The 144,179-nt window shown below is 37.6% G+C and overlaps 1 protein-coding gene across 4 annotated transcripts; it reads right to left on the bottom strand.

The window, feature by feature from the left end:
* Window positions 1-54,320: 54,320 nt before the first annotated feature.
* PRDM5 (PR/SET domain 5) lies at window positions 54,321-138,517 on the bottom strand. 4 transcript variants are annotated; one of them, XM_074154676.1, is made up of 17 exons: window positions 138,425-138,517; window positions 133,244-133,327; window positions 122,898-123,020; window positions 113,355-113,538; window positions 112,488-112,662; window positions 111,189-111,281; window positions 110,788-110,909; window positions 108,363-108,442; window positions 102,125-102,209; window positions 101,745-101,748; window positions 100,683-100,872; window positions 95,411-95,504; window positions 90,136-90,296; window positions 86,748-86,841; window positions 73,610-73,695; window positions 60,266-60,370; window positions 54,321-54,934 (listed from the first exon to the last, which is right to left on the bottom strand). In XM_074154676.1, exons 1-17 carry the CDS (start codon window positions 138,515-138,517, stop codon window positions 54,770-54,772), a joined length of 1,938 nt encoding a protein of 645 aa, XP_074010777.1. In that variant the 3' UTR covers window positions 54,321-54,769. The 4 variants fall into 4 exon arrangements, with proteins under 4 accessions (XP_074010777.1, XP_074010778.1, XP_074010779.1 ...); XM_074154677.1 differs by lacking the exon at window positions 101,745-101,748 and having other exon boundaries at window positions 100,683-100,840; XM_074154678.1 differs by lacking the exons at window positions 101,745-101,748; window positions 111,189-111,281 and having other exon boundaries at window positions 100,683-100,840.
* Between the last annotated feature and the right edge of the window lie 5,662 nt (window positions 138,518-144,179).

The following is a 144,179-nucleotide window of genomic DNA, read 5'->3' as shown; positions in this document are numbered from 1 at the left end:
GAACTTTTTTCACAAAATTCTCTTGTAAGAAAAGTAACAAAACTTAGTGTGACTCAAAAATATTTACATATGAAGCCAACATTATCTGTAGGCTTTAAAGCTCCTCTTCTATTGACCAGCAAGCCTATAGATTGGCTAGTCCATAAATTACTATAGTTCTTTTCACTAGTTAAATACAGCATATCTCTGGGTTTGGTGCAGTATTTCTTGAAATAAAATTCATCTTGATTTTACTTAGTTTTAAGAGCAGGAATTTACTGCTCAGTTGTAAAATTTCTTCTAGGATACTTCTTGCTTTGTTCACAAAAATCAAAAAGAAAGGATAGCAGTGACTTCTGTATGAAAAAAAGACTCCTCAATGCACATGCATAAGAATTCCACTTATCACTGTAAAAAGAAATAGTGTCATGACAGGAACAATTACAGGCCCCCCGTTTCAGTGTATGTGTAGTGGTTTAGGTACAGTTGGTCCTGTCTCAAGTGGGGTTAGCTCTGGTCTGATTTTAGTGATTCTATGATACTTCCTTAATAACATCTACCTTATTTTCAAAACGGGGAACTGCAACACAGGCTATCTAGAGAGATGAGGATCTCTCTAGTGCCCGTCAGATGTTGCTGAGGATATCTTCCCACAAGCTTCTCATCTGTTTTTGTCACCCTCAGGACTTAAAGAATACCATTTCCCTATTCAGCAAAGCAACAATAGCATCCATTATAAGCATTTACACCAGCATCAGCCATTTTTGAGAGACTTCAAGACCAATTTTTGATGGATTCACTGCAATATTAGATCAGATGCAGAATGTTTAAAAGTATTACTCCACCGTAGTCTTGCAATACATTGTAACAATACACTGTTGCAATAATTTCTCCCAGATTCTATTAGGCATGTGGGTAATAAAATATTTCTAATTAGAAGTGGGAATACATGTCAGAGCCACTGTATCTAGCCAGCTTGCTTTCTCTCACACGTGCCAGCAGAGAAGGTTGATTTGATATAGTAGCCTCTTCTCATTACAAATCCATGCTTGTCACACAGTTTCTTACTGCGATGGACGGACTTGGACAACAATGCAGCCAAACATTAAATTATGATTTTTCATATTTGACATGTCTTCATTTCCTCTTCCTTGCCCCTGCCCCCTCAGGGATTCTGCAGATCCAGTAGGAGATTGCTCACCTGTAATATAAAACCCAGGGCCTCCACCTATGAAATCTATTTATCAATTGCTCTTCCACAACAGCTCTGAGGGCGGTTGTTTACATTCCACCCCCGCCACTATTTTCTTTTTCATATCATTACTCTGTCCTAGCTACTGTGTCACTCCTTTTCCTGCCTTTCCAAGCTGCCTTTCTTGCCCCCCAACCCCCCCCGCCCCTTCCCCGAAAAGCACATAAGATGTACCAAGCACAAGCTGCCGTCCTTGCTCAGTATTTGATCGTGTCCCTTCCCCATTCAAATCCACCTGCTCATCTGCTACCACACAAAATTTATCCCACTTGAAAACCTGACACGGCTCTTTCCCCCACTATTTATACCAACCATCAAGCTTCGCACTGGCCTGTCCCTCCCAATCCATCACCCAGCATCACCCTGTCCATCCATTCATCACACTCTCGTACGACTACTCCATGTCTTTCCCCTCATGGAGCTCACACAAGACAAGTGTCTTTTAAAGACTCATCTCCATTCTATGCTAACCAATGACCAAACTGGGCCTGTAAAGGGTATCTCATTTTCCTTCTCCCAGGATAACCCCCTCTTTCTGCCCTCAGAAACACCTGGAAACACCTCAGAGCCAGCATCAGAATACGGACGATTCCACAGACCCTCACTGAGGGCAAGTGTGCTACTGCACTGGGCAGAATCAAATAGGCAAATTCATTTCCCCTTCACATGCCAAGTATGTTCTCGAGATCTAAACGCATACTTCAGAATTTGACCCAGCAAAATACTGCCTTTTCATAGCATTCCTTCTGTTTTAATGGGTTTTTCAAGAGCACCACATCTTCCATGCACTCACAAGCTCTAGAGAAAGACAGTGAATGCGACCACATCACATCTGCTGAGACCTGCCAGTACCTTTTTAAAAGTCTGTGTCAAACATAAGGAATTAAATTTGAGACCCAGCCTACGTGATACTTTTTTTTCCACAGTAGAGTGCAAACCATGATTTAGGATGGCACATCAGCTACAACTTAGTTCGATTCTCTGGTTTACTCTTCCTGAAGGAGGAAGATCAGAGCAAACAAAAATTTTATTAACCTCAATTGATTGTAGCCTTCAGTGCAAATGGATGTATTAAAAAAACCCCAACCAACCACCAAACCCAGACACAAAAGAAGGCAGCAATCTGAATGTAGTAAAATTCTGGTCCCACAGTAAATTAAGGGACAGAAGTCTAGGATGCTTCAAGATGCGTAACTGCTGTCCACATGGAAGCCATTCAATTAGATACCACTCTCCTGGCAGGAAAGCACTGAAGCCCCATACACTTTGCAGCTTTTCAACACAGCAAGTAGGCATATAGGCACCAAAAGGATCCACAAGACAAAGGGAAAGCTTCGTAACAGACACAAACCATGCTTGTTTGCCATTTTACATTCAAGAAATGTCAATATTGTACTCTGTAGATAGGAGTAGTCTCTGGTACCTTCTAAAGAAAAAAACACTGCAAAAGCCACCAAATTGTTCTGAATTATATCATCAAGGCCTAGAGAGTGCAATGTTTTGCTTTGTTTGCTAAGTCTGGTCTCGCTGACTATATAAATCTGTGCCTAAAGCAAATGGCAAGTTTCCTACCTGTTTATAAAGCATAAAAAGGAGGACCCAGGGAATAAATTGGTAGTCGCTGTATAACAAATATCCTTTTTGAGGATACTGACCAGTACTGTTTAACATTTTTATCAAAGACATAGACAGAGGGATTGAGAGCACCATCAGCAAGTTTGCAGATGACACCAAGCTGTGTGGTGTTGTCGATACACCAGAGGGACGGGATGTCATTCAGAGGGACCTGGACAGGCTGGAGAGGTGGGCCCAGTTGAACCTCATGAGGTTCAACAAAAGCAAGTGCAGGATTCTGCACCTGGGAAGAAACAATCCTCAGTATAAATACAGACTGGGGAATGAGGTGTTAGAAAGCAGCCCTGAGGAAAGGGACTTGGGGGTGCTGATTGACGAGAAGCTGGACATGAGCAGGCAATGTGCTCTCGCAGCCCAGAAGGCCAATCACATCCTGGGCTGCATCAAAAGAAGTGTTGCCAGCAGATCCAGAGAGGTGATTCTGCCACTTTACTCTGCTCTGGTGAGACCTCACCTGGAGTACTGTGTGCAGGTCTGGAGCCCTCAATATAGAAAGGACATGGACCTGATGGAGCGGGTCCAGAGGAGGGCCACCAAAATGATCAGGGGGCTGGAGCACCTCTCCTATGAGGACAGACTGAGGGAGCTGGGGTTGTTCAGCTTGGAGAAAAGGAGGCTCCGGGGAGACCTCATAGCGGCCTTCCAGTACCTGAGGGGGGCCTACAGGAAGGCTGGGGAGGGTCTGTTTACAAAGGCCTGCAGTGACAGGACGAGGGGCAATGGTTTTAAGTTGGAGAAGGGGAGATTTAGATTGGATATTAGGAAAAAGTTCTTTACCATGAGGGTGGTGGAACACTGGAACAGGTTGCCCAGGGAGGTGGTTGAGGCCCCTTCCCTTGAGATATTCAAGGTGAAGCTCGACGAGGCCCTGGGCAACCTGGTCTAGTTGGGGGTGTCCCTGCTGACTGCGGGGAGGTCGGACTAGATGACCTTTGGAGGTCCCTTCTGGCCTGGACCAATCTATGAATCTATGAATTTATGAGGCCTTTTTGAACTAATTAGGTGAGTTTGACTGGAGTAACAAAATATTTACTAGACTAATGGTAAGTTCTTGGTTCAGTTCCTGTGATATGTTGCCTTTTGCTTGTAACAAGATTTTGAGTGCAGTAACACGACATAGAAATGCTATAGCTATCTCTTAAGAAAACAGGTAAGTCAAAATGCAACATATTTCTTCACAGTTAATTATTTGAAAGGTTAATTTCTAAGATATCTCTCTCCTTTTTTCATTCAACATTTTCTGGCAATCGAATCCCAGTGCCTCACACCACTAAAAGTTTTACAACATTTCTAAGACAGCTGTGGTTGACGTACAGATTTCTCATCGTATCATATACTAGGTGCAAGAAAGCTCATTTGGCATAATTTGTCACCTGAGAACGTGAAAATAGGTCACATTAATAAAAGAAAGTGTGAGATCCTTACCACACGCTCTGTCAGCCAGCAGCTCATACGAAAGTCCTATAAGCACAACGTGAGTACATCCAGAAAGAGAACCATGGGCAGCGGGACTGCAGCTATCAATTATTTAAGGAAAGTCTGCCTGGAGACAGCCATGCCAAGCACCTGAATCCACTTTAATGGTGGAAGTGGACACATATGCTTGGGGGACTTCAAATCCTTTATGAGTAACACTCACTTATGATATACGAACAGAGAGCAAACTTTAAGGACGACTGCAGTAAGTGTGTGGTGTTTGGGGGAGTGTGCAGTTCAATCGCCTTTGCTCGGCCGGGCTGCCTTGTGGCTGCTATCGTTTAGCAATGCGCAGGACCTACAGTTCAGTTTGTTGCTGCACAGATGAAAAGTCAGGACTTTCAAGTGATCTGGCATAAATTAACATTTCCATATCACAGCTGGTTGCTTTAATAGTATTCACATTAAAAGGCCTAATGAAAAATTACGTGAATAATGTTGCATGCTGGAAAAAGTACTCCTTTTGACAAACTGATTAGCTAGAAAGCCTCTACCAGCACTTCTTGGATGCATTCCCAGGAAAATCTCTTGTGTTCCTGCTATTCCTCATCCTAGATAAATAAATGAATACAAAGCATTACTCAAATATGGAGAAAGTTGTTTTCAACAACTGATAGGAAGCGGTTTGATAACAGTGTACTTGGTGTTAAAAATACATATATCTCAACATTTACAGAGAATACACCATTTCTCATGCTGTATTTGCTCTCAGCTTAACAGAACACTTCAAAGCCCCCTATTCATTTGTGAAAAGCAGCAGAATATATAATACTGCAGAAAACTTTAGCCCTAAAATATTTTTTCCTCTACCAATATTCCTTCACAATAACTTGTGAAGTTTATGTAAAAGAATTTAATTTTCAGTAAACATAGCTTGAAAATACTAAAATCAATTCACATTTCTGTGTTTTCCTAGGATATAAAACTTTTGAGATTTTTTTCATGAAGATATTATACTTGTTACCCAGAAGCTCAAACTGCATTGATAAGAAAAGGCAATCTACAACAGTCACAGCAAAAGGAAACATCACACATAAAGCAACAAATTGTAATTACTGAAACTTGCAAGCAAAAGCTGCAGATGATGGCAAGAGGGGAAAAAAAAGTGAGACACAGAAAAGAATTTAACATCAAATGAAAGAGGAAAGACTAGAGAGAAGGAGAAGAAAGAAAAGTGAACACGTAGAAGAAAAGAGAGTTCTGGCAATTTACAAGCAGAACGCCTGACAGGAGAGAAGCATAAAATTTGGCAGCAGAACGTGAAAGAAAAGCCCCAATGGGACTGAGACTGGGAGGCAGAGAGAGAAGGAGAGATGAGTTGTTGCGTTGTCTGGCCACAGCACAAAAACCTTCCCAGCCACATGTGTTGTCATGGCTAGCAGGCAATGCAGATAAATACAACTCCTGAAGATTTCCTCAGGCAACGCAATTTGTGGGTGAAAGCATCTGCAGCTCTTCAATGAGAACCTAAATTAAGTTAGAATATGAGGTTTTAATTATGATTATGTCCCTATTTTTAGAGCTGTAAGAATGGTCTAGATCTGTACAATGGTCCTGTTCTTATTCTGGTACAATTACAGTTGTGCTTTCACCACTTCCTGTCCCGTTCCATCACTGGCATGGCTGGAGTAGCCAGATGCAGACTCTTTGCTGTGCCTTTAACTTGTCCAGCATCCTGGCATTTAAGATGCCTGCTTACATAAAATGAACTAGGGGGTACACTGTCATGCTAAAACACACAACTTCAAAATCGGTATACAATGGGTTCTCAGAAGTGGAAACTGCAAAAGGTGGAGAAAGCCGTGATTTTGGGTTTCTTTACTAAAGAATTTAAAATGTTCCAACTCTGAAGAGTGTACAATGTACGTAAGAGAGATCAAGATAAATTGCCAGAGATTCATGTGTGGGATTCTGGTACTAATTAGCTTTGTATGGTCCTCCATAGGAATGCTGAGATATCTAAGGTGTGAAGAGCTACGGGTAGTCAGTCTTTCCCTAAACATAGATGCCAGGTTTGCTTCTACTGTTATCTCTCATTCCTCTTGCTGGTGTTTCTGTTTTGTTGCTGGCAGTGTGCTCAGAGCAATCTCATCTTGAAATGCACTTTTCCTGCAAAGTTTCATGGGCTATCTTGAGAGTGTTTCTGATGAGCATTCTTCTCAGCTTGTATTGGACAATGTTGCCATGTGTTGCATGGATGCCTTTGGAGGATTTTATTCCTAAGAGCATTTTTTCCTCCTGTGTAGTTTGTAGCCCTTCATTCTGTGGTCTTAGGATGCCGTTTCTCTTTGCTGCAGCACAGTGGTGAAAATTACATCTCCCTCTGCATTTAGTTTGCTGAAGCTCACACAAACATCGATGCATTACGAGCGGAACATTCCTGTAACTCCATGAGAAAGAATTGTTTTCTTTCTGGCTCCTCTTCAGCACTCAATGGTTAACAGGACCAAGCTGCCTCTTCTGATCACCAGAGATATTAACAGAGCTCTTGGCCATGTATCACAAGAACTTCTGCCCAATCTGATTCAAGCAAGGGGAGAGGGGAAGAAACATTATGGTAAAGTCTTATTTGGCTCTTTTCAGTAGAGCTGACAAGCTGTTGTAGGATGAGTGACTGTAGGCTGAATAAGTTGGCAAAAAAAGAACAGTGCTCTTCAAGCTTGACTCTGCAGCCAAGTCCAATGGGTAGTATAACATACTGTATAGCCTCTAGTCAGAATAAAATCCATGAAATGAAAAAAATAGAAAAAACCCCACAGCATGCAGCCATCAAATCTATTCATACATTCAGGACTGGCTGCATAATCAAAGGAAAATTACTTCATTGGGCTCACTGCCCAATACCGAGCTGGAAAGGGTGAGACTTCTATTTCTTGGATTTAATTGTAGGCAATCAGGACGACATCTCTAACCCCACAAAGCTCATGTTTCTTGAGCAGTTTATGATGACCTTTTTGTTTACCACAATCCTAGAAACGTAACAACACAAAGGAAATCCAGAAAACAAACAATGCTGCCATCATGTAGAAACTGCACATTTAAGAAGGAAGAATCTCCCAGATTTGAAATACAGTCAACATTTTGTATTCGCAAAATTATTTTCCAGTCCGCAATGTCAATACTAGTTCAACATGCATCTGTGTTTTAACCTACACATTCTTTCATCTTATGACTATTATTTAACTTTTGTTAAATTAGAGTGTTTTAGGCCAAAGTTTGACTTGTTGGCTGAAGCAATACCATGAAGCAAGTGCACTCCCTATGAATGCTTACTGCCTTCCTCCATACTCTGCTCATCCTTGGAAGAAAGCAGGCACACAGGCAGAGAGAAGGTGCCAAGCAGTTTCCCCACTCGGGAGGAATATCCCAGCAATCCCGGGAGATACTTGTCTGCCTTGTTTTTAAAAATCTCAAAAGGAAGAGACTCCACAGCCATCTTGAACAGCTGTCTGTTTCAGGAGATCAGCTCTTCCTGACATCAAAATGTCTTTTTCCTGAAAACTACTTCTTCTCTATCCCTAGGGGACACGCAGAATCAGTCAGCTCCATCCTTCTTACATCCAGCTTTATCAAAAGAGAAAAGCTGGACCAAGTCTTCTATCCTCTCTAAAACAAATCAAAATCCTTTTCTAAACCCCATATTGCCCTGACACTCTCCTCTGAGCTCTAACTTCTCTACCTTAAATGTGCTTATACACCATATTCTCCATAAGCTTCTAGCACTACTGAGCAGTTACACATGCATTTTAACAAATCACACATCTACTAACATAACCCAGAATAAAAATTACTTTTTCTTTTCTGTAACAGCATCACTTGGTTGATTTTTTGACTCACTAAAAACTCCTTTACATCCTTCTCTACAGCATTATTGCCTGCTTATGCGGTTCCTTTTTTACACTTGCGCATTACATTTCTCCTTCCCCATTGTAATAATTAGTATTTGTGCATTGCATTTCATGCATTTACTTATGACCATTTCACCAATTTATCCACCATCCTCACTCTCACAGTCTGAGTCGTTTCAAACCCCTCCCCATCTGGATTTGCTCCATAAATGTTTTACACCAAGGCCTTTCCACTGGTTGTGCTCCAAGTCATTAATGAACTAGATTTTAAAAACATCCTTAGGTCCCCACCTGAACTACCATTCCAGTTGACATTGACATTACAGTTACACAGTCTTGTTTGCCTATGCATATTCCACTAGACCTTAGTAAAAAATTTTAGACACCAAAGTAGGTGCATCTAGTACAGGCAGACAGGTGAAGTGCTGAGCAACACCGTGTGTAGTACTTCGATGTGCAGAGAATAAGTGAAGAACTAAACATGACCAGAGCGACGGACAGATGCCCAAAGCGGGACATTCTAAATGGGAACAGAAAGCAGGCAATTCTTTGACGACTACAGTTCCCCAGGTGCTCCTTTTTCTTTCCTCTCAACAGCACTGCCTTTGTCTCAAATCTCCCAAAACTGTACCAGGACTGACTCAGTTCTTGCAGACAGTCATTAAGTTCTAACAGAGGCTGCTTCAGCTAATCTTTCAAGCGTTACATATTTCATCAAACTCCTGATGTATGCCTAAATTAGCTCGTTATTCTTAAAGCTCTTTTTCAGTATTTAGTGTGCACTCTTAATTATTGGTTGTCAAAAGAAGGTTAAGGATTTTATTTATTTGCATGGTGCCAGATGAGATCAAATGTATTAAAATGAATGTTCACAACGTGTAACAGTTCTTAAAATTTGATGCTGGGACCAAAACAAAACTGATAAACAAAAAAATTCTTGTTATTATCTCTTAATGAGAACCACTGATTATTTTTTACATTTCATTTGACAGTCTTCATCTTAATTAATTCTATGTCGCAAAGTTAAATTATTCTGGTTGATGAAGATCATTCTGACTCCAAAATATACTTATTAAATGAAATTAAAGCATGGTGCTAATCAGGCAAATGAGCATGTGTTACTAACCAAACACACAAACCCTAACAATGAGATAATGACAGGTACGGTGACAGATACAAAGCATTGCTATTTAAAGCTAGTAAAAGGCTTTGAGCTTCCTAAAGGGAAAAAAGCAATGTAGATGTAACTCTCTGCAATCTTCAGAAAGAACATCCTTTGCTTTTTAAATAGTATTTGTTTTGTATCTTAAAAATAAGGCAACATCTCTATTGCAAACTGACTAAAGATGATAAAAGTCGTAAACTGGGAGGATGTACAAAAGCCAGGCAAGACTCACCAAGCTAAAAGCATGGGTCGCTGTTACGTACTGGAAGGACAGGTTTCCATTAATGACCACTCATGTTTCCAAAGTTTTGGTACATTCATCCAGCAAGTTATTTTCAAAACAAATAAAGAAGTCTGGATTCAATACTGTTTTCTAACCAACTTTCACTAAATCAGGATATATTTGTTAGACCTTGAGCACAGGCGACCCTATTTATGTGTATGCACGAGACTAACGCTACCCAGGTAAGCAGAGCCAGCAAAGCTTGCATTTTGATGTGATGGAAATTTCTGAATTAGCTTCAAAAGCTTTGTTTTGCTCAGTGACAAGCAAGATGATTAACACCAGAACTATTTGCTTTCATTTGCATAGAACACATGGTTCTCTGGCTGAAAATATTTATAATTCTTCCTGGCAAACCTCTGACACAAGAAAGGGCTGGAGACCTGGCAATCCAAATCTGTATCATTTCAGGATGGAGGCTGACATAGTAACTTTGCTCTTACTGAGCAAAAAAGATTTCTGGCCACAGCACAGACATCTTTTGTGGATCTGACGAGACGGGAGGTTTTCTGTACTTGCCTGTCCTGGGTGCCTAGGAGCGTAGCCCGCTGGCTGTGGTGGTTACGCAGCCTATAGGTAGTCACTGACAGTTTACTCTCCCCCAGTCATTTTGGAAAACACATTTTTCAGAGTGATACAGGTATGTTCAAGAACTTTCATGGCTTTAATTAATTTCTCGCATAGCTTTTCAAAGATAAGACATGAGCACGAGTAAAGCACCATGTGCTCTGAAATACTGTAGATTAAACACCCGATTATTTACTACTTTCACATACCAATTACTCATGAATTCTCTGGGGAGAAGAAGAAAAGTGAGCTTATGTTTTAGAGAAATTTAAGTCCTATGCTTCTCTAAATATACAAGGGGAAGCTCACCCAAATATTTTGCTCCCTGAAGTACTCCACCTCCTGCAATTTCTTACTTTGCATAGGTTGTCCAAGGATGTAATTAAACCCAGATCTTATCTTCCAAGAACAAACACAGCTTATATGTTAGAAAATAAGGTAGTGGGGGAGCTAAAACAGTTGCTTGCTTCATATTACTGTCAGTAACCTTCAGGCTTTATTACTGGCCTTTTGAGGTACACACTGAACTGCAGCATAATAAAGTATATTAACTGGTATTAATCTCTTCCTACTCTGAAGAGATGAGAGTCTAAAACAAGCGATATACAAGAAGACAGAAGATGGATGTAGACTATTCTATAATTTAAATTTGCATTCAGCTTGGCAGTCTCATTTGCAGAATAATTTGCACCTGTATTTTGCACCAGTTTGAGCCTGCATTTTGGGGTCTGCACTTGAAATTCAGAGAGAAGGGGTAAAAAGAGGCACATCTAACTTTTTTTTCAGATAGTTCAGATACTTGGGTAATTGTGCTTATACGTCCATGAGCAGTTCTGCACAGGAATAAATCAAGTCATGTCATTCTGTAAGTGCATTTTTATTTGGAGAGGTCACTTGGATGTAAAAGTATAGCTCTAATTATGTTTTTTCTTGCCATAATATGGCACATAACATAAAAGGGATATATTAAAACATGGGTATAACTTTCAATGAATTGTTCCAGCTTACCTATCTGTTTACAATTAACATTGTAACACTTGACATTTTTCAGTCTGGACTTACTTTATACAGGTAAGGACTGAAAAACTGAGAGTTTAAATATATCACTTTTGGTGTAGGACCCTGATTTGATCCAAATTATAATGGAATTTTTATTACTATTGTCTCATTGATTTTCAAAAATGGAATTTTCACATCCAGATCTTAGAAACATTATCTATTTTCATCTAACAGTGGTGCTGGTGAATTCTTCACCGTGGTGTACATTTCAGGAGTTCGCATACATCCCATTTATCATTCAACAATGAGCATGAGTCACTCTGCCATTGAATGAATTAACATTGAATACAATTAAGTACATTTTGAACCTAGAGAGTGGAATTTATTGTTGCCCACATATTTTAAGAACTATTTTCCCCCCATTTTTAATCTGTAAATACATTTGATTTTTGTGGCTGGCTTAACACAATTCATGAGACCCAGTGTTACGTGTGACCTCCCCCCGCCCCCTCCTGCCACGTTGTAAATGCAACAACTGCCATTGTAACATTCAAGTTAAAAAGAGGGCACAGAGATGCAACATATCATCTTGGTACTTAAGGTAATATGCACTTTGCAAGAACTGCATGTTCTTATGCCCAGCATTGATTTACTCCGCCACTGTGCTAAGTTGTTCAATAAATACAGCGTTTCACACCACCAACATTCTTTGGAGATGTATTATTGGGGCAGATCCTTTTCCCTTAACAATGCCTGAGAACAACTGAATATAGATGCCTAAAATAAAACATAGTCATGAATTGCAAGTGTAACACAAACCTCCATTATAGCCAGTGAGAGTTTTGGGGGCTCAAGTATGCCAGACACTTCATATAGAATCATAAAATCATAGAATGGTTTGGGTTGGAAGGGACCTTAAAGATCATCTAGTTCCAACCCCCATGCCATATTAACCGTCACAGACAAGAATCATTACTAATTAGCAACTTGCCAAAATAAACAGGGAACAGGGACTTTGTGGAGTTAAAACAAGAAGAAACCTTACGCAAAATGCAAGCCAAACTCTTTCTTGAGTTTTGAAAGTCCAGCTGACCAATAATCCCTACGCCCATTCTGATCCCCTCTTTCTTGCATGACTCTTTCTCAAGCTTCCAGGTAAATGAGTCTTTTATCCTTTTTCTTTTCAAAGAGAGAGAAAGAAAGAAAGAGAGAGAGAGAGAGAGAACAGCTGTAAATCAGATGTACAAAGCTCTGGACAGCCTTGGCATGGTGGAGTATCCCTAAACTCTTGTTCTCCTCTGCCAGTTCTAACTGTCCAATAAAAGAGGGCGGTTTAAGCAACCTGCCAGAAGGACTTTTGTTCAGCAGTAGGATTAACCTCCATTTTACAAGGTCCCTAGAAACAATCTTTCAGATTGCTTTTTTTTTTTCCAATAACACCTCTTCAATATTCACCTCTGCTTTGTATTCTGAGGAGCAGATGACCCATGCTTATCAATAAGGGATGCAGTCATGCAACCATCACTACCTCTGTGGGCACAGCAGGCTCTTACTGGCCTGAAATGCCTAGAGTCCTGTTCTCCACAACATAATGCCTGCTCTCAGATGTATACCATTATGCTTAAAGCTTTTGTTTTAATGGAAAGTTAAACCTCTCCCTTTCAATCTTCCACTCTGGGGAATAAAAAGAGGTTGAAATTGCGAATTCTTAACTCACTGGTATGTTAAACTAAAGCCTTCTCCAACGCTCTGCTTCCACCCTTTCACATCACTTTTCACATCATTCCTCTCCACGCAAGCCCATCCTTCTCTTGACTTCACTTACTCCAGGGAATCTTTCAGAAGATGGAATCAGTGACAAGACATTGTAATCCACATCCCTTTCTCTTAGGAGCAGAGAAACAAAGATGATCTGAAGTTATGGCTAAACATGTAAAGACACAAAGACCTCCTGGCGCAGCCGTCACCAGTCAGTCAGCTCTGACAGAATAGTCTGGATGATCTGTTACACCAAGAATCCTCTTTTATACCTTTTTAGGCCATTATAAAACTGCCTAAGGTGCAGGATACCAGCAAAAGACCCGGAGTAGCTTTCACATGCAAATGTAAGAATAGGAAAAGCTAGAACTGGAGGCAAAGAGTCAGACAGAAATATAAATGGCAAATCCTGGCAAATGCAGCCAAAAGCAGTGTGTGCCTGGCTCTGTGCACCCAAACTGAAGCCTTCTTGGCTCAAGAGCTAACTTGTCCTGGAGAGAGAATGTGAAACCACTTTAATGTCAGAAAAAAACACCTATTTGCAACCCTGCTATCTTGTGAAGAAAAAAATGTTGTGGGACTGAAGATGGATCATATGAAAGATGGGCAACAGCCCACAGACAACCTATGGTCTTCCAAATTTTTACCATAACATACTGCTCTTTGCCAAGTTGAGGAGGAAACATGCCAGCAAAAATAGTTCTTCCTCCCAAGATGAGACCAATTACATTCATTTTGTTCAAGGCCAACAGCTTCTGGTTTCCCCCAAGTTCTGATCTGGGGTGTGTGGGGTCACTGCCTCTTACAGACGTTTTCCTCAAAGTCTGTTGCTCCAAACTTCAGGCCAAAACAGCACTGTGGCAGGTGACTCAAGGTCTGCCCCTGTGAGAGCTTCAGCACGCATCGATCAATCAATTTGCTGTGACACTTTTATCCTGTTGAGCAAACCCTATAAAGCTGCGAACCTTGTTTCTAGTAGTTTGATCTCCTTGTATCATCAGTACCATTGCTAAATTCAGTATACATCCTCAGTTTAAACACCACTTGTTTATACACATCCTACAGTATATCTCTATGCAAGATTAGGCACAAATAATCCTTCCTCAAAACTAGAGCTACACTAAATATAATAATGTTTAGAACACATATATGAAGAAAGCATTCCTTAGCATTACTGTGGTACAGCATATAGCCCAATCAGAAACACCTGGAGTGCTATATTCATTTTAATTCATAAGATTTTTTTTTTCTAACATACTTTTCTGGATATCTCAGTCACCCAAACAAGCTAGCTAAAGAACTGACTTGACAAAACTTTGGATCTGGACATATACAACATGGATTACATTACACCTTTTTTGACTTCACAATATGGAACAGCTGATGTAAATCAACATCAGTGCAGTGGTGCCAATTCACAGTACACAAGAATTTAGCTGTACTCTTCTACCTAAAAACCAGAATTTAACTCAAGCTGTCTAAATATACTTTTGACTCATACACAAAGAAAAAGAAATTAGAAAGATTTATTTTATGAGACTATTCAGAGATGCCGTTTCCTTCTTTCCCATAAGTGCATATTTGTACAGCACTGACAACCCCCCAAGTACCACTCCCTCCTTAGTATATTCTCTCTCTCAAAGAAGTCACATGGAATAACCTCATCCTACTTGCACAGCATTCCTATCTCTCTTCAGTTCACTCCCCTGCCTTAAATATTTCCTTTTGATGTCTCAGGACACAAAAGAATACAAGCTTAGAAAAGGGGTCTGCCACCTGCAACCATTAGAAGAAACTTAGAAAGGGGGAAAAAAAATACCACCATGCAGCAAAAAGCTTCTATGTAATTTGGTACAAGCAGCAAAACAGGTACTTACCAGTTCTTGGTGTCCTTGTTTAACACCCCGAGCTGTACACAGGCATGCACATATCCCAGTTCCAAGTTGTACAGAGGCCTCATTCTTGTGTGCATGGCTGTCCTGAGATCCTGTAACAAAAATGTCTTGCTGATAACTAAACTGCTGGTTTGCTTTCTGCAAAACATTTCTAACTGCTGGCTTTCTCCATTTGCATGATTGCGAGAAGAGCTAGACTGCTGAGGCTTGAAGAAGACAAGCTCTTTCTTTGCCATACTGAAATATAGAGTATACGTGCATTTGATATGGCTTTATACAAACTTTACTTTGGAATAACATGGTGCTTCTGTCATTTTGTGAACACATACTTTAACCCTGGAAATAGAAATGTGATTAAAAAAAAAAGTCTGTCTTTGGTTGCAATCTTGATATAGGAGTTTGAGAGTCCCAAGTCTGTCTTGAATACCCAGTAATGTTGTCTGTGCACTACCAGGAAGATGACCAGATGCACAAATCTGTTTCTCTTCTGGCATAGGCCAGCAATATCTTTGAGACAAAAAATTCAAAGTAAAATATTGAGATTAGTGGAAGAGAAGAGAAGCCTCAAGAAACAACACAGAACTATACTTACACAAATTCATCATCATGAAAACATTATCTATAGAGTCCACTTAGTTTAATTTTTTCATTACCCAGTGGATGACCAAATCTGGCAAGAGAGAAAGAGTTAAGCTCAGAGCTACTCATAGTAAAGAAGGAAATCTGCTATCATCATCAAACATATGCATTATATACATGAGGTAACTGATGCCAGTGGCCAGACTGGCACATACATATGGATAAAACAGTACATCTGTATAATTCAAATGTATTTCAAGGGAGATAGTTTTTCACATAGTGTATTTCCTTTTCTCTTAAAATATCGGGAGTAGAACACTTAATTGAAAATAAACAATACAAATCTAGGTAACAGCAGTCATAAGATTTTATCCAGTTTGTAAGAACAGAAAGTAGCAGCACTGGAGAACCATTAAAAAAAAAAAAATCGTTTAAAACTTGACAGTGTCACATCATATATCCAAGAGATAGTTACTGATTCTTTCTTTCTTTAGAGAAGCATGTAACAAAATGAACGTGCAAAGCCACATTTACTTTTTCTTGTTTAACTGTAATTAGATTACCATACTTGGGATTAAAAGATTTAGGTACGTTATTATAAACTGTATCTGCCAGCTACAGATTTTTGCTTTAGAAGATAAACAATACATTGAAAAGTTATTAGCATACAAACTAAATTTCTTTTAGAAACAACTGATTATTCAGGTGCTGTGTTTTCATACTTATATATAGATGCCCATACACACAGTTTTAATTCCTTTGCTCTCTTGTGGCTAGCTAACAAACAAAAACTTTTTGATATTTGTTTTCTTTTGAAAAAACAAAACAAAACAAAACAAAACAAAACAAAACAAAAACCCAACAAAACACACCAAACACCCTTTCACAAACCCAGATTGTTAGTTACTTCCACACTTTAAGCTCAGGCTATTAGATTAGCAATAATTATGAGAGGCAAAAGGTCATTGCCATTAGTGGGAATCCCATCACTGATATCAATGAACTATGAATCAGCCAATGAAGACAGTTTTCACATTTCTTAGAAAGTCTGAATTAATAAACAATCCATTAATGCCATATAGAAAGAGTCAAAACCAGATCTGTGCTCCTGATATTTCCCATTGTTTGTATTCAGAGTAAGTATGAGACACACAATGGTGCCATTTTAAATTTTGCCATGAATCCTGAATTAAAAAAAAAAAGTACATTATTTAACATCAAGTCTAAAACAACTGGAAGTGTGATCAGAGTCAATCCAGAATTTACTGCAGAAAACGGAGAAGACTTGAGGAAAGAAAACAAACCTTAAGACCTGATTTTCCCTTGAAAACGTTGCCAGAGCAGTCTCATCAGTCCTACAACACAGCCTGACGTGTTAATTAACAGTTATGAGAATAAGAAGTATTAATTTACTGTCCCTGCACTTTCTCTTGAAACCAGCCAAATTTTATCTAAAATTTCCCCTAGAAACTGCATTTTACTCTTAAGGAGGGTTTGCTTTACCTATGTGCTCTTGGAAAAAGCTCAAAGCAAATTATCAAAGAAAGCAATCTGAAGAACAGAAAAATATACTTCATTCAAATGACCTGAACTCTTTCACTGTCCACATAGTCATCTGAAGACTGAATCTTGAGTTGTAATTGAAGGGGAAAAAATTACAAGATCTTGTCTCAAAGATTTTGAAAAATAATTTGCCTTAACAAACTCTGCCTCAAGATTTGCATATATACAGTTGTCCCTGACCTCTAGTCAACACAGTATATGTCTGCCACTGTTCTCTGCTCCCAAGTCATCAAAATTGTAATTCCTCCAAAGACAAAGATTTTTTTTCTTAAAAAAAAAGTTAGTAAGTTATTTCAATGGCATTTATGAACTACCAGCAAGCATACACTTAACTGATCTGCTGAATCATACCAATGCTTAGTTCGAAGTAAAGAAACACTACCTTATTTCCGTTATTCAGAAGGTGAGATTTACAAAACATTATGCTCATGGCTCATCAGGGCTGCTTTTCACCAAATACAACATGTATTTTTAGCTAGCTTCAAATCACTGTAAATGAAAGAGAAAACAATGGCTAACTACCAAAGCAAAAAATATATTTTTCAATTTGAAGAATAAACTTTTATTTCATGACTAGGGTATATGTGGAGTTTTGCGAGGTATCTTGAGAAACATAGATTGTGCAGATCATTTTTATTCAGAGATTCTGTTTTCTGTTATGTTTTCAGTAAATTACTCCATCTTCCCACTACATATACATTAATCAGACACACACTTTCTTAATTATTGTAGCGAGTGGCATTATAAATCCTTTTCCCAAGATCTACAGCCTCATAAAATTAGAATAATGTGCATCATCTCTCTTGCGTAGCTTCTGGCATGTCGTTTTCACCCTCCTTCCAGCATAATTGAATACTCTGTGGGATATTTGTAGTAATAGTCATCAGTCTCTCTAATGAAAGAAGCCTGGAAAAAATACGGCAGTTTAATTATCAGATGTTATTTCATAAAAATAAATCCTAATGTTTTCCAAATACATATGATTTTCTTAATATCACTAAATTTGGCTACGTTGATGAAAGTATTTGTCTATTGGGCCACCAGTACTGAAGCTAAAACTACTTGCAGAAAATAGGTGTAATTTGCAGTTAATTTTATGAGATTTCCCTATCAGCAAATACCTTAAAGAGAAAACTCACTATTTCCCATCAGACCACTGTCACTCATCTCTCAGAAGAGGGAAGATGGAGGGTCTTTAGACCTTGATGATTGCCCAGCTGAGTGAAAGCACTTTAGGGCAATGCCCCTGCCTGGTGACTCAGGTGGGCATAGGAGTTAACTGACCCAAATAATGGACAGTATGCAGCAGGACTGCTCTCAGGTGAGTTACCTGTGACCCTTCTGTTCTTGGGGATGTCCAGAAATAATTGGTTGGGCAAGCAGTCAACCATAAGGACCTCAGGATCATAATTCTGATGGGTGTTGCCTGAATTTGCTTTAGATGTAAGCGCTGGGAGCAGCTATGCACCCACTTTCAAATAACCAGAACTAAAGGAAGAAAGTCATGCTATGGGCCCAGTCCTAGAAGTCCCATTTTGCCAACGTCTGATACCTTCTTCACAGCCTAAAAGGGAATAAGCTGCAGAAGAAATCAGAAGGAAGGTGGTTTGTTTGTCACCATTCAAATCACAGGCTACTGGAAGTGACATCAGGTAAAACTGGTGAATTTTGGCAGCCAAGGGCCAGTCCTCAGCAATAACACACCCTAGATAATGGACCAAACTTACAGCCAGCATCAAGGGTCAACAACAGGACATGGGCTGACAGACCTTGAGCTTTGAGGAAGAGATCGAGGCTCCTACCACCAATACTCGCTTCCAGGGTCATGCAGTTGGGTTCATGAGGTCATACGTCAGGAAACGGATGCGCACAGAGACCCTAAAGCAAATAACCTTTGTAGCTCTGCCTAAACTAAAAAAATCAGGCTACACTAGTGCCACCCCCTCAACACTGGCACAGTATTTCAGAAGCACGCAGAATAACGGCTACACCGTTAAACTGATATGAGCAGGAGCTTTGAAAAACAGCTGTTTTTAAAGGAATTTGGTAACATGCAGGACCACTCAATGAGTCTTTATCGAACTCCTAGATAGGCTCCTACCAGACCCTCTGCAAAAAAATAAGATATATTTAATATAATCTTTTATCACAAATGCATTGGACACAGTTCTTTTGTGCACTTATATTTCCCAGTGCTACTGCTACTCTCATCCCAGCTTTAGAATATTGCATATTTTAACACAATAATGATCCTAACTGCAGTGCAAAAGACATGCAAATGGAGTCTTACTTGTCAACAAATGCCAACAGAAGCCCACAGAGGCCCATCTGGAGTTTTCAGGGATTTATTGGCTTCTTTTCATATCCCCCACCTGTTGTTTTTTTTTATTTTTTATTTGTTTATTTTTAATCTACAGCAAATTTCTCACTCTTACAGGTATCAGTCACCAACCAGACTTTAACTACAGTTGAAAAGCTTCAGTTTAATGTTTCTTTCTCTCCATTGCTGTTTTCACAATTTTGCAATTCTATTCTTCTTTATGAACCTCGACAATTCTTGCACACTGATTTATTCAGCTCCTTTGCTAACCCAGTTAGACTTATACCACATTTGAAGGCCAAACTCTGTTCTCTGTTTCATGCAACTGCAGTTCTAGAATAAAAATACAAAGTAAAAAGTAATGCCTAATAAACCTACAACTGTAAATCTATAGGCACATATACTCCTAACACTAGGTGGTATTTAATTACACAAGCAACCCTACTGATTTAAGTCATATTTAACATGGATAAGAGTCTATTCCTCATGTACAAAATTTAGAAGTCTGGAAGTTAACTTGCTTTCCTATTTTAATTTCTGATTAACAAGCATTTTATTGACTTGCTTGTTGCTTTACCATAATAATTCCAGATGCATTGTGTTTAAGTTCTATCTGAGAGCTACTATCAGCTCAGTTTACATTTCTACTTGAGTACACGCTTTATAGAGTTGTTCCTATTAGAGAAACTATAGAAAAAGTGCTATTTACCAAATGTGGTAGTAAGCAGTAGAGATAAATCTTGGCATTAAGACAATCACAGTGTAATATAAATTTGATTGCAATTGACTGGAGATGTTGCCACATAAGAACTACTCTAGATTCTGCGGAGTAATTTATCTTAAATTAAAGAAAAAAAGAAACAAAAGCACTCTCTTTGCACAGTAATTGACTTCTGTAATGTCAGTTATAATGAAAATGCTCACCGGGACAGTAAGGCACCAAAATACACACAGGTCTGAAATTTCTAAAACCCAGATCCAAGCCATGCTTTAGAAATACATTGTTAGTAAAACTGTTTCTTTGAATAACTCAGCTTTGATTTCCACCAAAAGTCTTATTATTTTAGAAGCCTCCCTTCTTACTCCTACTTGTACTGTAGCTACTCATCATATTCATTATCCAGTAAACACACAAATCACTGTGGCTCAGTAGAGGTGCAGTAGAAACTAAGGTAAAAAGAAACCCATTCTTCCAAGCTTCTCCATGACAAATACGATATTCAATAAAATGATTCCACTGCCCTACCCGGAATTTTATGCTCCCTCCGAGCATGACATATTTTGCACCTATGAAGTCAATCAAATGCCAATGTTATTTTTTTCTTTTATTACCCAGGCCTGGTAGAGCAGTTTCAGTAAAAATAATTTATACCAACTGTTTCCGGTTAATGGAAATTCAAAGTCTTCAGACAGTGTTTTTTATTTCTGGTGCTTGAATTCTCAGAGAAATAGTGAAGTATAATTGATACCATATGCTTTTTATTGTTTTCCACATGAAAGAATCACGATTTTCAGTGGATCATCGAATTATGCTGTGGCATTGAGCCAAATCATCAAACAGCAAGGTCACTTGTGATGAAGGTACAGCTTCAAAATAGGAATAGCATGTATCATATCTTTGAATTGAAGGTTTATTTCAGTTTGTCTGAGTAAACCCAGCCAAGAAATTTTCTGGGGTTTTCCACAGTCTACAAAGCATCTCCTTGTAAATTACTGGAACAAGTCCAAGAAAATGTGCAAATATTCATCACCAAACAACAGGATTACAAAACACTATCATTTCAAAGAGTACATTACACTAGAGCCAAGCCAGTTGCTTCAACCACTTCAGAAATGTTAATAACTACCAAATATGAAAACAACTGCACCTACTGTATTTCAGGAATATTGCTGTCATAGAAAAATAGTCTCCTTCCCCCACAGTTGTTCCTGCTGAAGCATTATGTTCACTACTTGTTTTGAGTATTAGTTTATCTGCTTTACACATCTGTTTCACAAAATCACAACTAAAGGAATATTTTTAGAAAATCTTGCAAATTTTTCAGCTTGGTAAAAAAACCCAACTTTTCACTTTGTGTGCAAGTCTACACATCAGATTCAGTAACTGAATCTTTTTATCATTCTCAACTCATTTTGTGATGCTACTTCACACCTCCACTTCTGCCGTATCATTTCAAGTTGAAAACTTGCTGGAAGGAGAACATCACCTTCACGTGTCTTACACAATGGATTAATTCGGAACACATCCAAGAACTGCAATTCCAGCACCAAATGACAAGTCAAAAACTCTACAGTTTGTGACTAGTTACAAAGTCATTGCAGTGCTTCTAGTTTGGACAGGGCTTTAATACAGGGGAGACATCTTCCATTCTCAGAAAACTTGCTCTTCATGTCAGACAAAGGAAGAACACAGGGAATGACCAGGCAACAGGAATGTATCTGGAGTTATAAAGTCTGAACTACTTACAGAGGTACTGCATGTGCATTTCTCATCATCACAGCAACTTTTCTTTTTAATCTGATATACAAACCCGTTTTTAAATTTACGTACGTAGCACCAAGAGAATTCATCTGAGGATGATGAATTAAAACTTTCATTTAACTGTTCATGATGCAAATATTACCAACTGAAGTGCAATTGGCATATTTTATCCAATGCTAGGTTTTTTGAAGAGAAACAGGAAACAAGGCAGATCTTATCTCTCAGTACTTCTCAGGCAGGAAATTTAATTTTTCGCCTTCTGGAAGAGTTTCAGTTGTAAAGACTTTTGAAGGAACACAATGGCAGTACGACCTAAATTGATGGTTTTAAAGAGAGGAAACACTAAATTTATGGCAGGGACTATGTTATAATCCAATATCTTGGCCTTTGTTAGAGACAGAACAAACATTGCCCTGGGGTTTGAATGACTCTGTGAACTATCTTCTTAGAATCGTTGTCACCATGGCTCTCCCGGGTCACATATGAATTTATGAAAAAAGCAACCTGGACAGGCAAACAAGACTGAGGAAGAGCCTTGTTAGTCCTTTCTGCACACAAAATACATAATGGCAATCTTATTATTTTAAAGTTCTCCCTACTTTTGGCCTCTGTTCATTTTGGTCTCTTGTTCATAAATAAATTAGCTATAGTAAAAGATTCATTTACATCAGATCAATACCAAGACTCTTAATGGCAGGTTCCCCCTATGGCTTGTTAAGCCCTTCATCTGCGGCTTAGACCAGAAGTAGAAAGCACAAATAACACGATGAAAAACCAACAACAAAAACAATTCTAGTTGATGCTCATCCCACAAGATTTTTGGATTTGATTGACTGACCTTGAAAATTGGGCCAAATTATGATCAATGACCAGCTGCATCCCCATCGGGATAACATCAGATGTTTGCCCAGGCTGGCAATCCTCACTATGGTGTGAACTATTTTCGGTCCACCTTGAACCAGCCCTGGCACACCCTGGGTGCCACCGTTTGAAGTGTTCTGCACACATGGGCACAGGATATCTGCACAGCTGTGAATCTGGCAGCAGTTATTCTTCCCTACCTAAAGACCCATCCTGCAGCCATTTGACTTCTAAAGGGAAACGTGGGAGGGAAGGCCACAAGGTTAATTTCTGAAAACATTTAAGGGAAGTTCTGGCATTTGCTAGCAGAACAGAGGTAGCTACAGAACAGAACAAGGCCTCCAACATTTTCCATAACAAAATGAAAACTTACACACCCTAGAAACATTACCTTTTCCTTTCACAGGAGTTCAAGACAGGAACAACGATGCTTCCTTTTTTCTTGAGGGAGCAGAAAAATATCCAAGAATTTTCTTTCTGATTAGATAATCAGAGATGTATCCATTTGTCATTTCCACAGAGCAGTATCTGTTGCAAGACAAGATGGCAAAATACCTATTTTTTAGTAGTATGCATATATGAAGCGCAAATCAAATGTTTATCTATCAAATATGTACATGTGCAAATACCTATCAGTGCAAATACCTACCTACTAACTAAGTCTTTACACTCAGAGGTCATTTTATATTTGCCTCTGTTTTCTGGAATTGGTTATGAGTGCAAGATTACCCTTGCAGCTATCTTATTTTTCTTTTTCTTCCATACTTTTTTTTTTTTTAAATTACATATTCCTGAGTCTGCCTAAGGGAATTTGGATGTTCTCAAAGAAAGGGAATGCTTAGGTCTGTCTCAGCAAGGGGAAATAAGATGTGTTTTTGCTGGATATTGCTACAGGGGAAAGAAAAGGATTGGGGAAGAATCTGAAGCATTAAAACCCATGTAAGTCCAACTCCCTGTTGTGAATTCAGCAGCAGTTTACAGCCAGTTTTGATCTGTGCGTCTTGCCCTCATTTTCCAAAATAATTTGCATATACTAACATATACCAACTTCAACCTCTAAAAATGTTAAAACCTCTCACAAATGAGCTTCTGTGTAAATACTGTTGGATAAAAAAAATACTCAAAAAAGTCAAGACGCTATAACAAATAATAGGAGAAGATGTCTACAGCTGTGAAATGCTTTTGCCAGGGGCAAATAAATTAATAATCTTGCTGTTGTACTGTAGCATCTTATGCAAAATGATTCTCTTTAATATTTATTTAGACATGTGCAATGAGATATGAAGCTATGGTTTCTGTAAAATTCCCTAGAGGAAGCTTGTAGAGCCAACACATCAGGGTTTTCTTTTGATGCTGTATTCTGTAATACCCTTTTTATGCGTTTCCCAGCTCTACATATATAAGATCAGAAGCAAAACAGATCAATTCTCCAGCAGAAATTTTGCCGTGTGACTTCAGCAGTGGCAAGGCATTCCTTAGCGTACTGTCAACTCCACATTTCCTGCCTCCTTTAAAATTTTATTTGGAGGGAGGCACTAGCAGTAACAATATGTGACAATGAAGCATCACTTTCAGAGCACATTCTACCCCCTCAGGTATATTCTGGGGATTTACTATGACCACCTATGCTAAATGGACTTTCAAGCCATAGGTATACTCTTTATTTCTGTATACTGGGATATATATCCCTTCCCACTAATATCCCACAGAGTATATTCCCACTTGTAATACAGAACCCATCTGGAAATGCTTCCAATCGCACACCGTTTCAATTTCTTCATTGAATATATTCAACAAAATGACCAAAATGAATGGGAGGAAGCACAAACTTTTAAACATAAACAAATAAAGCACAAGACAGTTGTTCTTAGATCTGTGTGGCTGTTTCGATCCCAACTAAGTAGTTGAATTAACACCATTTTTAACGAACACCTAAGGACTCTCTGACTTTTCATTTACTCTGAAGCAAATGCTTAAGAGTGGAAAACACTCTATCAATTCTGTGAAGGGCAATGCAGTTTCACCTCGTTACTGCTCCACAACTATCGTGGTCAACTATTTTCTTTGCATTGCTTTGCAGCCTGTAACAACTCTGGACTTCGCCAAGAGCATGAATGCAATTATCCATCTCCCTTTTTACTTCACGCTCTCCTGTGAGAATATTCTGAGCCATCTGTTGTCAGCATCAGGCAGGTCTGCAGTCCCTGTAAGCGTGTAAATTAGTTCAGGGTCAAAGAATACAAAAATCTCTTTTCCCAAATGTTGGTCACTATGTTGCCTTGCAAGTCACATCTGTCACAACAATCCCATCCCAAATATGCTCTATGCCCACAAGTCATCACGAGAGCCATGAGTTACATGGTTCCAAGACATTAGGTTTTTTAATTTAACTTTTTTTTTTTTTAAGAGCTCTCACAGTGGATCAGTATAAATAATAAGTGTTCTTTCATTTTTAAAAGGTGTGTGTTTCCTTCCTGAACTCTGCTTTCACACTTAATTCACTTCAATGCAATTAAGCACAAGGAAGAATGTAAGCATGAAGGAATGATTCCCAGAGACTGCCACCACTGCTAACAGACAGAGCTGTCACCAAAGCAAGTAAGATTTAAATCCCAGCTGGGACCTCAGGGACTCCCCTGAGTAAGCCATCCAGGAGACAAATGACAAACTAGTTCTCCACTTCCCAGCTTAGCCATGCTACAGTGATGATAATCCTGACAGCTTTTACATTAAGCAGCTCCAGGCTTCAGTCAGATGGAACAGGCTTAGTAAACCTAAGCAAGGACCTATAGCTGTGGCTAGAGGTGGTCAACTGTGGATTTTGGATTTCTTTTGTGTTTTTTTTTTTTTTCTGTTTCCCTGACAGAGGTAATATTTTACTGCCACAATGCCTAATGAAAAAAGACCTACGTGCCAGTGCATGCCTTGTTCTCTTTTATAAGCAGAGGACCAGTTTAGGACTTTGGAACAATGTCCTCTGACAAAGACCTTGCGTCCTTCCCCAGAAACTCTGCTTAGCTTAGGGAAATGTAGATTGCATATCAAAAATAAATCAAAATGCCACAGTTCTCTCTGAAATGAGACAGAATTAGAATACTATACTAGAATACCAATGGGGAAGATCAAATTCAGTTTTGGCATCCAGAACCAAACTCTGCAGCATTAGCACATTTTTTTGGGCTCTCTTTTGGCTTATTTAGCCAGTAGCACTGACTCTGCAATTACATTTTTCATTACTGCAAAGTAGTAATTATCTCCCCCTCTTTTATTCACATTTGTCACAGCAACTTCCAATCAAGTGCAGAAACTTTTTACAAGATAAATGTAATTGAGCAAGTCTGAAATTCAGCATCACTTCTCCCTCCCTTTCAAGGCAGCAGATAAAGACAAAAAACGTTCCTGGAAGAGTAACTTGATTGATAAAAACATCTGTAGGCCCAATGACGAAAAAAGCAAAACTCCTCCCCTTATCCTTTTCCTAGGAAATATACCAATATAGACTGATAAATATCCCATTTTCCTATACAAAATAATACGAATGAAATGGCTGACGTATATATCGTTATGTATGTAGGCAGGCTAGAAAAAAAAACAGATAAGCTAGAAATGTAATATTGTGTTAAAGAGGAACTATCACTGACAAATACTGATGATAGTAGAATAGCTATAGGAGAAATACTTCAATATTGGCACTGAGACAATTTGAAAACTCATCTGATTACAGTAATCCCAAAATAGATAAAACAGAAAACCGTATCAGGGATTTCCAGCTAATAGCTTTCCTAACTAAATTTCAAAAGATAGCAAAAACTCATGGTGTCAGACTGCACTACCAGAATTCCATAAAACATACAGAAAGGTCAAATGGGTTTCATAAACCGGGTGTTAAAAGTTATGTTCAAGGAATAATACAGTTAATGCCTGAGGCCTGATCATCTGCATATTCTTCAACTGTCCTATCACAGGTTGCCAGAAAAGCATTTCATTGTAGTGAACGGCCCTTAATACATCTTGTTGCAGTTCTCAAAAAAAAAAAAAAAATCAGCTTGGGACTAACAACATCGAAAAGGCTTGAAATAACTATATAAAGTGCACTGATATAACAGATGGATATAAATCCTCTTCCTTTCAGCAAAAACCATGAGGGCTTCAAGGATGTCTTCTTCCTCTCCTTTTAATTTCTCCTTAGGGACAGGCACTACTTATGCATATTATGTCCATATTATGTTTTATGCTACAGATAAAATACTGCTAGTGTAATCTTCAGGCAACCCGAATAACTACAATCAATGTCATACCTAATACAACATGACTGAAAGGAAACACAAAATGCACTTTCAGATCTTTTCTGTACTTAACCTGTTCTAGATGACTTAGGTGGACTTCCACCACCAACATCCTTTATTCATATATTGTAGAAATTATACCAATATTTTTCAACTATGCATGATACCTGGAGAAGAGAAGGCTCCGGGGAGACCTTATAACAGCCTTCCAGTACCTGAAGGTGGCTACAGGAGAGATGGGGAGGGACTCTTTATCAGGGAGTGGAGCAATAGGGTGAGGGTAATGGTTTTAAACTGAAAGGGGAGATTTAGATTAGATATTAGGAAGAAATTCTTTACTGTGAGGATGGTGAGACACTGGAACAGGTTGCCCAGAGAAGTTGTGGATGCCCCATCGCTGGAAGTGTTCAAGGCCAGGCTGGATGGGGCTTTGAGCAACCTGGTCTAGCGTGAAGTGTCCCTGCCCATGGCAGGGGGTTTGGAACTTGATGATTTCTAAGGTCCCTTCCAATCTGAACTATTCTATGATTCTATGCTGCTTAAGCATACTGTGGAATAAATCATAGCAAAAGATGGGAGAATTGTAATAGAATAAACAAGAGGATACTGAAATCAAGAATACCCTTAGATATGTAACAAAACAAAAAGCAATTTTTATTTGTTCTCTCTGAGATAAGCATCTATGTTCTCAGCATATATTCTACCCTCGGTTTCCCTTTTCCTTCCATTCTTGCCCAGCAATGAAAACTGTCAAGCGATACTTTTGGTCAGCACACACCAACACCCACATTTCTCAGTGCAGAATTCAGGCACACGTGTTTTCTTAGCAGCGACTGACAGGCTGCCTGTATACCAAGTATTTCATTTCAACTATTCTACGTGCTGTCTACAAAATTATGAATGATGAGATTTTTAAAAAGACTGATGATTATTATTGTCCAATCTCAACTTCCATTACACCCAGGAGAGTCTCCCTGATGTCTTTAATAGGAACAGAGTCTGGCCAACAGAGCACTTTTGAAAATCCCCGCCTCAGCGACAGGAGGGAAGCCCAAGCCACCATAACCACATTAAGAAATATCAGAAACATATAAGCTGTCTCTTACTCAGATCTTTTCAAAATTAATACCCCCGCCCAGCAAAAATGATAGACAGACAGACCTCTGCCCCCATGTGGAGATGATCAGAGGAATGATGGTTGCATTTCTAAATAAATCCTTATGCACTCTCCACAAAGATTGCACAAGGCAAAGCAGAGAACAAAAAGAGAAGGCCCAAACAGCAATCTGTTCCATATTCTTCCAGGAATACATTCTCTTTTGTTTTAAAACATTCAAGTCTTCTTTACCTTCCCATTACTTGCTCTAAGATCACTAAGAAAACAAGACACAATTATTCAATTTCCAGATGAACTCGTAACAATTTGGGTTTATGACAGGAAGACAAACGTTCCTGCTATTGCTCGTTATTCTGCTAATTGTTCCCATTTTGGTTTTTTCTGTAATAAAGTAGGATTCACAAACAGTGAAAACCATGCCGCAAACAGCACATTATTCCATTATAAATGCAAGGCTTCGTAAGCAGCGATAATGTACAACAGAGCACAGGAGTCACCGGTGTTAGCTGCTGCTGCCGCTATGAAACTGGTTGGAAAAATGTTTCTTTCCCCTCTGGCAGGGTACATGCATGTCGTGAGCTGAACAACCAAGCTTACGTTGGGAGTTCTGCCCACAGGAAAGGCACATACCACACAAAAGTATAAATAACCCCCCACTTTTCTGTCAAAAGAAACTCATCAGGAAACTTTCTCTCAACCTTTGCACAGAGTGCAATGCCCACCTGCGGGTGAGATTCAGTTGTGTAAACATGGGTGGCCAGTGGCATTTCAGCTGCCTGGGGGCATGTGAAAATGTGTCCACAAGGCTGTCAAATGACATAGGACCTTGTGCCCTTCTGGGCAAATGCAGGCCCAAGTGAGTTGCCCTGGGGCATCTTCCAGAGCACAGCAAAGCTTAACGCTTAGGCAACTGAATCCCACCCACAGCACATGCCTCACCAGTATTCAGAGTCTGCTTCTTCAGATTTGTTACAATAAATTCAACTTTTTGTTTGTTGTTTGGTTGAATTTTGGTTTTTTGTTATGAAAACAATTTGAAAACAAGAGAGCAAAAAGCACTGGTGAAGCACGGAGAGATGACAAAAGGTATACAAAGATGAAGGGGGAAAATAAACAGAGGAAGAACACGGACTGAAGTGTAGAGTTCTGAGATATCCAGGCAGGGATCCTGAGGCAGGAAATCCTGTCTGCAAGGTTCTCTCTTGCAGGCATCCGCTCCTGCGACTGTCATTCACATTTGCATTTACTTTCTATCTCACCTCACAGACTGGAACAGCATCCGAGTGCTGCACGGTGGTAACAGGTGGTGATAATCCCATGGATTTCCTTGAAGATATTATGGGAAATTAAGTTTTCACTGCCTGGCCCATGCTACTAATATAAGAACGTGAGCAAGAGTACAGGGGACAGCTGGGAGGTGAGGATCTGCTTCTCATTTTGGGGGGGGGGGGGGGGGGGGGGGAATATTGTACACTTTGCATGAAGGGTCCGGGACCAGAAATCACCCTATGCCAATGTCGGCATCTCCCTCTGTATTTTAATGTTACTGACTCCTTGGCCACTTAACTCCAGCTGATGTGTTTAGGGACAGCTGATGGGTGAAAAGCTCTACTCTCCAAACACATATTCTGCACATGGCAATGCTTAGCTGTTTTGGAGACACTCTGCTCTTCCTGCACTTGAAAAAAAGAAAGTGATCCCAGTGAACTTAAATTTCTTTATTTGTCCTGAGCATGGAGAATAACACTGATGCCTTGAAGATATCAAAAGACTTACTTCCTGAGAAATATTTTCTGAGTTACTTCAGAGTGATTTTCTAAGAGATCACCACAGCTGACAGTCAAAATAAATCAAATTACAAGCTATATTGTACAAAGGTCCTCAGTTAAACTGCCAATCACATCTGAGAATCAGGTACAACATGTATATATGCCATAAGTTGCTAGAACTATGCAATTTTAAGCAACGGCAGAATATTACAGTCTTCAGTCACCGTTTCTGTCCATACATGCACGGTGTGCATCATGACTAGATACTAGGGTACATGGCAAGGCAGTAAGAATCCCAGTCCACCCATTACCCAGACTGGGCAGCCTCTCTGGGCTGCCTGCCAGAGCTGCTTTGCATTGGAAGCTCTAAACTCAATGGAAGTGCTTTAGTGGAAGTCCACTTTAGTGGAAGCACTAAACTCAGAAACGCAGGCAGAGCCATAAATACAGAAGTGAAGTGCACTTAAAAACCTCCCAGTGTAAGTCATGGGTTTTACACTCATTTTGCAGGGGTATAAAATGGTTACATCCAGCACAGGCAAGCAACGAATCAGTCATTCCACGCTGCATATGCACTCAAACAATAGGACCTGTCTTGCAGACAATGCAATATTTTATTTCCAGGAGCAGGCAATGTTTTGTCCCGCCTCCAAGGAAATCACAGAGGAATTTACGTTGCAGAAAGTACTGCAATGCAAACACCCAAAGCTACGATGCACTGAGCTACCTTCAAACCTGGAAACCATATAGTTGAGACTGCACAGCCCTTTCCCAAATTAAGACGACCTGAAAAGTGGGTTTGCTAACTCAGGCCAAGAGCTAGGCACCACTGCTTCAAGTATCAATGCTAGTCTATCTACACAGCACTGAGTTGCACCTTATAGCCCCTCCAAATCAGAGCCAACTTAGAGGTCTTCACACTCCTTTTCCAGTTACTTTCATCCTAATTATGAGCACGGGTTTACAGAGAAAACTAAGCGGCAAATGTAAAGGGTTGAAGGTCATGAAGCAGCAGGTTCAATGGGTATGCATTCTGCTTAGTTCAAGAAAAAAAAATGATAAATTCATAGTTCACTCTACTACAAATTAGCACGCTAACGTAGAATGAATTTGTGCATTTTAATACAACTGCAGCAAACATCAGATTCTTGCATGCAACCTCTTAGCCCATTCAGGAGACAAAAATGAAAAATGTTGAATGGTACGTAATACATGGGTTTCCATTAAAAGCATGTCACCACATCCACGAATGCAATAAACTTGATCACAGAAGTAAACAAACAAGCAAGCAAAATACCCCCAATTATTTGGAACCATGCCATTAATGCTAAATCTCCTCAAGTCTGAACCTGTTTTAAGAGGTTCAAGTTCAGACTGTTGGAATACAATGTATTTATGTTTGATGCTACAGCCAGAAAAACAGAGACATTACCAACTCCATGTCTTTGTCTCAAACGCCTTCCGCCCAGACCTTTGATGTGGATACAGAATACATGCCGCTCGATTTCATGTCAGTGTTTCAGTTTACTTTGCTTCTTGCTTTACATACAACATATGTTCAGTTATTAGAGGTTTTCTGCATATTACATCACTTTTACAAGTGACCTCATGAACTTGCACTGCTAATTCAAAAGGATTAGTGACATTTGCTCAACATTTCTTTGAACTTACTTCTACTGAAGGATGGGCTGTTGAACAGAAGTTCATCCTCCTGCAAAAATAATAGAAAATAGGCTTTGGTATCTGTTAAAAACATGTGTACCAGCAGGCAATCTCCTGTTACAACAGGGAATTACTTTTGATAATGCACAGAACTTTGATCAAACCCTTATACTCTGTTGAAATACATTCACCCCTATTGTCTTATGCAGTTCCAGTGGCTAAGCTACTTCAGCTTCAATTACTGCAGCCTGGCTCTGATACATCACAGAATAAAGTAGCCACAGTAAACTATTCAGAGTTCTAGATTATAGCTGTTTCCAAAGTGTTCCCACTGAACTTGAGGATATAAGGTATTCAGCAGCTTACAGTTCTCAAACAAGATTTTGCATTGAAAAATACTTTTTTCTTTAAAAAAAAAAAAAGGGGGGGGGTATTTTTTGTACTTTAGTGAAAAATCCACCTTTAATTGAGGATAAACAAACTGTGCAGCTATTTTTTGTTTTAGATTTCTAATGTGTTTTCTATTAGTTGTATTGCCTGGACTCCTCCTGTTGTGAGCCTTCAAGAGATATAGGAAGTTCCGTGCCTAATATATGCACCCCACAGGCTGCAAGCACAAGATAAAAGATCGATCTTGTCAAGAGTAAGGCACCTTCAGCAACAAGAGTTGCAAGACTTTTCTCATCTCTGGAGCGGTATTACTAAAAACTAACATCCTTCCAGGTTTAGAAGCAATTAAACAGCACTTCAGTAAACACCACATTTTGGGCCCATATTTAAGCATGAAAGACCCTTTCATTTGTATATATTTTCTAGAAAATTACAGTAAATCTAATACAGTTCTTTTTTAAAAAAATACATAGACTCAAAACAAACCCACATTTCTGCCTTTATTCACCTTTTTTTTTTTCCTTCTGGACCTACATTTTCAATAATTTTTGGATCCACCTATAAGTATGTAGGATATACATTCTGAACACACGTACAATCAAATCTTTAAGATACTTAGTACCCAAATAAGTTTTGCCACACACGCATTCAATTACAACTTGCTCAGACTCATAAGTACTTTATATCAGGATACGGGTGCAGAAGGAATAAAATTTAAAAACCACATTTTTACTTCTCGGCATACTTGAAAAATATTCTATTTGGAGATCTTCCCAGCTACATCACTGCAAAAGCAATGGCAGACACAAAAAAAAAAAAAGTTTTTGGTCTGAATGGGGTCAGATTTTCACAAAGGCAAAATCTCTGTTGTCATGTCTGGTTTCCCACTTGAGTTTATGAAACCTTTCATTCATTACATTATGTTTATTTGATATAGCCAGAAGAATTAATGTCAGAAAGAGAGAACTATAACTCAAGAGAGAAATAGAAATTAAGCAATAAGAATAGGAAAGTTTGTTTTCACATATATACTATAAAGGTAAAAACCAGAAAATGTACATTCAAAGCACACACTAAGCTTTCTGCAACTTGTTCTTCACATCCAGCTCTTGTTTCTCCCTTCCTCAACTGCAGGGAAGATTGCTTTTCTCATTCTGTCTGTACAGTGCTTTGCATAACTCTCAAGGACCTCTAGACTTTACTGAAATACAGAGGACAAATAAGATAACAGAACACACAGTTTAAACTCAGCAATTCTCTAAATAGAATATTTTCCCTGAAACAACCAGCCCTTTAAAGAAGCGTACATCTTTCACCTATTTGCTGTGTTTCATAACACTTGTTTTATATATAGAAAGATGGGGAGGGATAGGAGGGTAAGTGGACAGTTTTAACTGTCATGTCAGTCCAAGAATTTGACACAAAACAATACAATGTACCGTTATCCTATAAATCTAACCAATGCTGGAAATTGGCCAGTGCTGCACCATTCGAAATACTGTTTTTGTATTGTCACATATTTTAAATACGTGGGTAATAATATATACCAAAAGCAGATTTTTTTTTTTCACATGGGGAAAATAAAATAAAGGAAAAAATAATTGGAAAAACATAGCCAAATTTTAAGTTAACCCAAATCCAAAGAATAATCCCCAGCAACCATAAATTATGTGGTGTCCTCACTCAATTGAAAAGCCACTGCCGGATCTGTGGCTTGGGAGGCAGGGATGGGAGACATGGGAGAGTTCTGTTGATCAAATAAACCACAATACTTAATGAATACTTAATATTATATAGCTTATTTGAGCAGATAATACAGGCTGAGAATGTTACTTTAGCCCTATAGTATACAACAATTATACCAATTGTAAAGTGCTTTTTCATCATCTACACTTCGATCCTGCTGGCAGAAAATACCCAAAGCCAAGCAATGTGTGAAGACGCAGATCCTCTGACACCTCTCACTTATCCACTGAAGGACTGACCAAACTAAAGGACATCTCTACTGAAGCTGATACTCACCAAATGGCTATTAATTTTAATGATAATAAAAGAAACTATAATTGTGTGCCTTGCAATTCAGTTCAGTAGGTAAGAAATTTAAAGTTTACAACTCCACATTATTTACTAAAATAAGTCAGCACATCACCCTCCTCTCCCACTAATAAAAGACAAAAACCAATTCACAATATGGCTGTCCTGTGCATTAATAATTCATATCTAGGCCAGCATCAATCTGCTGGTTGATGCTGAGCAATCTTTTTGCAATGTCTGCGTCCCTTCAGCTGGGTCACAGAAACAGATCTTCAGCTAATGAAAAGTCAACATAAGTCTCCTGAACCCTGTGCACATGTTAGTTTACGCACCACTCATAACAAGAGCTGACAGTTTCATTTTGCAGTTCAGTTTTCTGACTTTTCAGTCTTTAAATTCAATTTTTACCCTTTTTTGCCTGGATGCAGTTTCCTTCAAAAACTTTATAACAAGATAAACGTCCACAGATCTGTAACTCATCTTAAAGAAATCTCTGATCTGGGAAGTTTAAAAATATCAGGGGAGGGCTTTAAAGCTGTTAAAAAATGTCTCAGACTTGAATGCCAAAACCTAGGTTCAGATCACTGTTTACACATTTGATCCTCAAGGGCATTTAACACTTTTGAAAATGGCAGACCCTACAAGAAATAGTTGCAGAGTTTCTTGATTGACTGCCACCTCCTGAAATCTTGCTCAGTTTTTGCTACTTTGCCTTTCTACAATGAGATATAACTGAAGAATACTCTTTGAGGGAAAACAGTTTGCCTTGCGTGTGCTGGCATTGCAAAACATTGGAGTAGAGCTAGATAAAAAATACCAGGCAAGTTCTGCAAATTATTATGTTTCCATGAGTTTATTGGAACATGAGTTTGCCTATCCCAACATGTGACTTATCGCTTTTATCTTTCAAGACACTAACTGGTAAGCAAATTTCAAAGTTACACGCCTGACTGCATAAGGAAGATGAATTTTGAATCATCTACACATCCCGACCACAGAACACTCGTACCCTTCTCCAATAGGAAACAGAAACAGTGCCACATGACTTATCTGAAATTCAATGCTATTTGAATTTTAAGCATTAGATTAACATGTTGAAAAATGCAACCACAAATACCAGCATTGAACAGGCAAAAAGGAATATATATCCTCTGAAGGAATATCTATGAGGCTGAATATAAGTTAAGTTACTCAAAAAGCTATTCACTGTAGAGTTTTCATTCGGATCTAGTTAAAACGTAACAACCCTTGAAAATCTAGTTTGTTTTTCCACTTCCTGTGTTATGCAATGCACTCAAGTTACACAAGGCTGTTTTTTCAGCTGGATCACAACATGGTAGCATTTGCAGACCGGTGCTGATGTTTCATTAATGATCTCCATAACAAGAAGATCATTGTTTTCTTTTATGTAAATGCTGGCTAAGTTACAATCACATTAAAATTTACTAGATTCTTTTTCGTGGCCCAGTATCAGAGAGAAGGTCACGCTTCCTACCAGTAAGGACACTCCAACAATGTGTAGGCTATTTTGGGTGAATGCCTGGTGATTAAAAAAGCCACATAGTTAATGAAGTCTGCCAGCAAAAGAGGAAATCTCGGTTGTTCATGTCAAAACAAGAAGAGAACTTGGTCTGTTAGGTGACATTGAAACTACTCTGTATATAAAAAAAAAGGTTTTGTACAGCTGAAACTCTTTCCAGTAAAGAAGTACGATCTAATAGCTGACTCTGAATACAGTTTCAAATTCTAGCTTTGCCACAGACTTTAGAGCATGGCCAGACCAATTCATTATTTCATTCCTCATTTATCAACCACAGACTAGAAACAATATTTTTCTTCCTTTTTGTTAACTATTGATAAACTGCAAGCTCACTAGTTAGGAATAACTAACTAGGTAGGTGCAAAACAGTACAAAGTAAAACAGCATCCGAGGCTGTAAGTGAGAACAAGCCAAAGACCACAGCAAACACATCAAATAAAACTGTAATTCTTAGAGTAACATTTTCAATTGGCAGTGAGGTATCAGTTCACAAATCACTCAAACGTCTTTTCCCAAATCAAAATCTTTTAGCATAGTAATGAACTGTTATCATAGTAAGAAAAAAAAGAAATAAACCACACTCTACATAGAGTCACACTTAATTTCAGGCACAAACCGACAGGAAAATGCTGACCGTTCACATAACACCCAAACACTATTCCAAAGCTGAAAACAAGGTTTTCAGAAAAAATGTTCTTTTACAGTGTTAGCACTAACTTTACTGAACAGGAAAACACGCACAAAAATCCACCCAATGTCCTCCTCACATGCAGACTCTGATGGACACTTAGAAAAGCAGCATTTATGCAAACTGGAGATGCATTAGGGAAAACCATCACAAGATAAAATGAATAAAGTATCTGTAATAAACAAATAAGATCTTAATACTAATAATAAAAATAAACCACGACATTACTAACAAATGCAATGCTTTCAATAAATATGCCACATTTAATCTTGTAGTTGCCTTTGCTAGTTTCTTGAGGCAACAAGTCATGATAAGAAAATGCTGCCACTCACTAACTGCAGGCGACACAGGGACTGCCACACAGTGGGGTCCTCATCGGTGTATAAGGCAGGTGGCAGAGAAGCACAACCAGAGGGACATGACACCCAATCATCCTACACGCCGCCTTCTCTCATGAATACTTGTGGGTCTCATTCGGCTTCTTCTTTTAGAAACACTGAAATGTTAGGTAACGACAAATGTAGTAAAGAACTAAGTACTTTGGTTTCTACATTCCCACATAAGCACAAGCAGCCAGTCTCAAGCACTCTTCTGAATGAACATAACAATGTTGACTGTCTCTATTCACGCAGCTCTGAAAATTCTAGAAAAACATGGTTTAAAAAGAACAATACTTTTGCTGTTCAGAAAAATAGCTATAGCATGCAGGAAACAGCGATAGCTACATTGCATTAAAGTTAGAAATACATTTTAAGGTGTGTCAAAGATACTAGTATATAGTTTTCTAGGGACCTTGAAACTCCGCATAATTACTTAAACAAACTCAGACGCAAAGGAAGTGTTAACTTTTCTCTACAGATAAAACATTCCTGCTTTTACCACTTGCAGTCACATTTTCCTAGGTCACATCTTATCCTAGTAATCCACAGCAGTGCATAGCCACAGCAGTGAGAGTCTGAGCAGGGATCAAGATCTGGCAGGTGCCTCTGGAGGAAGGCTGAGAAAACACTGTGAAAAATATTGGTTCAAGTTGTGAAATCAGCAGGGAATACACCACTCATTTTGCGCTTTTGTTCTTCTGCTTGGAAGGAAAATAGATGAGTGCATCTTTCCAGATTTCTTGGAGAAAGATCTAAACACAGAGAAAGACAGCCAGAAAAGGAAGGGTTGAGAAGCTGACATGTGTAACAGCAGCAATAACCTGAAGGGAAAAAGCAAAGGGGGGGGAACCCAACTTACTGGGAAACAGACTTTGTATCATACTTAATTTACTCCAAGAATTCTACTAAAATAAGAGAAAAGGTTCAGTGGAATTCAGAGCACATCGGTAAAATCTTCCAGGGAAACACTCTTGCCAGGACTTTTGCAACAGCTGAAATTCCAGTTCCCTCTATTCCACGTGCAAAACCACCTCAACTTAGATCAAATTATGAGTTCCTTCTGCATCATCTGCTTGTAGCCTATGTTTACTTCAGAGTCCTTCACCATGTACACACAAAGATGTATTTTTACTAAGAGTAAGCACATCAAATACAAAACTTCCCGTAGAAATTGTGAACTGCTGCTGTTCTCCCTCCAGGCACAACCATATAAACACTTGAGATGTCTTCAGTACCAGACAGTGAAAGCTGTTTCAATAAAATCAGCAATTTTCAGCAGGTAATGCAGTAACAACAGCACATGGTGCAAATAACCTGAACTGCAAGAAGAAAAACCATTTTGTTACTGTACACTTTTATTTCTACTAACTCCAATGTAAAATGTGGGGTCAAAAGGAACTTATCATTAGGTGGCAGCCTGGATTAAACTTAATTAAGATGTGTTGGAAGAACACTGGCCTTTCACTTTATGCATTCATGCAAAGCAAAACCACACACAACGCCACCTCAAAACCTCAGCTACGTAGGTGGAGGTGTTTCACTGGAATATTTTTGGCAGAACTGTGTACCTGTACATCTGAAGTGAGAATGCAGAACATTACACATAAGAGAAAAGAAAACCAAAGACAGTCAGGAAGTCAGAGGAAGAATCCTGTGCATATACCTAGGAAAAAAAAAAAAAAAAGCTTTGATGGAAGAAGAGTGTTTTATATTGACTGCTACCAAGAAATTCTTGGCATTGCACTCAAAGACTTTTTAGGCTTTTTTTTTTTTAAATCCTTCTGTATTCAGAAAAAACAGAGTTTTGTACCTTGCTTGTAAACAAGTAAGATTTCGTTGAAGATTTTCCTTCTATTGCCATCAGTTCCCTCTCTTGCTGCAAGGTCCCTGCAAAGCCCCACATTTTTACTATTTCTTCTAGAGATGAATAACATTCTTGCAGTCTGTTTCTAGCATATTCTCACTAGTTGTTCTAGCAACAGAACTGCAATATCAGAGCAACAAGAATGATGTAAGGAAAAAATTCAGGCTCTAAAGAGGTAAATTTATGTTCAAAAAGCAAATATGGCCAAAGAGAAATAAAAAAAAAAATTGCTGCTCAGTCACCAATGCCTACAACACTTCGAAACTCAGAAGAGAAGCTTGAAAAAGAAAAACATGTCACATGCTGGGGGGGGGGGGAGAGAAAAGTAAGTAAAGCATCATTTAGAGTGTTTCCAGAAGAAAAGGCTGGACCATGAGTTGCACGGAAAAATACAGTACGGTTCATTCAGTTCTGTGCTTAGGTGATATGATGCATGCTAAAAGACCTGATGTCTTTACAATGCTCTCTGCCAATCTGAAGCTAAATCCAGAAAAATTTGTAGTGTGTCCAAAAGAGATCATCTACCTATCATAACCCTCAGCAAGATGGGAATTACCATGACCAACCCCCACAATGCTGCATTGAACAAACCATCTCCGTATGCACTCCCAGATGTGCAATTCTGTATATTGCTGCTTTAACTACAGGTTTATGCCAATACCATAAGCCCACTGTTCAGCAGAATGATTTAAGATTTTCAAGGCTGAAAAAGGCTCCTGTGACTCTGCCCCTTTCTTGGCATACCCATGCTTCAAAACCCTTCAGACTGGACAGAGATGATAGCCCTTATGGATTGACAACGATGTCAGCCAAAAATCATGAAGTATTTTAAGTAATGGACATTTATTACTGAAGTCCTCGCTCCAGAAAAGGAGATTGGTACATCACCTGGGAAGAACATGTGGTCAGGGTTGAATCTATAGGATATTTTTACCGATGTTGCCAACTTGTCAAGTGTCCAGAAATACTGCTATGCTGTGATTTCAGTAGCTCTGAGGCCTGGCCCCAAACCTGGTGACAAGGATACAAATAGCCAGGTTGGTATAGGCAACCTTTCAAGTGCATGCTCATTTATACCTCTGTGAAATATGCATTACCCTCTGACATGTGGGGCTCTGGAAAATTAGACTGGAGGTAGGTGTAGCTCTTCTGACAATGTGGAAGCTGCCTTTCTTCCCAGGTCACTTCACATACAGGTGACTACACCTGTATTTCTCAGCTCTGTGCTGCATTTCCAGTTCTCTCTGGCTCTTCACATCAGTCATTTGTGCCCACAAAGAAACGGCAGTGCTTAACTAGGAAGGTCTAAATTGCCAGTGCCACTGAAAGGGATTTTAGTGTAAGGAACCACATGATTCATTAGCAGCTTTCTTCTTCCCCACTCCTTACATCTAAACCTAGACCTCCATTCTGTGCTGTTGCTGAATCACTACAGAGATCGGGCAAATGAGATGAAACCAACTTGGTTCACAGAGGTCATAGGTTTCTGGAGCTCTTGTTCCAGTCAATGGAAGATGCAAGTGTTCGGATTATCAGCAAGTAGGGCAATTATCTGCCTTGTGCTTCAGTTCCCACATCCATAAGATGGGAGTGATTATTCCTGCTTTTTAAAGTGCCCGCAGAATCTTACATGAAAACTGCTGAAAACTTCCTCTTTCCTACAGACCACAGTGGTCTACCATTATACCAGTTCCTTTATCCAGTGTTACTGCCTGACTAGCTGCCCTTCTCTTTAATGAAGCAACCAGAGCAATGAGCTGGAAGTCCTTGATACTCTTTCTTCCTACTTGCCCATCTTTCCACACAGCTATTTATGCCACCCCTGTTTGGCTACCTCCCTTTATCAGAGCTGGGAACACCTGTTCTGCTGCAGCAGAAAAGAGGTAAGAAAGCAAAAAAGGAAACTGTCAGAGATCTTATTCAAGAGTAAAGGGGATTTGAGTACTATCTTACCCAGCCTGATAATTACAAAGAAATGGCAGCAGATGTAAATCATGATTGGGTAGGAGGTGGCCCTGCCAGCAAATATGATAGTCCTAGTAGGCTCTGTTCAGCAGGTCTTTTGCTGTAAAAATATTACTGCACTGAAGTGAAATATTTTGGCGCCACTCCAGTAATAACCGAGGCAGGCTACTGTTGTTCTGGAAGGAGCAACTTTTGTTCAATGTGATGGAAGCAGCCACTGCGTACTGGAGAGAAAATTCAGCAGAAATATTTCTTTGTTCTAGTATTCCAGACTGAGCCTTGATTTCTCTCCCTGCTGTCAAAAATAGGAATACTCTGTAAACAGGACCTTAGCAGCAGACAGTGGTTTGAATATATGTTGCCTTGATCTGGCATACCGCCTATTAAAACAGTTAGACATTTTTTTACAGCCACGAGACCTTCTGGCTTTACTCTGAGTCAGACAAGTTCACCTAAAACAAAGCACAGTGCAAGTTAGATCTAGTCAGAGTGCACACATTTTATTGCTGGAATCTACTGGGCATCTTAGAAACCCTGACATTACAGCCTAAGAGTGTAAGACGAATACAAATAATGAAAAAATGCTGGTAATTAGACTGTCCAGAAAAAGCTAACCGAGCACATTTAGATGTTCAAATGCATTTTAGATGCGTGTGCATCAGCCCTTTGGCAGCCAATAAACTGAAAAGAAAACATCAATAGTTTGCAGAAACAGAACACAGACAAGACTTAGCCAGATAGTGCTCTGGCTGCTAGACTCTTACTTCCTGGCTTGTCACTGACACTGTTACCTTATAAAGCAACACTGGGCACCAATTAAGTAGGGCTGTTATTCACCACTAACTTAGCAAAGGCAAAGAAATGAATGAGCTTTCCCAGGTTGCAGTAGTTCCAGATTGTCTCTCAAAGGGCTGCATCAATTAGTGTCACTTATTTGTCAGCAGTATGCCATGATTAATTGGCAAGATCCACATTTTTGTGTGCCTTACGTCATACACGGCTCTGCTCCCCCATCTGTTTTTATTGGTGTTTTAGACCAAAATGTTCCACACCATGTACCTTGTCAAAGCTATATTAATGTCTCACAATGGACTCAAGCTAAAACAACTTAAAACCCTACAGATTACCTAAATGTGCTGAAAATAAAGATGTAAAGAGAACTGACTGAAAGATTTAGTAGAATTGAAAGTTGAGACACAAAAAAGAGCAACAGACTTTAAGCTTTCTTCAGCAAAATGATACTGTTATGTTGGCAGAATAAGGGAATTTGTTGTCAGCACTAAAATATGTGGAAAAGTTTTTATCACTAATTCAGAATAAGTAGTGTTTTACAACCCCCCATTCCCCCCAAGACATTTACAAAGTAAATTGCTACTTAATAAGAAGTATGTCAAAATCAGCCTTAGGTTTCAGTTCCTCACATCCTTACATTCCTATTTAGGATGGCGTTTGAATGCCTCTTCCTTATTTCCTAAAACACATCTATATCTCATGGACTTTCACAGAAATTCAACATGCATTTAAATGTTTCCTTGGAATCTTAGTGAACACACACATACATGTATGTGCTCAGTAGTGAGTAAAAAAAAAAACCATATACTAAAGAGCAGCACACATGAACAACATATAACACAACCTTATGGTTATAACTGTAGCGAAGGCTTAATTTTCTAAGCACCATTCAACATTTATGTTGTCATTTTCACGTGTAGAGATCAATGTGCTTTAAAAAAAGGAAGTAATTAAATAAATGTTATTTCCCTTCTAGCCTTAACAGTCATTAGGACTTTTTATATGTCTTGTGATACCTGTCATCTTTCTGAGAGCTTATACTCAGAAATTGTGCCATTTTGAGATTCTAACCTTGGTTCTTTTAAAATACAGTTCTGGAGAAAAGGTAAAATATCTGAAATCTTCATGTTCAGCCTCCAGAACCTATCCGTTTCTAGAATCCATCTCAAAGCCCCAAGATCCATTTCAGAAGATGCTGTGAGGGACACTATTGCACTTACACAGAAATTATGCTTGCCCTTCCACGCTTCCTGCCTTTCTGATCACCCTTTTGATCATCTGAATAATTCAACAAATATTTACACTACTATCGTCTTCTGGCTTTTTGGTTGCATTGGCTTCCAAGTTCAGAAACATGAAAACAGTACAGTGGGCAGTTAGAAGTCTCGATTATTGGACCATCCATTAGTAATTCTGCAAGGATGGCACTTGTCTGTATTACAACGGGAAAGAGAAACTGGCAAATGCCCCTAAAGTTGCATATTTTTACTCTCAATACCTCAATTCAAAAGCATTATTTTTTCATTCAAAGGAACTACATTTTAATACATTTTTGTTGCTTACCCTTTGCCTAGAAGAAGTGATTGACAGTCCAGGTCAAACATTAAAACACCTGTATATCCCCCTTTGGTTTCCCCACAGGTCTGGAACATTCTCTCCGAGCTTGAATCTGAGCCCTTTTGGGTGAGCTACAGGATCAATTACTTTTTTCTCCTGAAGTGTCTTATTTTCTATTCCTGTGATAATGAAATAATGCAGGGGGGAAGAGGAAATGAGATGACCTTTTAGGAAACTGAATATTCCACATCAGGCATTCCCCCTAACAACATTGTTCGGTATTTAAAGTTTCCCACTGGGAGAGCCACTGCTCCATTATTAGCTGGGATAAATAAACTCCTCCCAAAAACAAGTCCTCCCTCAACCTGCAAGTGCTTTTATAGAAACAGAGCCTTCTGATAACTTTTGTGCTCCCTCAACTCAGAATTCTGGTGCTAAACAGAGAAGAAACAAAAGCACAGAGAAGAGGACAACCAGCTTTATCACTCAAAACTGAGTTTACAGTTTCGAGAGGTGTAAACGGTCTCTAATGTCAAATACAAATAATATCAAAAATACAACTAATGAAATTTTACTTCTATTTCCATACATGTCACAGCATGATAACAGCAACTCCTGGGTCCAGGAGTTGTGGTCTACATGATCTCTATCAAAGAAATAGCACAAGCTATCTTCAATGTCTTTGTCCTTCTCAGTTTTTATCTGTTGTTTCACTTCTCATAACAGCAAGCTACTACTTCCACCTTCACCAACATGACCTTTAAAGCCCCTGCTGCAATACTGCAGGCATGAAAGTGACCACAGACACCACAAAAAACCATAACCCAATAAAAAACAACAAAAGCAGGTTCTGACCTGAGAAATTACAGAGGTTAGGAACAAGGTCTACATGAGGCAGCGACACTGCATTACAAAAGCTTAATTACCAACAAGAAATGAATTTTCACAGGCTTTGACTATTTTTGTTACTTTCTTAAAATAAACAGAAAAATTATTCTGCAACATCATGCTAATGATGCAAAAGTAAGCACAGAGGAATCATTTTAAGAAAATGGGACATTCAGGCCGAAGTGCAGATAGCCATGCTTTTCTGATGGCTATAGACCATGCCTGCATAGAGGTTATCACACTATTGACACTGTTGGAAAAATAGCCTCTGACAGTTACTCATCCCATGCCGTTATGCATAACAGAGCAAAGCCTGGCTCTGAGAGATCTGTCCTTTATCTGGGGGTTTACTGGTGCCCAGAAGGCAGGTCCACTCTGTTGTGGCGCAGAAGTTGGCCCCATCCCTCACGTGCCATCAGCACCATGGACAGTGCAAGCCTGGGCCTCACAAGTGGCAGCACACCCAAACCGCAAACAGAACCGCCTCCGTGGTCACCCACTCACACCCCACGACAGCTTTGGCACAGCTTTGCTATGGCTTTTTCCCTGAATTTTCATGGCTTGTACCAGAAATATGTTGCATTTTTCCAGCAGGCCAGTTTGTGTGCATCAAGAAGAGAACAGGATTCCAATAGAGTAGTGCAATCGATGCAAGCTTTTGCCAGAGACAGTTTTCTAGTATCATTGGCTGCTAGGCTAGTTGAGCTGCTGACAGCAGTAGAAAACTGAAGAGGAAAAAAGCAGGGTTAGACTGGGCTTGTGTCTTTACCTCCATTTATTATAAAGCCCTTCAGTCTGCTCTGCCAGAACGCTCCCTGGTGCTAGAATACCTCCTCCTTCTAGGAAATCAACAACCTATTTCAAATTTCTATCCAATAATTCACTTTTCTCACTCATTTTTTAATTCCCAGCTTTGACCCCATGCTATTTATTTCTCCTTTCTTGTCCTTTGACTGTTATGTTTTACAAGATATAAGCCAAGACACTAAGTTATTTTGCGTTCACCACTATATTGCCACAACAATACTGTCCGGTAGGTCACTGTACATTACCTGAGTTTTTCTGTTCCCACTTGCACACTATGGACGTTAACACACACCTTTCTCTTAGTTCTGTAGCAAAATTCAAAACTGCACTGGCTTAAAAAACAGAAACACAACAAATGCGACAGACAATTTGAATGACTCAGAAAACCATAGAATGTATACAGAATTCTTCAATATCTGGGTCTGGATTTTCATTTTGATGCATATTTACTATATTCTACCTTGCAGGCTTACACACACTAATCCTCCTAGATGTATTCAGCACAGAGAATGACCCCTGGCCTCCAGCTTTGAAGCAATTAACTACTTCTGCACACACAGCAATATTTTAGATAGAAATTACAGGTAGCATTGGCGAAGTGTTATGCTGTAGAAGGCTCTGATCTGTTCACCTTATGACCTCAGAAAAAGTTCCCAAAGCTTTGAATAAATCAGTGGTATTTCACGTGCCTTATCATTATCTTTCAGTTCATGGTTTTCTGAGACAGTTGAATTTGAAGAGCAATTGTAAGACAGTAGGAGGATGAGAAATGAGGACAACTTGTAAAAAATCTGGCAGCTATGCCAGTTTGACAAACCTGGTTTAAAAACAGAACAAAAGAACTTCCCAAACCAGAGGGTAGGTAGAACAATTCTTTTAGTCACACAATGCACTCAGAAGAATTTGCAGAACATCCTAGCATATGCACTCCCATGTTTTTTTTTCTAGATAATGCAAATTAGTCCTAGATCATTACAAAGACTTTTAGTCTTAAAACCTGGATAATAATATGTCTACAGTACTTAATACATTTAAAATCCACTAGAGGGCAGAAGCATAGGTAAACTGATGAATGTGAAAGAGACGCACATAGACACCAGATAAAAAGAACCTCCAGACCCTGATGTTTTGAAATACATGTGTTTTGGGGGTTTTGGTGTTTTTTGTGGTGCTTTTTTTTTTTTTTAATAGGAGAATTTGACCATTTACTAGGGCAATTGGATGCATAATTGCATTTACTTAAACATATAACCTTGTCGTATGGTGACAATATGAATCTTATTAACGAGGTTCAGACAATTCTTCATTTGTTCTGAAACTGGCCTGCTTTGGTTCCACAGATAATCAAAATCACCACAATTCAGTCATTCATATTTGTTCACTGATTTCAGCTGGAAAGTCATTAATCGCTGCCAATGATATAGTGACTTTTGAAAACACACAGAGGAAGCCTGCATCCTCAGCTTGGCAGTGACATGATCAGTTTGTACACCAGCTAGCCCAATTCAAATAGAGCTGCAACTGGAGAGTTCAGATTCTCACAATCGGTATCTCATGCTGCTTGCTGACAGGACAAAATTGTCCTAACTGAGTTGGAAGCCTACAACCAATTTTCAAAAGACATTCAGTTATTCAGGGCTACAGCCATAAATAGACTTACTCCCAGACATTCTTTCACCCAGCAGAATCTACAGTCCCAAAATAGATGCCAAGATTCATCTTGTAAAACACATGGAAAGTATATGAAAACAAAGTACAAGAGGGAAGTTGGTTTGTGTAACCGGTATAGAGTCAGAATGATTAGGCACTTCATTTCAAAGCAGGTAAGGGATTCTCTTCTCTAAATCCTGTTCTCTGTGGTGCTCAGTAAGGACACAATTAGACAGTAGAGAAAACCGCCCACTTCCCTCCCTACTAATGTTATCATTATCTAGAAGATGAAAAATTTGTTTTCTGTTTTCACTCTTCCCCATTAGAGTAATGACTCCAATGTAGCTTTTTTGGGGAATCCAACCCACAGAGTCAATATAAATTAATGCGTAACTCACACTGGAGAAATCTATTCATACACAGGGATGTTTCTGTTAGTCTGTGGACACGGAATCCACATCCTGTGTTTCGCTAACAGGTTGTTTGATGAACCTCATCAGTGAAAGGCCTTCTTAGTACTGTCAGATTTTCCTCACAGATGCAAAGCAGAGACAGACTGTTCTCAGCCTAACACACAGAGCAGGTTTTCATCCTTTTCAATATAAAGGTGGAGCCGATTTGTCTTGTTCGATCATTATGTAAAACTTAAGTCATATTCATAACATCCCTTTCCTACCATTTTAATGTGTGTATGCACATGCATGCATACAGATGCAAACTTTTTAACTTAAATATATTGCTTATGCCTATTGTAAACAGTGAACTCCATGACTATACCCTTGCATATGTACTGACTCTAGTGAATTATTTTTCTTACACTAGTATAAATCAACTTCCCAAAGCAAAATAAAGGAAGTATGAGATGAGAACAAGAAAACACTTTCAGTTTTCTCAGACTATATAATGCTAAAATCTGCAGCAGCTGTGGATTCACCTAAGGTAAGTCTGAAATGGAATACAGACCAAATGATTCATCTGTGATCTATTTTGCTTGGTTTCTAGAAAATGTTGTTCTTTATGTCTGGGTCTTCTCAAAACACATAGTGAGGGACAGCAAGTGGAAAAAGAGAGGGTAAAAACAGTCACTTTATCCAGCCAGGATCTGCTTTCAGAAAAAGCAAAGGCAAATGCCACAGCCATTTGGAGGGCACAGCAAATATGTAGCTCTAAATTCTTCTAGGGTAAGTGTCTTGGTAAGTGGTTTTTATCTTTCTGAAAATATCTTTTGAAGCAAAACATTTAAGTAATTATCCTCTATTGATAAGAAGATGAACTATGGCTAAAATGAACAACAACCTTGTGGACACGAGTATCCTCAGCAGACCTTGCTGGACTCTAATTTAGGAAACAGCAAAATTAACCATAGGAAACTTGCAATTACAGAAACAACTACTTACTGGACTTTTATATTCACAACAGAAGTTACTAACAACTATGAAAGTCTGCTAGCAAACACATACATGTTCAGCTTTCTTAGGTTTTATGAATGTATTCACCTTACTAATAACTTCAGAAAATTATCAGTGCTGCGCCCAGGAGTAACAATTTACAATCATGACTATGGACTCCACAACCAGACTATTAATCTTCTATTTCTGGAAAAATCTCGCCTTGTAACATATAACTGGAAACTAGTTGCTTTACTGGCTAAGAGCTGTATTCTTCTTGCTGATGGCATTTTAATATCTATGAAGGGGATATGGTTGAATGGGAAAATACCATCTTCTACTGTTAGTCTTCTATAAATAAACTGTCATGAGCTCATCTTAAAAGATAAAGATATACTAATATATATAATAACATCCTTATACTATTATGACTCAGAAAATAGAACCCTGTTCACTGTACATAGTGAGCAATCACAAGGCTGGTAGCTAGTAGACTGAAATTTAAGTATGATGATTCTTTGTCTAATTTTTTTTTTTTTAAATTGAAAAGTATTACAATCTCAACTGAAAGAGTAGATCACCAAATATATAGCAGAAAGGTACCATTCTGGTACAAAGCAAATGCACTAATTTATACCAGGGAAAACCAACATTTTTTAAATTTTCCTTCTGACAGGACATTAATTCTTTAAGTATAAAAAGAAACCACTAAACTTGCATACCAATCATAGTAATTTTTCCATCTGACCAAGAACAGCTAACTCTTAACCAACAGGTAGCCCCTTTGCCATCTCACCAATGATCAGCTGAGTGACACTCAGTTTTATGGTGGCACAGCAGGCTTGCTTTCCACAGACTGATTTTTAGAATCAGGAAAACAAAAATGAAGACCAAATCATTAATTTCATAGCTTTTTTCCACTCCAATTCTCATTTGCATTCTGAGTCCACATTCAAACCTTACTTACCTTACTATGATTGCTAAGCTGATGAAAAATATCAAAGCAAAGAGAAGAAATCACTGATTCCAGCCATCCTTGCTGCATGGTAAAGGAGTGGGCAGAAGAATTTACAGAATCTTTGTTGTGCATGTCAGTACAGCTGGCCTCATTTGTAGCTCCAACAGAGGGCTTGTTGATCTTACGGTCTTTTTCTATATTTAAGAGCTAAATCTAGCCCTGTCATCTCACACAAATATTTTGGAACTGGGTGAGGAGATAGTTTAGAAAGGGATAACCTCACCTGTTTGGCTTACTGACAACTACCCTAAAGGCAGAAAAAACTGCACTCATTTGAGAAAGACTCTCAGGCCAGGTCACTAAAAATCCTGCAGGATTTTCTCTCAGATATACAGAATGAGTTTAGAAAACAAAAGTATAGGAAGAGATTTAACGGAAGGTGTTCTTACGAGACTCAAGGATGCTTAAATTGCAAGAAAGAACATGAAAGCTCAGGCCTTGGCACCCTTTGCCCGGAATAACTGAGTAATTCAATGACATTTCCTTTCTGCAAAAGCAGAACAGTAGAAAGTGCCCTCTACGTAAGCTCTCAGTGTCATCTGAAAAAGATTTAGTTATCATAAACTAAACTCTGTGCTTAAAACCAGGAAGGAAAGGCACATGTAGCCCTGGTTAGAAACAGCAAGCTCCAATAATCAAACACAAAAAGCATGCATCTTATCTTTTTGTAAAGATTAGTGTAGTTTTAATTTAATAATTCATCCTCCTCTTGCATTTCCTAGATTGAATTTGATTAAATACGTATTTTCAACCTCAGTTTTATTATTCCAAGTTTTTAATAATTTAGTTGTAAGTGATAGAGATAAAGGAAGAAAAAGAAGCATGTGAGATCTGTAATCACAATTTTTTTCTTCTGTGCCCAAAGGGCTTTTATTATTTGATCTCAGCAGATTCAATCCCCAGTCTACCTACTATGAAACTGAAGAAATTGCGTACAGATGTAGAAGATAAAATAGAGAAGAATTCTTCTGAGTTTTATCGTGGTATAAATGATCTGTTAACAAAGTCAGCATATACCAGACAAATGGACCTCCATGTTTTAAAGCATTTAGAAAAAAGATGACATTTTGTGAAATAACTTTGGTGCTTCTTGACTTGCCAAGTGGATTTATGATCCACCTTGAATTTGGCAGATAAACTTTGTTGATGAATATTTTAAAGTGTGAGGCATGACACAGAAAATGACCACAATATTAGTACCAAAGACTTAACGTGGATAATGCTGCAGTGAAGTTCTCTAATCCAGCAGCAACATTACCTGTTGTGGCACTTCCTCCCAGTTTTGTTTGAACAGCTGTTAAACTGGAAATGAACTTGTGGATTTAAGGGCTTACAATCTTTTCCTTGTACAAGGATAAGCAAAAAAACCAAACCCCGACCCACAAACCCAAAACAACTTTTAATGGCTCCTTTTGCTGAATGCTCTTCCCAAAGAAAAACAGAAATTAAAACAACCTCTCTTCAATTATTGTTCAGGAAACAACATGGTTGCTTCAGCATGCAACAAATGGAATAAGAAAATTGTGAAACAGTTTTTCAGTTTACTACTTGCCAGATCTCCCTGATGCTAGCTGCTATACAAACACACCAAGAGACCCTTTCATTACTTCAAAGATTTTATGGCTAAAGGGTATGAACACATGATCAAAGCCATTTGAGATATAGCTGTTTAAGTTAACTGTATTGCTCAACAGCTGAAACTCCACAGCTAACCATGTATTTGCTCGTGATACAAAACGTGTATGTCTCGAGGGAAATTAATCTTACATAGAACCAACACAACGTATTAATAAAAGGTTACAGTTTTGTCTGATTGATTTGTTGGTTGGTTTGTTGGCTTGGTTTGTTTGGTTTTGTTGGTTTGGTTTTTGTTTTGTTTTTACACAAAAGAAATATTGAATTAAAACTGGGACATTTTCTGGTTATTTGCAGCCACGTTAAATTCACAGTCCTCAAATACTGCTTTCCCCATCGAGTCCTATTACCCTATCAGTAATTATCAAGCAATGCTCCTATTATTATTACCACATTCAGTATAGTAACTAAGAAAAGGCAAGTAAAAGTGGCTATATAGGCAGAAGAGAGAGATTTTGTCTTTAAGAGCTCGGGGGCTAATCAAGAAGAAACCAGTGATGAGAGAAAAGAGAAAAACAGAGTTATAGCAGTTTTTGCAAATGGCGACAGTCAGGCAGCAGATCCTGGAACATAATGCCTGCATGCTTCGGAGTTCCTCAGAAACATTCTTTCATAGGTCTCATGCTTGTTCTGGAAAGTGAAAAAGTCTAAGAAGCCATGGACCTATTAAAATGTCTTCTCAGCTAAGTGTAACTTGTTCTATTTTTAAAGATAAAGATTTCAATTCTCTTCTCACTTGCACTCAAATGACCCTATTGACTCAAAGAGCAACTGTTTTCCATCTATGCTTGTATTTGTATAGAACTGAGTTCCTGCTTACAAGGACATCCCATCAAGAAAATCCTTCAGAACGCAGTCAAATTCAAAAATTTACTTAAATTCCACTGATTTCCAGGAGCACACAGAAAATCAGGCTTCAGAACTCTACAAAACTGTGATCTCACCTTTTCAGGCTAGACTGTCTTTTATATACCTGACCTATATAACAGTTTATGCATCTGTCTGAAACACCTGTGAGATGACACTGTGGCAACTCTTACTACTTTTCTATTAAATTGAAGAATAATGCCTAACTCCAGGTTATCTTTTGGCTAGTTGTTGGAAGGATCTCCTGGTCTTACAGACTAACACCAAGACATTTTGTTTCCATCCTTCAAAAACATGCCATATCAGGTATCAGTTGTATACAGTAGAAAGGCAGTGCGCATCTAAATTGTTATTATTATGTACAATGCATCTCATGTACATTTCTAAGATACGCTACTGAACTAATTTCTCAAAATCCTATTCCACTTAAGTCACACAAAGACTGAGAGTAGGGACAACCCTCTCAGGACTCAGTTGACTCCAGCTGCAACTGAACATTGCACAGTCAGTGCAGAATGACTGCATTCATCAAAAGTCCAATAAAAGTATTGGAAGTTTCACTTTCAAACGAATATACTACTCAATAACACACTTCTTGCCTACTCCTATTGCACATCCAAATCAAAGGGTTTTTGCTTAAACTACAAAGCACTTACCACCACTTTCAAGGTGGGCATCAAAACATATTACCGCATACACTTCTACCAATAAGTGAAATAATAAGTAGCTTTGGGTTTTTTTTTTTTCCTTTTTCTTACTATCTAGACTTATCTGAGGTGATCAGACCCAGGACAAGTGCAGCAATGGAGAACCAAGAATATTTTCTTGCCTACCTCAGCTGGAGTCCACAGAGACAAAAAGACCATCAAGTTATCTCCTCCACTTGTGACACAGGCAGTAGTTTTCCCCTGGTGTTTTTTCATCACTGGAGGGTGATGACAGTTTTATGTCTTGCACAGGCTCTGATCACAGTCCTGTTGTAACATGAGAGGTAGCTGAGGTTAGCAAACTCAAAGACGCATGCTACTTGAACATGGACCTGTTGGAGCAGGTCCAGAGGAGGGCCACAAAAATTATCAGAAGGATGGAACACTTCTATGAAAACAGGCTGAGAGAGTTGAGGTTGTTCAGCCTGGAGAAGAAAAGGCTCTGGGGAGACCTTATAACGGCCTTCCAGTACTTAAAGGGACATCATAAGGAAGATGGGACAGACTATTCAGCAGGGCCTGTTGCAATGGGACAAGGGGTAACAGTCTTAAACTAAAAGAGGGTAGATTTAGACTAGATCTAAGGAAGAATGTTTTTACGATGAGGGTGGTGAAACACTGGCACAGGTTACCCCGAAAGGTGGTAGATTTTTTCCTTTTTTTTTTTTTTTCTCCTTCTGCTGTTCTCTATGACTTAGTTTGCATTGACCAAATGGAAGAAGGAAAAATATGAAGGAAGAAAAATATAAAAAATTATCATCTAAATTATTCTACGACTAAATTCTTGATTTTTATTGATGTCAAAAAGGTAAACTAACAAAAAAAGTCACCTTTGCAATGTCGTCCCACCTGAGACACATCAAAAAAAGTTAGCAATCTAATGCTTCTTGCAGATGATTAAGAACATATAGTTAAAACACCATCACACATCTCAGTATATGGTTCTGATTGATTTTGCTACCTGAACACTTAAATTATACTAATTTTTATAATAATTGTAGCAATAACTTAAAAATCTCCAAACCTAGAAATATACTAGTCTGATAAACTCTCTAACAAAAGCTCTCCAAATAAAAAGAGGAAGTATTCTGTCCTCAGCTTATGATGCCTATTTGTACTATACTTGTCTTACACACATACAATAAATATATTTTTTTATATGAAAAATGACCTGTATGGAACTGTTGTCAGACTCCACGTTTCATGTACTTCTCAGGAAACAAAAAGAGCATGAAGATGACTTAGTAGGCTTTTACACATAGGCGGTTGCCACAAACAAATGAAATATTAATAATTACACTTCTTCTTCAAAATCTGCAGGAACCCTAAACAATTTAGAAACAATTAAGCGTATGGACTACAACAGGCAAAATGAATGCAATAAAATAGTCACGTGTTACTGAATAATTATAATTCATGAAACAGCAACCATGCAGTTTGTCTTCAAAACTAATACTGCGAAAACCTACTAAAAATATAGGAAGACAAGTTCAATATTTAATTAAAATTAAAAAGAGCATAGAGGCTATTACATAACACCATAGAGGTTATAACATAACACATAGATGTAGTGATAGGCTTTTCTGTCACACACCAATGTAACACAAAGTCACTTGTTCCACACTGAACTGATACATTACAGAACAACACTATATGAAACTGGGTTCTCCACATGCAGGTCTTCTCCAGGATCCTCTTCATAACAGTGAATATCCTCTTTATATCAGTATAATTGCTGTCGTCTGTCTACATGTGATAAACAGATTTGAGTAGAGGTTTTTACTGTGAGATAAAGAATTATGCTGTTCATTTCAGCATAATTGTCCCCCTGCAGTTCAGAAAGAAGCCAAATTCCTTTCCCATGAAAACTAGAAGCAAGATGTCCCAACAAAACACTGACAGGTCCAAAATGAATATTAACAGTTTACTAATGACAGAGCCTTACTATTAACTGCTGATAACTCGGGAATTGCACATGCAATCACCTTCTGAAGTTACAGTTTTACTGTCCTTGTAGATAAAAATTTTTTGGTTATCTAGCTGTGGTACAAGAGGGCCTGTGGGAACTCTTTTTCAAGAGTTTTACTGCAGTAAACAATCTGATAACATGAAGAATTTGATTGTTACTTAGTTGTAAAGCAGTATTTTTCCAAGTGCTCATTAATAGAATTAAGAAAATCAAGGTAGTTAAGTAGGATGAAAAAATCCAGGGCACCTGATTCAACAGGAAGAAACACTCTAGGAACCAGCTGTTCACCAGGAAATCACGTACATGTTAGACTAGGCAACTGTAGCTGCTTAAGCCACTCTGTTAAGATGTCTTTTCACTTGTCTTGCCCGTCACAATGATGAGTATGAATATAGTACTTAAACTAAATTGCTCAAAGTTTTCACTTCAGTCTTGTTTCATCTAACCAGAAGAAATACACCCTCCTCAATGCTCATACAGAAATACTTATCGTGATAGATTTCCACAGTTTCTGTACCCATACGTTTTGGCATCTCAAGAACCAATTCAGGTTAATGAGTTTCATCTAGTAATGAGAAAGCTGTAAATAAAATGAGACAAAATCATGTTGTAACAAAATGCAGAATTAAGATCTGAATAAAATATGCGTGGATGCAATCAACAGTCAATGAGAATGACAAATTCTGCATGGTTTCAAATTAAAGAATTTTAATGGAGTCTTGAAGCTTAGACACAGAAATACATTTGCAGACAGCCAAGGGTTCCGTTCCAAACGTGTAGGCTTTCCAGGTAACACTACCAATATCTAAGTTTCTAAGGCTGTAATTGAGAAGGTGAAGTTTGCTTAAAGCCTTTTTTTTTTTTTTTTTAAATGAGGATAAAATTTTCCCAAAGTTCTTTTATCTTTTTATCTTCAACTTTTGTATTTTCAAGCCATGTTTTATTTCAGGTGAATGTCCTTCTTTGGTTCTCATCCTACTAGAATATTTTTTAAAAAGTGGGGAAAAATAACATGTGAATACATTACAGTTGTTTCTCCTGACTATGCTTACTAGTCAGGTGAGAAGTCTGGAGTTTGTACATGTACAAATGGAGCACAGTGGAATGTGAGATCAATTCTCACACACACTGTAATTAGCTGTCAGTTTCACCATGGACATTTTCCATGTGCACTTTGAGGTAGTCATTTCTTGTAAACTTCTTGTGGCAAAGCTGGCATTCTGCCATCGGTCGATTGGGGTTGTGAGTCAGCTTGTGTCGGATCAGCATTTTCTTCAGGCTGAAGGACAGATCGCAAACCTAAGGCAGTGAAGACAAAGACACAAGAAGTCTTAAAACTTCAAGCACGTATAATGCTCCTTATATTACATCACTGAGGCCACAGCCACACATACCTGCAATACTTAATAAATGAGCTCATCTTTGGAAGAATAACTGCTTCAGAGAGCACCTTAGAGATTATCATTCTGTCTTTTATAACGTCTGTTGTACATTAACAGTGGTACCACAGGCACAGCGATAAAAAAAGGGGGGGAAAAAAGACCCAATCTTCAAAGTATCAACACACCGAGCTGTCCCGGTTACATTGTGTTTTTTCTTTTAAAACCTATTATTCTACCTGGGATGCAGCAAAAATTATGACAAAGTGTCACAAGCCTCTGTCAATTCAACCTAAAATGAAATATTTCTTCCCTGACCTCCAGAATGACATCTGTGAGTTCCTAAAAAATCAGTTCAAATTGCTCAGTTACAAGGAGGGAGGAATGAGAAAAAAAGAGGGTCTGAAGGCTGCAAGAAAGTAATTATTGTAGAGGAAAAGTCATTGTTCCAATCTTCCTCTGCCTGGCCAAGAAAACAGAAGACATCTGGCAAATGAAGGTGCAATTCCTTTGCTGTATTATCTGGTGTGCTGCTTCCTTTCCTCCACTGTACTCCAAGCAGTCCAGTTCATTCTGCCATTTGAATAAATGGGTAGAGGGATGAGGGGCTCTGCCATGCTAAAACCATCACTTCTTACAAAGATTCCTATACCGAAGTCAAAATGAAAGGTTAAGAACAAGTTTAAAAGTTCGGCCAAGAGAAGTTAGAATAAAAAATTAAGAATCTGTAGGCAAGACATTAAGTCAATGGAAATCATGCAGTTATATTGTCACATTCACCTTCCATCCAGGTACTTATCGTAAACTTCTTGAAAAAGAAAGCATGCTCCTGATTTAACTGAAGTAGGCAAGAGTCATATAATTAAATAAGAACAAACATCCAAAAGCTTACAATCGTAGAATTCCACGTTCATTCCAAACAAAAATGTCTTCCATGCAGAGGAAACTCAAGGAGCCCAGCACAATCCCTCTTTAAAAAAAATGAAGTTTTAAATTCATTTTGGTATCAAACTAGTAATGAAAATGCTGAATGATTACTGACTCCTTTTGAAATCAAGACAGAGAAATAGAAGTGACTATCCACGTAGATGATCTTGACCTGCAGTATATGTATTTTATCCCAATTAAGGCAAAACCATACATTGACCATAAAAAAAGGCAATTGCCAGAGGCAAGTTTTGTACCAAAAAAGTTTTTCCCCAGACAAGAACACTGAATGTGCTGTTGCAATGGAACAGTTTAGAATTTATGACATGATGTAATTCCGAAGACTTTTATACAGCAACTGTAACTCTTCAACTTTTTTCCCCCTAAATGTGTAATTAGCTCTTTCAGACTCAAGCAACAATCACCCTTTTGTTATGCAACAGTGAATGTCACTTACAGCATCCACTGGTCAGGTCTTAATATTGCTTTTGCCAAGTACCATTGTCTATTCCTCTTCCACGGAACACACAAAGTGAACTCCTAATGTTTATCTAATCATAACCATCGTGCTTGCTCACAAGTCTCAACATGTTAAAAGTATCACATACTTGTAAACACAACATGTTTTTGGGAAGCCAAGAAGCCGATCAATGATATACACACATGCAAGATACATATGTGTTCTGTGTATCTTACACACACCTCTTCATTTCTAAAGTAAACAGCATATAACACAGTCCTAAAGTACACTTTTCTTTCAGTTAAAATGCTCATGTAACAACTAATATAATGTGAAGGGTCTAGCATGCTCTAACTACCTAACTTTTTCAAAAAGAACATGGAATGCACAGGATCATTACTTAAAGATATGTTATGTCTTGTGCTGTGCTTATACATAAAAGTTTGGGGTTTTTCTAAGAATTTACTTCATATTTAATTTTATAAGCAAGACTGATATTTTATAGATTTACAGCCATGCTTGCTAATGGGCACCTGAACTCTCATTAATCTCTTCAAAATGATCAAAGTTTTGATGGAGTAGGGAGGATGGAAAAGACTGACATCTAAAAGTAAGTGTAGGGTCAACTAAAGGCAGAGTGGAGGAAAATACTGTACTGGAAAGAAACCAGGACAGGCAGTACCTGACCCTTCTGCCCCCAAAGAATAATCTGTTGTCTCTGAGGCAACTAAAGTTCAGTTGGCCTTCCACTAAAACACAGGCTGGTCCTCAGATGACAGAAGTCTAATATACTAGGGAAAAAAAAAACAAAAACGTTTTGTATTTCCATATTTCAGTTATTTTCACTTTCCTATATGATATTTACTAGAATTTTCACCTTAGAATGGGAATATTCAATTTCCACAACTATCAATGGGCTGTGAGAGCTTTGAGTCATTAACAGTTAGTTCTGAATATGCTTTTGTTGACGGATAAGACACAGAAATAGCCACATAAATGAAGTGTAGCACCTTCAAACAGGGTACAAGGATTACTTTTACATGTCACACAAAATCCTGTATTGTAACGTCTGTTCCAAATGCCTGAGAGAGAGGAGAGTTACAGAGGAAGAGAAGATATGGCTTTTACTTCTGATTCTGGAAGAAAATTCTGTTTAAAGCAAAAACGCAGTCCAAAAAAATTGGTGTGTAATAGTTTATACTGGGTGGGGGAGAGGTGCGTTGTCAAGTGAAGCCTATTCTTGAGCCCATAAAATACATTTCTTTTTTTTTTTTCCCCCAATAGCCGAAAGGTTTTTTTCTTCACTTCTGAAGGCAATTTCTGTTTGTAAATGCTAATGGTACTAAGAAATAAAGAAGATTCTGAGACCAAATGTTAATATGTTAATTAGAAGAGCTGAATAGTTTCTATGACTGCTTCTAATGCCAGCTAGGAAAAGAGACCAAACCCCTCAATTCTCTTAAGACTTTTGTCTTTCAGTGTGGCTTCAGTTATGATTACATTTATGAATATGCTAATCATTAAAAAAATAGCCTGTTTTTCACCTATACAGGATTCTTAGTAGGTCTGGGCATTGGACTTAGGGGCTTTTCCAATTACTTTAATGAGTAAGGACGTGCCAACACTATGCCTTCGCCCCTTAAAAACATGGAATGGAAATACGGAAAAAAATCCAGAAAATAATAACAAAGAAAAAATTATGAACATGGGAACTCGTCATGCAAAGCGTTGGAAAGAGAAACAACTTCAGAGAAGTTAACTAAGAAGGAACACGGCACATGTACAGAAAGCAATGAATGGAATAGTTATTAACCCTTTCTGCTAATGAAAGAACTAAAAGACAGTTATTGAAATTCCATTCCATTAACCTGACACTCTCCCCTCCCCAAAAATCTCTTCCCACAGTTAAGAATTTGTGGAAGTTGTTGCCATAAATTACCACTCAATTCATTATAAGGAAAATAATGAGAACATCTACAGCTATCTTTAGCAGGATAAAAATTGTAAGTGAGAATACTGGAGTGTAAAAAGCCATCTTTAGCACTGGGGAGCCAACAGTAAACGTCTCCCATGGGTACATTCTTCTGTAAATGTCCACTACTGGTTTTCCTGTAACTTCTGCTGAAACATCTGGTAACATGCAATGTGCAACACAGCTCTGCAGGAATGGTCTGCTCTCAGTGACATTTACTATGTCCTCAGCATCTGCAGAAGTGGAACCTAGATGAAACAAGGAGTAACTATCGAAAACAAAACTTTCAGCACCTTCCAAGTGTGCATCTACCAGCAGATCATGGTAGGCACCTGGACAACTGAAAAGCGTATGAATGAACAGTAGAAGGAGCTGCTGTTAATGTTCAAACCTCAAAAAGTCAGCAATCTTTGCACTGTGCCACTGGCAAAAGACTAGCACTGAGGAATAGTTTTGGTGAAACATGGCAATAATCTAAAGTATAAAAAAAAATGTCCAGTAAATGAAGGTACATAAAAATTCTCAGAGAAGGACTAGGACTAGACAGAGATTACAGCTGTTTCTAGAAATACTATGATTTGGGAAAATACAGTTCTATCTTATTAGTGAGGAAAATTGAAGGAATAGTTGAAGCAGTAAAGCTCTTATTTTCAATTAAAAACAGAAAAAAAAAATATAATCACCATCACAAATTGGTCTGAAAAAGCACACTGTGAATCCAAAACCAGCAAATCTTGGATCCACAGTGTGGGAAAAGTTGCATTTACAGTGCATGCTAGCCAACCACTGATAAACAGTACAGCAATCTGAAAGCTGAAAAAGTTATTGACTATGATTTGGAATTAGAGAAATCCTCAAGGTACTGTCTACAGCCAGGCTGAGATTATCCCAAAAGAATACAGCAAATCTCCTGACTCGTAGACATCAGAAAAATATTGTAGCTGAAATTTTTCATTAAATTAATACATTTTATTGTCAATGAAATGTCACCAGATTATTTATTAGAAGCCAGATCAATTAACAACTTACGACTTTCATGCCAAGTGGTTATTCTAATTTTGCACCTAATTTTAGAAATTTGTGAACAAAATTACAACTGTTCAGACTGAGCCATCTAGGATACAACTGAAAGCCGGCAGCTCCCTTGTGACTAGCTCATTAAAAACTAGTATCACAAAACAAAGCATAATTCTACACTCTATTCTGATGCCCTTCTCTAAATCCTCGAGCAACAACTCAAATTCTGGCATTTGATAATTCTGAAAGACATTCTTTTCAAACAGTTTCTGCATATTCAGCCTCCCCGCCTACCTTCCAAAAGCTGTGAGATACACTGTATGCAGGATGGGGGACGCTGAATGAAAGGTACTTGACAGTGATCTATGAACTGTAAGACGATATGCTGTGTCTCAGCACTGCAAGCATACAAAGCATCCACGATTTCTTCATTGAACAATAAAAAAACAAACCAATTACAAGCAGATGTTGAAAATATCAGACCAAATTTCACTAAACAGAAATTGGAAATTCTGAATTATTTTTGTGTCATTGAACAACATCAGAAGCATTCAGATTCCACGTAATGAATTAAATGCCTTTTCCTATAACCCCAACAGCATGAATTTGTAACTTGCAACATCCAAATTGCATTAATAATGGTGAAAATAACTCTTAAGGGATCCAAAACCATAAAATAAAAGGGTGTGCAATGCTCTTGGCAACTGAAGAGGGTACATAAAACTCCCTGAATGGTATTTCATTACTTAGGTAATCAAATACCATACAATGTGTAACTTTATGCCACAACCAATAGGTGCAAGGCCGTAGTCTCACTGCAGTTAAGTCCTGCTGCTGCACTGAAGTCAAGAAGACAAAGGGACAGATCAACTCACATCACACTGAAACGGCTTCTCTCCGGTGTGGGTTCTCATGTGCTCATCTAGTCCTCGCTTTTGACTGAAAGCCTTGTTACACTCTGAACATTGGTACGGCTTTTCCTGTATGAAATGACAACAGTGAGTGAAAGTGAGTCAAGACAGAGCCCAAGTCATTAAAGGAGTGGAATTCCATGCTGGATGGTGCAAGTTTTATATTCTCTCTAAGGGATTACAGTCAGTGAAAACAACAGAAAACAACTTACAAATGATTAAGTGAAAGCTGGGAAAGCTGTGTCCTGACAGTTTCCACTTCAACACCCACTTATGAATTAATTATCTGTTCCAGTCTTTCAATCCCAGCCATTTTGGGAGTCTGGTTTTTGTAATGTGAAAGGTACAGAAACATAAAATTCCAATGTACTTTCCTTTATCCTCCACAAAAGTTTAAAGCATAAAGTCAAGTAAGATGTCTATAAAAACCTCAGGTTTGTTAGCATGTTTCCAAGCAGAGGAAGAGGTGAGGGGAGGAAGTAGGGTACAAGGAAAGCTTGTGGTAGAGAAAAAAAAAAAAACTTATTTTGAAACGTGGTGACAGGAGGTTAATCACATATTCATTGCAGAATCTCAAAAGAAGTGCAGATGGCAACCAAGCCATCTGTATTTTTATTAGAACTATTGGTTAGCAGCTACTGTAACACATGATGTTATAAAAGTTGCAAGCTCACTGACATCAAATAAATAATTAGAGATATGTATGGAAAACCACTTATATAGGTTTTCTTCTTCAATATAGAAACTTTTATATAAGATGTAATTCTTCCTTTATTCCACTAGTTACAAAAACATTGTACAGAAAAAAACCATTTAAATAAATTAATTCAGTCTAAAATTTAGTATTATGACACTGCACATTGCCTCACTAAAATTTTGATGCTCTAGAGGCACCTTTATTTTGAATCAAACAATTACACTTACTCCACTTTTATCCTACTTTTTACTATGGTCCCTAATTCTGTATTGCTTAAGTTCTAAAGATGGGTATTTTAGGCAACAAAGTAAACATTTTTTACTAAATTAAATTGAAAACAAAGACTGAAAATCAATAGGCAATAAAAATGCTAAGTCTGTGAATTAGCAAATAATAGGCAGCAATCTTAACGGTCTTTTGGGAAATAACATGGGATCCAAGGATAAGCGAGAAGGAATAACTCAGGTTAGGTGTTGAAGCTACAAAGTGAAAAAAATCTCTGGTTATTGAATTCCTATTCTTAGTATGTACGGGACAATCAGTTCTCCATATATTGCTGAATCCTGCCAGGTACTCAGCATAAACCATGCAATGGACTATAAATCAGTGTTGTTCTGGTAAGTCCCAAGTTCTGTCTTTAGAGCAGCTCTTCAGAGGTACAGAGACCTCAGCAGGGGTGAAGACTGACTGGGTTCTTCGTTTTGCTCTAGTTGCGATGGACTATCCTCCCATGAGGCTTCCTAGAAAGGCAGTGTCATAGACAGAAACATCCCAGCTTTCAGTGGAAGGAATCCTCTAGCTCACCATAAACAGGTCATAAGCTGTATACACAGGGAAAAGCAGTTCCCCAGCAATTTCTATTTCAGATTTGAGTAAGCCATGAGATAAATAAATTGAATTTCAGTACGATGCAAGACAAATCTTTCTACTGACACAGGTTGAGTACATGGTGCCAAGCTGCATATAATCAAACTGGCCTAAAGGGAAGCCACTAATGAGGTTTTTTGTGGAAGATCCTCCTTACATACGTTTATCATCTTTGTGGGTTTTCATCATTATCTTAATTTTGTAATTTCCATGACTCTTCAGTATAGAGAAAAACATAACAAATTACCTAAAAAAGATCTGAGCTGATCTTAAAAAAAAATAAAAAATCATTACCTGGACCAAAAACTTCATGTCACAGGGAACTTTGCTAAAAGAAGACTACAGAATTCACGGAGCAGGTCTGTAATTTTTACAGAAATGTACAAATAAGCCATATGAAAAGCAGGTTTCTGCAACGCCCCCTTAAGTTTTGCATTGTGGTTAACATAAACCACATTTTCTGTGAGTTCTCTGAAAACAGCCTCTCTCTGTGTAGGTTGTTCCACAGAAATTGCAAAGTAAAGTATACGATGTGTACATCTTAAAGACCTGTGAAAACATCCATTATTGCAAACCGTACCAGGTGAACTTGCTCCCTTTTTATCATCTTGTTCTTCAGGTATCTGAAGAGTTAACTTGGTTATAATTATCTTATTCATTTCAGAGTTAAAAGGACTTCAGTATTCCATTTCTGAGAAAGAGCCATTATAAACTCTGGGAAGCTGAAGTCACAAGCGCAGGCTGTAATATCTTCCCCAGGGTTATGTTTAGCTATTTGTATTACTCTCTATGGCAAAAAAAAGGGTATATCTAACCATTCCCTTGGCATTTGTATTCAAATTCACATATGTAGTGCATGAAATGCATCCAAAGCTGACTTTGATCTAATTTTAGATTCCTTACATCTGTATATTCCAGTGACTTCAGCAGACAATTCTGATTCACACCAGCCCCCTCTCCCCTCTCTCCACTAAGCTAAGCTGCCCTTCATTCACATTTGTGTCTGTTTCAGTAAAATCAGTAGTGTTGTCCAGATCAAAACTTGGCCTTAACTTTCTCTCCAGAGAAAAAGACTTTCTGTCGGTTTTGAAGAAGACATCATTCTCAGAGATCAATTTCTTCAAAACAAAACATTCTGTGCTTTTTGTCTTCTCTCTTTCCCTTCTTCCCCTCGTATCAAATTTCCATTGCACAATACTTGGAGAAGGCAACACTTATAACATGGAAAAGATGATGTTGGCTTGTCATAACCACCACTGCTCTAAACATGTACAGAAAAATCATAGATAAAATCCACAGCAATAAGTCTGAAAAAAAGTCAATGCCACCACAAAAGGACAACAGGGACCAACGATGAGTTTGGAAGAAAGCTGGACAAATTTAAATCACCAAGCAAAGGGAATAACCTGCTAACTGTCAACAAAACAGGAGGGCATTGGGAAGATCATATAAGTCTGACTTCAGAGGAGTTAGCAACTGCTAGTACTATAAATCTACCCTCTGTTCAAAAAGCATCTGCTGGGCCATGACTACGGTGGCAGCAAAGCCAAAGGATTACACGTGTTTTCTTTTACTGATGATATAAATGAGGAAGGGAGGAGGAAGAATGAGAGAGACAGGATGTAGCTGATACTGCAGTGATTTAACATTACATTTTTAAGGATATGAGGTATAAATAGAAATATGTAGGTCAGGCTTTATAACCTTCCTGCCCCTAAACAAAGAAAGGCCAAGGAGAGCGCAAATGGGCCTTGGTATTCTGCAAGGTGCTTCGTTGTAAGACTGAAGCTCCCATTTCTGATGATTTTCGCTTCACTATGTTAAAACTGAAAGGAATTCAACATTTTACAACTGCGACAAATAAAACAGTGCCTGCAATATGTACTTCATCTGTCTGTGGATAGCCAAATCATAAATGACTACCTTGGATTCTATGCAAATTGTGCTTTGCATTAGAAAGACATCAGAACACGACAAATTCTCAAAGCCATTTGACGCCACCTTTAACAGATTGATAGAACGTGTACAGAGTATCCTGCAACCACGGCAAATGGAAATACTTACACAGAATATTTGAACTGCTAACTGCCGCTGCAGTTGACTGTATCTCCCTTAAGAAATATAAATACGTTATGTATATTAGCTTAGCACTAATGCATGTGGTTGTTTCTGTAAACCTGGTAAAAGTGATTACACATGAATGACTTTGATATGAGTATCTCCAAATAGCTCTAAATTCAGTTTTAAAAAGCTATCACATGAGCTCAACAGCAACAGCAAGAAAGACATAATCTAGACAGTACTATATCCAAATAAATCATAGCTGAAGATTCAAATAAATGAGAGTTAAGAACAGTTCTAGTAACTTTCCAAGGCGGCAGGAGCAAGTTAAAACTGGGCTGAATCCACACTCAGGGGTGTTTCTTCTTTTCTTTTTTGGTTAAATTAATTTACTACAGTGATTGCAGACGATCCTTTAGTTCATCTAGCTTTTTTTTTCCTTGTTTTTAATTGCTTTCATTATTCTAAAACAAAGAGGTTTCCTTTGCTCCCAAAGAGAAAGTCCTATATTGTCTACATATGAGATGTAGATACAGTAACACTAGCTGCTTTCAAACCTTTTGTGGAGAAATTGAAAATATTTGTATTAATAAATATCATTTGCTGTTACGTGTATTTGTATTATCACTTGACTACAAGGTTAGTAAAAAAAAAAATTGTTTTGAAAAAATCAGCAAGAATGAAAAATCATAGCCTAGAATGAACAAATATGACCAGCCAAACAACATTAAAATCTACTAGTCAGGCTTGCAGCTCCCAAGAGCTGACTTCTCAAACAGAATCCTGGAAATCCTATAGCTTTGCCAACCTGAAAACACAGAAAAGACAGTACTGTTAATCACAGGAGGACAGTGACAAACACAGACTTCAGGAGTTATTATCTAAAGGGTACCTTAGGCATCAAGGGAATGAGGTTAAGTTTAAGACACCTGCATATTTCACACAAACCCTTTGCTTTGTGTGTTTTAAGACTTGTCCTAATACCAGTAACACTTTTTTTCAATTATTACTTATTATTAATGTTGACGTGTCCCTAAAATCACACTAAGGAGCTCTTCAGGGAGTTGTATGTGGCATGTATCAAAGATAGTGACCAGAACAGGTATCAACCTGTCAAAACCCCTACCTGAATGTGCACTGAAGGCTCAGGGCTACAATAGCCTGAAAAGCATGATGTGAGGGGACTGGAAAGAGTCTGGCCTAACACAGGGTTCATGATGCATACCCATAAGCAACCCACAACCTACCTTGTGGCCTCACTAATAGCAAACTTCTACCAGAAGTTAAGCAGAACAGCAATGAATCAGTAACAGAAGTCCTAGAGAATCAGACGGATCTTTCTGCTTGGTGTAGAAACTCCCCACAGAGAGTGTCAGACCACGCTGAGGGCCAGGCCAAGCGAGTCATTCTTTACAAGAAAACCTGTTAGAGAGCAGCTGTGGTAATAGACCTTTGAGCCTCAGCAAATTCCAGTGTCAATGCACAGGTTTTGTTTTTTTTTACGTTTAAGAAGAGTGATGGGTGGTTTAACTATCAATGAAGTGGTGACACACAATGTATTGCTCAATTCTTTTTGAAAAACCAGCTTTCATCTGAATCGAAGGACTGCGAATTGAGGTATAGTGTAGTAACAAAGGCAGGAAAGTGCCTACTGAAACAAAGGTGGCTTATGTAGCTGATGTTTAGCTACATTTCAGCCCTAAAAAAAAAAAATAAAAAAAAAAAAAAAAAGACTAAGCTGATTAATGTCAGGAAAAAACCAAGTGATACTTTCTGCTAGGTCATCACCACTAGCAACACATCCCCCATTGAGAAGAGAGGCAAAGGTGCTTAAGAACACAGATGGTGCGAGTTAATGGAGTCCAGTTCTGTATTTAAGTGTCAAAAATGTGCAAGAACTAACAAGATGCTCTCTTAGTAACTGGAAGGTTTTGGAAGTTATAGCAAGTGGCTCACCCACAGACAAAGGCCTACTTAAACAATCAGACTTGCATTAAATTACTAAAGTAATGTTGACACAGGAAGACAAAGGCTGATGATCTTACAACTCCACAGAAGTAGCAGGGATTTGAATCTTATAATGATTAAAAATAAACAATCGCTTTACAAGTACACATTTCCTCAGCTGAGAAGTAAAATCCTTTAAAAAAATACTTCCGATAACTAGAGCAAACACGGAAACTTTCCTATTGAAAACAATTGTGACAGGATTTTGGCAAATTTAACCAAGAAGTCACTTTTATTAGAAGTGACTGATGTTTTTCTTAGAGAACTTCTCAATCAATTCAGTTCTGGGTGTTTTGAAAAAAGTAAATCTGAAATTCCTGGAATAAAATTTGTCATGAAAATAAAAACATGCATCTTCACTGAAATGCCTGCCAGAAGAAAAAAAGGTCTATTTCTTAAAAAAACTCTGGTATATCCAATTAGCTGGACTTTACCAATAACTTCCCATTTTCCACATTAGTTCTGCCTATTTGCTACCTACAATCTGTCAGGCTTTTGTTTCTTTGAGTTTTTTTTAAACTGCTGAAGTAATTTCTGCCCCTAAAATTTAGTGAAGCAGAGTTTATTTAATCAGCCATGATGAAAACTCAATAGATGTTGATCTGCTCTTGGAAAAAGAACAGTATCAATATAAAAATACAGCTTTTCACTCTCTGAGGAAAAGATGATAATCAGTCAACATTACATAAAAAAAGTGTGAAAATATAGGTGCAGTGGGATTCAAACCTTCTATACGCTGTATACAAACACAGATTCCACAGGCAAGGAAACCACAGCACTGGCAAAGTCATCATCCTCAGACAGATGTTTGGGAACTCACTCATGTCTCACCAATAGGGAAATATAGAGAAAATCTAATATTGAAAAAAATTCAAAATTCAATCAACACCTCATATTATTTCATTACACACTGTCATGTGCACAGAAGACTATATTTAGTATGCAATGTAATATTTTTATTTTTGGCAATGGTATGCTGTTTCTGGAACATGTGACCTTTTTTAAAACTTAATACTTCCTGGGAAACACAGAACAAGTGAAATTATGTAACAATTGTCAATATTGTTCTTGCATATTTTTAAGTATTTTACTTTAATATTCTTCTGTCTTAAAAAAAAAAGAATACAGGGGGTTGTGTAAAGTTCCAAATGAGTGGGTTGGAAAGACTGTTTATCTCAGGACACAGATGGGGACAGTTTTCTTTTTGTACTATCCCAGCAGCAAGTTGAAACACTGACTTGAAAACAAAACCTCAACAGGAGAATGCCTAGCTTCCATGCTTATCATGACTTATACCTATTCCCACAAAATTCATAAGTAAAACTCAAAATTAACTCAAGGTTGGCTGTTGGACATACTGTGTCAGGCCTTGAGTCCTTAGCTTCTAAGGATATCGCTACACTGACATCACTTACATGACTGCAACCCATGCAGACATATTCATAAAAGCTTCAGACTAATGCTCTCAGCCACCACTAACAAATTAAATGTGAGATTGACAAGTTCAAGAGTTGACTTCAAAACATATCCAATACTCAGGCCACTAGATCACACCAATCCTTGCAATTTTGAGGCTACACTGCTAACAGTATCCAAGCTGCCCAGCTTCAAATGAACAAGAAAAGACAGGAGACAGCGACTCCTAGACAGTATTGTGAGCACTGACAGGTTAAGTGTTCAGAAGTTACGTAACATCAACTCCAATCTATTGGCCAGTTCCATGCAACATGTATATATATATATGTGTATGTGTACACATATCTATATAAAAAAATACACACTGACCAAGCATTTCAAGTGTGGACAAGTAAAGTCAGTTGCAGAGCTACAAAAATATGCTTATAAGTTAATTTGCTCTATTTCTTACAATAGGTGCTTTTTTATTTATATTTAAAGAGTAACGCATTCTTAAATAGTAGGCACTTATGCATGAAACACCTACCTAGTGTACCTACCACTGTAATTTTTAAACATTACCTCAGAAACATACAATTTGAGCATTACAGGCAGTAGCCTTCCAAACATCAGAAATCAGATTTTTAAACAAGCTGTAAAAATTACATGTATCTGTTATACCTTTGAAGTATAAATATGAAATAGTCAAAGCCAGGGATGAAAAAGAATTCGCAAATGGCTTCTACTCTTTCTGTTCTCCATCACTGCCACGTATTTAACTGAAACAAACTGTAATGAAACTACCATTTTCAGAAGTAATGAAAACATCAATCTGACATGACAATAACTCTGAGTACCTATCAATGACCGTATTTCCAAACATTAACAATTATATTGCAGTAACATACAATAATTTATGTACATGTTTAAGCTTAAACTATGTAATATTATGTCAGGCACTGAATAAATCATTAGAGAAGACCTGAAGTTTACTGCACTGTGAAGGTCAGAAGTTTACATGTATTTGCATTTATTTCCTCAAATCTGATACGATCTGTAAATCCATTTCATCAGGGACTTCAACGAGTTCCTCATTTATGTTTTCTTGGGCTGTTATATTTCTTCTTCTTAAGGTAAAAAATCCCAAAAGACCAAATCATAAACAAAACACATTTACTTTCATAGAAACAAATCAGTACTCAGGTGACATTTTAATATTAGGTGGTTGGTATTCTCTTCTTCTTACATTGTCAATAAGGATTTTGGCTTATCTTCTCTGTTTACTTCAGAGTTTGAGCTGACACCTGTGGCCACCCAGGTTGTATTCAGTTTAGCAGCTGCCAGACCTTAATCAACTCGCTGCAATGATTTTTCCAGCAGCCTTCCCTGATCCATAGGATCAGGTTTGACATTTAATCCCACTGGTAAAATATATCTAGATTTAATCTCTACAATGACATTTGCCATGTTCGATGTCGTATTATTACTTTTAAACTACTTGACAATTTTTCCGGCCAAAAGACCAGACTCTTTTTTCAAGATACTTACAAGAATAGCCCTTGCGAAAGAGTACTATGATTAAGTTTTTTTCCACATTGTTAGGTTTAGCTGATACAAAAATGACTCCTGGATTTATACACCTTTTTATTTATTCTTTCAATAATTCTTCTACATGCAAGAATAAATTTCAAAATAAAATGCATGTATAGGAAAGGGTAAGAAAAGGAATAGCCAACACCCTTACAATCATTTGTCTTGAAAAGTCAACACACCGGTTGCCTGAAGAGAGAAACTTCAAGTGTGACTTCCTGGCTTTTCCTCTTACAACTGACAGAAATGAACATTGCCGAACACACTACATTTATTTCATAGACTTTAGTTTTGTCTTTGTTTAAATGGCCTACGATCACAGAACAAGTTTTAGTGAATTAGTATCATGCTGAGGAGTTTCAAGCTATTTCTGCACAGGTATAGTCTTTCTTCACTAGAAAAGTTCTTATGTAGTACATAGAACACATGTCCTCTAGTGTTTATATGTGCTTTTGAAGCACACTTCTCAAATGTCCCGTTACTGTGCTTTGGTGCACAATTCCAAAATGTTTTGGATTGCATGACCTGGATCCCTTTTGGAAAAAATTAAACCAGAAGGTTTTTAATGCATTCCAGGGAGTGCTATTGTGCATTCAGTCCATAGGACCAGACTACACAGTCTGCAGTAAAATCCCTGAAACACATACAAGATAAACATCAGGTTCTCTGTGCCAACTGTTTCTTTCTACATTCCTACTACTGCATTGTACTACTTGATAACATACATATAGTCTCTCATTTCCAGAACGAAGAATTAGACCAGAACTACCCTGAGCACCAGAGAGGTGCTACAACATGACTGTGTGCATTCATTTCAAAGAAGACTTACATGTGAATAGCTCAGAATTTTCAGTTCGGGTTATATTGCTCCTGGTTAAAGATCTGAAATGCTCAAAGCTGGAAATTCAACTGTCAGTACTAAATAGAAATATGTTAGGCTATCAACCTCGCAAAGTAAACCATCTTGATAACCATAACTCTTAATCACCTCTACAAAACAGAGTAAAGACAGAATCTGACTAAAAGAACAAAAGTACTGGAGAATTCCCACCTTTTTCTCCAGGGAGTAGTATGTACCTGCTTGAGAATGAAATGGTAGGAAAGAGGAAAAGAAAGAACACCTCATGCAGTAATGACAGACCTGACTGGTCTTAAAGTACATGGCAGAAACTGTCAGTAGTTCTGCATCTTGGAGAGTGCGCAGCTTACAGCTTTGCTAGCATCCCTGTGTTCAGAGAAACCTCAAGGCAGGTAATCGCGATATTATAAAGCTACTATATATAACCTCCATGCTAAACAGCTGTTTTCTCTACTGAAAAGGGCTCTTTTGTTTGTTTCCTGGCTAATATTTTTCTAGGTTTTTTTATTTCCTCTCAACATACTGCTAAGTTAAAAATCATGCATAAACACACACAAGAATTGATTATTTAAATGTTCAATGTCTCATAATGAGATCCTGAATGTCAACCACTATGTTCCTGACAAGCATCCGTCCACTACAAGCATTAAATAAATCTTCATATTTCTGCCAAGCACACAAGTGCTCTTGCAAATAATGGCCTCTTTTCAATTTACCTCTCAGTATTTTCTTTCTCCCTCTTCCTTCTTATTCCTTCCAAATACCCAAACTTCCTTCACTACACTGTTCTTTCACTTACGTCTGAATCACACCACCTAAAATACATATTTCTTTCCCTATACCTGTACTAATATTTACTCATCTGAACAATTAAACTACAGCTTATTATCCTACAGTACTGCATGGATAATGTTCTGCAGAAGAACAGACTCAGCACAACCACTCCTTCCGACTTTAAAACCTGTGGAAGTTCATAATAAGCTTGTCTTTCTATACTGTTGCTTTTATTAGTACTACTAGTCAACTTTTTTTCCTCCTAAGACTTTAAAATTTTTAGCTATCCAGTTCTCTTCAGATATTGAATAAAGTATTGAAGTGTAAGGAAGAGGGAAACTTGGGAGAAGCAATGTTATCGTAACAGGTTTCAGTTTTCAAAATGAGCAAGTAATGTTAATGTTATCAATATTGATTCTTATTATCTCAAAGTAAAAATATTTGAGGATAAATGAATACATAATGCTATTCATGCACAAATGAGCTTCACTGTGAAGCTTCAGAATAGGAATAGCATATAAGCAGCATGGCAGCAAGAAGAATCAAAACCCCAACCCAAGGTCTAAAAAAAAAAAAAAAATATATATCTCATTGTGCCTGCATATTTTAATCCTCTAGTCTAACTGTAAAGATTTCCAGTAGTTTGCTTAGCACACTCACACACAAAAAAGGAAAACTGAAATATGACCTGTTCAGATCTAGATGATCATGATATCTGAAGTATATGAAAGCCCTCATATCACATTTGGTGTGAATTGAGTTTGTTCTTTCTGTAAGGATGATATTTTGACTACATGATACAGCAGAACATTGTCTAGACATTTTAAATGACATTTATTATGTTCTTAGTGCAATGCAAAGTCTGTGTAATCACGGCTACATATATTAAAAAGAAATCTCCACTCTATAAAATCTATTTTCCTAACTCTTCCCTTTCCTATTAGCTAAATAACAAACAATGATTGAATTGTTCTTCTGTCACTCATAAGCAGTGTTTAAATTATTTTCTTTTTCCTCCTGTTTCAATATTAATCTAAAGTCCTCAGTATGTCTTTCATTCCAATTTTATAGAAGCATTTTGGAGCCAGCCTGCAAATTTCAAAGATTTTTTTTTTTTTTTGCTTACATATAACAGAGGCAAAATATGATTACATATGGGAATATATGTAAGCAACAAGTTACATAGAAGAGGTAGTAGCAAGCAGCCAAACAAGAATAAAATACAAAATTCTCTACTAAGGTACATAATTATGTTTCAGAGCATAGCTAAGAGCAACAAACATCCCAAGAAAGTACACTCAGCTGAAGAGTAACTGTAAGTTTTCCATTCAGTGCAATTAAAAAAAAAGTCTACTTTGAAGTGACTTTTTTGGTTTTTAGATTGTTAATATATCTGAATGCCTTATTATGTGCACTGTGTCAGTAATCAGGACTGACATATACAACCATTGAAAAATTATACAGTTATCAAGAAAAAATGCACAGCTTTCCTCCACTGAGGTACTACATTTCCTAAGACTGTAGAATATGCAATCCCGCTGTAAATAACTGCTATCAGTTAATTTACAGCTTTTAAGCAATGAAGATAATGTTTGTAAAGTTCTCTAACCTCATTTAAATCACTATAGTCAGTGGAGATACTTCATTACAGACTCTAAGGACCTCTTCTTATTCTTTCTTTTTTTTTCCCTCTATTTTTTTTTCCCCTACAGAGGCTGGAGGGTTTGCTGTTTTTACTCAAACTATATGACAAATTAGGAAAAAATTAAAATTGGCACTATTTCAGAGCTGGTCTTCTTTACTGCTCCTACCATTCATAGCCATGTAGAACATATACGGTAATGAAATTTCTCCTGGTGCAAAAAGAGTAATATGGGACAGTAACAACAGAAAATATTTTACAACACTTTCTAAAGTGATTTAATAGCTGGAAAGAAGGAGAAACAATTAACAACATGGGATTAGCCTGCTCCCAACGAACCACCAGTTTGTATTGTACAAACTACTATAACTTTTAAATGAAAGCTTGGGATACACAAGCTAAAACTTTATCTAGGACCACCAGTTAATACTGTCAAGACCTAGGTAGAATGGTAGAAAGTTAAACAAACAGGATTGCTCTTATCCTTACTTATTTAGAAAGCTAGTCTGTGTGCAAATTTGCATATGGAGACTACTAACTTAACTATTACCCACCCTATATCCTAATAAAGAATTTTCTCAGTTTGGCCTCAAGGCTGCCTTTATTTCTGTAAGCAGTAACAGCTCCCAAGGAAATACTACTAAAACCTACAGTTTACTTTTTGTTTGTTTTCTTATGGTGAATGGGAAGGGCAGAGGCAGGTGGTACATTCAATGCTAGACCAGCCTAACTTCACCTGTAGACCTCCCTTCACTAAGGGAATTCACATCTGGCTGTTTGAAGACAGTTCTCCATCTCTTTGCTGACTGAGTGGAGCCAAGACCTCATCTTTGTCCTCTAGTAAATATACATACATGGCAAGACTTTTTCCTAGAACAGGGAACTTTGTGTTAACTAAGAGTCAAGGTTCAAAAATAATCTTGGAGACATCTGCAATTTGCCTTTTATTTTGCCTTGAGTTAAATAAAAATTAAATAAAGTCATTTTGCAGCTTAATATTTGTCATTAGTTAGTAAAGTACAGCCTCTACAGAAGCTCACAGTGACTGGATTCTAAGGAGACAGTAAGAATCAAAGCGCTGGATACCGAAGTTTCAAGAATTCAAGCCTTTTCAGAATTGTTTACTCAGTAAACAATCACAAGCATTACTTTATATCTATAAACAAGAAGAAACTGGTACTGCTATTATTTCAACATGTAAAAAATTGAACACAGAAAAAATAGAAGGTCAGTAAGGGAGTCATAATAAGAATTTACCAGTTAATAACATGAATCTTTGCCTCTTATTTTGATAAGTATAAAATACCTTGGTTGGTATAGCCTAATCTCTACACAAATAGTAAATATTTACTTTTTTCCCCCCTACATGATTCATAGACAATTCTCAAGTAACAATAAAAACTAAGCTACACTTACCCTTGTGTGGGTACGAATATGCATCTTCAATCCATCATTCTTGCTAAAAGCTTTGTCACAGTAAGGACACTGGTAAGGACGCTCACCTGAGAACAAGAAAAACATTAAAATCCCTAAGTATGGCCTGAGGACATGAAGGCCTTGCAGCACGGTTATTTGTCAAACTGAGGTACTTTTTTCTGGCTTTGACTTCACACTCAGTTCAAACAAAAGAGATATAAGCATTAGGAAAATTACAAATAAAGGTCCACCTGAGCAGGATGCAGGGCTGGATCAAAACATCCCTCTTTGCTGCTTCTAGCAGCATATGAATACACAGAGAGAGCCTTGGGGGAAAAAAAAAAAAAAAAAAAAAAAAAGAAAAAAGAAAACACCTACTGCCCTTGCTCAAATCACATTCTACAGTGACTTACACATGGTGACTTTTATGGTTAGGCATTAACTGCTCCCAAGTATTTCTTCCATTTCACATCTGGTCATTATTAGAGCCCTCTGGGTGTCAGAATCCCAGTGAAATATAAAAACCACTCTTCTTTTAATGCTGTGTCTGAACTAACTGTGTTAGAATCTAGTTAATCAGAAGTTTCTGCAATTTTTATGTTGCAATTTATGACTGAAATGGAACTAGAAGGATCTTAGCCTCTCCCTTGCAGCATCCCATATCTTAAAAGGTATTTAGTTTAATGCTCCATTAAACTGGTGTCATTTAGCATCGATTTTCTCAAACTCACATTAGTGTAATGTGGATACTGAGCTATTCAGAATCAAAGAGTGAAGAGTTTCTAAGGTAGCTCCATGATTAGGAAGAAGTGATAAAGCTTTGTAATTCCCCAAGGGCATTTTCATTTTTAACTTCTTAGGCAATCTGCTGGAATCCAAGTCCATTGCCTCCTCTTACTGTATGCAACACTTTAAGAGCAAATATCAGGCTATTTCTAGCACAAAAACAGAGTTAACGAATTAACACACAGTAACTATTTATCTATTAACCAAAGGGAATTTGTTCTAGTCAATCATAATGCTGAAGGTGTGTCAGACCTTTATTTGAAAATACAATTTAAGTAAAGCCTATTCTACTAACTCAACACACAGCTTTCTGTTCATGAAAGAATCTTTGCGTGTATAGAGATTTAACATAATCCAAATGTCAAACACTTATTAACACTCATACTCAATCCTGGAAAACAGGTAAGTAAGATTAACTACATTTTACAGTTAAAAAAAAAAAAAAAAAAACAGCAGACATATTTCACTGATATGCCAAAGATCAGAGTGCAAGAGAGCGGCAGTAACAGAGATAAGCAGTTAAAGCTCCACAGTCCTGACTTGGAGAAAGGAAGCCTCATCCCTCATCTTTTCTCCACGAGTGTTCCTCCATGATTGCTCAGAGGGAAGATACTGGATATTTTCTTTCTTGGGAACAAGATGTCAAAGGATCACAAAAAGTATGTAACGGAGACAGCTTACAGAAACAGCTCTTGAGAAAGACTGATTGTGAATACAGTACAGCCGATCAACTGATAGCCACTGTTGTTATATCTCCATATAGTGCCAGGTTGTGTAGAGATTTGAGGGCAGCTGAGATTAGACGATTATTTAAGTATGGGGATAAGGGAAAAATAATTATTTAGTAGATAAACTATTCTGTTCTTTTCTGTCTTTTATTACTGTTTAGATAACTGTTAATGACAAGAGCAAAAAACTGTGTAGCAAAGTACTTTTGAAATACAAATGTTTTTCTTCTGTATTCTGCCATCTCTCTCAGAAAGCACAATTCACACAATTGTGTGAATTTGGCTTTTTTTTTTTTTGGATGATGACAACAAGTGCTGTGTTATATCTGTGTTTTCATTGAGCAGTTTGAAATATGATACTCTCTCTCATGACCCTCGATGTCTTTAATCCATGCCTCCGAAATTCAAACACTCCAACAGTTGTCAGTACTCAAATATTTAATTAATTCAGCCGACATTTTTATGTTTTAGGGCTTTTGAATGTAGAAGTTAAAGCGCTCAGCAGTTTGCAAGCAGATGAGTGTTGACAGGTAGGAGTTGTACCCTCCCTCCCTCTCTCCCCCATTCTCGAGTCTCCTTAAAGAGAAAGACTTTTGCTTTCAAAGGATGGCTTTGAGCTTGTCTGAAATGGATTAACAGTGTGCTTCAGAAATTAACCATGGAGACCATGGTACTTGATAAGTTCTTAAGAGCTTTCAGCAGATGCCAGTAGAGGGCAACAGTATGACTTCATATCAACACGTTACACCTGAAAAAATTCTGGCTTCAAGCAGCTGCTATGTACTGTAAATTTTCAAAAATCTCTGCTGTTCCAAAAATCGAGTTTCCTATGTAACACAGACTGCAAACTCTGACTTGATATTGATGCTTGGTAACATTCTTTTTTCTAAATTATATAAACAACTTCTCATGCACTTGTGCCATTAAAAATTGTCAGCAAAACAACCAAAAAGATGACCCCAAGTAACTTTACTGTTGCTCTTACGTTATTTTCTTTCACCTGATCTTTGTAGCCTGTATGCCCAAAATACATACAAGTGCTCTTGTGCTTACATAAACAACGGTTTCCCCTGTGAATACACAGCTTTTAAATGCATAACTGACCTTCTACCTCAAAGAGTTTTATGATTTTATAAAATTAACTGTGGGCCAACAAATCTATGCTCGCAACCGCCATGTTTCTTAGAATAAATTTCTTAGTCTTGCTAACCAGTCCATAGACAAGTTTGTGCCACTATTTAATAAATATATGGATATTTATATTTTTTTTAAATAAAAAAAATACTCGTATTTTAAGATTATTTGATCTGTGAACAAGAGTAAGATTCCCCTCATTTGACACCAGCCATGTGAAAATATTATGTCTAATTTTAACTAGTTGTTCTAAATCCCAAGAATAAAAGAAAGAAAGAATGAATCGCTCTCCGGAAAGGGCCTGACTGTTGTCTTAGAACTGAATTAACTGCCCTCTGGCAATACATGTTTTTCTCTGTTTGCTGTATCAGGAGCCTTTAATGTGATTTATATAAAAAAATATGGATAATGTAGGGGCAAAATCTTTTAACTTCCAAATACACTACAAAGCTTTAACCCTAACACTTCACATTTGGAAAATATCTGGAAAAAAAAGGCCTGACCTTCTATGTTGTTGCTCGCAACTCTGAGACTACAATCCGCCCTTTTCACTAAAACATTTCAGCAGGCTTTCTTCTTCAGTACAGTATCAAAATCCAGTAGGCATATTAAATACATCTTAACTTGACAGTTTGTCCAGTCAACATGCCCAGAAGTAACGTCGTGAATGCAACAATAACTAAGAACAATTACCGCCATTAAAATAGCAAAACATTCAAGTAAGACAGATGTAACAAATGCGATGTTTAACCTCAAGTTACAGCTGACTGTTATGTCCTTGCTGTCCAAGAACAAACTGCTCAACACATTAATGGCACTTCTGTACAAATAACCCCAAATAAATAATCCGTGGATAAACTGCAGTGGATTTAATATAATTCAAAGTCTAGACATTCTACTTCCAGATTTCGTATGAACAAAAACAAAGCTTTTAACATAATAAAAATAAATGTAACCCTAATACAAGGATTACAAAAACCAATACCATGATTGAAAACCATATGGGATTTTGATCTGAAAACATGTCATGATAGAATTTATATCTTTTTTTTCCTCAAGTGTGTTCATCTCTAGCTTGAGATCACAATACCTACTAGACCTTAACGTAGCATAAAAAGCTAAACACCAGATTCTTCCATTCCAGTTCAACTCAGGATGGACAGTTTCCTATGAGACATTTGCAATCAAAGGTGCCGTAAGGCAATATTTACAGTGAGTTTAGCACCCAGATTTCCCAAATTCTGATACCCCTGAGAGTAAAGCAATTAAGAAACAAAACAAAATACGTATTAGTTTTACAAGACTTCAGTGGGTAGAGCTAGACATTTAATAAAGACTTGGAGACACAATAATTCAAATTAGTCTCATGTGTTGCTATTTTCACACTGTATTTTGCATTCTCTCTAGTCAGTTTAGCCACAAAAAAAGCTAATTACAAAATCAGGAAGAAACCTGATATAAACACCAATGTTAGTGGTTACTTTGAAACAATGACCTCAAGTAAAATCAAACAAATATGTACTTTGCAGGTGGCAAATATATTCCCACCAAATTAAACATGCAACATAGAAATAGTCCTAATGCGAAAACAGGAACAAAAGGTCTGAAGAGAACCACAAACCAAAAAAGAACAGAGGCAATGAGAAGAAGGTAAACGGCATGCTGAAGCGTGCATTTGATGAACTACTACATTCAGTTTTGGAAGCAGTCTCACACAGCTCTTTCAAACTACATGAGCATTACTTCTATTTTATTCTGTTAAATTTGAAGTCATATTTACTGTCCTCATTCGCATGCAGGTTGCTTGGTCACTTATATACGATTGTCAGGTATGTACGTTAGCCTTTATGTATGAAATCCCTGGCTTTGTGTCTTTATTGGAACTAAACTGCTGTATTAAGAAATGAAGAATTTTAATTACACAGCAAAATTATCAAGGTTTTTTTCTATACTTTCTAATATGTCTGTGCTTGGTCAGCTGTGGTATTCAGTGCCACTGGTCTAGGTCAGCACTCACAAACATCAAAAAAAGACTTATGACAGACTGCACTGAACATCAGGTCATATGCAGCATGTGTAACTTAAAGGAATTGTTTTCTTCTATTTTCTTAAAAGAAATTAACATTATTATGGCAATATGGTCCCTCAGAATCTTCCACAGATCATTTATCATCTTCTAAATATAGCTCTTTTTCAGATGCTGAACTACTTACTATAAAGATTAGAAGATTATATATATATATTATTTTTTAAAGAAATTTGAGTGTATTATTTGAAAATGTCAATTTTTGTAACAGTTACAGTTAAGTATAAGCCTTTTTAAAGGCTCAACTTCTGACTGGGGTAGGGGAGAGGGGAAGAAGGTAGACTCCACCATTGCCCAACTGCGGTGGAAAAAAGGCAGCTCACCTGGGGAGGAATTTGGAGGCAAGGGGGCCATCTGGATCACACATGCAACACTCCATACCAGGTGATCAACAGGGCAGCCCAGAATGGGAATTGCAAGAAGACTTTTTTAGTCAGAGATAATCTGGGGTGATGACAGCATTCAACAGCAAGTAAGGATGGGCAAAAGGTTAACGGATATAACAAAACTATAATCTGTGACATATGCTTTAGAACATTAACTGTTCATATAGAGCACGTGACAGCTTTACACATTTATCCTCAACTGCTGTTGCTCTGTATATAGTGTTCCCATCAAATTAAAAAGGAAGTTTGTGTCCTTAACTGTACAGAATTCAGTTAATGCACTATGCAAATACATACATACACACACACACACACAGACAGAAGAAGCCTAAGTACACAGAACTGAATTTCTCCTACATGAAAAGAACTTCATCAGGAATTAAAATTAAGTGAAATAGGAACTCAAGGAACAAAGTGATTTCAACAGAACTTGAATTAGAAAGTGCTGAAAAAACAATTATTGAATGAAGATTAAATATTGACACTTTAAGAAAATATTCAGTAAATTTCACCACCTTGGTGTTGTACAGCATGTCAAATGGTCCTTTAGAAGACAAACATTTCTTCAAAATAATAGAATTTCCTCTTGTGTAGATGTGACAGTTTCCTAGAAACCAAGTAGCATTTTCAAAAGCATTTAATACCCTAGGTCTCTCAAGCTTTTTTAATAATTTTGACCAGGGATTCTAGGAAGGGAAAATAATGGGAGAGTAATCAAGAAACTTGGCAAACTGCAGCAGCTAGCTGCTCTCTTTACAACACCTGGACTAGTTTTAATCTGAACTAGACAATAAAAAACAGTGATCTGGCATACACAACGTTCTGGCCTGCCCAATTTTCAACCATTAAACACTCAAAATTCAGTACTTTAGAAGGTACAGAAGTACCCACCAAGGAGTAGCTTTCTCTTGCCAAGAACCAAACAACTTTGTAGTTTGAAAGACACAATACTTGGGGATGTCAGCTGAGACAAGACCCAGAAACATCAAATATATGCGTAATTCTACACTCATAGTCAGCCAGATAAAGGAAGGGACAGCTCTTTGACTGCTCTGAGAAAACTCCTGTTGCCTGAGAGAAATGGAAAGACAATACATAGGTATGGGTCAATTAGACACATTTCTTACTCATTCTTCATTTTAACCAACGTTCAAACTTGGCAGACTCTAAAGAGAAGAAATTAAATATTTCTGCTTTTTTTTTTTTCTCACTGATGATCAACAAAACTCAGCCCGTGTGTTTGTGAATGTCTTCTAACCAAACTCCAATACTTGTGTATTTTCCAGGCAGAAGGGAGAACTAGAATTGCTTTTATGAGTCAACCAAATGCATTTGCCACTCACTAAAAATGGACACATATTTAATAAGAAAAAAACTCAAACGCTATTCTTCTCAAAATAAGGGAAAACCAGATTGCTTGAACCATTTTTTTTTTCTACTAACACTCTTTCTTGGAAGTACTTAGTCATGCCTTATTCTTTGAGGCGCAGAAGCAGTATTTTTTCACAGCTGAGGTTTTTCTGCAAAGTTTTGGGTTTATTCAGAGAATTCAGATTACTTGTATTTAAGACCAATAGTCAAAATGTTTGCCCTATCTGGTCCATAAAAATTATCATGATATAACTTAGGTTTTAGCTATTTGTAACTAAATGAATTATAAAGACTAGTAAAGGACCCTACAAAATAAGGCGGCTATCTGAATCTGTACAGTAAAGCCTGAACTACCATTATTAATTATTTACAGACTTTCATCAGTTCTACAGTGGTATTAAGATTTTAGTCACAAATAAAAAACCCAACACACTTACTTTAAAAAATAAAACAGTTTCATTCTTTGCATCTATCAAATTAAGCAATTTGGTTTCCCCATGAATGGAGCATTAAAATCTATGACTTCGGTGAACCCAATGGTCAACCAAATCTTTTAAAGTAAACGCATTACTCAATCAGTATTTCATTTGATCTAAAGATGTCACTAGGATTCAAATAATCTATCCCTTATAAGAACATTTCTTCATTCATGGAAGCAGCCAACAAGAAGCTGACAGCTGCATGAAACTTTACAGGTACTTTTAAAGATTTAACTGTTGTCTGGAGATAAATAGGACAATGATGTATAAACTGAAAGGTTTAGAAATGCAGAATGCTTACCTTTGAGGCCTTCTGCAAGCTCCTTTAAATTCGGTAGATAAAAGAGAGATCATTTATAAGTTATTGAATAGAAACAACCTATCTGTAGACATTTGCAAGCTGTTCACTGACTAGATACAGATACATTTTTTCACATACTCCATTGTGATATAAAAGAAAGTTCCTTCGAGCTTCCCTTTTATCTATTTTTTTTAAGGTAGGAAAATATAAATTACTTATAATTTACCAGAAGATTTGCTAGGATGAGGATCCTGGCTGTACATTATTTCTAATGTACATGAATAAATAGTTGCCTGTTTAGCTATTAAAACTTTAGAGACATATTTTACACAGCAATAAACAAGAGTTATACTGTATGTCAACTCATTACTTCCTTCAACTACTCTGAAGTCTTTTATGCCCATAGATGACTGAACTACTGTTTAATAACCAAAGACTTTTATTATTATAACCCCACAACTAATATTTTGTTTGGTTACTCAGGAATTTTTACATGGAAGTGCCAAATATGGACCTAGATTTTTATATAGTTGGACCTTAAATATTTTAAATATGCTCAAATGCTTAACCAAATTGTACAAATGTGACTACAATGGCAAAGTTAGGACCATAAGATCAGGCTCTCAATGCAGAGACATCTCAAGAAGGCAATCAGCACCTAAAGTTATAGGGGACCAGTATGATGAAATGTTTTCACAAGATTATGAAACAGTCTTAATTATGAAAATGGAAATTGAAAAGGTAAGCTTAACTGTGTTGACACAAAGGATATAGAAGTCCATGGTCTGAATGCTTTTTGCTGTTTTAATGTAATCTCATGGTATTATCTTTTACTCATGTATACGGTAACAAAAAAGAACCTTCTCACCTCGTGCTTACAAAATAAAACGGCTTTTTCCACATACCAAAGAATATAACATGTAAGAATGCCACATTAATTCATGGGTTTTAAATGGCTTAGAATAGAAACATTAATCTTTTCAGAAAACATTAGGACAGATCATAGAACAGTTTAGGTTGGAAAGGACCTTTAACGGTTATCTAGTCCAACCCCCCTGCAATGAGCAGGGACATCCTCCACTACATCAGGTTGCTCAGAGCCCCATCCAGCACAACCTTTAATGTTTCCAGGGATGGGGCATCTACCACCTGTCCAGGCAACCTGTGCAGTCATATATCCGGGCAAGATATAAAGTCATAGTTATGTTAGTGGCTACTTATCAGAACTTTGACTAACTGTGATAGAAAAAGCAAAGTAAGGTTACATTTTAACCTATATTTGCATGTGTAAGAATTTTCTGGAAGACATGTATGGTCATTAGTGGTCTCTCACCAGTCCCTACATAATGGAGTACAGTTAAAACATTTGAGTCTCTTAACTCAGTAATAAATTTACCTGCAAATATAAAATACCTCACAACAACTTTCACTGTTGCACAACTTGATGTGCTAGATCCCAAAGACGGAAGGGATTAGGATACAACTAATTAGGAAAGTAACAGTATAAAAATCAGACAGATCAAATACACGTGTGTAGATATATATATATATTACACAAGCACACACAAACACACACCCCAGACAGCAATTAACAGATTTAAATAGCTATGTCTATGTCAAGCGAAGCTACACAAACTGCAAGCCAGTAACTGTTAACACTGAAAGTTGCTTGAAACTTTAGGGAAGTAATTAACCTCCTGGCTCCCAGTTTTCAAGCCCAAGGAGCAGGCCATAGAATTTCTTTTACAATTTATGAACTAGCCAAGGAATTTATATCACAGTCAGAGGATTCTTTTGCTGAATTAACCCCAGCTCCCTCTGACCCTAAGAAGTCATAAACCAACAGGATACAGCAGAGGGAGAATGTGCTATAGTGTTTCAGCTGACCTACAGAGCGCTGCCTCTGTCATGCCAAGGCTGGAAACCCAGATGATGAATTACAGAGCAATATGCAAGGTTCAGATGCAAACATCAACCCCTTCCCTCTATACATGCACATGCAGACACGTTCACTCACCCCAAACCAGTTCAGTTTCTGCAAAAGGCCAAGTACTGTTAGGGCTCATTTACAGAGTCTTACTCTAAGATAAAAGAGGCAAGAAAATTGCTTATTGAGGAAGCGTGCATACGTCTGTGAGTAGCAATATGTAAGAACACATGCTGTGTATTAAATAAAAGCCAGAAACCCACTGAGCTTCTCTTTTTGTATACGGATTATTAAGCATATCAAAAGTACAATTCCAAAGCAGAAGCAGGAGGGTAACCAAGAACCTTGGTTTTTATAAAGAACAGCTTTATAAATTAAAAAAAAGGATAAAAATCGATATACAAGTCTCTTGAGAAAGAACTCTGCCTGGCTTTATTTTGTAAATACAGAACAAAGCCTCTTATTCAAAGTAGCTAATAAAACAAAGTCTAGCTGACCACGTGCACAGAAAATGGGATAACACAAATGACTGCAACAGGACCTCAAATCTAATCAGCTGTAATGACTAAGACATGAAGGTCTTTGCAATATTTACACTTATGGTTTACTGCTTGGTGGTACCGAAAGCTTAGCCCCAGCTGAAGGCTTATTCACAAAGATGAATCATCTCTTGAAAACAGACAGTGGCTGGTTGTTTCACCTCTATCTCAGAATGAAAAGTGATACTTTGAAGTCTGACCAAAAAAAAAAGAAAAAAAAGAGGGCACAGTTTTGAATTGATTAATTCAAAACCACAGGATTTAATAGACATCAAGAGCATGAAGTATTCAACACTGCAACATTTAGAAACCAAACGTCCATCACTGAGTAAGATAAGTTTGTGGTTCCACTGTTTGATGAACTGAAAACTTCTTACTGCTCAGAAAATCCCTAAAAAGTTGACAACAATTTTCACAATGTAGCAAACTTTATTACTAAAAGCCATCAAAGGAGTACTCAACTTTTTTGTACCATTCGCAGACAACACGGATTCTGTTCACCAGCTACCCTTACTTTCTTTGTAAATGATGCAAGCTATTCCTCAGAAAGCTGTGCTTCCTCGGGCCCACTGAACTTTGAACGATGATTTCCTCTTGTTATTAGTCTGCATGTATCATGATCGTGAACAACTTGGCTGAAGTCTTCAGGTACAGCACAAGTCAAAACCACCTCTCCAGAAGTACAACATGAACCTAACTACAGCCTTTTCTCACCAAACTTCACATAAGGCACTTTGCCATATAACTTACATTTTTTTTTTTTCAAACCACAAGTCACAACTTAGCAACAACTCCACCTTTCCCCCCCTCCATTTCATCATGACAATTGAGAAATGGTCAGCAACCATAACAGAGTGGCATCAAAAACAACCATAAAAATGCATTTCACTTGATTCTCACAGTGAAGAATGTGAATCACAAAATTCTCCACCAAAAAAGTGATTGACATCACAACAGCGGCTAGACTAGAAGAGGAAAGGATCAGTTTATTTATCACAGGTCATTACAAATGAATTTAGCAAGGCATTTTTCCTGAATGAGTAACTCTTGAAAATGCATGCTTCTAGCTTTTTAGGTAAAGCAAGAAGCCTTGAAAGTTTCCCTCCTTCTGCAGCGTTATTCTTTCATAAGTTGCTTTCACACTGCGTATTCCCCTAATTCCAATGTGTATCATCTCCTGGCAAGGTAGTTTCTCCCACCACGTTTAATTTGCAAGTGTACTGGAAATCTTCAGTGCCCTTCTACTTCTATTAAGTTCAAAATGTCATAGCTTACTGTTTCTTGTATAATAGTGCCTACAAACTTTGCAAGGCTCTATGGTCAAGGTTAGAGGTCTCTGGTGTGTGGTTTCATGAAACTCACCTTAGCTTAACTCCTAAATTTAGGAAAGCCTGCTTGAGAGCGCCAAAATATTAAATGTTACTGGTAGCAGCACATGTGTGAAAAGCATTTTCACTCAGACAGCTATAAAGCATTTTCCCAAGAGCTATCTCCGCTATCAACTTGAAAAACTAGGGCCCTTCTACTCTGTGCAAACTGATGTGTAACACTGACAGCACTCAAAAAAACATACCTAACATTTAAGGAAAAGGCCTGTGAAATACGGAAAAATAAAAGTACCACTCTAGTAAAGGCAATAAAGTAGACTTGCCTGCAAGAAACATTGGAATGTGAATTTGGAGATTTTAATGAAGAATTAGAGTGACATTTTAATATTCCTTTAAGCATTAGGGGAAAAAAAAACCCCAACTTGTAACAGTCCAAGTTTTCATGAAACTCTAGTATGCCAAAATATCAGAAAATTAAAGGGTAATGTAGCTCCTCTTTGGATGGACAAGGTAAGGTAAAGAAATAGCTATAATTAAAACTGCAAAATAACTTCATAAAAAAGTTAGCACAGATTAGAAATCGAGGCAGTCATATTTGTAGAAGGCTGGACTGATGTGATAAGTGACTAACAATACTATTGAATTGCTTCCTTTTACTCTTGTCTACCAGATTCATTAAAGCACAGCCCAGGTGGGTAAGTTGTTGGTCCTCCCAAAAGGCACAGTCCCCAAGTGTTCTTTAAATCCTCATACCACGTGCTCCATAAGTGTTGGGTGGTTGGTTTTTTTTCCTTCCTCTTCTCTGCATCTTCAGGAAGGCAAAAAAAAAAAGAAGAGAAACCCATAGCTTACGGGACAGAAGACTGAAGAGAAAAACAGAACAGGTGAGACTTGTCAGGAAGGACTTTGAAAGGAGTTGATAAGGTGAAGTTGTAGAAGAAAAAACAAGAATAAAGAGGAGGAACGGACCTAACTGCTGCATTGTGATTCTGTGTCTTGCCAGCTTTGACCTTCAGTGTCTTTTGTGTCTAAGATTATACAGTGTATGCAAACCATCTGAGCAGAATGCATATACACTTGCTTATATGTATATATTCTTATACAGCTGCTATGAGGGATAAATGTTCCAAACATGGAATTTAGTAAAGAATAAGAGATAAAGATAGAAGTCAATTTTAGTCTTTTATCCTGACTACAAGACCAGGATAAAAATTTGCTAGTGTCTATAGCAGTCAAATCCAAAAATCACAATATATCAAAAACTAGTAAAACCTGTAATCTTAACAGGTGGTTTTGATAGATTGACATGATTAAGACTTTTACAAACATAGTAGAAATCCAAGTGATTAAACACACCAATTCTGTCATCTCCCTGCAAACCAAATTTGCTTATGCAAAGTGAATAGAATGTCATAAGAAGGTTATTTGTTAACTGATGCTTTGACTGCCAAAGGCAAATCTATACCATTTTATGTTGGAAACAAATCATCACAAAGAAATGCCCTTCACTTGCCTGCCGCTTATTTGAAATGAAAACGTAAGGTCACAAAACAAAACCTATCAACATGACAACACAACTAATGTACTTTCAGTGTTCACAGAAGCACAAATATAATAGGATACGCAAACGGTAATGCAATCTGGGTGGCAATATAAAAAAAGTTACATAACTCAGACCCAGGAATATTAGAAGATCAATGCAATGAGTCAGATGTTGCAACAGAAAATAAATTTTGAGTTAAAGCATGGTCAAGGTAAAACATTTGGGTAACATGTAGGTTGTGATAAGGTCAGAAGTTACATTAATATGAAATCAGAGTTTCAAAACACCCTAGAAGTGGCAGAGATGAATGAACTCATATATACATATAAATATTCATATATACACATTCATGTATAATTACCGTTGAGAAGATAATCCAGTTAAGCAGGTAAAATGTCTGAAAAAGATGCTCTTAGGCCCACCTGCAAATTTGATTACTGTTTGTAGATGGACAAACTGTGGACATACTTACAGATACCTTGTTATACATTTAGAAAGTCTTCTGTTCATTACAATAAACAACACTGTACCTGTATGGCTTCGAATATGAACTCTCAGTGTTCCATTGCTTGCAAACTTCTGTCCGCAATACGGGCAAATCTTCTCTTTTTCTCCTGTGTGAGTCTACATGTAGTGGGAAGGACAAAAATGAAAGCTTCAGCATAGCTTCAAAAGAAGTGAAATATGGAATATTTTAACTGTACTGACATTGACCACTATTATCTCCATTATATATTTTATACCATCATATCAGGCAGAGATTCTAAGGAATTAGGTGTAAGTGTTCTTTCAATTTTCTTTTAAAATTTCTAAACAAATTTCATTATTAATGGCAAAATAAACTGGCTTTTCAGTTCCCAAGTTTACTATTTCCTAAATAGTTACTGTTAAAAGGGCACATTTCACCTTTGTGTATTTTCATGATTCCAAGAGTAAGACACTTGTTCTTCAGTTTGATACCTGTGATAGTGGTTTCTATACAGCAAATAATAATTCTGTTACCTAATAAAATTAATCTTCATAAATAGGTCTATTTTTAAGCTTATAATTTCACAGAATTTTTATTACATTATGAAGTGTAGTGAAAAGAGTTTACCTAACGCAGTATAACTTTCCCTGTTGAAAACTTGAACTGGAGCTTTAAAATGTTTCTATGGAGATTTGTGTGTATGATTTCTGAGTGTCTCATAGGAATGAAACACAGCCATCAGTTCATCTGAGGTATGACAAACAGCACTACTTCAAAGTGCAAGTTCTCAGTGATTTCAGTCAACACAAATTGCATACTGGATCCTATCTAGTTTGTAATAAATCCTAGAATCAGATTGCATTTAGAGAATTGATCAAGAGACGTATATTGCAATTGTCAACAACACTAAATCATACACTGAGCTTATCTTTTGCAATCAAGCTTTTAAGGCTAGAGCACCTTGCTGATATAAGAAATATTTCAAAATGGGGGAAAAAAACCAAAACCACAACTCTCCCATCTGAGCCATGCAGTCAACAGCCAGACCACCATGAAGTAAGTTACATACATAGGTTCTCATCATTTCTCACACTGTACTTTCAATGCCCAATTCTGAAGATTTATCAGCCTATTGAATAACTTTAACTGTGAATGCTCTTTTAGCAGAGAATTTTTGATTACTTCATTTATAAGTGTTAATTTAAATGGCATAAGCGAATTAAACATTAAATTATTTGTACAGTTGGCTATTTAGGTTTCAAGCTTTGCACCTGACTCTCTTCAGATAAGGAAATTAATTCTTATTTTTACGAAAGACATTGAAGTGATATAAAATTCTTCATTACATTATAAAAACTTTACCTCACATAGTACATATGCTTAAGCTGAAGAAGAATAAATGAAATATCATTTCAATACTAGACGGACTTGCAGAGTTTTCATTCCCTGACATTAGCGACATGAATGTTAAATCCCTCTTGATTAGGATAGAGTTCTTTAGAAATCACTTATATCTCCAACAGCAACATTGAGGAATACCAGACAGACAGCTGCCTGGTATTCATTCCAAACAACTAAAAAACCAAAGGATTTCCAGAAGCAATACATTACAACTACAAGGCCCACAAACATACAGCAAGTCCTAGTCTGACAACAGCACAAAACAATAGTAATTACAGTTAAGAAGGAATGTCAAAGAAAGAATAGTGATAAACGATAAACAGTAGCTGCTTCCCATTAAAACACAACTACATAGATGAATAAGGCCACTTTTAACATAAAATACTAAGTCATACTGCATTTTTTAGAAAGGAATCTGAGGAACAAAAGTTTAAAAGTTTATGCAGAGGTCGTCAGTGAATCCAGGTAATATTTTTCATTTTGGGATGTTATGATCCATCTTGGCAAGACCCTTCACAAAAAAGTTAATCTGAAATCAATGTATTGGCATTACAGGCTAGGTCTGTTACTCAAGTGATTAAAAACAAGTATACAAGGATGAAAAGGACTGCGGCTCTGAAAAGCACTCTATTTTTTCCAAACAAATCAATTTGTCTAATAAAAGATACTATGCCTTCCTAAAGTCTTGCTCCCCAAGAATACAATCAGAAACAAATCACAAGTTTATTTTCTATACCCTTTATTTTTGAGTTCCTTAGGCCAACATAGTCGGGCTTAAAAAGAAATGTGGTTTAATACTCCTTATTCTAAAAGTAATAGAAGAGAGGAAGAGTAACCTATAATATAAAGTTCTCTCTTTATTACAGCAAAACTCAACTGATTTCACAGACCGAACAACAACTGATGAACCAAGTTATTTGAATCTCAATCATGTTACTGAAGTCTACAAAAAAGGCAACCCCATTTCATTTTCGTTCTAATGCACAGGTGAAAATCTTCCACTTAGCTGTGTAACTAAGGTGTATTTCTCCCAGATAAACTTATGTCACTCAATCACAGGCAGCTTTATTTTCCAGCAACTATAATTACTAAGTAACAATGCATATTAAATATGAGACAAGCAGCATTTAAAACAGACTGAAGACACACAGACAGCAAATGTATTAACATACATTTAACGGAAGATCAAGACCTTTAAAAGATCACAAAAGAAACCGAAGAGACTTTGTTCCTAGTTGGTTCCATTACTTTTTGCAATCTATAAATATGTTAAAAATCAAACACACATTAAGGAGCCAGTGCTGTGCACTACATTAGAGAATTCAAAAGTGCCATCTGCCAGTATCTTGATTTGGGCTCCAAAGACATGTGCTAGTTCCCACACCTGTAAGACAGGGGAGAGTCTTACAGAGTTGGAGAGACAATGAAAGACTTCATTACATTTTTTCTTACATTTTAAATACAGATTTCTGATGTAATGCACAGTACTCATCATAATCATATGCTGAAAATATTTTACTAAGTAACTCAGCTACACTCAATTTTGTTATTGCAATTTTACATGCATATATGAAGTGCATACTATATGGCAAATAATATGTACACGATGTTTTTCATCAAACTCTCACAATCTGCATTTGGTGGCAACACTTAAGCTGATTTTCCTCAGCAGATTTGTTCTTGATTCAATTATTTGCTTCACATTTCTTCCCTGTAACATAAATCTTACCTCAGGCCAAACTAGTGCGCAAGCTTTCCTCTAAAGTTTACCCCAATTCCATTGCAGAGATCAGTGGAAAGGAGAATGGTAAGAGCAGTGCAGCAAGTCCCACCCTGATGCTGGAGTAACCTACACACAATTTATACATATGCACCTGCTGCAGATTCTGCATGCCACCACCGACCCCATTATTGCAATAAGCATTTTAGAATGTTTAGCACCATCACAGCTTTTTACTGAAAAGCCAGAAATGCAGAAGCATCTGGGGATTTTGTCTTTAGTCACAACCTTAAGCGGACAGAAGGAATGACAGAATTGTTCTACTCACTTTTTTATGACTCTTCAGGACTGAGGGTGTCACAAAAGCTTTGTCACAGAGATCACACTTGTATTTCTTATGTCCATCATGTACAACTTGAATATGAACATTTAATGTGTCCTTTCTTTTGAAAGTAGCATCACAGTGGTCACACTTGAATGTCCTCTCACCTTATAAAGAGAAAAACAAGGTTTTTAAAGATACCAGATTTTTGTGGAAATACACTAATGCTTATTGTTTCAGAAAAATTAATAAAACCAACAAAGACAAATTAAAAGCTGGGTCCTGGGAACAAAAAGAAAAGAATTATCACATCAGGTAAAAACATCATTGGGAAATTAAGAAAGTAGAAAGTAGTCATCACAATAACACAGCCAGAAATGTGAGATTATAGCCAAAGGTGAAATGGCTTCCAGTGAATTGGAGCACAGGTTTTATCAACACCTCCAGTAACAGACTCACTTTACGGTAACAAGCAAAAAGATGAAATAGGCTTCATCTTTTGAAACTTAAGTGGTAAAAGACCCCTTCCTGAACTTAAAAGAATTCTCAAAACAGGTTACACAAAGCAAGTATTTCTTATCTCAAGATCTCAAGAGCATGCCCTGAAGTGCCATATCTACACATTTCTTAAATACCTCCGGGGATGGTGACTCCACCACCTCCCTGGGCAGGCTGTTCCAGTGCCTGACCACTCTCTCAGTAAAGTAATTCTTCCTAGTATCTAATCTAAACCTCCCCTGCCGCAACTTCAGACCATTTCCTCTGGTCCTGTCATTATTCATCCATAATAATGAATTCTTTCCCCCATAAATGTTTCTTTCCCCCGTAAAACCAACCATAACTTCCCCTCACTCCAAGCTTCTCATTCTCTGTTGGTTTGGAAGCAAAAGCAGTTTTGTCTTGGATGACACAAGAAGCATACGCTAAAAGTTATTAGAGTGCAAGATGTCTTATCCTAAAATACTTTCAGTGTAGCTATTCAGAAAAATCTTCAAGGTCAACAAGGATGAAATTTAATATGCTGTTATGTGGAGCTTTAAGGCTGACACTGCTTCTCACTTTTCAATGGGTACTTCAGTCCTCGTCTTGGCAACATGAGAGTACACTGTTAACAAAGTGAAGTCATTACTATTTTTACTAAAGTAACATCCAACTTTCTACTGCTTCAATAAAGGAAAAATATTCAAGTAATTTCTTTTAAAAGTTACTTCTTATGAGAACTTCTAGGCTCCATGGAAAATTTATTTTTTTTATTCGTTTCTGTCCGTCTCTTAATAACTCCACTCCAAGTCTGAAAACAAGTTGGAAAAATATGAAGCAATACCAGATATAACTTGAACAAATTGCCATGTCTTCTGAAGCAAGAAATGTTTGTATGATTTCCATAAATTTACATGATATCATTATGGTTTAAGACACGATTCAACATTCATTGAGTTTCAGGAGGATTTGTCCTTTTATCCTAAAGTTTTGTTTGCAATCATTCCTACAATCATTGCATTTTCAGTTCTGCACTTCTATTATGATTTGAGAAGATAAATAACTTTCAGACAACAAGAACAAAAAAAAGGTAGTAAAAGATCAACAGTTTTCAAACAAAAAACCTCCAAAGTCAGGGAATTTCAGAACTAACATACTGTTCAACCATATGTCCTCTGTGTGAATACATCTTCAACTACATAGAGTTACAATGCTAAGTATGTATTTAGGCAAGTTTTGGCTTCAGTTTAGCAAAAATTTTCAACATGCAAAGCAATGAGAAGCCTAGAATTGGGTATTTTTTCAAGTGTTATCCTGGATGAAGGCAAATAATCGGTGTTTCTCCTCAGCTTAATTATTTAGCAGAAACCCTGTATCTCATTATAGAAGAGCCACCAGAACACTGTCTCCACTCACAGTTGGCTCACTGAATAGTCTTTATGTCTTGGTTGGTGTTTTTTTTAAGCCACAGACAAAAAGATACATGAAAACTTAATAAAAAAATACTATTAATATACTACTACGGAAGGAGTTTCAGAAGGCTCCTCAACAGCATAAAGCTAAAGTCTAAACCACTTGCAACAAGACATCAGTACTAAAACTTCCTTAGCATCTCTGGAAATCCTCTTGTAGAAGACTGCACAAAAAAACCAGAACTACGCAATCTATTTCATGATACCTCATTGTCGTGATAAAGAACAAATAGATTTCATATGGCAAATATAAGAACATGTCTGTTGCTTAAGAACCAGCACCACCAAAAAACAAACTCTTTCCACTGCCTTTGGCAGATAAGAGCAACATTGAAGTTACCAAATAAATTTCTAATATTAATGTATAAAGAAATAAAGAAAGAATTTTTGTTACGTATTTTCAGCACTATGCTAGATCAAGAAGTTTGTTACAAAATGAAATAGTAGAAGATACAAATACATTCTCTTCAGGCCTCGACGCTCTACAGAATGTAATCAAACAAGAAAGTGTACCATTGACTTCAGCTCTTGAAAGGACTGAAGGAGGGAAACTTTTTCAGAGTACTTGGCATGAAACTACGACATCCAATATCCATAAAAGCCTCCAAAGATGGAAACACAGCACTGACATTATATGTCCTACAGTGCTTTCCCCTAGAAATACACAACATAATGCCGTGTTTTTCCTGGCAGTGGCTTTACCTACTCTACTGATGCGCTCTCCTTGTGATGAACAAGATAACGAAAATAAGGGCTACTTGTGCTTAAATGAGCAATCTTCAGTGCACACTTCTGCCAATCCCTGTAGAATGAGCTAATTAGTATTTCTCTAGCTAACAAACATTCTGCATGTATATTTTTACTCTGAAAAGCTAAGAAAGGATGATGTCCATCTCAACAAATGCAATCCTCTTCAATGCATGTCTCCACAACCCTAGACAACTGAATGATCCAAGCAAAAATGCTTAGGGTTACTCATTCTTGTCAGCCAGGTCTCTTATCACCTCGTGAGAGATTATTAGCCAAGCATGAGCTACCATACACTTATGTATCATATGTCCTTTCTAAACACTACAGCTGAGACTAAAGGGTTACCTCCACCACTGCCAATGACATAATGAGAACACAGGTACTAAAAGCATTATCAGCAGCATGCCTAAGAAAACTTGTCTTCTGAGAGTCAGACAAGCTTTATCTTTACACAGCTGGGGTGGGGGGGGGTGGGGGGGGGAAGAGTTTGGATTTATTTTTTTTTTTGTTAGGTAGACATATTTGATCTTGAATTCAGAAAGCTGCATCAATAACACCTTTTCCAATTTCATGACAGGAGCACCCGAGGAGTAAACTTATGAAATACATTCTTTCCCAGTAAATTATGTTTGTAAACTAAATTTTAAGTCATTCTACACCACTCTGCAGAGTGCCTGCTTCAAAAACAAGGGGATACTGAATTTAAAAGAATATATGATGCAGGCTGAACTTCCATTTTTCCTAGAAGTTTCAAGCTTCACAAACAATTTTTCCTTTCCTACAGCACAGAACAGTAAAGCCAGCTAAATACATCTAGCGATTCTGTTTTGTTTCTCTCCTTTCTTTAAAGCAAGAGATAAATTTCAGTGCTATGAGAGGAACTATCATCCAGCTGTAGCAGGACAATGCCTATAATTCTGAGTTATTTCAAATATGAGAAACTCATTATCATGACAGCACAACTTGTCAGTCTCAGAGTTAGGTCACGAGGGGAAGAGTTCTACATTTCTTTACTGTGAACACAAGCTCTGCTCAGACAACAGCAAAGCCCCTTGTTTTAAATCACAGCCTTGAGCTGAAAACTGTTCTTCAGTTCATCCTAGTAATTACTTTCACTTTTCACTTTGCTACTGCTCTGTCAACACTCCTTTTAAATGACTACAGAGAAGAGAGATGCAGCATGAGTATAAAAGCTTTGCTTATATTCTGCTGTATTAAGCCCTCCTTAAATTGGTCAATTGTTGGGTTTTTTTGTTTTTTTTTTCAAAGTAAGAAAAAAAAAAAAGGCTTAAAAATCTTCCCTGTGTTTAATAAAAATACCAAATAAAATTGGTTTAAGGCTTTGACTCATTTTGGAGACAGTTTTAGCTAAGATGGCAGAAGTGGCCACTTTCAAATACCTACTCCATTCCTCAGCAAGAGAGGTCTCCTTTCGTACCAAGGAAGACTAACTAGACATGTCTCTGCCACCACAGTTCACAGTCTGATATATTTAACATTTGCTTAAATAGCGGTGGTTCAGGAACAGCTAAACCTGCCACAAATCACAAGCCCAAGTTTCCTGAGCTCTCATCCTCTTCAAAAAAAGAGTCAAAGTATATGTTTTGGGAGAACTTTACCAAGGCCTACAATTCCGCATACTGGGAATTAGTGATTTTTGACATCCTGCAAATAGTTGGTTCATTAGAAAAAAACCTGTACAGTAATGTGTAAACTTTTTACTCCCATCATTTTTAACATTTAACATTGGAAAAAGATTATACAAAATTCAATGTTTTGTGAAATTGCAGAAGCTTTGAAAGATAATTTTAAAATAACTAAACACACCAGTCTAATAATTCATTTAACAGAAACACCGTTATACTGGATTAAAAAAAAGAAAGGTTTGTGTTTTTTTAAATTTACCAACATAAATATTCCCCAAATCAAAGCACTGTTTTCTAAGCTACAAGAATTTTAGACCATGAACATTTTCCAAAATCTAAATTGCTGACATTCACATGGTTGAATGGTAGTCTAGGGCTCTCTATAAATATTAAAGACGGAGAAAATTCCACCGAAAATAAATCTTTACACAGTCGGTTAAAAAACAGTACAGAATGCCAAGAACAAGTTACTCATGAGGGAAAATGGCCACAGCATTCCTCTGGGCTGCTAGTTCTATGCCAGAGGCAGGAAACTTTAGCCTGGACTGGCACAAGATAGAGAATCTCAGTTTCAAGCTCTAAAGGGGATTACCTACAAAAACTGAGTAAGCCAACAAGTGAACTCTGCTTCCGTTTCTCCTTTCTTAAAATTGAGGCAACACTATCACACTTAATGCAGAAAGAAATTTCTTGTCATCAGACCTCAAATCATTGCTAGATTTTCTATAGCAGATTTGGATTTGCATTGAAGTGCACTTACAGACAAGGTTTGAATTTGGCTCTGAATTTTCTGACTCCCTGGGGTTAGAGTTGAATCTTAAACCTCATTTAACATTGCAAGTTGCATATTGGAGCAAGGTGCCATATGTCTGTTTTTGTCAGTCAAATGTGAGAACTGAGGAAGTTCTTCTTCCTTTCTGACTTAGCACTTACTGTTATGGATTAACAGATGTCTTTGTAGAGAGAATGGGGTTCGGAACAAAGCTTTGCATTCCTCACACTGGAATGGTCTCTCTTCAGAATGAGTCTGCAGATGAAAGACAACAAGTCAGAGGAAAGGCTCAAAAAAATCAATTAGCTGTCATTACAGTAATTATAGCTAATTTTCTATACAGGATTCAGGAGGGGATATCATAGCAATTAGAAACATTGGGGATGAAAAATTAAAACAATCATTCTGCTATTATCCAGAATCCGGAAAGTCAGCATAGTGGCTACTGAATAAATGTACCTTCCCTGTCCTCAGGAGTGTTACATGAAGCGTGCATGCAAACAGAAACAAAAATATAGAATAACCAGGAAAAAACCTACAAGCTCAGTTGCATTGCTTCATCAGTACTAACACTGGCGTTAAGTACTTACTAATACGAATAAACGCTTTAAAATTACAAACATGTACCCAAACTCTTTTTCTAAGTTTGAAAGTAAAACTGATCTGATTATCTCAAGACAGTATGTAAAGTTTGGCAAAGAACATTTTTCAAATCATGAGACTAGTCTTATATATCATTGTTTCAGTTTCTTGTATGGGGCAAAACAGGGAGGGTGGGGCAAAACAGGCATAGAAGCATCAGTACCAAGGTTTCTGTTGGCTGTAGAAAAATTCATTGTAGCTGAGAAACAGCCTCAAAGCCATAAATAAAATGAAAGACTGAGCATGGACAAGTCTCTCAAACTAGAGTTGCTGAAGCAGATTTCTTCTCTGGAGCTTTGGAAACATCCAGCTTCATTCTTCTTCTGTAAAATTTAAAGCACTTTCCCCATTTCCTAGCATTAACTGCTGTCCTACTGTAGAGAGTAAATTAATCCATACAATTTATTAACTACACAATTTCCTATTATTTTTGCAAAAGAAAGCAGGTTTTTAAAGCATCAGTGTCTAAACACTGTATTAGCTCATAAGGACTTTAAGTAGCAGCTGCAGTGCCAAGAGGAAAAGGGGATGGACAGTAGGAGTTTTATAATATGCACAAAATTAGGTAAATTAGTTGATTTCATAGACTAAGCAAAAATATTAGTATAGTACATATTTATGTAATATTTCTGCCATTCATAATATGATACAATACTTTAGCTATCCCTTAAACTGGGGAGAAAAAAGGGACTGTCGGGAGTCAGCATAATTATTTAGATGTAGACTGAAGGCTTTGAAACTAGATTGATTTTAACACAAAAGTCCCCTTACATACACAACAGTACCAAAACATTAGAGCACTTGCAATGGTATACAGAGGCGTTGGATTCAAAGTCAATTCCTTGACCTCGGCCTACATCACTTAAAGCAAAAAGGCAACTGGAGCACTATCAAATGTGTGGAATACATCACACATTACATAAAATCTGCTGAACAGTTCAGTCCAGCTTCTGCAGGTTTACACCACAGTTTGCATTAGTTGACACCCTGCTTGGTAGTCTCAGCAGTCAGGCCAAGGATTGACAGGACATGAAGAGACTGAACTACCTTCTCACCTCAACAGGTGGTTCCTCCAGAACAGGGTTGAGACATATTGACGAGACACTGTGGGGAAGCTCGCAGTGCTGCTGTCTGTGCTGTACCTGTTCTGTGGATAAATAGAAGGGTTCAGTCTCTAGGGCTGTCAATCTGGCACCTTTCACGAGCGCAAAATTCATTATGTTTATTTTAAAAAATGCCCTGTTTTAGAACACTCACCACTTGAGTGATAGTTCTGAAAAGCACAGTGATTTGTACAGAATTCCTTCTTAGCATCTCCTTGAGAGTTCTCTTAGCTTTTTGATCAAAATACAAGCATTCTTCTGCACATCTTAACTTCACAACAAAGAAAACCACCTAACTAGGCATACCCACATGCGAGGGTACACAGCTCATCTGTCGCTTTTGTGAATGGTCCAGAAACAAGCTAGGTCTATTACAAAAAGCCATGCAAATTGTAATGAGGAGAGGTATCCCCCCAAAAAATCCTATTAGTTCTAATACTGTCCTTTTTTGCCCTACTAATGGGTTCAAGATCAGAGGTGGCTTCCATTCAGTCAGAGCAGGAGCAGCTTACAGCTACATGTCAAAGCAACTGAGGATGGGCTCTTATGGAATATTTCATGGAAGCCGTTCCTACCATAGCATTTGTGGAGGCTTCAACCCAGCCCAAGGCTACTTATTCCCAATAGAGAAACTGAGGGAATACAGTTGCTTCAATCCATTATGCTCCCCAGGACCACATAACCCTGGATTAACCATAAACCCTTTAAAATCCTTTGTCTGCTGACCTATTTCTGCTCACTGTCATATCCTGATATTTTATTCTCTGAACGCATCCTCTATACACAGGAACAAAGGAGCAGATGGAACAAAAACTTCGCTTTCTCCTTTATGGAAGTAATCTGTATTATATGGCACAGAACATGCACCTTCATCCAGTATAACCTGGATGAAAGGGGACCATTTTTATCTGTAGCACAATCCAGTGCCACATTTGCCTCTTAATTTCAGATACTATTCTCTTCCCTTGTCACAAAAATGGAACCATATTCTTCATATGATCACTTAGTCATATAGTCTGAGCTTTTTCAAAAGATACCTAAGCTAGTTCCACATCGCCTAACACTTCTCAGTGCTGACATCTCCAAGCGAGTGACAAAGCAAGCTTGCACATGCACCTCCACAGAGCAGTGCAGTACTTGTACTGAAGCAGTACATTGGGGGTACCACAGGAAGAGTAACAGCTCCTGCCTCTCAGGTCTGTAGCTATAATGGTGTAATGAGTGCTAAATTAAGGTTCACATCACAATACTCCACTGAACAGAGCAGATACACTGTTAGCAACTCCACTGCCTATCTCCCAGTGAAATCCTGTGAAATGGGAGGAATCGATCTCTCTCTGCACCTTGGAAATGACCAAACATTCACCCACAGCTGAAAGATGTTTAAAAGCACATGTGGTGGGAGCCATTTTTATTCTCATACTTCCGACACAAAATCAGCTTAAATAAGCCCCATGAAGGAATCACAGGAAAAGCAACAAGTTTCCATCTAAAACACAAAATAAGAATTCAAAGGCACACAATGTATATGTATCCTGTTTCTTATTATAAATAAAAAGTATGTAGCTCTGCTGTAAAACCCAAAGATTTTTTTCAAGCATGTTGTTATCAAACTTAAAAGCATGTTTTCTCTTAAATGCTGTTGATTTAAGTGGTTTTAACTACTACACCCATCATTCCTACTGCAGGTTTCTAAGCTTCCTGTTACTACCACAGTAACTGCATCCTAGAACTCAAAAAACACTGAAATTATTCAGAAGCAGACTTTTCTTCCTCCAAAAGAAAATGAAACCTAGGAGGACATCTTAAAGGAATACACACTTCAAGAATCATTAAAAACCCAAGCTGAAGAAATAAAAAGGAGTATGATACACAATAAAGGTTTAAATTTCCACTGTTACTGGATTGACATACCTGCGAACAAGCAAAAGAACTATTGTCCTCTTCCTCTAGTAACAGTGCAACCCTCCCAAAATCATGGCACTTAAAACTAGTCTGGCATCCCAAACTACCACATCCTTGACTTACACCTTACAATCACGTTTGTGTATACACATCCATACTCCCCTCTGTTACCTACTACCTCTCCTTGTTTACACTGTTTACTCAATGGAGAGAGGCGTGTCTAAAAAAGCAATTCGGGACACCTATGTCAGTCTCCTGTCTCTCAAGCTCAACTCTTCATTTAGCAAGTGAAATTAGAGACCTAAATATGGATGGGTGAATATGCACAACTCTTTGGGTAAACTTCACGTAAAGACAGGAATAAGTTTCTTTCGTTATAGGACAGGGTTGATTTACAGCCAGCACTATGTGCAAAGAGGTTCAGGAAATAGGTATTCCAGCATACTTTAAGGAATTTTGTCAAAATTATGCACTCACTAAATCTGTCTAAATTTTAATATTTTCCCATTAAGTGGAGCCTCTAATCCTTGCTTATGTTAGTGGTGCTGCTGAATTGGGTCAAAGTGTTTACTCATTCATACTTAATCCTGAATTGTTTTCTAGCCCAAACTAACTGCAAATTAACATAAGGAAACATGTAAAAATTGTTTAAGATATAGAAGTATCTTTTTCAGATAGTATTTTACACATTTGTCTCAGAATATATCCAATTCTGATTCTGCCACACTTTCTTAATAAAGTCTAAACCATAAGATACAACACGGCATATATGGGAGCTAATCTTGTCCTTCAGCAGACTTCTGCATGCTTTCTGTTTTAGACAGTCATTACCATTTCATCCTACGAGCCGCATTACTATCACTCTTACATGATTTATGGCTCAAAGTGCAAGAGATGGTGCAAAGATCCTGTGCCAAATTCCCAGATGGCATATAATATGAGCCAAACTGCAAAAGAGTTCTAAGTATGGGTATATCAGTTTCATCAAAAAGAGGGGGAAAAAAGGGGAAGTATTTAAAAAATGTAAAGGAAAAAAAAAAGAAAAAACAAAGATTTCCAAATACTGGGCACAGAACCAGCCAGGCAATTTTTTTTTTTTTCTTTCTTTTTTTTACAGTCTTGTAATTGTAAAACAGCAGTCACGGATATAGCCTTACTACTAAAAATGTAACCCCAGGTTAAAAATAATGACAGGCATTATAGAAATTAGGCCAAGCAGATTTGAGCTTAAATCAACAGAAGCGGAGCATCCCTTCATGAGTCTATTTTTCAGGTAACGTTTCTTCTGGTGTTGTTTTAATCTGGGAACACTACCCAATGCAAATCAAGTATAGTTTGAAAGCATCTCTGCTGCTAAGTCCAACAACGACTGCAACAGAACTACACTAGTTTTATTCAAATATGGTATCTTTTAAAAAACAAAAAAATTGAAGACGTTCTAGACCAGCTAAGTTTTTAACTTGATAACCTAATATTAAAAAAAAACAAAAGAAACCCACAAGCAGAAAAGTCAAAATGGGGATTTATATGATGCTTTTAACCAAGTTATTGTGATTTCCTTCTTCTTATTTCATTATTTATTTTTTCTTTTTTAACTAGAATTCATTTAGTATTTTGAGATTTTGGATATAACAAAGAACACTGAAAAATACATTCTCCAATACTTTAATCCCATGTTTATAAGCATGCCAGAGCTTAATGATGAACCACTTTAAAACAAAAAAAAAAAATCTGCAAATCTGAGGCTGGCAGACCTGTAAACAACAACAGCAGAGTGCTTTACCTTCTTGTGATTCTTGTAAACATTTCTGTGGGCAAATCCCTTTCCACAAAGCTTGCATTTATAAGGTTTATCTTCACTGTGTATTATTTTGTGTGCAGTCACTTGATCAAGTCGTTTGAAGGACTTATTGCAAACCTCGCAGGTGTAGGGGCGTTTTTCTGCAGAAAATGAGTGGGGGACATTTAATCTCCTGTTTATACAGGGGGAGAAGATGAAAGGCAGAGACAGTCATCTCCTCAGATTTCTGCAATTAAGTCAACCCAATTAAGATTAAACCAATTAGAAAGACATCTAATGCCCTTTATGTTAGACAGTTAAGTCACTTCACAAAAGATGAGCCATGGTGTATCTCAAGCAATTGGCACATTCTTTGCAATAATCATTGCTAAAACTAAATTCTGATTAATTAGCTTAAATCAAAAGAGAATGACTTCAAAGAGGAAAACCCTGTTTCCAGATTACCAATGTGAAAGAGGGCATGACAGTTTAAATGTTTTAAAACTTAATTAACAATATACATATTAGCTTCCAAAATCAAAAGTTCCTATGCAAAAAGCCTTTATGCTTCAACTGGTGACTGCAACTTAACTGCATTAATGCTCATCCAGAATGTCAAAAGAAAGCTAGGAGCCTCTGAGATTATGTTGCAAGAAATGAGCTTTTGGTGTGGACTGATACCAAGAAAATAGTTCAATTATAAGCCTATGCTGCTGTAAAAACCTGCATTTTTTTTTTTAAACACTAATGTATTTGACAGAACAAAGTTTGTGTTTCCATTGTGTTGGTTGATGTTTCTAATCACTGGTGAAAGAGACAGACGCACTAGATTGCAGTGATCAGAACTCCTGGCAGAGCCAATTTGTGTCATACTGCCAAACCTACGGACAGGCCACTCCCCGCTCAGTGACCTGTTCTGGCAAAGGGCAGGCACAACGAAACATTTGTTTGTCGTCTATGAAATGGTGTGGAGGATGAACTGCTTCCTCTGACTGGAAACTACATGCACATGAGTCCACTAACAGATATACACATACATGAATGAATGTTTCCCTTTTTATTCACAGATCTCTAACAGTATACCCCAGCCCCCATCCTTTTCTTTTCAACATGAAATTTAAACCACTGATTCTTCACCTCCTCTCTACAAGCCAAGTAGCAATCTTTTGCCCCATCTCAGTTAACGGACATCATCTACCCCAGCTAGCATGAGAAAGTAGCTTGACAAAGCAGCAGTAGGAAGATGGCTATAGCACTACACTTGGATTTTTGGAAAGCTTAGAAAGGATAGCTTAGGTGGTTTCCTTGGTACCTGAGATTTGCTTGAACAGCTCAGGACAACACAGAATTCATCAAGCCTTCTACAAGAAACTAATTCAGGTAAAATTCAATATACGTTAAATACATATACACACATGCACGTTTGTGTTATTTTTGTACATTACCTGAATGAGTTATCATATGGCGTTTTAGCTGGTTAGCTGAAATAAATTTCTTGTCACATTCCTGACACTCAAAGATCTCATGGACCTGCAAAATGAGTGTTTAATGATAATTAAGTCTCAAACAAAATCACACATCTTACATATACAACTATTTTCTAACAGATTAAGTATTCCTTAGCCAGTAGCTACACTAATACTCATTAATATTCTGTTATTTCCCCCTTGCTAGTCTCTTGGTGAACAACTGTACCTCTCAAAAAATAAATATTCATAATTGCAAACAAAAATTATCACTAAAACTATATTTAGAAACACAGGTTATGCAAATTTGCAATATCAGATCCATTTAAACTATCATTATGATGAAAGCATTATAAAAGAGATGCAGGATACCTTTTAATAAGATTTCCCTCTAGTCAATAAGACATAAGTAAAATAACAGAGTAACTACTTCATAACTACTGTAAGAATTTTAAAAAACAACTACTATTAAAACTTTCAGGATTGTTTCTCTTAAAAGCTTTCATAGGCAAGACAGTGGAGAGGCAGCAGTGTCTGTTAAAACCATAATGCACTAAGCATTAGCAGGATTTTCAATACCACAGCACATAACATCATTAAGGACTAAATGATGGAAAAATAAGAGGCATAGTTGAGAGGTGCAACTTCTTATACTCAATTAAAAAAATAATCCTGTGTTATTTAACATTCCCCAAAAAATCACAACACATACATAGTTCTTCGCCTGTCACAATTACCATTCACCTTCTGCTCTGTATTACATTTGCCATCGGCAGCCTCCCCTCAATGTAATCACTGCACAACTGAACATACAGTTCAGCTTTTTGGCCTCAGCAAAACTTCCGGCCAAAGATCACATTTCATAAAGCTTTTTTGGGGTACTCTATAGACTTTCTGTAGGAGAATCCAGCAGCTAAAAATAACAAATATCAAAGGCTCAACACATTACTCTAAACGAGAAACATTTGTGGACAGTACAGAAAAGAAGCTCAACTAAGACTTCCACTTCAAACAAACAAACAAACAAACAAAAAAGTCTCCATAAGTATTCTGCCTCACCATGTTTTTATACTGCTACTCACAAACTAACTTTAGAGCACATTAAATGTTCTAATAAACTAAAATTGGTTATGCCATTTCCTACAATCTCTGCAAACTTGCACACTTTGGACAGTGCTGCTTAATGAAATGCTCAGACAGAATCAGGCAGTAAGCTCAAACGAAGATCACTCATTCTAAATATCCTCTTTACCCAGCTGCATTTCAGATTAATTTATTTTATATACACACACAGAGTCTACTACTCAACCCTGTCCCAAAATATCTAAACTTTTACTTAGATTGTTGACTGAAGTTTACATAATTCTGCAAGCAAGTGCTACCAGAATCCCTCTACCCCGACATAATTATTTGAAATAACTTGTAAGGTATTCTTAAACATAATATTTAATACATCAGAACCCAAACTGTGCTTTAACACTATACAAATATCTGATTTCAACTTATGAGCACTGTTTATTAAACAGTCTCATTGAATACATTTGCATTAAAACAGAGACTTGTATGCATGTGCATTAAAAAGCTACAGCTATCAAACATAATCTATAGCTGGTACTCTTTAATCAATCCTTTAGAAAAGAATCAGACACAGACTTGTGTGCACGTGCATTAAATAGTTGTAGTTATCAAGCATATATTCTATAGCTAACACTCTTTAATCAGTTCTCTAGAGAAGTGTACAATTACATGGTAAAACAACAGTAATAAAATATAGCAAATAATTTTTAGGAATAAGGATATTCAAACAGAGTTTCATTTTAAGAAAACTTGTCAAGCAACATGCTCTAATGAGTACACAAGCTTTAATAGCACAGAGAAGTGCTCATGCAATGATTTATTCATATAACAAAATTAGTCTCATCGGGGGCTGTAATAGCTATCAACATAAACCTCTGTTACTTTAAAGTCAGAACACACTTAAAATTGTTTCGTAGGCATTTGAAGAGCTACACCTTCAAATAACAATTAAGTGCTATACAAAACAGCAGGAATCTGAACAAGATTAATATACGCTCAGATAAATATACTTCACTTACAGGACTGACAATCTTAAAATTTTCATTAGGTCTATTGAAAAGCAAAAAGTCATTCAAAAGAGTTTTGGGGGTGAAACTGAGCTAAAACTTTGAAGATACAAGTAATCTTCACTGGATCAACTTTTTGGAAAAGCAATTTGAATTTCAATCTACCACTCCAAGTACTGGATGAGGCTCTGTTGGAAGGCACTGCTTTGAAAGAGCAAGGACATGAGAATATTGCATCCAATTGAAATTATTAAATGTTACTGAAAATTTTAAAGTCGTGTTCAGAATTTGGTTTCCTCTACCTTTCTAAGGCTTTCATAGTGATCTTGAAAAATAAAGATTGCACAGTAGAATAAAACGCTGCCCAATGTTGAACAAAAAGGGCAGAGACGTTTGGAACTGGCAGGAGAAAAAAAGGCAAGGAGAGAGGGGAGGAATCCCAGGTGATGTTTAAGAGTGACACTCCTCACCACAACTTTGCAGGAAGTTCAGCTCTACAACAAAGAAACTTACAAAGGAATCAAAGTTTTTCCATAAAAAATAAAACACTCCCATTCTTTTAGAACAAATGATGAGTAGGATCCTTCTTGGTTCTGTCATTTTCTCTCAAGCAGACTGTGCTATGTCCTGCCTCTTAGTGGAATCTTACAGATTCATCTAAGATATCTGCTAAGAAATCCAGAATGGCAACTGCACAAACTAGTCTTACAAGTGAAGCACAATTCTACATTTCATACAGGCATTTGTTTTATGACCTTTTCCAAAGTCAAAAGCTTTACTGCCTTACACTGAAAGGTGTCCTTAATCTTCTTAATGGGAAATTAGCTACTTTACCATTGAAAACTCCTGCCTACAACAAGAGTCAGGAACTCACTCCACAGCAGTACAGCCAGAAAGAGACATACCCCCCAATTTACCTACAAGTACTGAAAGTGTAGTAGTATCAGTTTCAATTCTGTCTGCATCAGCCTGGGAAAAGAAACTAGCAATGCTGGGATTTGTTTGAATTTTTCTTCCCTTTCCACTTACAAGACAGCAGAGTGTCAGTGGAGAGGCCTGGCAGCCTGTGACATTCACATCTACATGCTCACTTAAGTTTAAGTTCCTGTGAGCAATTCAAATCCAAAATATGAGAACACCTATATTGAAAGGTACAAAAGGAACCCTTTAGCAAGAATCTGCATCAATGAAAAAAAAGCTTCCCTCGCTTGCTTGCTTACTATTATCATCATCGAATGATTGAATTATGCATTTTACTAAAACTTAGAACTTAGTATCAGAACAATTCAGATGGTGTATCCTTTTCTCTGGCAATAGACATCACAAACCTGCAGAAAAGAGATTTTATAACAATCTTTTTCATTCTATTACCCAGTCTTCTGTAAGCTCCCGTACAGCATTTTCTGAGTTGTTGTGTTTGCTGGGATTTTTTTTTTTATACTACCATACCACTTAGCAGTCCAAATCATGAACTACTATACATATCAGATAGAAGGATATCACTGTACAATTGGAGGATAAGACAAAAGAGAACAGGCGGTTATAGACAGAATGGAAAACAAAAGATACTGATCACCACAAAAAGCAATAATATCAGTGAATCAGCATCATAACTGTTGTTTAAGTTTTGTAGGCATCATGCAGGAGGAGGGTTGTATTATGGTTAAGTAGCATTGCAAATCAAATAAATAATTATCAAACGAATAATGTAGGTGAGACTATTCTGGGTCAGAGTGTAATCACTAAGGAAGACAAAATCAGAATTCAAAATTATTTCCACACTCTGAATGAAGCTCCAAAACACTCAATATTTAGGAAGGAGAAATCAAATGCACAAGTGCTACATGACCAACAGTTTACACAGCACCACTACAGAAAACATTTATGAATTCCAACAAAATATGAACAACAAGAATGATGATGCTGTTAGAAAGCCCTGTCATTCTGAAATATATTATTAGACATATTCTCTCTATTACTAAATTCGTATTAATACTAAATTCAAATTCCACAATACTTGGCACTACCAGGGGCTCAACTAAGTATCACAGCTCTTCTTGGTTGGGTAGCATATAGGTTAAAGGGAGAATCCATGGGAAGAGCAAGCTTACTAAATGAAAGAGTAGTTTGGAAAAACAGATCCATGAAGAAAGGTTGAGATAACTGTGTTTGTACAGCCTAGGAATTGCAAATGGAGTTCATAACAACTTTGCAATATGCTAATTGTTATGAAGAAGACAGTGGTGAAATTTTCTTGGCATTCTGTCAGATAAGACAAAGAGCAATTAATTCACTTTGCAGTAAAGAAGAAGATTTAAGTAGAACATCAGAAAAAACAAACAATAGACTAACGAACACATTCCAAAAAGTTGATGGCACTAAAGCTGTAAGTCAGAATACAAAGAGACATCTATGGAGGTGGCAGAATTTTCTTTAATGGAACTTCTCAGGAGATGAGACAGCACATATCTAGGATGATTTAGGTACATGCTTACTCCCCTCTGTGAAACAGAATGGGCTAGAAAACCTCCTGAAGTCTCTTCCAGCCCTCAATTTCCTTGAATTTATTGAGATACTGTCTCCCCTATAGACAACCCCTTTACCTTCTTTCTCTGCGTTTGTCAGATTTCTCTCTGTCTGTTGTTTGGGCTTATTTTCTACTATCTCCTATACTTTACCTTTCCATTCATTACTTTTAATTCTTCATATTGACAGGAAATAGGTGGGAAAAAAAATAAATCTCTTTCACTCCACGTTTCACCTATTATTTTCCTACAGTTTTTATTGCCTGTCTAAATATTTTTGGCATTGTTGGTGATGGATCCTGCCCCGCTTCCTACAAAAGCAAACGTAATTCAAACAAACAGAAGGCATAAGCCCTACATGCAATCTCCTTCACTATCTTTTGTAGGCTGTGAATCTGGAATATCTATTTTCTGGATGTCATAAAAGAGGAGCCAATCAAGAAGAGGAAATAAAGTTTTATGCATAAAATCTTCATGGTGATTCTAAAGATGAGCAAGTGCTCAACTGACCTACCACCAATGCTCCTTGAAAAGCTTGTTAGTGTGTGTCAGTGTCTGCACAGAATTATAACTGCTGAAACAAAACAAACATTTTATTAAAACGGACACACTAACCACGATAGGATTCTGGATTTTCAGGGCCACCATACGGTGCACTGTTGTGTAAAAATTGTAATTACATGTGGCAAGGCATACCAGGATTTGATTTGAGAAGTAACAAAGTATAGCCCTGTTAGACAAGAAATGACAGGCATATTAATACACACAAGGAGAAAAACAAATAAAAAAGGAGGGGCCCCACCATTTTCTTTCCAACAACATATTTCAATTGATATCATCTATATCCTCAATGGATTCAGGTTATAACCAGGCATTATTAAAGACTTACAGTTAATCTGATAAACAGTACAATGTAGCTTTTTGTAAAAACAGAATCTCCTGGGTTTTAGGGATTTATCAAATTAATCTTGCTCGGACTTCCTTTGGGTATAATGGATTCAGAATCTCATATTCATAGTCCATCTGTACTTCTATATGAACCCCCTTATTTCCAGTAGATGCTTTTCAAACTGTTAACCCCTCCTGTTCTGGTTATAAAAAATTATATGCATAAAAAAAAGACATTATAAGTTTGGTTTTGAGGAAGAAATTTTCTTACCACTGCATAACTAGATTACAAATAACACCCTTACTACTAAGTCACAAAGTAATAAGAAAGATTGAATATATTTTGTACAAAAACTGAAGGTTCATGAAACCATTTTATGGTCTGTATATATCATATCATTCCATAATATACTTTTACATTTAGCTTAGTGTTTAAGAATGCTGAAAAACAGCAGGCAACTTTGACTTAATGTTGGAATGCATAAATGATATAAATGCAAACATTTTTGTATTTGATAAAGATGCATTAAAACATTAGGAAGATTTTTAGTTTAACCAATTGTGATTGCGAAAATAAAAACCCACAATAAAATACCATGGAACCATGAAAGAGATTACTCAAAGGTCTGCATTACAGCAGCTTTCAAGTGACCTAAACACCACAGTCTCACATCTTAGTGAAGTCAAAGCCTGCTGTGGGTTAGCCTTCATCTTACTGACCTTTCGATGCTCTTGGAGATTTGCTGCTGAGGAACATTTCTTATTGCACACTGAACACATCAGCTTCTTCCTAGAATTTCCTGAAACAGAAACAAAATACCACTAACATCTTAAAAAGGAAGTGCTAAGAAAGAACCTAAATATTTCCACCGAGTTTGTGACTTTCACAGGTCATTTGACTGACATAAGATTTTTACATTTGTATCCCATCTTCAAAGTGTTCCATATCAGGAGTTCTCTGTGGGTGTCCAACAAACCAGTTACTGATGGAATGTAAATCAAGAAAACTAAAACAATAAAGAAAAAAACCTCTGTGATGTTATCACACATCACCAATCCAATATGAAGAGCACAACTCACAACTAAGAACAACTCACTTTATAACTGAACAATTGATTTCTTCCAGAAGTCAATACAATTAATATCTTCAAAAACCTTTATTCTAGAGCTTTAACAGAAACATTCCTGAACAGAGTTAGTGCAGCAACAATGAAAAAGATCGCAAACTGAAGTCAAAACCACCATTTCCCATTTTTCTTTATTAAGAAAGCATTAAGCATACTACTATATAAAATAATATAGTCTTAGTAGTCTTTAACTGAAAAAGACAGGAAATTTGTATTAGCACCAGACCATGAACTGAAATCTCATCTAAAATGTAAATTACAAAACAAGATACAGGTTAGCTACCAGATGTATTTTCCTTCCCTTTCACAGTTGCTTTAAAAAGTGACAAGAGCATTTAATCGGGTTTCTCTCTTATTTTATTACAAGGCAAAACCACCACAAACCTTATTCTTTGTTTATAATTACATGGCATGCAAGGTATTTCCTCATGTAAAAAATGTTCATATTACATTGAATACTAAAAAGAATGGAGACAGAACGAAAGAGAAGGTGAGTATGCCTAGTCAAGCACAGAGGAAGTCTGGATCATAAACTAACTCATTAGATGGCTTCCTCCTCAATTGTTCAGACTGTCAGCACCCTAGATTTTTCCTGCTTTTGCTGTCTTAAAGAATTTATATTATGTTGATACTTCTTACTACAATGCACCCTGTCAATAGGTTCAATACTTAAATTTGTAGTATAAAAAAAGGACTTAGTCACACATATGCATTTGCTGTTATAGAACTTATGATAAGTATTTATATATACACTGATCTACACATTAATACAGGAATACACTTAGTATTTCAACTTACAAGAAAATTAATGAGACCTTTTCAGAGGAGAGAAAAGTGACAGTGAATGTCTGTTCATTGCTTTGCATAACAGGCAATAAATGTAACAATCCTTTCTACTTTCCTTTGCCTTCAGGTAACACAAGGCAGGAGTGAATTCTAGAGGTGTTCCTCAACAGTAGTAGGTTATTTTCCTTCCTTCACTGACACTGGTTGTGATTTCTACTACTCCCAAGTGGTAAAATAAAAGCTCTGCTCATTGTGCAGGCAGAGAAAAAAATATCCTCCAGGCATCTGCTCTCAGTCATGTCTGGAGTGATCATTCAAGAGATTTGTGGAATTTGTATACCACTACATAACTGACCAAAGCTAAGCCTAAAAATAACAATGCTCATGTATGAAAAAAATTCTCACAGATACGGAAAAAAAGGAGATAATCTTTTATAAGAATGGTTGTGGAAGGGTTTCTGTACACTGTAAGAGTTCGGCAGAAGGAAGAGATTTCATGTAACGAAAACCTTACAAAGCATCTCAGTGCTGTCACCATCAACTAAAGACTGTTTTCTTTGCACTCTGGTATTCTGCTGTCCCCACACATACTGATCTTCCATTGAGAGGGGACATGCAGAGAGAGCAGAATGCCAGAACTGAGATCTGCATTGTGGACTTGAGAGCAGCATTTTGCCCCTTCATGAAAACAGAGTGAAGTTTGATTGAAAACTATTGATTCACAGTGCACAGATATAAAAATGCTAGGGCCTAATGGGACTAGTGGATTGTCTGCTCTGGCTTCCTGCACAACAGAGGCTATAGAATTTTACGCAATACTCTCATCAAGCCTAATCGTTTGTAAAGCATGTCTTCCAGAAAGACATCCCATTGTGCCCTGAAAATACCAAAAGATCAAGAACTCGCCACTTCCTGTAGCAGTTTGTGCCAGTGGTTGACTTTCCTCACTACTGAAATGTTTTGCTTTATCTATTATTTGCCTAGTTTAAAACTTCCCCAAATTCCTATTACATTTTCTGCAGTAGACTGATGATTTGTCTGGTAAACAGTAATTTCTCCCTGGGGAAGGAGGAATAGTTACTCTTGCAATTAGTTACTTCTTAATTTTCTTTTTGGTACAAATGAATCCATTAAAAAAGAAATCAGAGACAGTGTTTACTCCAGTTTGCAAATTTGAGGCTAGGAACATGTTAGAGGGCTTTTATCTGAAGAAACATTAAACTCTTTCTTACCACTGTGAACATTTTCTTTATGTTTTTTCAGGGCATCCTTACTCTTGAACCTCTTCCCGCAGCTATCTGCCTTGCATATGAATCTGGCATCCCCTCTGCACGCCTCCTTGTGCTGTTCATAACTATATGGGATAACCAGTAAAAAAACAGAAGCAAAACAAAAAAAGCATCATATAAAATAGTATCTACAGAAACCAGACACATAGCAAGTACTCTGAGCTTAATGCATGCTGCACTGCAGAGTTCCAAGGCCACCTCATGCATTACTTACAGCAAATAGGAATGAAAGCATTTGATGTCTTTCACTGTTAGGATTCACATAAACTAACAAGCTTGAAAGCTAACATGCAAAGGGAGGCCAGCAACGATATGACAGCAGTCCAGTAACTCAGACACAAAACCTCGATTCTGAGCTGAAGGAAGTATTGCAAACAGAACACTGAAAACTTCTTGAAGAGTCTCCTGGGATGATATTCTCTGAGCACTGAAGTACACTAAAGAAAAATAAAAAAAATAAATTAAAAAAAAAATAAGGAGAATATTCTACAATTTACACAGGCTTGCAATAGCTAAAAACATATATACATCTCTACAAATCTTTAAGTAGGCAAATAATCTATTTCATATGTGAAGTCTCCTGGAATTTAGCAGGATTAATCAAATGCATGAACAGCAAGAGTCAGGATCACGCTGCTCCGTCCTCACACAGATTAATCGTACTTGTCATCTTTAAGTAAAAATTTACTTAACTAGCTATACAGCACAAATCCAACTTCCACTACAGACTAGAAGGAAGAAGTCTAAGTTCAAGAGAAAATACTTAATTGTCTCCACCAAATATTTCTCTGCTATCTAATTTTATTTATTTCCGTGAAAGAACAGAGGTCATATAGAGCTGCCAGTTCTAGGAACGTTGACATTATTCATATGTAAGAGAGATCAATTTATTAGAAAAGCAGCCTTAAGTGCATTCTTTGCTATATGAGTCAGTTTCTTTCCAACACAAGAGTTAGATTAAATGTACTATCTATAATCACTTAAGCATCTAATGTACTAATCTGTAATTAAACATATAATAAAAATATATCTATTCAATTGAAAGCAAAAAGATATATAAACAACAAAAGACAAAAACAGTTATGTTCTTGTACAACAGTTTAATTGTAAGGTATATGACTTTAGTGACAAAATTGCATATCTACATATCAAGGACAGTAAAGATGTGCTCTTAACTCTCACATCTTTTGTGTTTCTATTTGAGTTTTTTCCATCACCCAAATATGTAATTAAGCAAACATGAAGCATGGTTTTTCCTTTTTTTGGTCCTCCTAGATCACCATTTACTTTCTTCTAAATCTTACTTCATTTCTATAACAACATCCATAGCTTAAAAATTACATCTCCTAAACTACTAAATAGTCCACTGATGGAGCCCAATGGTTTTCCACCAAATAGCAGCTCTGATCTGGTCTACAGTGTATGATTTTAAAAATAAAAAATTAGCAACATTTTTGCAATTCATATCGAAGTCTCCAACAAATACAAGAAATTAACATATTTAAAGACTAATGTAAAGGGCAAGGGTACAAACACATAAGCATAAAAATTAAAGCTTAAATTGTGATTAAGCCAAGAGAAATAAATGATTGAATGAAATTGATTTAAATGATCCCTGAAAAAACACTCCTGTTTCTACTCACTGTCTTTGTAGAGCTTGTTTAACAGGGAATTTCTTTCCACAGTTTCGGCACTTAAATTCCTTCTCCTCACTGGGTTTTTGGTGCAAAGTCTGAAGATGTTCAGCTAGAATCTCTTGGCTGGCAAAACTGGATTCACAGTTTGGGCATGCATGGTCCTCTTTACAGGTGAGGGAATCTGCATGATTGGAGGCAAAAAACAGTAAAGTAATAGTTTTCAGGGAATATTTTTGTTACATCAGGAGAGACTCTCTGCCAGAAACAGATTATGCAAAGTGTCATCACAAAATTCACAAAAGACATTTTCTCTGAACGAGTTATAGACAGCCTATGTTGAGTGAATTACTATCAGAATTATTGAAAATGGATGCAAAGTATTAAATTGGGTGTGACTTAGGCTGTTAGCCAAAATCAGTCATCCAGGTTATCTCTACTTTGACAAAAATGCTGAGAATTCACCAGACAGCTCAAGTCACCTACCTTTTCTTAGACATCTTACCTTAGGAACAGTTTTATGAAAAAGTTTCTTTCCCATCTAAGTAAGAGGGAAACTACCCCTCTTAAAGCAAAAATTTAGCTTTCATAAGACTATGTGTCAGGTGAAATGAACTGCATCTTTAGTTCAAAACCTAATGGTAACTTCTCATGAAATCTAGGCTCATCATTCACTCAGTAATTCAACAGGACTGGCTGCTTCTTATTAGGCAAAGAAAAGAACCTCAACTCAAACCAAAATAGAGATAAAACGATATATGAACTCAGACTAAACCTGGGGAGCCTTCCAGTTTCCTATACAGTTAACATTCTCTTTCTTCTTTGTTACTACTTTTCATCTCTCTAATTATCCTTTTTTTCTTTTTTACATATTACCTGCAATTTTTTCACCAGCTGGTTGCGCTTCCTTATTGTTGCCACTGTCTTCATCTTCCTGGATAACAGTTACTTCTTCTTCTTCCTCCTCCTCTTCTTCCATGTCACTGTCCAAGTACCCAATCAGAAGTTCAGTGTCTGTTTCAATATCTTCCACAGCCAGATAAAAAATATTTTCCCCTTCCTGTTGCAAACAGTAAGTAGAAGCAATGAATAATTACATCAGAAAAATACCCTGAACTAAAATTAGCCCTCAACTATGGACGGGCTGGCTCCACTCCGCAGGGAGCAGAATGCTAAAACAGCCTTTCTGAGAATTCCTTCCCAGTGTGGCTGCATGGATCAAGTGCCCTTATATTCTGATATTCTGGAAATATTCCCCTACATCACTTGTGAGGCTTTTCCAATGTGCACTGTAGCCTAGACCAAGGTGGAGCCTCCTGCCGCACTCTGCCTGACAAGAACTTCAGAGTTTGAAAATGAAACATTTGAGTATTAGAAAAATAACAAAATTTAAATTATCAATACAGCTTGAGCTCTGTCCCCTGTTGGCTGTGTGAATTATAAGACAGCTTTCAGGAGCATGTTTACATAGTGTTATTTTTTCCTCTCTCTCTCCTTAAGATCCCAGCTTTCTTCATGAAAAGTCTTTCAACCTTGGTCGATTATCTTCACCATCAAGTTAGCAAGCACATCTGTAAAGCGCACTTTAAACTACTAGATCAAAACCCTATACTGGTTTAAATCAGTGTAGATACACAGATCCACAGATTGCCAAAGATCCATCCCCAGATTCCACATGAGAGGACAAACTGTATAATAATAAGCTTCGAAACCTTCTCCACAATGAATAAAAAAACTTCCAAATAGATACATAAGCTAACAACTTTGGTCTTTGACAATATTTAATTAAAGTTAGTAAGGCTGGCAAGGGAGTGCGGAGGAGGTCTCCTAAACTGATACACAGAGCTGCTTTTTTTTGTTGTTGTTGTTGTTGTGGTGGTTTTCTTCCCATAATTGAACCAACTGTTTTAGGTACCATCCAAAGCACCAAAGGAAACTCTTTTTACGCAATGAAGACTTTCAAGTTCTATCGTAAATCTTAAAGCTTATCTGATTAACATCCAGAAAAGTTAACTGAAGATTCTTTACACTACATCTAGTCATATATTTTGTAACAAGCTTCATGGCACGAGAACAAGATAATGATTTTTAATTTCTGTAAACACTAAGATTAATTCAAACTGTCAACAGGGATGTAGTATTCCTTGAGCTTTAGAAGGTGTGTTATATATTACACAAGACATTGTCACACAAGAGCAAAACCTATTTAATTCAACAGACTTGATAGAGCTACTGCTTTCAAGGACACACTTTCTGTCCTTATCTCAACAGCAACATTTGAAAACAAAACAAATTGTGGGGTTTTTTTTTTCCCAAGATATATTCTGCAGTCCAGATACCTATCAGCATGCCACCCTAACTTTTGCATACATCTAGGAGTTGCTGTTTTTCATGCCTCTGTCAAGGTGCAGAGACCTTTAATTTACTACAGTCTAAACTCAAATCGCATACTGAAACTCTTGACATGAGGAAAGTAAAAGGTCTTTCTACACTCAGTCTCCACTTGGACAGGATAAAACCACTGGGGTAAAACTCCAATACATCATTGTTTAGGACAATGTTATTTTAAAAGCAAGACAACCTTATAAATGGAAGCACGTACCCATTACTGGCTTGCCAAAAAAATAAAATAATGTAAAGAAAAAAGAAAAAGCCATGTTTCCCAGACCAAAATAAAGTCCTGAACTTACTCACTGAAGAGTCTAATAGCACACTTTTCACTTAGATCATATGAGACACACCTTATACCACACAGTAAGTCTGGGAGAACAGAAACCAGAACTAATTATTCAGGTTAACCTAGACCAAGTACATGAATGCCAACAACCAAGCTCTTATCAATACTGCTGCATGCTCACTGTGTCTGCACTTCCCTCATGTGCATCTGGGGCTTATTTTATAGCTATTTGTGCCTAAAAAAATCCCGGTTCTTTTCTGTTGGTGTACTTTTGGTTAGTAAAAAGATTAATGAACAAATACTACAGACACACAATGCTTGAGTGATTTGGTTGCATTTGCATTGAAACAAAATTAACTTTGGTGCCAACCCAAACTAAAACACAGCTCAAACTCATTCTTCCTCACACACTAATTCGTTTGGCTTTTCCAGCTAAACAAATGCTAATAGTCAGGTATTCAGAGAGCTAATTAATCCAGATATACCCACAGTGTAGCAGTTCCTCAGGCAGCATTTTCAGTGAAAGCAATGGAAGTTCTCCAGAACCACAAAGGAATAAGAGTCCCTCCCTCCACCAGCAATACCTGCCTGAGGCACATTTGACTACATGAATGCAGACATAGACACAGTGAATGTAGTAAGAAATCTTTCTAATAATTTTAATAATCCTGCCATACGCTAAGAACACATGCAGTTGTTTTTTGTTAACAATGTTCCTCTGCAGCAGGCCACAACTGGAGAAAACTGCAAGTGCTGCTCATGGTGGCATCACAACCTCCCTTCATGCTACTCCTGGTTTATTATTCCACTTTGCTTCTCTCACCTCCTGCCTTGACTTTCATCTTTTAAGTTATAGGCCACACTGACCTGAGCAATACAGTTTTCTTGTTCCAACAGCTCTTGCTGTCCTATTTTTCCTCCACTACAGGCACCTCTCTTACTCAGATTCTCAGCTTTTCCATACAGTTACACACCTTCACATGTACTTTGTAGAAGGGAGGCTGAGAAGGAATGTGGGCCAAGAAGCATTAACAGCCCATCACACTTTCATCCGACAGTGTAAGACAGATACATCTGTCTTACAGCCATCACTCCTGAAAGCTGAAAACACAGGAGGAGCAGGAAGCAGATAATCTTGTGTTACCTGAGGGAGCATAGAGCTTTTCCATCCTCCAGAATTTGACCAGCTGGTTCCAACCCAGCAATCCTAATCCTTATCAAATTTCCCCCTGTGCCCATGACCACTCCTCTTAAAGTGCTACCCCAGCTTCCCTCTATATCCAATTTCCTGGCAGCAAGACAGATCTTCAGCCTACCTGTTCTGCCAGTTCTCCTTTGCTAACTCACCGAACAAGCACACTCCCTTTCCTGATCTTTGTCTGCAGCTCCAGGGTGTCATGTTTGCGAGAGTAAAATCAATCTTGGCAAGGTCTGCGAGGGCAGAACCCCCAATCCAGGAAACCTGTAGGTGATTTCTTGGGGGCTGTATCAGCAGACAAAGCCACAAGCTCAGGCACAAGACAGGTCAAAAAGGGTATAGAAAAAAAGACATGATTAGAATAACAATGCCTTCCCGAGAGGGAGAGCAGATCCCTAGGGAAGAGTGGGCGAAGCAAGACAACCTTCCGGAAGTGCTACTGGGGACAAGGAGACCCTTGTTCCTCTCAAGAAAGTAAGGCAAAATGGATGACAAAGAGACTGGGTGAAAGCTTTTCTTGTTTTCACACTAGTTCATACATTGGAAACTGCTTGACTGTTTAAGGCATATATCCCTGTGCCACTCAGTCTAGCCCTGGGTGTGCAGCATGTTTGTGGCTCTCATCAGGCAGGAAGCAGATGGATCCCAGAAAGACTTCTCTTCAAAAAAACAAAACAAACAAAAAAAAACCAAAACCCACCTTCAACGCACACGTAATGGAGATGTTCAGCCCAGGAACTCAGACTATATCTAATCCAAAGTATAGCAGTTGAACCGCACACAAAGGAGGCACAGAAGCCTCAGCTCTATCTACTGCTCTATTCCTATTGTGCTGTATTGCATGGTACAGTAAACCACCTCTGAGATGTGAATGCGAGATTGTTTAAACAGAGTAGCACGAGGTTAAACTAGTATTGCAATTCCTACATTTCCCCTGTGTTTTTACACCATACTGCAGTTTTTAGTGATAGCTCCCAGTGAAGGTTCAAATATTTTTCCAGCTGAATATTCTGTATTATCATAGACTTTTTTCTTCTTTATTCTTTGGTTGCAGTTATTATCCTGCATTAAATTAGAAGCCATTGCTTTTAGTTTCTCATCTGCAGAAGAATGTGTTTTATTGCAGTAATGATACTACATACCCAAATCTTGCAGTTAAACTCCTCAGGAATTTGAATGATGTGTACAATAGCAATCCAAATAAGAGCTGGACAATTTTTTTGTCTCCCCTGCCAAAGGTGTTCCTCCCACCCTTCACTGTATGTTTCAATTCAGTATACGTTTCCCAGTCTTCCAGCTTAAAAATAAAATATTCTTGTTTCTCAGTGGGGAGAACAAAAAACTAATTCCGGCAACATCACAATTCTGGTGACTCTATAGAGAAGCACTGAAACTTTTGATTATTCTTCTTACTGAAAGCTTTTGTTGTGAAAAGTAAACCACCTAGTGATAGCAAGACTTGGGAAGAGAGGCCCTTAGAAATCCATGGAAAGAGAACAATGGTAGATCTTTTTGAACCTTACTCTCACCACTCTATGCACCAGCTTAGTATTAAGCAAGCCTAAAATCAAAAATGAGTTACATTTACATTAAAAAAAAAGAAAAAGAAAAATTCTGTAACCTCAATGCTCACAAAGGTCTAAATGATTTTCACATTCACAGTTGCTTGGTATTACTGAGGTTCCTACTGCAAAAATCAAAAATGTAACAGGTATATAGTTTAAGGAATTTCATGGAGAAAAACACTTATTTCACTCTTCGGAAACTTCTCATTTTGAATTCTTCAGGTAACAGAATACCTGAACAGCACTAATATGTATTCAACAACAGATAAATGCATATGAGCCTGGAATTAAAAAATTCTTCTTTTTCCGACAAAAAATTCAAGAATCGAACAGATTTTTAGTTCTCCCCTCTGAGCATGCAGGAAGTCAACAACTATGTTCATGTTATTCTTACATTGCATAACAAATTAATCTTTCCTTTGTAGCACTCAAGCCACCAGTAAATTTCAAGTAGTCACTAAACTGTCCTGTAATATGTAAGTTTGTTAAGCAGCCTAACACAGTTTGTGCTTGCTTTCCTTGTGCCTCCTCCTCTCACTCTTGCCTTTTAGACAGTTCAGTTGTACTGTGCTTCTTACAGCGCTGTCTCTCACATGCTAATCTTCCTCTGAAGACATTTGCTGTTACTGCACGGGGGGCGGTTTCATCTCAATCAACCAGGACATCATTGAATTATGCCACACTAACAAACAGACATTTGTGAAATATGACTTTAAACCACGCTACCACCTCCCAGTAAATATGCTCCTTCACGTTCATTTTTGCTGTTCATTATTCTAACTCACAGTTTTCTAAGCTACAGCAGACTGTCTCAGTGTCTGCTTGCTAATGAAAAAACACTTTAATTTAAAGCTCTACTTCGCTGCATTTCTGTTTATAAAACAGTTCTGATGCTAACAACAGGATCTGTTTTGCATAGTAATCTCCAGCAGGGGGTCTTCAGTAAAATCACAGTTGACAAACAGATAAACTTCTCCATTCTGGATAAAGGAATATTGAAAATATAATACTCTACCAGTCTAAAAATTGAATAAACAAAAGTGTGTTATTTTTGATAGGAGCCATTTCCTTTTTATTATGATAATTACAATGCATTTTTGCTACATATCAGAAGTGATATTTATAAGTAAATAGCTAGGAATAACCCATGGCAAAAGAGATTACAATTCATATGGTTTCTGTTAATGCAGAAGTTGTAATTCTAAAGCCACTTTAAATATAGTAGAGGATTAACTCATTCAATTGCTATTTGAAATAAGGTAGAGAAGCCTCCAGTAATTCAGCTGTGCGAAAACCTCAGAAAAGCAATTGGTACACATGCAGGTACCCTCCAACCTTTCTGTCCTTCTCTAGCAGCCACACAGTGGTACTACTCACAGCACAGCTATTAAAAATACTTCCTGTGCCTTCCTATTCATTTGGTTTAAGATCAGGAAATTTTTTTGAGGTCATAATCTGTATTCTCTTTTTTAAAAATTATTTTAGGTACTTGTTCAGCAATGCAAATTCTTTTTTTTCATGTTAACTTGAGTAATGATAATGAAGCTAAAACAACTTTAGTAATGTAACTGATGACTTTTTCCTCTTTGTAAAACATCATTTCATCATCTTGGTGGCAAGCAGGCAACTCCCAGTTCAAATTAAAGGGTATCGTTAGTGGAAACATTCCACCAATGTTTTGCCCACTGATTTCATAAAACAAAGTGCTATTGCACCAAGTGGTATTAAATCTGCTTAACATTAAAGACAATGGTTGTGTAATTAAAATACTGAAGGATTTCTGGGCTGTGTTGTTAGGTTTTTTTCCCTAAAGGAAGAGCAGAGCTTTAGGACTTGCATCTCCATCTACTAAAGTGAGATTAAACCCTGCAAAGAAATACATGCATATTCAGTTTTCTTCAACACAAGTAGTACCTATTAATGTTATATGCAACTGAATACTTATAGATCTACAGAGCTTCAAGGTCACTCACACGGAACACACAAGTTGCTTTGGCAGTTGATTATTGATGGTACTAAAAGAAAACTATGAGATAATTCAGTAAATTTTTGTTTGTTTTCTTAAGTTTGCCTTCCCTATATTTTTCATTATTTTGTACATCCTGATCATGTTTATTCTATTTTTTCCTGTAACTTTTCCAAATGTTCTTCTGTAGAAGCTTTTATAAGACTAACATTCTTGCCACTCCTTTTTAAACCATCCTTTAACTTCGATACGATCCTTTAAAAAGAAGCATGCAAAAAGCACTAAGCATGCTCTAAGCAAGGTAAAACATTATACAATATAGCATAACAGTTTCTTTCCATTTCTTTATTTAAATAATCCTTTTCAGTATCAAGAAACCCACTATTACAAACTAGATATTCCATTAAAACTTCGATTCAGAAGTTTAGGTCATTTTGCTGAGTGTTTTATTTAAAATGTAATAATGAACATTAATAGTTCACACTGCTCCCTCTTGTGAGCCTTACTTCGCATTTGCTAGCATGGACTGTAATTTGCTATCACACTGCCTATGCACAGATGACATGCTAATCACTGACTAATGCCTAGGACTCCTCATGTATGAGGACCTTTCATATTTGGTACTATAAGCAGGACAACAAACCTTTTGACAGATCTTGGTGTAACTGAGAGACAAAGACAGAAGGAAAACATACGGAAATAATTGCACAGGCAGCGGTCATACTAAATTAACTGTTGACTTGTCACAGACATCAGGAAAACCATAATAAAGCAGTCATTCAGTGAATGCTGACAAGAGTTTCTGCTGTACGAATGAATAGTGAACGGTCTTTCTTATCTATTACTCAAAATTCAATTGTAGCCTGGATGTAAAGACCTAAAGAGGACTGAACCAAAGACGATAACCCAAAGTACAGGCCCAGAAGAAAAGGAGATGATGAAGCTGTCTACAGTGAACTAAAACAGGAACAGCAACAAGGTCCAAGGAAACAATATCAGCAGCAAAATTGCAGTCACGTTCAGCCAGCTTGTGATGGAATGCCACACAGATCACACACAGATCTTTGGAAAGCAGGAGGTGCAAACCAACTGAAGGCTGCCAGAGTGCCTGTTTAGGTTCCCCAATGCAGTACACTGCTCATAGTAGCATTCAACTACTGTGATAAAGGAAGAAAAGCCAGGCAGAAGAGGAGTGGTAAGAGATACAACAGTGGAAAGGATCACAGAAAATCTCACAACAGGGATAAGAAGGTTGATAACCAAGTCTGCAGGGAAACTGGCAGCAGCAATCTCACTGGGCACTGCTTGCTTAAGATCCAAATAAGCAAACAGTCCCTCTGGTGTGTAGAAGATTTAAGGAGTTGGACAGGTCATCAACACAGAAATTGAAATTACTACTGAGGAGTGCCACTGAGTATGAACAGAGGGGAAGGGGCAGGGGGCAGAATAGCAATAATGCATCTTTCACAGAACTACATGCTAGGGCTTTACAAGTATTCTTTTTCTACTTAGTGGTTTCAATTTTTTTTTTCCTGTTTTATTTAATCAGAAATGAACTTTGTTTTCTTGGCAAGGAAAAATAATTTTGTTTCGTTTGGCCTCAAAATCTTTTTAAATTCTTTTGTCAAGAATCTGCACACAAATCCTAGAAAAAAGTCTTATCACGATGAAAAAGCAGAATAATAATTTTAAGAAGTACTAATAAGTAATTCTCTTTTTCCTATTTTTTTTCAAATTTGGATTACATCTGCAAATAGCTTGGGTTAGCCTGAAACAACATTTTTGAAAGTATATATTTTGAAGAAAAAATTTAACACAACTATGTCATTCTTACTTACATGGAATTGGAGATTATTTTACTGTAAAAACTGAGCTATCAAAAAAAATATGCAGATAGTTCACTTCTTTCATAATCTCTAAAAGGACAATGGCCATAACTAGAAAAATATCGCTTTGTTGCATTCTTCAGGCACAGACTGCTTCCAAAAATGAGAGATTAAACAGACTAAGACTCTTCAGCTTGAGAAAAGAGCTGTCAAATAAGACAGAAAGGATATGATAGGGTTCTATAAAATCAAGGACAGCATAGTAAAATAAACATGAAGTGACTATTTACTGTCGTACAAGGACCAGGGAATCAAGTGAAACTAAGAAGTTTCTAGAAGAAAAACAGAAGCACGTTTCAACATAATGTGCAATTAAAACAGTGGAATTCATCACTGCAAAATGCTGCAAATGACAAATATAAAAATGTAAAAGTAAGCTGGATAACTTCAGATCCATGGCCAAGAATAGAAAAAGATCTTTTTTTATTAACTTATCCTCAAGCACTGCCTGATCATCCTATCAAATAATTAGATCCTTCAACTCTCTGTTTTCTACTGGAATATTTTAAGAACCATGCTTGCTTTCAAACATGTCACACTTAGATTAAATTTTAAACTATAAAGCAAATGCACAATTCTACCTTCCACACAATCTAAGCCCATATCTGAGTTTAGCATGAACTCAACTATGCCTCTGAATCATTAGTCCTGACTCAGCCAGGTTTATAGTTACCCAATTACCATTTTAATTCCCACAATGACAAAAAAACCAACTGCATTCAGGCAAAAGTTTAACTTGACTGAAAAAGGCTGTAGTGAGAAAATTAAACTGTTCTTACAGTAGTGAGTAAAATACATTAAAAAAATATATATATAATCCCTAGAGTAAAATGTTCACTTTAAGCCAGGAGAAATAGTTTATGTAAGTGATCCAGTGTAATTCCATCACAGTGGATTCAGAGAATATCAGATTCTAAGGACCTCTTTGGTCTTTCACCCTATTAATCTTAATTATGATACATATTTAAGCACAAAAGTTTACTTCTAAAAAGAAAGGTAGGAAAAGGAAAGCAGTTTGCTACTTTTCTCATGCCTTGCAATTTTACTACAAGAGATAAAGACCAAAGCGGAGATCAATTTAGTAAATTAATAACAGGAAGCAAATGGTAGGAATCTACCAAATATACCTGGATGGCTGCCAGATTCTTCTGTTCCTGTGATGGAGCCTCATGGACAAAACGCAGCCAATTAGAATGGCGTGGATTGCTTGCATCCAGGATATAAAGGACTTCACCTTTACTACCACGAACCTGAATCATTAAAAAAAAAAAAAAAACAAACCAAAATCCAGCAAAATTAAAATTGTTTACCAAACACACACAAACATGTAAAACACTAATGCATGCTTGTGCTCAGCAAGTGAACCTTGCATTCAACAGGTACTCACAGCTGTGGTGCACATTCATCCTTTTCTGTAAGTATATTTATTCACCTAAGAATACTCGAATTTGACAACTGGCATTAGCTTACTTTATTGAGCTCCCCCTCTCTTTTCTCAGCTTTTCCTTTAGTAAACAAGTATTACGACTGATTCCTGGGTCTCCTTGATCTGACAGTATGATCACTAGCACTCAGGTTCTTTCCTCTTTTTGTTCCTTCAAGTCCTTTTTCTTTATGATCTTGCCAGAAACCAATACAACCTGAGAGGTCCTTACCCATTCCAACCCTATCAAGCCTTTTCCAGTTTTCCTTTTTGAGTTCTCCTCCTTCCTGTGTTCTGATGCATTTTACTCCCACAGTCTACCTAATTCTTCTCATACCTTCCTGTCTTTTGACGTGCAGTCTCTCTCTCATCACTTTCTCCAAATTAAGGTTGTAAGCTCTCCTGCCTCCAATTCCTTTTCCTTTCCTCACAACTCGCTGTTATTGTCCTATCTCCCTTCTCCAAAAGACTGTCCAAGAGTGGACCACTTTCTTCTGTAACCTATACATGTCCTCTAACTCACACTATTATGCAGCGTTTCTCTTCTGCTAACAATACAAACAAGGTCAACAGTAACTTTCGTCTGGACAAAAGGGATAGGACATTCTGCAATCTTGTGCTATTCCAACCACCATTTGGTTCCAAGATCAGAGTTCAGGCACTTGTTCATGAGTTTCTGTATTCCTGCAATCACCCATGTCCATTCAGTGATCTTTGACTTGACAGCTCTTCACCCTTCACTTTCTTTTTCATATTTGATACTCTTCTAGAATAATTTGTCCTTTGCTTATTATGTTCTAGCAGATCCTGTTTGCCCTCTATGGCCGATTCCTAAATCTATCTATTTCTGCCTACTTTCACATTTCCAGAAGGATCTCAACCTTAACTGGCAATCATTACCAACAGAATACATCCATATCTGAATTCAACTTTTCCACTACCTTTGCCGTTTCCCTTCTCTGTAAACTTACCAGTTGCTCAAACAACTTCCAGCCTGAATTAGTTCTCCACTCCCATCCCACAACTCCATCCTCTTTTTGCTTCTTTATCACCAAATATAACTTTTCTTCTTCATAAAAATTCCAAATCCAGTGGACATGCCTTCATTGCTGTAAACTCTTACTGCCCCACACCAATCCTAAATATTGCAGAAGCTTATAAAACACTTATTGAAAACCATATTCTTCATGTCCCTTTCAAGTCTTCTATGAGTTTGTTTTTTTGGTTTTGGGTTTTATTTTGTTTTCTCCCTTTACCATGGGTAAAATCCATTTTGCCATTTGGATGGAGACATATCTTCAGATCAAGGACCAATATAATTGCATTTATTCATTCCATATATCCTATTTCACAGTTCACTTGAACATCTTTTATATATGCCTCTCTAAAGGAAATTTAAATATGGAGCTTCAATAAATAGCAGTCAGTAAAACTATACTTGGTTTAAGTTTTATCAGAATAGGAGATTATTTCAGCAAACAAATTAGTAGGTAAGGGCTGTACATTATTTAGTAGAAGAAACAAATGTTCAGGTTTTGTTCACTAAATGAAGAAGCCACTTTCAAAAAAGAATTGTGCGCACAAGATATGTTATGTCCATATCAGGAGCCTTTGGATATCATTACAGATCCATACAATTTCTACGACTCTGACAAAAATCTAGCTTACATTGAAAAAAAAAAAAAAACACAAACAGAAATAGAAATAGAAACTTAGTATTAACCAAGTCATTCTTCCCACTTGAAGCAAAGACACACTGCTGAAAAAAATACAGCTGCCACTTTGCCATATAAAAAATGAATCTTGAATCCCCACTGATACAGAAGATAGAAAGCCATGCAAGAAGGTCATACGGCCACACTATTATTCCATGTGATTTATTTCTATAATGAACTTATTTTCTTTTTCATCTGTCAACAAAAAGTATCCAGAGCAGGTATTTCCTACAAGCTAGGGATTTCAGCTGTGTAAGATCAAAATTAGATCGTTTTCATGGTTTTGTATTTAAATTGCTCACATACTTACTATATTTGTTTCTACTAACTGCAATATCATATTTCTTGCTTAAATTACCTAAACATTTAGGATATCATTAGAAAGAAAAAAATTATATTCCATTACAATAATAGCTGGTGACAGCATGCTGTTCTCAGATTAAAACAAAAAACCCTACTGTAGTTCTGCAAACAAATAGAAGTCTTCAAAATTTATTACTGTTCCTCCAAAGGAAGACATCATATCTTAAGGACACATCATGAAATTGTGCCAATATTTCAAACTTTAGAACTTGTTTAACTTTCAAGCACATAGATTAACCACAGTGAAAAGCGTCAAACCTACATATTTAAATGCACCTGGAAACAATATTATCTAACAATAAGCATTGCAATGGTTTTCCCAGAGAGGCTGCGTAGTCTCCATCCTCAAAGATATAGATACTCAAAAGCTGTCCTTGGCAGTTGGCACTAAGTGGCCCTACTTGAGCGGGGAGGGGGTTGGACCAGATGACCTCCAGAGGTCCTTCCAACTTCAGCCATTCTGTCATTCTGTGACTATTCACCAGGGAAAGCATTATTGGAACCATTGTTTTCATTCGGAACACGGGCAGAATGAGTGGAATCAAACCATAAAAGCAAGCTCCAAATTTACACAAAAATACACATTGTATTCACCTCCTGAAAAGCCACTTGCCAAGCAGAAGCGCTGCATTGATTATACAGTAACGATCATCCAGTTCTAAATAGGTAATCCACAGAGCAGAACCTCACTTTGAGTGAAAATGGTTAACATTGCAGATTCACATCTTTGAGCAATTAAAATCAAACTAATGGCTTTGTGATTTAGTTATCAAAGTATGGGTTATAGAAGCCCACCATGTAGGTCCTATACAGGTTTCCATCAGATCTCGACTTGAGTTGGAAAGAGAAGCAACCAAGATCCTATTATAAAAACCATACATTACACTACCTTTTCATCCATTATTCTTCTTCATTTGCTTGATCCTTAAATTATGTAAGAATCATTTATATTCGCTTTGATGATACATGATCATCTCAGTTGTGCTTTCTCAGTCTCTGACAATACATAACAAGATATTGAACACAAAATAAAGACTTAACACATAAGGAAACTATTAATAAAGGAATACAATAAATCCCTTAAAGATGTGTTATATTTTCTATTCCTTTTTTCACCTCGTAAAGAAATAATGCTGCATCAAATACACAGATGTGAGGAAGAAAAGTCAAGAAAACCAGCCAAAACACCGTACTTAATACAGTCTAGACTGGTGACATTTACCACTCCTTTTCTCATTGGTTGCATGGATAGGTGAGTTTCCTAAATGACCAACTGATCTTTAAGCACCATGGCAGTGAATCCCAAACTTAATATTTAAAACAAATAAAAAGACCAACTCTTGCTTTGCAAACATATTTCTTAAAGCCAGTACAAGCTAATCATGGTAGTTAGATGAAATAAACAGGTACACTTTATTCTGTTTAAAATAAGTGCACCTAAATATCATCCATATTGAATTATTAATGAATCAAAATGAAGTTCGGAATATGTCCCAAAGGGTGCTCCCTCCAATAACAGTCCACTGAAGTCCTCAGCCATGCTCCTATCCTACTTTGTGGCATGATCAAAAATCAGTTTAGTTAGGAGATATGTCAACAAATACAAGCTAAAGTGCTTACAGCTTGGTCTGCCTGTAAATCCGTTCTGATATCCAAGGAGACAGGATCAGAGATAGCTGTCACTAAGACAGATGTTGCACTGTAGGCCCACACAATGCTGCTAGCTGCAGCAACAAAGAATTTTCTGTCCTGCATGCCTCCATCCGTGACACTGGAAAGCACGAGAAATATACTGCATAGCTTTATTATCTCCCCCAACCCTGGCAGTCACACCAGCTATACCAGCAATGGAAGAAAATGGGATGACGGTGTCAAGTTGCTTGAGCTCCTCAAGAATCTTAAAGATACTGCAATTTACCTCTCTACACCACCGAACCAGGACTCAGCACCTGGAGCGTCTATTACCAGTGAGCAATGTGACCAGACATGCAGTTACCTTTGATTTGTCATGCTAAATAATTAAGTAGCAATTAGTCTTATATTTAAGTATAGGTAGACTTTGGCATAAGCCTAGAACAAAGCTGATTCAAATTCATGCCTGATAACCCATGGCAAAATCTCTTACACCACCACCCTTGATATAGATTCATAGATTGGTCCAGGCCGGAAGGGATGTCCAAAGGTCATCTGGTTCGACCTCCCCATAGTCAGCAGGGACATCCCCAACTAGACGAGGTTGTCCAGGGCCTCGTCGAGCTTCACCTTGAATATCTCAAGGGAAGGGGCCTCAACCACCTCCCTGGGCAACCTGTTCCAGCGTTCCACCACCCTCAATATGTGGTCATTCACTATAATCAAACACCTAAAACGCATACACATATCCAAAGCATGCACCAGACACAAAAGCACCTCAGACTGAATTATTATGAAGAATTATCTCCTTCAGAATCAATACAAAAGATATCACTGAACTAATTAGTTAAATGCCTTCACAGTAAGATGAAATAGTTGACACTCACTGTTACCACACTGAGAGTTTTACCTCAAGATCGATCAGGACATCATTGAATCATGCCACGTTAACTAACATCATGTCACTGTACAAGTATTTGGAAAAAATGTGCCCCTATTTATTGTATAAGCTACCATATGAAACCCTACACAGGCCTAAATAATGTCTAAGCTGCTTGTAACGCCCATCAACAACATGCACTATTCCATCTGCTAGCCTTTTAGGCTGCAATGAAATTATCTCCAGATTTTCAAAATACATCCAAAGTTGTCATATATGCTACTTCAAAATGCTCATGAGTGCAATTGCAAATGCTCTACCATGCACACCTGGCAAGAGAAGAAGAAAAAGACTTCACTGAAAATAAGCAGATGGTTATCCTTGCTGAAGGCAGTAAACACGCTGTCTGATTTCTGGAAACCATTTTCTAAACATTTATAAATCTAAAAATCTATGTTCATTTGAACAATCACATAAAGAAATGTACTGTTTTCTGCATGGCATTTTTGTGATTACCTGAAAATATGATTTTTATTGTTAATAGTATAGAACAGCTAGATGCAATACTTCTGCATCCTCAGTTTCAGACCTCCATCACAGAGCTCACTCCAGAGCAGAATCTAGTATTTTAACATTGTTGTAGAAACTATTAAAATAGTACTTGCAAAAGAAATCTGAGGTAGCAACTGTTGATTTGCTAACTCACTAAGAACTACTGGGACATAGACAGCATGTAACATTTTTCTTTTATACAGCAATAGTTTTTCATGTTAATGAAGATTCTTTTGTGCATGACATTATTTGATCGTGTCAGAGACAAAACGGTTCAGAAAGCTCATTCCTAGACTTCTGCTAACATTTTATGGAGACTTCATAAGAAGGGCTGAACTTCATTTTCACTGGAAGAATATCCAATCTCCTTAAGCAAATCGTATGTGATCATCTATAGCAAGTTCAGATAGGAATACCTATCGACATGTGCTTTTTAGCATCTTAAATAAAACACATAGCTGAAGATGTGAGGCTAACATTCTCAGTTACTTTCGGGAGCAGACTCTTCTCATCACCAAAATCAGAAGATCATTAAGGTCCCTGTTCCAAAAGTCACTATAATTAATACAAAGTCATACACTAAAGCTTGAGCTAGTCATCTTTATTCATGTTAGAAGATGATTAATGAAATTTAGCTAAATATACAAACTGGTAAGACTATTAATAACTACTTTGGACACCAGTCTATCCCAGTGAGGATTAATTCAACAAAACTGAAAATCTAGGATGCAAACTTGCAACTGAGATAGGCAATCAATGTCTGACTTGTATGGCAAAAATTATTTTAAACGCAACGTGCATAAAATATGCATCCAGATGCATTTGTCTAAGAAATGAGAAAAACAAAAACATTTCTGAAAATCAAACAAAGATTCACACAAAAACATTAAAAGCAAACAGTTTTAAATGTAAATACTATCTGAGGAGCAATGACTGGGAAGGTAGTCTTCATAAAGAAAAAATAAAGACTCATTGCTAAGAACTAAATTTCTAATATTACATTCATCTTGAGAGCAAACACAGAATTCTTCAAATTAAAAGTTATTTTATCATGAAACTCAGGACATAATTTGACTTAATGCCTTGTACGTAAAAGCCTTCCTATGCCAGAACCACATTTGAAAGGCAAGATATCAAAGAGAAAAAAAGAAAAAAAAAGAAAAAAAAAACCACACACCCCACACACCATCATTAGCTTAACATGCTTGACTTCTCCTACCTCAATCCCAAACATTAAAGCTCTGATCCAAAGGTGGTTGTAGCCAATAACAGATTTTCTGTTGCCTTCACTAGTTTTCAGGCAGGCTTATTCAACCAAAAACAACTGTCACTGCCAAAGTGATGAGAGTCAAGTAGTAGAAATGTTAAGTTCATTTAATTTTCTTATTTAAATAAAAATTAACATTAGCTTCCATTGAAAGATTGATTTCCAGCATGTTTCTGTTCTTCTTGGTTTTAACTTAACAACAAAGACAACATAATCTTGGCAGATAGACAGAAACCAAACCTGAAATATGTAACATTCAGCATTACACAGCATATTATATGCCATCCAATCCTGACCGACATTTCTTCATGGTATGTCAGAGTATTTGAAGAAGGACTGTTTTTCCAGCCCTCCCCGTTTTAACATTTGCCAAAGTCATCACCAAAAATATATATGCTTGCCACAATCCAGTAGTAGTGAAACGAATGCCATTTTCTTGGTTAGGCAAAATAAAGAAAAGAAAATGAACAGATATCTTCCCTTGAGGAAGGGAACTTCTGTGAACTTCAATACCTAAAGATTATTCTGTTCTTGCCTTAAAGCACTGCTCTTCCAGTATATACACATAATTTAAAATTGCTATGCAAAGTATACTAATACAGGCCAATGAAGCAGTATTTAATTGAGGTGTTAGTGGGATGCTAAGAATAAGAACAAAATTCTCAATTCGTCACCAGCAACTAGCTGCGTACTTAATTAGCACAACATGCAATTCAGTCTCAGAGATAATGATATGGGGGCTGGAGGATAACAGGAGGGTGGTTTCTTGACAGAAAGCAACCAAGAAAAAGCACAAAGCCATTTGGACATTTTCTCGGTTTTTTATTATTACTAACTATACAGTTACCACAGGCTGGGTTTTTTCCCCTTTCACGTTACTTGTAAATAAAACATTTAGCATGTAGCTCTTTACAAGGATAACAGCAAGATCAAGGATGCTTCCCCACCCAGTCCTCTGGAATCTGTTGAATGAGCAAGTGTAAGCCTTTCAATTCTTCAAAACTTTGCAAGTTACAGGCAGACTAATGGCATTGTGCTATATTTAATTCAAACACAAACTCTAACATCCTCAGAACTTACTTTAACAAAATCACTGGACCAAATACATTTTTTGGGTTCCATGTTTTCTCAAAGACCAAAAGAAAACAGAACGTGTACAATTCTGGCTCAACATGATGTCTTAAAAAAGCTAACTCACAATGCTGGTCTCGAAGAAAAAGGAAGAGCTTGATCAAAACAGACCACATCATAGACCACGACTCCACACAACTAGCAATGCATGTGGTAAACTTCCTCACAGAAAACTATTCCACAAAATTGAAGCTCTGCTCCCAGGCATCACATACCAAGAAAAGAAATGTTCCACTAATGTTCATTTTTACTCGACTTACAAAAAGCCTCTACTATTTAGCCTTCTTTCAAAGGTGTCCTCTCTGAAAAGGCATTTTTTGACTTCCATCAGACTGTGAGGTCAGACTTTAGTGTGCCTTCATCCAATAGTCTTCAAATTAATTATTTTTAATATCTTTGGTACAGCTGACTACACACAAACTTGGCAAGTTGCTGTGACTGCCTCCCACAGTCTCTGGAATAACCATCTACTTGGACGATTCAACTTTTTACTTTCTGCATTCCTGGTCTCGATTTTCAACTTAAGACTACTCTCAGGATGATTTAAATTATATTAGAAAGCTCACGTTCAGATCAACTTCAGTAAACATGAACAACTTGGGTTCAAACATTCAGGAAGTCATAAAACTTGGTATGCAGGAATCTTTTCAAGGGTCTCAAAACTAGGTTACAATAAGATATTATGAAATGGTTTTAGAACAGCTCATAAAAAACTAATTTTCTTATTTGCTGTCGATGAGGTCATATTAGTGTCATCAGTAAATACATGTATTTGCCTTTTATTTTCTGTCTTACAGAAACAGACAAGTCTTGTTTAATCATCAGCAACGAGGCATCTGGAAAATCATATGGCTTTCCAACAAACTTAAAGACCTTCTCATTGCTGTAATCCACCCACCACCCCTTCTGAAACCCTTGTTCTAGCTCCAGTATTTTATTGATTTAAAATAACCTGCAGAAACACCATGAAAAGGCAAGTGAGCCAGGACACGTTAACATGCAGCATATTCAGCAAACATTTGTAATAAAAGCACATTGTATTGTTTTTTTTTCAGCTGTGAACAAAGTAGATGAAACCAGTTGCTCTGAGTATATAACCAAAGGACAGAGGGGAACAAATGAACAAATTGTCCACACCACCTCTCTGGGAAAGGATATTTTGGGCACACCCCTAGATTAAAAAAGTAAAAAAAAAAAAAAAAAAAAGGAAGGGGGAAAATAAAGGCACAGGGATTCACAGACTTGAGTTAACACTCAGCTAGGAATGTTTTGCCACCCACTGTACTTATACTGCATTTGGGTTTAATACGATGGGCTTTTAACATTCTCTCACTCATTGTTCTAGTGTGTAGAATCTATTTATAGTTCTGTTAAGACTGTATCAATACTACCTCTCTTTGTAAGCCGCTCAGCGATGTTAATGCTAGAGTTTTTTTTCAAACAAGCATTTTTTTTTTGTAATAAATGCACAGATAGTGCTTTAAGCTAGATTTCAAGCATAAGGGGTTTTTTTGTACAGTGTAATAGAACATAAAAATAAGACAACCTTCCATCTCTAGCCATTGGAAGGTGAAAAAGTGGAAAATTAGTCCCACTAGTGGGAAATTAGTTTACTTCTCAGTGTAAAACAGGACTAAATAGCATTCAATAGAAACTGTTTGTCGGGGGGGGTGGAAAAAATAAAAAAAGGAAAGGAATTCTGCTCAAAGAACTACAGCAGAAAAGAAGGTTTACAAAGACAGAACAGAAGCACCAAAAGCAGGTGTTTATAACAAGTTGGAAATGCTGTTATTGCAAGTATTTATCAGTTAGTGTAATCTTCTCAACTGGTAAACTCAGACAGATTTTTGCTATAGGCAAACACAGTTATGACAGGAACTAGGACCTAATTACAAGATCTAGTGTATAAACTGCTGTTGCTGCCTAGTATATATGAAAAAGTTAAGAGAAGCCTGGAAACTCATTATGCCTTCATCTGCCCACAGCACCAGGCTTTTATTTCACTAAAGATCTCACAACTACACATTGCATTACAAAGTTGCTAAAATTTAAAAACTTCACTTACACAACTGCCAAGCCCCAGCACAAGTGCCACAGAAGGAAATGTTTTATATTACAGTTGGAGGAAGCTATAAGCTGACACCTGCTGATCAGCATATATCAGTATCTCAGTAACTTACATTCATCTTCCTTTATTCAAATTATTTTAATCCTTTTTTTTTTTTCATTTTCCTATTTTTCAATAATTTCTCACAATGCTGTTATATTTTTGTGTTTTGCTTGACTTGATAGTTTCTAACCAATGAGGTGTGAAAAATATCATTTTAGAGAAGTCAATCCCCCTCCGCCCAAAAAAACCATATTTTACAAGGATCAATAAGTACAAAATCTCACTACAGTATCTTTAAGCTAGGGAAAAAAGAAAATTTAAAAAAAGAATTTGTTACAGTCTAAACTTAATTCTGAGAGCACTTTCTGCTAGGTGTGATGATGTCACTCTAGATACTCACTTCCCACATGAGCCTGCAGTCCGTGTTCTCATCCAGTTCCTGCGGCATTCGCTTCTCCCCTGCAAAGGGGCCAAATTTTTCACCCTAAGGAATAATTATAAGAGAAAAAGTATCAGTGAAAAAAGAAAAAAAGCAAGCAAATTGCTAAACTCCAGCAGAGGTATCATTTTTAGCTGCAAATGGAAAAGGACAGTTTCCCTTTGTCATCCTGCTATATGCCAAGAAGGTGCACATCCTTGAGGGTTCAACTTCAAGCTCATTCCCATTCTTTTCATAGCTTGGAGAAGCTCTTAAACCCATACCTTTTCTCTACACATTTATTTCCCCTTTAGGAAACAGTACTTTATTTTAAATAAGGCTGAAATTTACAATTCAAATTTCTTACATTTCTTATAATATTTTCAGGAAACACCTTGCAATAGACATCCAACTAAAACGTAAAGTACCTGGCAAGCACAAAGTTTACATTAGATTTATTTGCAAGATTATTTGCAACACTACTTTTTGAAGTGCCACAAACCAAAACACTGAATAAATGAGGTCTTGATCATACAGAGAGATTCGTTTAAAAATGTAGGGAGTATGCACGTGTCTATGAATTAATTCAAGCCTTCATAAACAAAATTAAAATGCTATACCACCTGCTAGTCATAACACATGCTGTGAAAGCATCCATTGATATGTTCTTACAAAAGTATTGGGTATTGGTGCTTTTTTCCTTCACAGACGTCACACTAGCAGCAGGGTAAATTACTTAAATAGGACTTTCTTCTTACACAGGCCTAACTTTCCACCGTCGTCCCCAGCCTTGTCCTTATTTGCAGTGACAAGCCCTACAAACCGGAATGCAGAATGGTATGTTTAGGAAGTATTCAGATTGAAAAGCTCTATATACTTTTAAGCATTAGAGATCATAACTATATAACAAAAAGCAACTCTGGTGTTTCTTTACAAATAACAGTATTTTGGCTAATAAAATTCCTGATCTCGTCCACATGCCCCTTCCTCCAGGCACATTCCAGGGTCCCAGAAACAGCCTGCTACATGTTTTCCCTCTTGGCAAGTTTTTACAGGCTGCCTACAGGTAGAGTGGAGAGGAAGAAGTGGAATGGAAAACTTTCAGGATCATTCCTCTTGGAAACAACCAACCAAATAAAAATAAAATCCTTGTATTTAAAATTAAACCTGAAGAAGTAACAAAAAAAGGAAAAGAAAACTGGCATTGTATAACAAGGCAACAGAACTGAGGGGTGATATTTTTAAATGTGCACAAAGAAGATCTCATTAGAAAGAACAGCAAAGCAGAAGGTAAAAAGACAAGAACAGCAGAAGACAACTGGAGACCAAAGCAGTAATGGAGACACAGATATGGGCAGTGATAGCAAAGACCGGCACTATGAGGCTTCACCTCCTTCATTTCTCACTGATCTCCAGACCACCCTTCATTGTTTGCTCGTTTTTGAGGTCAAACTTCCTCCCCTGCCAACTTTACAAATCCTGGGATTTAATACTCAACTTGAAATTTCCTTCTTCTTTTATCTCATCAGCAATGAAGGTGAAAATAGGTCAATACAGTTATACATGTACAGCCATCAATGTTCTCAGCTTATGCTGCGTGCCACCCCAGCAAACATACTGCTGTCTAATACAGGCCATGTAGGTATTACATGGGAGGCAGTTTGCTTAGATTAAGGAGGAGAAAGAGTCAAGATGGTGGTGGAAGAAATCTGCTCTGGAAATGTATGGTCCTACAGTAAAGATAAGGTAGGCCTTCGCTAGAGCAGACACCTCCTGCCAGGCTGAAGTGGCCTTCCCCATTCACTTGAAAGCAGTAAGTAGTTTTGGTGCAACAAGGAAAGCAGCTCACTACGACTGCTGAGGTCTAAGAGAGCTTACAGCTTACAGAATTACACCTGCAGAATCTCTCGTTACTCATACCAATTGTCAAGATGAAAATAAATTTATTGGACTATAATCTAGATTAGGTCTATAGAAAGAAAAAGAAAAAACTCCATCATTTTAATATGGAAATTATTTGAAGGCGTAATGAATAAGGAACCTGAAAAAGCTAGTCTCCCAAACTCACTTCAGCAGCAGAATAACACTTCTTAAGATGACATAAAGAGATTAATTTGTTCCTGAAGTACTTTGGAGGCTGCTACAATGCTCACCTCAGTAATACTTTCATCCTTGCAACCAAAGGATCCCTCCTTTATAAACCACCTATAGTGTTAATTTTACCCATCACTGAAGCACACATCACCTCTGGGATGAAGCACAGCAACAGCTTAATACTGCATACTGACTCAAAACAAGAAACACCATACATCATTCTTAATCTTAGCTACTCCAAACCAATAAACCTCTACTGCAATATTAAGACGTTCTAGAAGCTCAAAACAATAGCAAAAGCAAAAGGCAGGATGTCCACTTCTAAATGTAAAGTAAATGTAATATGGCCAATAGGTAATTCAGACTTCTAAGCACTTTCTACAGTTTCTCAAATTTGGAGAAAAAGCAGAAATTAGAGACAGTAAAACCTGATGTCCTGGAACACAAAGGTCCATGAGGATAATTGTAATTATTCATTTAGCCTTTTAGAGCATTTTCTTCATACATATATATATATATTTATTAGTCCCAGTTCATAAACATGCTGTCATATGCCAATACATATTGATCAAAAATATAGCAAGACTTCAACTTCCTCTCTGATCAATAAAAGCAAGGCATACAACACAGTCTGAAATCAACCACAGAAGTGATCCAAGATATGAAAGAGACACCATTCAAGTGTTAATAAAGCAATTTTCAACAGTTGCTGTCAAGAAAGCAGCAGTGACTAATCTTCTTCCAGATGCAGCAAAACACTGAGAAATATAGTGGCTGTCTGATGATTCCACCAAGGGCCTTACGATACCAATGCTGTAACCAAAGGCCAGATGTTGGAGAAAAGAAATTACAAGCAAATCACAAGTTTTGTTAAGGTAACAAAACAAAACAAAAAAGTTTCCACCTTTTATGATTACAGACAAAAACTTGAAAACACAGCATAATGCCTGAAGGAACAAAAGCAGATGGCAGACAACAGCAGTTCAAAACATGTTATTACCAAAAAAACTTTGCTAACAGCAGAATTTTTAGAGGTCTGCTTCATGATTACTTAGCACTTGGAGAGTTGGTACTGAAATTTCTCATTATAAGATCATCTGAAATGTGTTTGACTTCCAGTTAAGACAACCGCAGTTGTGTGATAGCAATACAAGAGAATTGTGCAGTGTTTCCTACTCAGCAACATAGATCTTGCTTCACAATTAAGTGTCATATGCAAAACCTCTTCCCAAACCCAAAACCCCAAGGAATGCTTTAACAGCTCTTAGCTACTCTGTATCACAGCCATGAAGTGTAGTACTGATACCTCATTACTGGACAGGAGGACATTGAGAGCACTTCAGGTATGATATTTCTTTCCATAGAAAAAAGCAACACACAGTCCGGCTATATCCAACATATCATCCGTGTTATTTACACACCCACTCTTCCCTGAACAGCCGCGGTGACACATGGTGCTTAGGTCTCCAACCCTTTTTAGTAATACCTGTTTCAACCACTGCCCACAGAGCGACTCAAGAGCTGGTTCTTCAGTCTGTCAAAGAGCAAAGCCCGCCTGTCAGACACATACTTCTAGTCAGGGCTTTGCATACCACAATTGTCTATGCTACCAGCACAGAGGATTCACTGCTAAAGGACAAGCCTGTCACAAACACTGTCACCAGACACTGCTAATACAAATAGATCTTACTACAACTGCCTCTGCTTTTACCTTCTGCATTCCATAGATATATATATGTCACACTTGCAACATTTCAGTTTTGCTAGGATGTCTTGTATGATGCACTCACAATGGCAGAGCTGCACAGGCTGAGCTCTGTCAGAATATACTTTGCCTGTATAAAGAGAGTTCAAAAGCAATGTGTAGTAATTCAGGCAAGAAAACACTCTCTTTTTCCTAGCATGCTGTTCTAATGGTTCAATTGACAACAGTGTAAAGAAAGGGGGGGTCAGACCCTGAACTGACATTCAGAATTAATATTGGCATACAGATGATGATTTCCATGAGCTTCACTCTAGCCCTCGCTCGGTTTCATAATCCAGGGATTAATACATGCTAGTAGTGTACAACCTTCCTTGCTGTGTGAACTCCCAAAGTTTTCAAATGGAAGTTCAGAACCTCAGTGGAAGAAATTTACATCAAGTGGTTTAAAACTGTTCTCCTTCCCCCCTCCATTAACACTCAGGGACACCTTAAAACTGAGAGACCCCTACCTCATGGTGTCTAAGCCTTGTTGATGAATCCACTGAAAAATCAGGCAGCCCTCCCAGCCTGCTCAGAGCCAAAACCAGGAGAAAGACAGAAAGCAAAACATACAGAATACATAGAAGTGTATGCTAACACAGGGTTCATAACTTCAGGTATGCCTTTGTTCTAACAAGGCACCTGGATAGTTATAATTGGGGTTTCAGATAATCAAGAAACTTTCAATTCAATTGCCAGGTGTCCTGGTTGGGGTATGTGAGACCTGCAGTTCAGCTGAATCCCATCTTCCACAGGCCTAGCTTTATCATCCCGAAATGAGGAACTGAACCACCCACCCCACCGAGCTCTGAGAGGAGGGAGGCGGCAGGAGCGGGCGGGTACCCCCGAGGGGCATGGCCGTCCGAGGCCAGGCCATAACCCAGGCGGCAGCCCCGTCCGGAGACGCTCTACCCTCAGAACAGTGCCAGAAACATAAACCAAGTTTAAAAACAAAAGCGGGGGAAACAAAAAACAAACAAAAACCCCAAAACAAAACAAACAAACAAACAAACAAAAAACACCACAGAGAAAATCCTCCAGCGACCCCGCCGGGCTAGCCAGCGGCCCGGCCCCGCGCTCCTTCCCCGCCCCGGCAGGCTCCCTTTTACCGGTGGGAGGGGGCGGGAGGTGCCTCCCCTGAGGAGAGAGAGCCCGGGCGGACGGAAGCGGAGGCAGCGCCGACAAAGCGGGGCTGAGGTGAAGTCGGAGCGCGGCCGGCCGCCGGAGAGGGGCGGAGAGGCCGCCCCACTCTCCTGTGAGACGTGGCAGCCGCTCCCCGCCGGGCCGGGCCAGGCCGTTAGCCCGCTCGCCCGGCCATCACCCACCTTTTTGACTCTGCGGGCCGTGTAGAGCCCCATCCCGTCCTGCACTTTTGACGACTTCAGAGCAAACCTATCCGGCACATACATGCCCAGCATTTTGCACCGGACTCGCCCCGCCGCTTGCTACCGGGGAGGAGGATTACCGGGGACTTCCATCCCACCGGGAATGAGAAAGAGAGACCGGGGAAGGGGGGCAGGAAGAGGGGCTGGTTGCGGGGCTTTCCCGGCTCCTGAGGAAGAGGGGAGGAGCCAGGCCGCAGGCGAGGCCCCCGCCGGGCAGCGGCGGGACGGGCCGGGGCGGAGCGGAGCAGCGGCGGGACGGGGCCCGTCTGGCCGTGCTCGGGGGCTTCGCGCCGTCGAGGGGTTTGTTTAATCGCGTCGTGTAAATGTCGTGACAGGAAATACGAGGCCTTTGGGTTTCTGACACGCCCGGCTGCCGAGGTCTGGCCCCAGCCGTACGTTCCAGCGCGGGGCCGCCGCGCTGGCGGCCTGGCATGTCGCCGCGGTCTAACGCACAAGCGGCCTGCTCTACAGAGAGGCATAAAGTGAATTCCTCACCTGTCGGTTAGCTTTTGTTTCCAGAGCAAATGGCTCTTCATTGCCCAGTCTCGGCCTTGTGGTCCAGCACAGTTCTGATGATCGGCCTCTTGTCGGAGGGCTGGTCTTTCCCTCGGGTTTCTGCAGTGGCGCAACCAACACGCCGGTGTGAGAGGAGAGGGGCGAGCAGCTGTGGTGGGACTGGCCACAGAGACCAACGGCAGGTGCTCTCCCTCACCTCTGTTTCCAAGGAGAGGAGAGAGGCTCCAAAAACTGAACTGCTTTAATAAAATAAAAAGAAAATAATGAAATAGATACAAAACTGTATCAAGCTCCCAGGATGACAGTCACATCACTGGCAGGCACCGGGAAAGTCCCAGACTGGACTCAGCGATGGATGTGAACTGGATGCCACATCTGGATTCAGGAACGCACAGATTGGGATCAAAGCAGATGAACAGAGTCCTCCTCAGATAACGATCATTGAAGAAAGAGACCTGACCCTTTGATCCCTCAGCTTTTATACTGAGCATGATGCAGATGGAATGGAATACCCCGTTAGTCAGTTTTGGGTCACCTGCCGTGTCTGCTCCTCCCCACAGGTGTGACCCTTTACACTCTGCCACTTCCAACCCTCCAACATGGCACACAACGTTAGCTGATCTTGGCTGCGATAGCAGTAAGTATAAGCAAGAGCCTCTCTGCATACCATTCTTTGGCATAATTTACAAATAATCAAGTCTTATCATTCTGAGAACAAACAGTGTCTCCACAACATGCTGTTAATTTCAGAGAGTTCAGTTAGTTAGAAGAGGATTTACTTTAGCTAAAAAGTGAAATGACTGAACAGAAAATTGGTTCTGTTTTACCTTAAACAAGGATATCAAATTAGAATCAAATCAAAATTGATTGTGAAGCCCAACAGAGGCAGCTGGGCTTCACCCTGTCACAAAAATACAGTGTTGTGTTTGGTTTTTTGTTTGAAGAACTGGTACCTCTGGAGGTATTTAAAAGACAGGTAGACATGGTGCTGGTGCTTAAGGGAATGGTTTAGTGGTGGTTTTGGCAGTGTTAGGTTAATGGTTGGACTCAATGATCACAAAGGTCCCTTCCAACCTAGACGATTATATCTGCTGGTACTTACAGGTAAGACTGCTTAAGAGAACAGGGGTATTCTCACCAGAAGCAATACTCAAGCACATTTCAATGCTATGTAACACTTTCTGTGAGCACTGTTTTCTCACATATCACTCAGATTTATCATCATTGTTTTTGTATTGGAGGAATGGGTAAATGTAGATTTAGATTCACTTTTGAAAACATAATCCTTCACTTTTAGGGATCGTTTGAGGGAACTCAGATGAAATTCCAGGAATTTAGCAACCCTAAAGGAACCCAAACATAATACTGTTTTTGTCTAAAGAGTAACATCCTCTATATTCTTACAACACGTCCATCAGGGACGTTGTATTCTGACTAATACCACGCACAAATTACTCTGAACAGGGAGAAAGAATTTACACTTCAGCAGGTTGCTAACATCACACCAGTACTCTTTTTCATAAAAGTGCAATATTCAACACAGAACTTCTTCTAGAAAGCTGATTAATTTCGATTGGGTTTTCAGCCCACATCATACATATTGTTGCTCTCTAAATTGAAGTAACGTTGTAGTTAGAAAAGGGATTTGGTTACTTCTGATTATGCAGTTAAAAGCACGTATGAAGACGTGAGGCAAGCAGAGGGAAGAGGAAAAACCTGAAAAAATGTTATACTTATGGTAGATATCATAAAGCTTTTAAAAAAAATCTTAACAAAGTTAATGTATATAGTGCTGTATGATATCATTCAATATAAGAGCAACTGCTGTGGTAAATTAGATGAGGCCCTCACTTTGACCAGAAAAACAAAAGGAAGAGAGAATCCAACAACATGGTTGGAAGAATGTCTTTGGCAAAAACAATCAGACACACAGGTTTTGCACCTAGATTGATAGGCTGGACACTGACTGATAATTCAGTAGAAAATAAAAAGAATAAAAATGGTGTATCTAAATCTGTGTAAGAACAAACTCTAACTCCTCAAATTCACTGAACAGAGAGGAATTAAGTTGCCTGCAGCAACTGCTTCAGTTTTAAGAGTAAGAACAAAATTTAACTATTCTTATAATTAAGATCCAACTCCAAAGCTTCCATACGCATAATTGAACATAGTTAATATTTTTGTAGACTAGAATACTTTCTTGAATGGAGGCCAATCTGTCTTAATATATATCAGATTAAAATGTTAGTATCACTTTCCCTGTCTCTAATCTTTTCCAAGGACTATGAATATTTTAAAATCACTTTCCACTTTATGAAGGCCCCAGTATCTTTCTCTTCAAAAAAACCCAAACTTGAGGGTGCTTCATTTTGAACTTTAAAAGATCATATTTAACTTCATATATAAGAATCATACAGCATAATTTGCAATGCATTTACATGTTTTGTTTGTAAGCTCTTGAAATACTGAAGACTGATTATTTTCATAAACTACATCCGTTATTATTCCAGCATGAAATGCTGTTACTATATCCCATTCAGTTTAAACAAAATAGCAAAGTTGGTGTAGCACTGGACAAAACAGATGCCAGCCTCTGCTTTTGTAGCGTAATGGGTATTGTGACATTAATCGGATATTCACAACTGCCCAGCCACCCGTGCCAGCATAAAGCTGACAACTGCTACTCAAGCAGACACGTATGCTACAGCTCTGTTCTATTTTGTCCTAGCTGCTGTTTCAAGGAGGGTGAGGTCTGAAAAGTCCAAATGAATCAAATCGGACAGAACAAAGATGAAAGACAGATCATCGTGCTGAATGTATGTTGATCACTAGTCAATGGCAAGTTTTGTATTTGTAACTGTGTTTTGTATTTGGTACATATGTACCATATGTGCATATAGCCTCTTGTTTGTAGTGAACAAAATTGATTGCAGAACACACGTATGCCAGTATCACCTTCAGCTGAAGATGCAGCATACACTAGTGAAAGGAATTTTCTTGCTGACATAGCTAAATCATCTGTAAAGTGACCAACTGAAACAGTGAATACACACTTGTTATAGTTGCAGCAGGTACACCAGGGGTTGCTGGGGTAGCTGGCAGCAACTTGGGAGCATGAAGAAGTCAACCGTGCAACACAACTGCACTGACAGAGCTTCTCAGTGCTGACCAAGTCCCAGAATCGTGAACCACGAATCCCTAGTACCCAGGCACAAAGCAGCACTTCAGGGCTCTCTACACACACACAAGCAGCCACCAGATAGCGTAGATAGCTTTCTACTGTCTTAATAGAGACTGTTGAACAAAATGCAGGAAAAACTTCTGTCAGCCCATTTTCCCAGAGGCTGAGAAGTATGCCTTGCTGTGGGCCTTCCAAAAGCAGGTTTTTTAGTCTCTGCATCATGATCCACATTGACCCATTGATTTCTTCTCAGAAGGTCACTGCCAAACAAAGAGTATCATCTGCACTAAATATTTCAGCAGGTCATATCTATCCTGTACAATTAAATCACCACCCTTTCCCACACTCACTGGCTTTCTTTTTTCAAGTTCCCCACTCATAAGCAACAGAAACACCTGCTCAGGTAATTTTCTTTGTTCTGTTTTCAAGTATTCCTTTCTTGGCACTTGCACTAAAACAGGTACAATTGAAGGGAGCGTGACAATCAATCCAGGAATGTTTGTGCTCACAGAAACAACCAACTTCATTGCCAAAATGCTGTCTAGGTGGCTTAACTGAACTGAGGTGTAGCACTCATGCTCTAAAACAACGTCTGAGAAACTGGGTTGTGTGCACAACTTGGACAAAAGATCACATGCAGAAACCACACTCACCCAGAGAAAACACAAATGACTTCTCTGAGAGTCCTTAGCCCAGATTAATGACAACACTCTCATTATGCCATGGAGCTGATCTACCACAGCTAGGCTAAACAGCGGTAGATATTGTTCCAAAAATAGGAGAAAAGTAGCATTGATATGTACACAAGATAGGTTAGTTATTATTTCCTATAATTAAGAATAGACATACTCAATAAGGTCCTGCAAGATTTCAAATATCCATTTTCTCTTTAGCCACAGTCCTGAAAAGTGGACTGTAAAGAGGATCCAGTGTGAAGCAGATTCTGAAGATGAAAACGTACACAGGCTTTACCTTGTATTGCAAACAGGAATTAATCCAGAGTATTAAAAAAAAAAAACCCAACACTGTTGAACTGACAGTATGAAATTATATGGAAAGCGGGAAATCTTAAAAACAACCCAGATATGTGAAAGCTGAGTGAGTCCTTTCCTCTTCCTGAGAGAACATGGAGTTTGTAAGGAAATCTAAAAGTGGACAAGATTCATGTTTTCAGTTCTACTGCACATAATGCACTTGATTTTTATTATAAAGCACACTGGCATGTACACGAGCATATTCACTATTTGAGATACATAAAATACATTTCAATTAACACAGCTAGGAGTTTTAAAGTTGGAATAAAGGACTTTTCAAACTTGACACCAGTCACTGAACAAGCTTCAAACACAGAAGTTTTTTTCTTTTTTCTTTTTTTCATGGAGTAGGAGTATTTGGGTTGGGTTTTTGATTTCCCCTATAAGCTAAAAAGATGCTTGTACCATGCCAGCATAAGGCTTCAGGAAAAGTCTCAGAGGCAAGTTTCATCATTCTTTCCCAGATGCTACTATAATTTGCAGGGTTTCTGCTTTACCTTCTTCACTGCAGTGTTAATTATTTCATGTACACAATTGTCATGTTTTGTTTCCTAGTGTTAAGGTAACCTCATCCCTTCTGTTTTGCATTCTTAATTCACTGCATATACTTCAGCTGCTATCTACAAAATAATGAAAAATATGTCAAGAAATATAGGGACAACTGGGTTCCATTTTTATTGGCCTAATTCTTTTAAGAAAAATGCTTTGATAGTTTTAGCATTCACTTCAACTGAACCAGTTGGATGAACTGTTGGGGAATCAAAAAAATCTGAGGATTACACCTCAAGTAAAATAATTTATTCTGAAATAACATATTAAATAAAACCCACATTTTGATGGTAATCTTAACCAAATAGCACAGTAGAGAAATAATAATGAAGCACAAGTAACAAATAAAATTATTATGAAGCATAACACACAATGTTGTAAACTGTCGTAAACTTAACACAGAGAAAGTTTGATA

This window comes from Numenius arquata, chromosome 10 (assembly GCF_964106895.1).
Source record: "Numenius arquata chromosome 10, bNumArq3.hap1.1, whole genome shotgun sequence".
Classification (NCBI taxonomy): Eukaryota; Metazoa; Chordata; class Aves; order Charadriiformes; family Scolopacidae; genus Numenius; species Numenius arquata.
The sequence above is the reverse complement of the archived record's forward strand: the minus strand, read 5'-3'. Positions and strand labels throughout refer to the sequence as shown.

Coding starts and splice junctions, on each gene's coding strand:
- PRDM5 (XM_074154676.1), bottom strand. CDS start 138,517: ATGCTGGGCATGTATGTGCCGGATAGGTTTGCTCTGAAGTCGTCAAAA. Junction 111,282..112,487: donor AAACAAGCTCTACAAAGACA/GTGAGTAGAAAC, acceptor ATTTTTCTTTAG/TGTACTTCAGTGCTCAGAGA. Junction 110,910..111,188: donor TCCTTCAGCTCAGAATCGAG/GTTTTGTGTCTG, acceptor TATCCCATATAG/TTATGAACAGCACAAGGAGG.